At 49.1% G+C, this 143,396-nt stretch overlaps 3 protein-coding genes and 1 non-coding gene across 5 annotated transcripts; 3 read left to right on the top strand and 1 right to left on the bottom strand.

The window, feature by feature from the left end:
- Positions 1-16,948: 16,948 nt before the first annotated feature.
- Positions 16,949-27,606, top strand: Ccn5 (cellular communication network factor 5). The gene is made up of 4 exons (XM_028769479.1): positions 16,949-17,008; positions 20,718-20,934; positions 24,064-24,318; positions 27,386-27,606. Exons 1-4 carry the CDS (start codon positions 16,949-16,951, stop codon positions 27,604-27,606), a joined length of 753 nt encoding a protein of 250 aa, XP_028625312.1.
- A 13,246-nt stretch (positions 27,607-40,852) lies between these two features.
- On the top strand, positions 40,853-47,161 carry Kcnk15 (potassium two pore domain channel subfamily K member 15). The gene is made up of 2 exons (XM_028769787.1): positions 40,853-41,209; positions 45,117-47,161. The coding sequence occupies exons 1-2, from the start codon at positions 40,870-40,872 to the stop codon at positions 45,809-45,811; spliced, it is 1,035 nt and encodes a 344-aa protein (XP_028625620.1). The 5' UTR covers positions 40,853-40,869; the 3' UTR covers positions 45,812-47,161.
- Positions 47,162-50,787: 3,626 nt separating this feature from the next.
- On the bottom strand, positions 50,788-108,956 carry Rims4 (regulating synaptic membrane exocytosis 4). 2 transcript variants are annotated; one of them, XM_028769753.1, is made up of 7 exons: positions 108,860-108,956; positions 75,909-75,914; positions 67,324-67,459; positions 53,730-53,842; positions 53,390-53,491; positions 52,770-52,909; positions 50,810-51,028 (listed from the first exon to the last, which is right to left on the bottom strand). In XM_028769753.1, the coding sequence occupies exons 1-7, from the start codon at positions 108,954-108,956 to the stop codon at positions 50,810-50,812; spliced, it is 813 nt and encodes a 270-aa protein (XP_028625586.1). The 2 variants fall into 2 exon arrangements, with proteins under 2 accessions (XP_028625585.1, XP_028625586.1); XM_028769752.1 differs by lacking the exon at positions 75,909-75,914 and having other exon boundaries at positions 50,788-51,028; positions 67,324-67,462.
- Positions 80,938-81,063, top strand: LOC114623113. Its single transcript, XR_003711714.1, has one exon. It is a non-coding gene; the product is annotated as a small nucleolar RNA SNORA17 (small nucleolar RNA).
- Positions 108,957-143,396: the final 34,440 nt, after the last annotated feature.

The raw sequence follows: 143,396 nt of genomic DNA, 5'->3' as shown, positions 1-143,396 counted from the left end.
CTAAGTCTGCTCAACTTAGAAGCTGAAGTCTTAACAAAATCAGTCGCTTAGAAACATGTTTTTTGTTAAGCTTTGTCTAAATGTTACACAAAAATTAAAGCTAAAATCTGTTATTTCATCTTCAAGATGGGTAAAATCTGTCTTGGGTGTTCAGCCTCCTGATCTTGAAGGCCTAAACCAAGGAGGATTAAAGATACTACCAATATTTGATTCCTTGTCCCACAACTTACATCTCATAAAATCTGTTGGCTTGATCACATCACCATGGAGACCCCAGAGGTGAAACTCTAATGCCACATCCTGTGAAGTGGAAATTCAGTCATTGGAGATAAAAATGTCCCCCCAATTACATGGTCATCAAGGCCTTGATCCGTCCGAGTGGTGGATGAATGACACAGATGATAGGAGGAAATCTTGGTCCCTAAGGAAGGACTTCTACTGATCCTGACAGTATAATGAGAAAAAGGTTAACTCTTGATGGCCCATGTGGACTGAGACACTGAGCAGGAACACATAACTCTAAACATACTTAGTATTAAAAGCAGACCTTTCCCAGCTCCTGACCACAGCTCCCATCCTGACCTCATTGTGGAAGGGGACAAGGTGGTCCTTCAGACCGACAAAGACAGTCACTCAGGTGACCAAATTCAGCCATTTAAGGAGGACCCAAGGACTAAAAGTGACCCTGTGGACACACTAGGCATAGCTTCTGATTTGGAATTTTCCTTACTCTGCTTTGGCTCACCCTCACCCATGTCCCACCAGATCTTTCATCGACGACCATAAAAATCTTTTCAAGATGTTCTGTTCTGTCAAAACTAATTTGTCCAGCTCTGAGTAAAGAAAGACTAAACCGTTTGCTTCACATCTCCCCTGTTATTGCTGGACAAAAGTCTCCATCACAGCGGGGGTTCACCACACCCAATCCTCTGGCTCGCCTAAACGGCCTGTAAGTCACCTCAGTCCTTCAAACACACCCCTTAACTCAGCTTAAGAGTCTCAGACTCTGGAGGAGCCCCCAGGGTAACCCCAAATACACATTAACTGATCATATCTAAGCCTGTCTCCTATACTGATTCTCTCCTGCTTTGTGGGGGGCTTCCAGTAAAAATAAAGCAACCCCCACTGTGGCACCATGGGCTGGTGTCTTTCTTCTTCCTTTTCTGATAGGTGGAGTTTTTCTGTCAAGCCTGGCATACTGCTGTTCTTCCCCTCACAGCTTGTATGTCCAGTCATTCTTCTGGAAAACATCTGGCTCGACCTGGGTTGGCCTCCATTGTCTCTCTAGTAGGACTTCTTAATTCAGCTTCGTATTTTTAGTCCTGGTCTTACACATGGCTAGTTACATTGTTTCTCCCAGAATTTCTGGCAGAGACAATTCCCGGGCAACTTCTCCAGATGGACTTGGACTCTCCAGGCTCCCAGGCTCCTCTTGCTGTCACTTCATCTTGCTTTGTTTTTTTCAGCCCCTGCTTGCTTAACCTTCTGCTGTCTTGGTGTCTTAGTTGGGTTTCTATTGTTGTGATAAATCATCGTGGCCAAAAGCAACTTGAGGAGGAAAGGGTTTATTTCATCTTACAGCATATAAGTCCATCATCATCCAGGGAAGCCAGGACAGGAATTCAAAGTGGGAACCTGGAACTGAAACAGAGGCCATGGAGGGGTCTGGCTTGCTCTCTGTGGCTTGGGCAGCCTACTTTCTTATACACCCAAGACCAGAAGCCCATCAGTGGTCCATCTACAATGGGCTGGGCACCTCCCATGTCAGTCATCAGCCAAAAAATGCAGACTTTCCCAGAGGCCAGTCCTATGGGAAGGCACTTTCTTGATTAGATTTCTTAGGGCTGGAGAGATGGCTCAGCAGTTAAGATCACTGGCTGCTCTTCCAAAGGACTGAAGTTCAATCCCCAGTATCCACATGGTAGCTTACAACTGTCTGTAACTCTAGTTCTATGGGATCTTGCACCCTCCAACAACATGCAGGCAAAAAAAAAACCCTACGCACATAGAGATAAAGAAGTCTTACCAAAAGAAAGAAAGAAAGAGAGAGAGAGAGAGAGAGAGAGAGAGAGAGAGAGAGAAAGAGAAAGAAGGAAAGAAAGAAAAAGATTTCTTCTTCCCAGATCACCCTAAGGCGTGACAAGTTGGTTGACAGGAAAACTAGACAGCACAATCCTCCTCCTCCAGACTACATGGTATTAAGGCCCAGATCATACTGTCTCGGGCCATTGCCATCCTAGAGATATCAACTGCTACCATCAGTCACGGCTATTCTTGGTTGTCAGCTTCACTACATCTGGAATTAACCGAAATACAAGTGACTGGGTATGCCTGTGAGGGATTCTTTTTTCCTTAATTAAATCATTTGCAGTGGGAAGATCCATCCTAAATCCAGATCTTTTGAGGTGAGAAGCTGCATCTTAAGTCTGGACCACACCTTCCGCTGGCAGCGCAGACAAAGGACACGGAAGAAGGAAGCTCTTGCTTTTTCTCCTGTTTGTCTTTTCTCTTGCTTTGCTGGTATTAAAGCCTACTTCTGCAGCATTCCAACACATACGAAAGACTAACAGAGACGCCCAGCCTCATGGACTGAACTGCTGGACTCTCGGACTTTCAGTTAGGAGACAGCCATTGTCGGACTAGCTGGAGCAGAGCCTGTAAGTCACTCTAAGAACTCTTCTTACACAGAGTTATTCTGTCTGTCATGTTCCTCTAGACCGGTGGTTGTCAACCTTCCTAATGCTGGAACCCTTTAATACAGTTCCTCCTGTTGTGGTGACACTCCCCAACCATAAAATTATTTCATTTCTGCTTCATAACTGTAATTTTTCTATTGTTATGAATCCTAATGTAAATATCTGATATGCAGGATATCTGATATGTGACCCCTATGCAAGGGTCATGCAACTCCCAAAGGGGTTACAACCCCCAGGTTGAGGACCTCTGCTCTAGGGAATTCTTACTAATAATATACCACCTCAGCAATGTCAACCATTACCCGTATCTTTTTACCACTGAAGACTTCTCCATCTCCAAAGGGCAGTTCCACAATCTGAATTTCCATTTCTTGCAATAGCTATTCTCTGGCCTCTCTGGAATGTTTCTGGAAAATTCTATACCTTACTGTATCTGCTAGTTAGTTTTCTGTTGCTATGTTAAAATACCTGATCAAAAAGACCACCTTAGGAAAGGAACGGTTTATTTTGGCTCACAGTTTGAAAGTACTGTCCATTATGGGATCTTGGGTTGGCTGGCCAGAGCGCGCCCATAGCCAGGAAGCAGGAGATGGAAGTAGGCCACCTCCGCTGGCTTTTGCTTTTTAGATGTGGTCTGGGATATTGGCCCATGAGATGGTGCCAGTCACATTTAGGACAGGCCTTCTCACTTCAATTAAGCGAATCTCAATAACCCCTCACCTATAAGCCCAGAAACGTCTTCTTTAGTGATTCTAGAGCCTGCAAAGTTGGGAATCAATATTAACCATCATAACACTCCAGCCTAACATAACATTCTTTTTTTAAAAATTTATTTATTTATTTATTTTATGCATATGACTACACTACCATTGCTCTCTTCAGACACACCAGAAGACGGCACCAGATCCCATTACAGATGGTTGTGAGCCACCATGTGGTTGCTGGGAATTGAACTCAGGACCTCTGGAAGAGTAGTCAGTACTCTTAACCACTGAGCCATCTCTCCAGCCCTAACATCATTCTTAAAGCTGTCATGGTTCATCCCCAGAGTCTGTAATTGTCTAATGTTGAAACCCCCTACACTCTTTCAAAGTTCTAATTCTGTCCAAAAGTATAAGTTCAAAGTCTTTTCTAAGATAGACAATCTCTTAACTTTGAGCCCCTGTACAGTTAAAAAATAATAATAATTAAAGGCATGCACTTCCAACATAAAATGACACAAGGAGAAACCTTTTCATCCCAAAGGGAAGGAGATAGCAGAGCAAGGAAAGGCTGGACCAGAGCTGAAACCTAACAGGGAGAACTCCAGCCCCTGCAGCGCCAATGTTAAACCCCTGGTGCCTATGATGGAATAACCTGGGCTACTTGTCAACAATGATTTGATTTTGCTGATCTGTCAAGGGGAGAAATAGAGGCAAAGAGTCAAAAATAAAATAAAAATCCCCATGCTTTAAAAATCAGGCTGCAAGCGCTTGGAGTTGGGTCTTACACAGACAACCGGAGCCTAATCCCTATGACCCACAGTATCTTCTCTCAATGGCCCAACTCAAAAGAAAACCTCATAACGTACGCTACTTAACCAGCTAACATCCACCACCATCCTCCTTCCCTCCAGTATCAGTTTACCCAGGGGTCCTACAAAGATAAAGCTAAGCTATTTCCCCTTTCGCCGGGGTAAAAAGAGCATCCCAGCCTTGCTGCAGTGTGGTCATCTCTCTGAGAACACACCTGCTGTCCTCTTGCCATGAATTTCAAGACAGCACTTTCTCTTTTGTGCAGCCTGTAAATTCTTTCACCACCCCATGCCTGGCCTTCCCTGCACTTGGCCCAGAACACCATACCCTATTCCCACATTTCACTTCCTCTTCCTCCTGTCTCTCCATGATGAACACAGGGCGATAATAAATTTCCTATCTGTTGGTGTCTATGGAGGTAAAGAATTTATCACTACATTGTCAGTCAACAGGCCTCCCATTAGCCTCACCTCAGTGGAGGTCGGTCTGAAGTTCAAGGACAGATGGCCCAAGGACATTTGAAATAGAAGAGGCAGAGCCAAGGTTTGAATCCAGTTCTAGATGAGCCCTACTATGTGCTTAACATCATGGCAGGTACTTAGATGAGTATCCTTTTGTGGGTGGCAGCCATCCAGCCTGGAAGAGGTTATTACTGTGATTACTACCATCCCATTTTTCTCTGTTCTTTCTCCTTTTCTCTCTCTCCTCTTTTCTTTCTACAAAATAGAAAAATTCAGACATGCAGAAAACATTTGCTATTTATCCATCATTTCAATTCCGCAGCTGCTGACATTTTCCTCAACTTGTTCTATGTCTTTGGTGCCAACATTTTCTAAAGGGAATCGCAATCATCCCAAAATTTCCTTTAAAAAAAAAAAAACAAACTTGAAGGCAGACAGTCGATTTTGCTTTTTTTCCATGGTGGCAAAAGCCAGTGGGCTTTCAATAAGTAGTCACTGAATGAAAAGATCTCAGGGCTCACCATGACAACCGTATACAGTAGGTGCCTGTTAGGAGAGGAAACTGAGGCATGGGAGAGGAACCCAGCTAGGAGATGAGGAGGCTGAGTGGCCTAGGGCTCTCTAGGGGCATTCCCTGCACTCTCTTGGTCCACTTGTCCTGTCTAACAGCCGATTCTGGGAGCACCTGAGGGAGGATGGGGACTTGGGCTGCCAAGAAAGCAGGTCACACCTCTGGAAAGCTGAGTGCTCCCAAGAAGCCTGGGCCCTTCTGCCCTGTGCTGGGGTGGAGGCAGACAGCTCTTTCCCAGACGGGTGACCTTTGGGGTTTGTTATGAATAGAGATTCTTTCTGGGGAATGTGATGGTTGATGGCAGGAGCCTGTGTCCCCAGACTTAACACCCAGGAATGTGGACAGGCATTTCCAGCCCCTACCCCAGAGACTAGAAACTGGCTGTTCCAACTGCCCGGGTTCTAAGCAGCTCCCGTGGACATCCAGATGCCAGGGAGGAGGTCTTGTGTTCTTAGCTGGGAGGTAGAAGAAGTTCAGGATAAAATGGGCTTTAACACCAAAGAGACCCAAGCTCCATCGCTGCCCTCCCAGCTATGTGGCTGGACAGGCACCAGCCTGAGCAAACTACTGTTTCCACATCATCCCCCAAAAAATAAAAATAAAATAAAAAATGGTCCGGCAGGGTAAGGTAGCCGGGTACCTACAATAACCTCCATTTTCATGTTGCTGCAGATGGGGCCCAGGATACCACGTGGGAGAGAACTGCTCTGTCCTAGAGTCTCCACTCCAGCTCTGTTATTTCCTACTGGCTGCTTTTCTGCAGTAGACAGGATCCATTTCCTAACTGTGGTTCCTCTATGACTCCCCTCAGCATCCCTCCCCCTCTTCTTCCACCCATGCAGTCACTCTCTTGGTATCTGCCCCCACCCCCAGCATGTATAATTGCTATTCTCTCCTCTGCCATCCAAGGCCTCCTCTGTGCTGATGTCATGTGACCCGTGACAATGGGTAGCTGCCTTAGTAAAGCGCTTGCCAGGAGAGCAAGAGGACCTGACCTGATCCCCCACCGAAAGCCAGGTGTGCTGTTGGGTCATTGTAATCCAAGTAACGGAGAGGCAGAGACAGGCAGGTCTCTGGCCTTCGCTGGCCAGCCAGTCTAGTCTACTTGGCTAGTTCCAGGCCAGTGAGAGAACCTGTCTTGGGGCTCAGTGGTTAAGAGCACTGATTCCTCTTCCAGAGGTCCTGAGTTCAAGTCCCAGCAACCACATTGTGGCTCAACCATCTATAATGGGATCTGATGCCCTCTTCTGGTGTGAGTGAAGATAGCCACAATGTACTTAAATAAATCTAAAAAAAGGAAAAAGAAAAAAAAGAAGAAAGTGATATAATTCTGTGAGAGAGAGAGAGAGAGAGAGAGAGAGAGAGAGAGAGAAAGAGAGAGAGAGAACCTGTCTCAGAAAAACAAAGTAGACCCCAACTGAAGAATGACACCAGAAATTGACTTCTGATCACCACATATGATCCTCCCCCCCCCCAAAATGCTCACATACAGAATAGTTGCTGAGTGCTTGGCATGTGCCAGGCACTGTGCTGGTCTCTTCTAATCTTTATGCTAAGTATAGGCTAAACTACTTTGAAGAAACTGAGGCATGTAACTCTTAAGTAACTCATCCAAAGACACACTTCGAGGAAAAGCTGGAGTTAAGACGAGATTTAAGATAGTATCAACTCCACTCTTCTTCTCACAAGCTCCACCCACCAGAGTCCATACAGGCGGCTCCAGGCAGGCTCTCCAATGCCCATCCAAGGGAATTGAGTCTCCTCAGCTGAGTCAGATGCCAGGAATCTGAGGACAGCAAGAAGGGCCAGATGCTGCCTGAGCATCTCTGGACCAGAGGAAGCTACCTCCAAGTCCTTTCCAGACCACAGGCGCTGTTGGTCTTCATGCTTTGATAGTCATGATAGTAAGGACAGCCTTGACTCCTGGTCTCAAGAGCAGGCTCTTGGTACAGAATCCTGGAGCACTGTGATGCAGTAACGAGCCTGTTCACTCTCCATCCGCATGGATCCTCACAACAGCCCCTCTCTCGTCAACATACACATGCCAAGGATGCGGGACTCGACCAGACCTCCAGGCACCAGGCCAGGGTTTCATTTTAGCATGGGGATATGGTTCCTGAGCCATTATTAGCATCTCTGCAGGATGAAGGGGGCTCTGAAGGCCTGCAGGCTCCTGATCCTGGCCTCCTCCCACTGCTGGTACCCAACCATTGTAGGAGCTGGGACTCAGTGGGAGGGAAGGTCACTGCTGGACCCCTAGCAGGCTCAAGCCTCATATAGTACACATTGATTTGGATGAAGTGGGGCACAAAGTGGGTAATTTTGATTTAGAGAGGTGGACCATCACCAGGAACAATCTGAAGCCTCTATTTGCACAAACTTAGCTTTTCTCCATGTCCCCCGTTTGTAATTCACTTTCCATCCAGGTCACCCGAGTGGTCCTGTATCTTGTCACATTCGGACTCTACTCAGGATTCTCCACAAATCTCAGCCCTGCACACCAGGTGTGTCACTTCGAGGAGGGGCCAGTACAGAGCAGAAAGTTGACTTTCCCCTTTGCCTTCCCACAAGTGGGATACCCCACCATCTTTAATGTGCCCTTGCCCCAAGATTCTTTGTAGTCTTCTTCTTTGGGGCTGGGAGCTCCTGAGAACTCTCAGGGTTGAGGCTTGCTGTGGAATTTGACACCGTGTTCACATTTGAGGAAAGCAGGTGTGTGGCTCAGCGGTTGAGAGGGAAAGCAGACGTGGTTGTAAGCTCATTCTCAGCTCTGTCATCAGCGCTGTGGGACATGGGCTGGCCTTCCCAAGACTTAGTTTACCCCATCGATGAAAGCCCTGTCCCAGATCTGTAATCTTCGCAACAAATCTGCTTGGAAACCTGTGCTCAGAGGAGTGACGTGAATCGATCAGAGTAAATGACAGGCCGCAACCAGGTCCGTCTTATTCACATCAGGCAGTTAGATCTGGATGGTGCTTGCTGGCTTTTTTTATAATCTCAGTGTTGAGGATGGACCCCAGGTCCTTATACTGCCAGCCAAATGTCCCATTACTGAGCCACACCCCTTTCCCCCAAGTCTTCAAAGGCATTGAGCCTCTAGGATTGCAGTATCCAGTGCTCTACTGACTCAGCCATCTCCCCAGGCTTATGGATACAGTTGTGTGTGCCTGATCCCCACTTGGTTTGTGATTGGGATGATACCCAGGGTCCCCCCAGGTCTGTTCTATACCTCCTGGAGTGCCTTGGGTAGCACAAGGTGTCTGAGCCACTGGGCAGCACACCCTCAGCCTTTTCCAGGGAAGGAAGGCCCCTTGGAGGGAACAGAGTGGAAGGTAGTCCCCAGGGCTCTGTACCATTAGCACCAGCAACTCCAGAGAAAACATACCATTACTGGAAGCCCAGCCGGGCAGAGTGGGTGGAAGTGGCCATGTCAGAGGAAACCACACAAGGCCTGCCAAACCTCAAGGGGCTGGCTCACTGGGATGTTTACGGAAATGCTGGCACTGAGGTTGCTCCGTTGCTGGGTTGGGATCCCCTGGATATCCTCAGGACCCCAAGTGCCAGCTTGGCAGGAATCTTGAAAGGCCACAGCTGAGCCCTATTTACTGCCATGGCTGGCCTGGGAGAGGGTAATGAGGGTGAAATGAGTGGACAGGGTGACAGCAACCCTCCAGATCATCCATGGGCATCCTGCTGCCATGGTTGAGTAGAGGGACCAGGCCCTTACTAGATCCTCCTGGGAAAATGTCATTCCCTCAGGAGACACAAACAAGACCGTGGCTCTGGGGCAAAGGGTTCAGATTCTGATTGTGTCTCCACTGAGTGTCCAACTTGTAAGGCTAATGCAACTTTTCAGTGCCTCAGTTTCTCCACCTCTGGATCGGGGTTGGTGGTAACAGTACCTTTTATGGGCGTATCGACATAATTAAATGATCTAATACTTAAGGGTGCCCAGAACCATCTGTGTCTCACATTAAGTACCCTAAAGTCTTTGCTGTAGAAATAGGCCTGGAATTATGGAGAAGCCGAAGTTATGAGTATAAATCAGACGTGGATCCCATTCGGGGGCTTCAGTGTTCTGATAAGGCACTGAATCCTTTGGGGCCGTTACCCATCCCAGTCACGATAGCAGTGGGCTAGGGTACTATTTGTCTTTTCAGTCTCTGGAGGGACAGGGACAAACTGGACCCCTTCTGGTCTGCTCTTTGCTCTTTGGGGGGCCCTGTCTAGATCAGCCCACATCCATGTCTTTCCTCTGGTTCTGGAATGAGCAGACAGACACATATCACTTCTGAGCTCTGAACGTGCTGTTGGAGCCTTCTAGTTAGGGGCTCCTGGTCCAGGGCTTTCTCAACCTCTACACAGAGAAGGACTCAGTTATTATTTGCATACGGCATTCAGGAAAGGGTACACATCTCACAGTTAACTTTCTTGCAATGTGCACCCCCTGCCCACAGCACCCTGTAGCTGCTTTCTCAAGGGATGGGGTAGCAGTCCAACTGAGACCTGACTTTAGAGCTGCTTCCATATGTCCCGGGAGAAATTCCTAACCTCCCAGACTCTAAGAACCCGAAGAGCTGGACCAGACACCCTTGGGTGTCTCTATACAGGAGAGATCAACAGGAACAAACACTAGCTGTGTGGCTTCCACCTCTGGACCTCTGTCTGTCTTCCTGAGGAGCATGAGGGTGTGGGACTCTTGTGAGTAGGATATCTCCAGGCTGGGATGTAGTTTAGTTGGTATAAAGCTTGTCTAGCAAATACAAAGCCATGGGTTCAAGTCCCAACACCGCAAAAACTCGGTGAGATAGATCAATCCTGTAATCTCAGCACTTGAAAGGTGGAGATAGGAGGATCAGAAGTTCAAGGTCATCCTCAGCTACATAGCAAGCTTGAGGCCAGCCTGGGCTATGTGGGACTGACACAGAAAAAACAAGACACACTCCTCCATGGGCATCATAGAAATGGCTCCATTTAGGACTCCCTTTCTATGCTACATCTCAAGCCATTTTAAACATTGGGAGGTTCAGGGGCTGTGTTCTGAGTGGAGAGTCTGCTGTCTGGAGAGCTACCCTGGAGGCAGCCATGAGCAGAGAAAATGGATCTCCCATCCCCCACCAGGGACCCCAAAGCCCAAGCTGATGACCGGATAGTGACTCAGTCACCCCATGACTAGAACCCTCAGGGGCAGCTACTATCCAAGCTCCGCCCTCTCCCCAGCTAATGCTCCCCTAGCACAGCAGGGATGGGAACAATTAGCTTTAGGCCAGGCCACATGGTCACATGGTCCTCGGTTTACTGACCACATATGACTCAGGAACCAGAAGAGTCCTGGGAGGCTAAAAAGACAGCCTGTCACGTCATCACTGGGGACCGACTAGGCCTCATAGAGTTACCTGACATTGCAGTGTGCCCGAGGCCTTGGCATCATTCCCACCCCAGTTACCAACATGCCTCCCAGTTGACACTTGCCTGCTCGGCTGCAGCTCCCCTGAAACCCCCTGACCCATCATGGCTCCATCCAGATTCAATCCCACCACCTCTAGGCCTCTACTTCCTCCTGCCCCTGCTCAGATCAGATGACACCTACACTTGCTTCCAAATTCAGTGTCCTCTGAGGCTGGCTCAGGCCTCCCTCTCTTTCTCCTCAGGATTTACTAACTATGTGGAAATCATCTCTGCTGGTCTCTGCACCTTGACCCCATGGGCTCACTGTAGGCAGGACCATGTTTTTCCTTCTTCTTTAACACCAAGTCATGGCCGGTACAGCCAGGGTTTGTAGGATGAATACATGGAAGATGGATTAATGGATGGATGAATATACAAATAGATGGACAGATGGGACGGACAGATGGACGTGAGTGGAAAATGGACAGATGTATTACACAGATAGTGGCACCTGTAGGGACTCTAGTGGAGAAGTGCATTCTTGAAGCTGGAGTCTTCTGACCAAGGATCTCAGGTGGGATAGGAATAACCCAGCCCCCTGGTTTAGTCCCTGATCGACTGGTCCCAACTTAGCAAAGTATCCTGAATTCTGAGTTATACCGTGAGTCTCTGCTGAGGTCCTTACTCCAAGCCCCTCTCTGGGTCAGAGCTGTCCCTCTGGAAATAAGTGATTTCCAGGTATATAAAACATAGACTTCTGGGGCTAGGAGTTCTGGAAACAAGAAATTACTTCTCACCCATTTTATGGGTAAGGAAACTGAGGCCAACAAAGTCAAAGGATTTTCCCAAAGGTACACAGTGACAAAGCTGGGACTGGCTTCTTCATGTCACTGATGTACGTGAGAATTCTGGAATTTTGGTTTATTTAAAAACACAGAAATATATTATTATAAGAATGTGCTTTTATTTTAATCCCAACCATGGGAATATACGCTTCAGACCATCTGCACCAGCTGATTATGATTTGCCTTGTGCTTTAGCAGAAGCATGATTTTACCAGCTACAGATAGTCTCTATGATTGCGTGATCTTTGGAATTCTGGGACCTTTTCAGAGGGCATATAAATGCTAGGGCCTGCGATGAGGTTAGAAGTTGTTGGTTGTTCAGGGAGGTTGGTCATGGCTTGTTAAGGGAGGTTGGTTATGGTTTGTTAACGTCACACAGGACCTGGGACTGCAGGGCCAGGAACAGATATTTGAATTCCTGCCTGGCCTGCGGAACATGTGGAAGGAAAACCACAGAGGGACCCAACCTGTCCTTCCTATCACAGCAGTGGCAGAGTTGTGGGAGGGATCCATTTTGGAGATGTAACCTACAGTTGAGGGGTGGGAGCCCGTGCCCCTTTCTGTGATCCACGTTGTTGGCATTCCTTCTAGGCTCTGCCCCACAGTTACCTGGTAATAGCCAGGTATGCCTGACTCACTATAAAAGGGGCTGCTTGCCCCCTCCTCTCTCTCTTGCCCTCTTGCTCCTGCTCCCCCCTCTCCCCATTCCCTTCCCCACTCCCTCTCCACATCCTCATGGCTGGCCTCTATTCCTCTACTCTGTCGTTCTCTGTCTCTACTCCTTCAACTCTCCTCCCCACACCCTGAATAAACTATTCTATACTAAACCATCGTGTGGCTGGTCCTTCAGCAGGAAGGGGTGCCTCAGCATGGCCCCACAGAGGCACCCCCTCCCCCACACCATACTTCACCTCTACAAACACATCCCTTCCTCCCTTTCTTTTTTATAAAACACAACACTGGTGCTGTAACTTGGAAGTGCCAACACACATGACATCGCTAAAGATGCAGAAAAAGTCGGCATCAAAGGGCCGAATGGAATGTGCTGTGTGCAACAGGAGATTCTGTGAACAAACCAACAAGCTAGAGATCAAAAGAATTCATCAAAACAAGACCAAATTAATAGCAGACACACACACCCAAGCAGGCTGACTAGAGGTACAAATGTAGAGCCGGGTGGAATGTGTCTCAGGGGCAGAGCGCTTACACACATCCCTGGGTTCCAACCCTAGCAGCCCCCTCCCAGGTAAAATAAAATATACAGCAAAATGGTGGCACTAACCTGGAACTAGAGGTGAAGTAATGTAAGGCCAGTGTGAACCAGTGATGTACTTGTCCATCTGGAAACCTAAAACCTGGGGAAGTGAGCAATTTTTAGGGAGGTATAAGCAACCTAAAGAGGGGACGGTGACCTCATGGGTACTGGATGCAAGCTTGAGGACCTGAATTTGAATCCCCAGATCTCATATAAAAACACTGAATCTGTCAGAAAACACCTGTAATGCCAGAACTGGAAGGCAGAGACAGGAGGGTCCCAGCCTAGGGGAGCATCAACTCCATGTTCAGAGTGAGACCCTCTCTCAAAACAAATGAAGAGCCACAGAGGAGGAAACTCAACCTTGACCTGTGGCCTCCTCACCTGTACCCACTGATGTGCAAATCTGCTCTCATGTACACAGGCACACAGACACTGAGGTGCCATAAGATTGGTCCAAGGACGAGTGGGAATTGAAGTTGAGGCATCATATTCCCAGATCTGATGGTAGTCAAGACCTTCCCAGCCTCTAATCAGCAGCCTCTAATCTGATGGCAAAGCCGAGCTGAACTGCAGAAGACAGTTCTTATGTTGTACAGGTTACAAGGGAGACGGGGAAGGAGAGGGGAACCTGCCAAGCGAGCTATTTGATAAATGTCGGCCGTTACAAAAGCTAGATAAGGCAACCCATAAAAGAACGTTACAGGCCCATTTCATTTATGAACAGATGGAGACACTAAATAAAATACTGGCTGAATCCAGCAAGGTTAAAATAATCACATTCCCTCACTATCAGGAAGTTTATCCCAGAGAAAACATCAACTACAGAGAACTTGCCAGCATATCTGCCTCAGAGGATCAAGGGGAAAAAATAGCCCAGTGTTCATGACGCCTGGAGCAGACACGGCTCTTGGATGAGGTCCTTAGTCTTCAGGGAAAAAGAAGTACCTTAATCTCCTGGAGCATTTCATAACCAAAGGCTGTGTCTATGTTCTGAAGGGCCAGGAAAAGGCGAAAAGAGCAGACATCGCTGCAGTGATCTGAGGCCTGGTGCCAGTCAGCAAGACAAGTAAAGGTGCCATTCTTTCAAGAGACAAGGCTAGACAAATCAACAGACAGAATAGTTAATGGATTCGGCATGGCTTCCAGGTGTGAAGTCACCGCCACCACCACCACCAACAAAATGGTATTTTTGCATCAGCAGTAACTAACCAGGAATACTCAAACTCATGTCAGCGCAAATAGGATATGGGACTATATACATATTAACAACAGTGGTTACATATAATCATATATCATTGCCCCTTAATTATGCAAATTAAATCTATAAGGAGCATCCGTGACACATATGTCCCGGCATTATAAGGGACCCATCTGCTCTTTTCTGTCTAGGAGTCAGGTCTCTCTATGTAACCCAAGCTAAACTTAAACTCATTATCCTCCTGCCTCAGCCTTAAAAGCACAGGGATGACATGTGTGCTTGCCCTTGCCTGGCTCCAATCTCCTTTTTTAAAAAAAAAGTTTTATTTTTACCTCTTCCCTGTACATAAGATCTATCTTCAAGGTACCCCTATGGCACAAGGCAGCTGCAGAACACCACCGTCCCACCTCTGACCAGAAGCAGAAGAAGAAAGAAGTGTCTGAGAGGTAAAAAGAAAGGCCTTCCCTTTAGGAACTGGGTCTCAGAATTTGCACCCAATGCTTTTGAATAGCTCACAACAGGAAGCTAGCTGCATGGTCTTGCCTAGCTGAGTGAATCACTGTCTTACACAGACTCAGGTCTTGGAGATGGTGGCAGGAAATAAAGACAGTTATTGGCGTGGACATTGTGCTGGTCTGTCTGAGACCCAGAGAGGGTACAGAGTTTCTGTGAGGCCACAGAGTGGATGAACAACCAGGGTATCCAGCCTGGCTCAGAGTTGACTGTGTACCAGCAGGTGTCTATGCCCACCTCGACATGCCAGCCATAAAGCCCAGCTGCTTCTCATTCCACACTTGCCCGATTCAGGTCCTGTGTGCCACTCCTCTGCCTCTACTACCTAACCAAATGACTGTGATCTGCCTTTCCTATCTCGCTGGTGTGATGCCTACCTGTGGCATGGCCTAGTCTCAGTAAGCATAGGAAGGACCAAACAGGGAGCTACAAATAGCAAGTGCCCAAGGTGGCCATGTCATTTCTCCCTCAGGCCCCGACTGAGGCAGGTTATATAGACTTATTTTCTAGATATTCTACCCACAGTGGTAGGCATTGCCTGTGTGTAACCTGAAGGGAACATATAGACTCCATGCTTGTTTTCTTTTGAGATAGGGTTTTGCTTTGTAGCCCAGGCCTACCCCTGTGTTCTGGGCACACAGGTATGTTGCGCTGTGACTGGTGGAGGTATTGGGAGCCACAGCCTTTTCCAAATACTTCAGCCCAGCCCTCTGTTGCTGCCACCTTCTTCTCTTCTTCTTCTTCTTCTTCTTCTTCTTCTTCTTCTTCCTCTTCCTCTTCCTCTTCCTCTTCCTCTTCCTCTTCCTCTTCTTCTTCTTCAAGTAGGATCTCTTGTAGCCATTCTAAACTCAAACTCTCTGTGTAGCCAAGGACAACCTTGAACTTCTGATATTCCAGCTCCATGTCCCAAGTGCTGGGATTGCAGGCATGCATCCCCACAACCAGTTTATTGCTCAGTGCTGGGGAACTGAGGGATTTGAGCATGCCAGGCACACACTCCACTAACTGAGCTGTAACCCTGGTAGAACCGCAGGCTTTTCTACCCATGTCCAACTTCCCGAAATAATGACCCTGAGAAGGAATTATTTCTGAATAACTGCCTAGGCCTAAGGCTTCTGTTTGGTCCCACTAGCTTACAAATCAATTAACCTGCTTATTCTGTTCTACGAATGCCACAGTTTCAGGCGTCCATCAGCGTTTGGGACAAATCTCTTCCCACCTGACTCTATCCCAGAATTCCCACCCCCGACCCGCACCCCCCACCAGATGTCCCGCCTTCTATTTCCTGCCTCAGTTCATTGGCCAATCAGCTTCTTATTGACAGATGATGCTTCTCCATAGAACACAGAAGACTATGTCTACGCCCTCATCTTTAAATCCATGTCCTTCTATCCAACATCTGTTGACAGGACCTTAGGGACATCCCCTGTAGCCAACGGATACACTTGGTGATCCTGTGTTTTATTCTCTGCATATTTCTGCCCAGTCTAGCGCCCAGGAAGCCACATGCCCACCAGGCACCTTCTGAACTGAGTATGCCAAGCTGCTCTGCTAGATCCCTCCTCTGGACATTTAAACATGCTGTTCCCCCTGGAACAGTCTACCGCAGAGCCTTGTTAGCTTTCAGAAATGGCGTCTCCCTCAGAAGCTGTTTCCCACCCTTAGTCTGAACAAGGGGGGCTCCTTGCTACTTCCATTGCTACTCCCATCCCTCCAGGCTCTGGAGCCCAGTTCTGTGCTGTGTCTCCAGTCCAGCAGAGCCCCTCAGAGCTGGTAGAATTCAACAAAGACAACTGGGCTCAATCAGATCAGCAGAGTCCAGCAAGTGCCAGCACACAGTAGGCTCAGTCTGCTTAGGCTTGGCCACACTAGGCCACCTTCAGAGCCCAGGAGGATAGGAGGCTATTGGTAGCCAAGAGCAGACAGGCCGCCAGGGAAGCTCTGCTCTGGGTCACACCCACCTCTGGGTGGCTGCCAGTCTCCCTTCCAGAAACCACAGGCTGGGTCTGGGCTGCCCAGAACTTGAGCTTCGGGGCTCAGGACGCCGTGGGTCAGATCTGCAAAGCATTTGACAGACGCTTCTGATCTCCAGGGGACCCTGGGGTGGGACAGGGGCCTTAACAAGGCTGCAGCTGCTGTGGCAGTGGCTTGGGATGGAGGTATTTCTTGCTGGAAACTGAGGACCTGAGAGGCTCCTGTCAGCTTGTCCTAAACTCTTGGCACTTGCGGTGGCTTGGGCTTCACACAGTCAGACGCCTTCTTGGTGGCCTCCACGGCCTCACCTTCAGGTAACTGAGCTTAGTCCTGGGACTATGGGGAGAAACATAAGGACTCTAAGTGTTTATGTGTGAGTGTGTGTTGAGTGTGTGTGTGTCTGTCTGTCTGTCTGCCTTTTTTTCTCTTTCTGTATGCACCTAGAAGGGGCCTCATTCCTTCTAGAACATAAAAAAGATTCAGGTCTTGCCTCCCAGGTTTGAAGCTGGCTTCACAGGGGACACGGTGACATGAGGGGCAGCCCACTGATCCATCTCCTGGCCATTTCCTTCCTCTGCCTTCTCTCAATGGTAAGGTATCCTGGTCTTGAAAGAGAGCAGAATTCTGGGTGGTGGAAAAGATATGTGGTCACAAGTTAGGACTCTTGGAAAGACCCTATACTGGATATAGTCTGGTCTTTTATGCCCAGGCTTGCTTCCTTCTCTGGGCCCAGACAGTTTGCAAGTTCTGCTGTGTGATTTCAGGTAAGTGTCCTTCTCTTTCTGAGCCTCAGCCTTGGTTGGATGGGTACAATGTTCATGAGGCTTCTGGGGAGATCATTGAGGAGAATTGCTCCACAGAGGACAGCACAGGTCCTGGATCTAGATGAGTGTCTAAAAAAGGACGGTGGGACCCCTCCAGTCTCCTCATAGAAACTAAACCAGATGAGAGTGCTGTGTGGCTCTGAACCAGGACAGAGATGGATGCTGAGGTCTGATTGCAAAGTACAGTCCCTGAGGGTACAGCATGCTGGCCCTCAGGTAGTCAGTGATCAGAGAGAGCAGGTGACATCTCTGTGGTAAATGTCCTTGCCCCTTGGTTCGAATAGGGCATCTTTTAACTGGCTTGTGAGTAGTTCCCGTTTGCCTTACATTCACAACAGTCTTATAAGAAATTGTCCTGTTTTAGTCAAAGAAGACTCAGAGAGGGTAAGCAACGCGTCCCAAGCCACACAGCAAAGAAAAAGAACAATAGAAGAACTGTGTGGTGGAGCCTGGGGCGGACATAGATGTGTCTGGAAGAAACCCTAGTTTGGGTCTCTCCCCCTAACCTGGACAGTTCCTCACACTAAATGTTGACTTCCCAGTAACATGGAGTTAGGGTCTGGAGCCAATGGAGTGTGAATATGAAAGTCTCCCACCCTGCCCCAAGAGGCCTCCCTGAACCAACTGCCTTCCAGTCTTGGGAGGGGATGGGGTGAAGAAAATGCTGGAGTGGGTGGCTTAGGTAGTTTCTTGTCCCCTCACGCCCCGCCCCGGGAGGGGAGGGTTCTGAAAGGAGGCAGCTGAGGAAGAGCTGCCCTGGACTCACCACTGGAGTGCCATCTGTGAAGCCATTCTTTCCTGGTCCGGAGGAGTTGATTGGCATCTGGCACAGAAACCTAGGGATGTAGTCATGGAGCGGACGTGAAGCCACATCCTTCCCAGGGGAGGGAATTCTGGGTTTTCTAGGCAGGCTGTGGGCTCCTGGCTCTGGACTGTGGCAGGAACAGAGAACCTGGAAATAGCCAAGTCAATGTTGATCAGGGCTGACAGCGACCAGAGTCCTAGTTAGTAGTCTGGGGAGACCAAGGCAACGGAGATAGCTTGAATATGGGGACAGGATGGTTAGCAAAGGCGGAGGAGAGGAGGGAGGCCAGAGGGGCTGCTGCTTCCGTATTCTAAGCAAGAACACCTGCCCTGCCTAGTTACTGTCCTTGAACTGCGGACAGAGGCTGAGGCAGAGGTTCAGATGCTAACGGAGCCCCGGGAGGACAACAGGCTCAAGAGTTAATTTTGGGTTCTGGCTTCCCCCCAACCTGGATTCTGATCCTGTCCCGGCTTTTCAGATATTTACCACTTGATTTTAACCTGCTTTGTCCTCATTGTTTTTGGAGTTTATTTTGAAACAAAGTATCTCTCTGTAGCCCAGGCTGGCCTGAAACTATGTAGCTCAGGCTTACTTCAAAATCTTCTGCCTCAGTCTCCCCAGTGTTATTACATCATCTTTAAATCAGACAAGCCGCCCATAGCTCACAGGAAAAGGGCTAAACAGACAGCTTGTCCACCCAGCATTCAGCGTAAGGGTATCATTAGTGGCTTTTCCTGGAGTCGGGACCTGAAGAAGTTAGAAGCTACCGAGAGCCTGCAGCAGGCCTAGGGCTCAGTAGAAGGCTTGTGTTTAGCCAGTTCTGCTCCAGTCAAGGGAGTCAGACCCCTTCCTCTCTTCTCTCAAGACAACTGCAAGTGAGTTACCCAAAAATGTTGAGATTACATGTTGAGATTACACAGAAGGCTTGGAGAGGTGACGGTGCATGTTCATAGCAAGCTCCCAGAGGCTGCTGGTCCAGAAACCCTCTGGAACCTGAAATTCTGCAGAGTGCCCTGCCTTAGGTGGGAACCGCTCATGCACTGGTAGGGGACAAGCAGCAACTCTGGGGCGGCGCCTGCTGGCCAAAGTGAGAACTACAGGCCCTGGGAAGAAGGTCCAGGGGTGGGAAGGATGGGAGGGGGGCGAGGCACAGTAAACGGATCACTGTTTCCTTGGGTCCATCAGGAGGTATGGAGTCTTTAGTTTTCTTTTCCTAAATCACAAATCCTCCATATAAGACCTTTTACTCCTGTTAAAGATGGATCGTCCACTGGTGGGGTAGGCAGTCTGGAACATCTCGAGTGGTCTTGGTCCCCACCCTCTCAGAAGCTCACAGCTTCTGGTACTTCATTTGTGTATTTCTGTCCTGGGTGGGAGGCGCAGTTGTGGCGCTGGGGTGAAGCCCTGCCATGAATGTGTACCGAGCCCCTGGCTCAGTTTTTGCCTCCTTCAGAAGTGGACTCCTCTGGGTCCGTGAGTCCACATCTGCAAGGTGGGCTTGCCACGGCTCTCAGATCTGACTATGGGCAATCACTTTCCCCGCTGTGGAGTCAGTTTTCCCATTTGTGCACAGTGGTGGGGGAGTGGAGTGGTGTGGTATAGGGGTGGAGAGTTGGGGTAGGCTGGGCCAGATGGGCTGTGGACATAGATGGATTTTAGAAGCTTCTGGACCTAGATATTTCTTAGAAGGTTCTAGACAGAGTATTAAATAGATCACAGGTCCTGCCTCTGTGACTTCTAGTTTCATGAGTCCCAGAGGAGGCCTTGGAATCTGTATTGCCTTCTCCTGGCTAATCTGATTTGCACTTAAGGCTGGGAAACACATTGGGCTGTGCCAAGACCAGGAAATTGCATGTTCGGTTTGACTTCTTCAGCCTGAGGGATAAGAACACACCCTTCACTTTGTATCACTCCTCTGGCTTTTGCACTTACCTTCCTATGAGCCCATAGCAAAGATGACCACAAGAGTTAGCCACATTCAGGAAGCTGAGGAGGTTGCTTGGTGAGTAAAGTGCTCTCAGTGCAAGTCTGAGGACCAGAGATGGAGCCTCAGCACCCCTGTGTAGAAACCAAGCACAGTAGGACACATCTGTATCCCCAGAGCTGAGCGGGCAGCAATGGACAGATCCTCAGGTTCACTTGGCTAGGCAGCCAATCGGTGAGTGTCAGGCTTGCTGAGATACTCCACCTCAAAAATAGAAGGTAGAGAATGATAAATTCCCCCACCTGATGTCGATGTCTTCATATTTACACACAAACACCTGCACACTGCACATACATGTGCACACCAGAAATAAACAAACAAGCAAAAAGACAGCCATATTGACGGACAGCCTCCTATCCAGGCTCAGGGATTAGTGATGTTATTTCCTGTGGCCGTTTTACAAACGAGAGAACTCAGGCTTAGAGAGTTCAAAGAGGTCTCAGGCCACTCAGCCAATAAGGCAGAGCCTAGGACTGACACTCTGACCTGGGTCCTTGCCCAAGGTCAGCCCCATGCCACCTCTTAGGAGCACCGAGGGATGGCTCAGGCTGAAGTCCAATTCTGCCTGACCCCGGAGGCCAAACTAAGGATCCCACATTGTCTGATTTGGCAGAGAAGTGACCAGTTGTGAGAGTCTCCATACTTTCCATGATAGTCAAAACTGAGTGAGGTTTCTGTCTTCTCAGGTGTGCGCCCAGCTGTGCCCGACACCCTGTACCTGTCCTTGGACACCACCCCAGTGCCCACTGGGGGTACCCCTGGTCCTGGATGGCTGTGGCTGCTGTCGAGTGTGTGCGCGGAGGCTGGGGGAGTCCTGCGACTACCTGCATGTCTGTGACCCCAGCCAGGGCCTGGTTTGTCAGACTGGGGCGGGCCCCGGTGGCCATGGGGCCGTGTGCCTCTGTAAGCAGGTTTGCTAGACCAGTGTGTGTGTGGTGGGGGCGGGAGTAGGTTGTCAAGGCCATGAGATCCCGAGTCAAAGTAGAGCCCACTCCCTGTATCTCTTCCATCTCACTTTAGACACTAGGTTTACTCAGCTCAACTGGTGACCCAAGGGCCTGTTCCCCATTTCTTCCCTCTTGTCCTCTGCTGGGAATGTCCTGATGGTGATTCCGTCCACACCCATCCATGTTAGAGCCAACTTCCAGAGCTGGGCCAACAGCTGCCCCTAGGCAAATGTACAGCCCCGTGGGGAGCAAGGGTACAGGTTGCATGTGGGGTGTGGTATGTGCCACAAGCAGTGTGGGCACTTGTCCTGTTGCACAAGTTCTACAAAAAGGGAAACTGAGGCTCAAAGATGTTAGCTGGCATGCTCTGTGCTCCACAGCCTGCTCCAGCGCCAAACAGGTTTAAGTAACAGTGCACTTCCCCAATCCCTGGGCTGGGAGCCTTAAGATACTTTGACACACACACACACACACACCACACACACACACACATACACACACACACACCATGCTGTTTTCCGGTGGCACTGGACGTGTGACATTCCTCACCACACTCTCAGGCCTGGGTGTCCTCTGACACTTTGGGGCAGGGCTTGATGACCGGTCCCAGGACCATGGTTGCTAAGCTTTCTGTGGCCTGACCTTTAGTAGCACCCTCTCTGCCTATGAGGTGTCAGGATCAGCTGCCAGTAGGACCTTGCCAAGGCCCCCCCCAAAGCAAAATTACCCCAGTTGAAACTTTAGAGAGAGATGGCTCAGTCTTTTTGTTGTTGTTGTTTTACAATTCATCTACTGCATCTAAGTGTGTTTCACATTCTGACAAAAACATGACCTCATCCTTGGCTTTCTTGTTCCTGCTCTCCGCTCCAGCCTCACTAGCCTTGAATACCCAAACCATGGTCTGGACCACAGGGCCTTTGCGCTGGCCGTTCCTCCATGCTCACCCTTTCCTAGATACCCACGTGGAAGTTCCCTCACTTCTTTCACATTCCGACTCACTTGTCACCTCATCTGTGAGGCCCTGTCGCTGTAGTTAAGAAATTGCAAATCTCCTCTAGTACATTAGCCTGATATTTTACTAGGCCGGACCACCAGGCAATGCAGCCTCGGCTCCTCGGCTGTGTTCATTACCACTAGAGTGCTCCAGTGGGGAGGATGTTTGCCCACGTGCCCATATATCCTGAATTACAACTGCCTGGCACATGGCCTAGGCCACAGGAGGTGCTCAGCAGATATTTGTGGCTTTACGTGGATGCCAGCGGAGGTTCTAATGGGGCTGGCAGTCACTGGATCCCTTTCCTAAGTCCTGTGGGAAAACACCGTAGGAGCCCATTTCACTTTATCCTTAACACAGAAGTACATCCTAATGTAGCCCCTATTTTGCAGGTGAGTGAGCTCAGTTCAGAGAGGGTTAAATCACTTAAGTGGGTCCCAGAGCTTACAAGTGGTGGAAAGAAAAAGTGTAGCTCTTATGATTCCTGTCTTGCAACTGACTTCCGGAAGGAAGAAAGGACTTAGGGATTCCCAGATAGCAAGTCCATGGCTTGTGCTCAGGGGAGGCTGAGGACCTCAGACGAAGGTTGGTATCATGGGTGGGGAGGAGAGGTTGTCAGCAGAGGGGATTTGTGGGGAGCAAGAGTTTGGCTGCTGGACATGGGTACAGCTGGGTAGGATTCCGAGACAGTTCACAGGATCTGCAATGTTAAGGGACCCCTCATAGCAGAAATGACCCTGCTGAAGGACTGGCTGCCCAGTCCCACATACCCCATGCCCAGCCAGCTCTCAGTTGATGGTCTATGAGGTGCCAGGAACTCTTGCTAAAATTATCATCCTCCTATTGAGTTCTCTAAACATGCCTCTGTTTGTCAGGTCATCCTGGCAACCGGGGGCCAAAGCTGAGGCTGAAGTCAGGATGTGTGTGAGTGTGTGTTTGTGTGTGTGAGTGTGTGATGCTCTATGATGGGTGTGTGTGTGTGATGAGTGTGTGTGTTATAAGGTGTGATGTGTATGTGATGAGTGTGTGTATGTGTGTATAATGGCTGTGTGTGATGAGTGTGTGTGTGCAAGCATGTTCGTGTGTGTGTGTGTGTGTGTGTGTGTGTGTGTGTGTGAGAGAGAGAGAGAGAGAGAGAGAGAGAGAGAGAGAGAGAGAGAGTGTGTTTGTGTGTGTGATGGATGTGGTGGAGTGAACACAGAAGTGGCAAGGCCAGGTAGGGATCAAGGCGAATCTGCCTGTTGTTTCTAGGGAACCATTGACAACATGGTCCAGGCCAGAAGTGTCCAAGGAGTTGTGATCTGGAGGCAGTGGGGAGAGGGAAGAGTCCTCTCTGGAGAACGAGGGGCTGGGCTCCAGCCTTCCAGACAGGTAGTGGCATGGAGGCCTGCATCTTGAAGATATCACCGTGTGTTTCTTGGGCATCTCTACGTGCCTGGCCCTGTGCTAGATGCTCTGTGTGTTGATCCATGTAACCTGAGGGCACAGATTACTGTCACTGACGGTGATAAGCCCACTTAGAGAATTTAAGCAGCCAATATAAAGCTCTAAACCCAGAAAATTAAGCCTGACCAGACAGGGATGATGTCACACAGGAAGAGGACAAAGAGGCTGCCACATGAAGTCCCAGTCCCAGTGTGTGCTTCCCAGCTAAATACTAAACATCGCTAACTTTAAAGTGTCTCTAGCCCAGTCTGGTCTTGAACCTCTGAATCTCTTGCCACCACTTCCCAAGTGCTAGGCTTACAGGAGTGCCACCAAGCATGTTATCACAGAGTTTATACAATGCTGCAGATTAGATTTGTCACACACATAATTTCATTTCTTCTGTAACACGCTGTGAAATAAGTTCCAACATATCCTATTTTTCATATGGAGAAACTGAGGCAAGAAGTGAAATTACCTGGCCCATAGCTAAGAAAATACAGATCTGGTGCCCAAGCCAGGCTCCCGGATGCCTCTCTGTCTGTCTGAAGAGGGAGGCTGGCCAGTGGGGCAGGTATGTGGTGAGGAGCAGGGATAGTACAGCGTGCCTGTCTTGTGCTCTGACCTCAGGACCCTGTGCTTGTCCCCTTTCTCCTCCCTGTGCAGTGGAAGAGGATGACGGCAGCTGTGAGGTGAATGGCCGCAGGTACCTGGATGGGGAGACCTTTAAACCCAACTGTAGGGTCCTGTGCCGCTGTGATGATGGCAGCTTCACCTGCCTGCCGCTGTGCCCTGAGGATGTGCGCCTGCCCAGCAGGGACTGCCCACACCCCAGGAGAATACAGGTGCCGGGGAGGTGCTGCCCCGAGTGGGTGTGTGACCAGGGAGTGACACCGGCGATCCAGCCTTCCGCAGCCCAAGGTGAGTGAGTGTGGGGTAGGCCCCGGCAGCTCCTAGAGACAAAACTGGCAAGCTGATAAACCAAAAGGCAACCACTTAGGAATATAATTTTAACTAAGAAATCATGAAAAATAAAGTTCAAGGGGACTTGAGATATGGCTCGGTAGTTAAGCACACTTGCTGTTCTTGCCGAGGACCGGGGTTCAGTCCTTAGCACCAACATGGTGGCTCATAACCATCTGTAACTTCAGTTCCAGGGGAATCTGATGCCCTCTTCTGACCACTGTGGGTGCCAGGCATGCACATGGTGTACGTACATATATGAGACAAAACATATGCACATAAAATAAAAATAAATAAATCTTAAGACATAAGGGTTCAAGTTCAGGTGGGAGAGTCGGGGTGGGAGCGGGGGTAAGAAGGAGCATTAGCGTTCTTGGTGAAATTTTTCTGTCTCACAGCACTGGTGTTAATATAGTATAAGTGGTATAATAGTATAGATAATAAACATAGAAAAATGTATTATGATATAATATATATATCGAATATATAGTTATGATACTTAAATACATGTGAACAATTTATAAAATTATGAACACGTGATTGTTTGAATGTAGGTAAAATCCATAGGGAAAAGATTATATAAAGGTGGACCAGGCACGATGAGTTTGGGCCACACCCCGGGGCGAGGCAGAGGTACATGCAAGACAGCTACATCCTTCTATAAGCTTTCCAATCCTGGGATTTTGTTGTCTTGTTTCTTTAAAAATACTATTCTGACCACGTGAATTTGACTGGGAAAGGTGACCAGGAAATGAAGCCTGGTTCTGTGGGTGCCTCTCCACCTACTTGGGAAGGCAGGAGATGGGTGGCTCAGATAAATGGACACTGTGTTTCTAAACTCAGCTCTGGCCATGCTTGCTGTGTGACTCTAAGACAGTTGTTGAAATTCTTGGCCTCAGTTTCTCCAACTGTAAGATGGAACTGATAAGAACATCTACTTTCTAAAATTGTGGAGAAGATAAAATGAATTCGTGCAGGTAAATGTTGTTAAGAAGGCCGGACGCTCGCACTGTAGAAGCGCTAAGGCCAACTTTATACCTGCCAGGGATTATGATACATCAAGTTAGGCACATAGGAGGCAGTCATCCGAATCACCTTATGTATCCCTCTCCCCAGTAGTACTTGGAATTGAACCTACACCCTTGTACACGCTAGGCAAACACTCTACCATTGAGCCATGCCACCAGCCCTCAGCAAGTGTATCAAAAAAGCAATATAAAAACCCTGCCTCTCGTCTGACCTTCCCTGTGTACACATGGACAGGGCCATGAACACACTTGCAGTTATTCCTCTGTATAACTCAACCAGCTGTGCATCAGAAATAGTGTAGTACAAACAATATAAGCTTATTCCAGACAAGCTTACAAATAAACAACACTCAGACTGTGGTTATTTTATTTGGCTTAACAATTACTGGGGGCAGGGGTCACCCCTTATCTACTCTTCTAACTGCAGGCCTGGCTATCTCCCTAGTGGTGGACCCCAGATACTTGCTATTTCTCCTGGCCATATGCTTGGGTCATCTTCCCTCATGGTGGCTTCCTCCTCTTCCTCTCTCTCTCTCTCTCTCTCTCTCTCTCTCTCTCTCTCGCTCTCGCTCGCGCTCTCGCTCTCGCTCTCGCTCTCTCTCTCTCTCTCTCTCTCTCTCTCTCTCTCATCGCCCTCCCCCTCCAGCCAGGTTACTCCAAACCCTCCTACCTCTAATCCCTCCAGTAACTGGCTGTAGCCAATTTTATTTAACAAATAAGTTTAAATTAAGGAGCAAGGTTTGCACAACAAAAGCTTGTAAACATGGGAAGTCACTCAATAAAAGCTTGTAAACACAGGAAGTCTCTCCTAGGCCTAGACCTTCAGGCATAGAATTTAGCATTACAATACATAGTGCGAGGCCAAACCTCAATAAAATAGTTTTGTAATCGGCTTGCACTGAGCATACATGTGCAGACTATTCCTTAGCAAAGATGGTTTCAGAACTATCCAGTAATGTTTCCATTTCAGCTAGCGACAGTGACTGAGAGGTGACCTGAGTTTTGGCATCTGTGCAAACACTGCACCATTTACACAGGGATCCAAGTGCCCTCGCGCCTCCTGCCCTAACATACAAACACATGGCACCTATGTGTGCCGAGCAGGGTTTCTCAGCATCAGTGACATTTGGGGTGGCCTGAGTCATTCTTTGTGGTTGGGTGCTGTTGGGTATGACGTGGGATGTGGAAAGACAACCTTGCCTCTACCCTCTAGATGTCAGTGGCAACATCCCTCCCCAAAGCTCCTTGTATACATTCATTGACTGTGACAAAGGAAAATGTCTCTAGACATTGCCAAATGCTCTCAGGGCTAGAATGAAGGACATCAATCAAAAAGGAAAAGGAGAATCGGTGAGGAAGAGATAGGCCATGTACAGGCTACAGTGCCACGCCACACAAGTGGTAAGACACCATATATCAGTGAGTCGGAAGGTAGAGAAAAAAGAAAGATAGCAGGTAGAGGAATTTCCTTTAATTATCTGATTGGCTAAGAAAGATGACAAATAGCCAATCACTGGACTAAAATGAGGAGGCAAGGTTTCTGAGCAAGACAGGAAGAGGGGGGGAGGAGGAGGAGGAGTTGGAGGAGACTGAGAACAGAGAGGATGGAGGGAGAGTTGTTGAGAGGAAGGTGGAGCAGAAGCGCACAGCCCTGAGAAAGTGCAAGTAGCAGGGATTTCATATCTGGGGAAGAAAGTGGTGTAGAGGCAAATCTGCCCAATATAGGCATGCAGGTTATAAATACAACCAAGTTACTCCTTGGATGGGCTTATTGGGGTTGGAGATTTACCACAACAATGACCTTTGGTAGTTGTTTTGTGACCGATGTCAGCAGGGTGCACTATGCTCAGACACCCTCAGCTATTGCTTTATTCAGTCCCAAATGTTAGGAAGCTTAGCAAGTAACTAAGGCTGAACAGCCTTGCCAGGTTCCGTGATGACCAGCTGGTGAGCTGACTTAGCTGCTGAGTCCCATCTTCTCTTCTTTCTAACCGCAGGACGTCAACTTTCTGCCCTTGTCACTCCTGCATCTGCTGATGTCCCCTGTCCAAACTGGAGCACAGCCTGGGGCCCCTGCTCAACCACCTGTGGGTTGGGCATAGCCACCCGAGTGTCCAACCAGAACCGATTCTGCCAACTGGAGATCCAGCACCGCCTGTGTCTGCCCAGACCCTGCCTGGCAGCCAGGAGCCGCAGCTCATGGAGCAGTGCCTTCTAGAACCAACTGGGGATGCGGATCCAGGGCCTGCCGTTCTTAGCAAATGTCCCTAGGACCAGGCCCTGGTAGATGCCCCTCTCCATGCTCTTGGCTGCAGTTAACTGTCCTGGTTGGAGTCACCATCCAGAGTCACTGAGCAATCTCTGTCTGAGGAACAGGGAGCAGGTGACCGGCTTCATTTCTCTGTTTCGGCCTGGGAGTCTGACCCAGGCTTCTGGGTTCTCCTGTCTAGTTCCTTGTCAAACGTGCACACGGGACAGCTTTCTCTCAAAACTTCCCTGTATGAAAAGGACAATCAAAAGGACTTTTAAAGCTTGGCTGTGCTGGGCAAGCCTGGCCACCATGCTGGGGACAACGTCAATAATAGGTACCAGGCAGCAGATTGCCCGAAACTTCCTATTCCCTTCTTGAACTTCTGTGTGCTTATCCCCAAAGATTATGGGTGAACTTGTAAGTGTGCCTTCCTTGATCTGAGAACACCCTGCCTGCCCGGGAAGAAATCATGTCTCTGTGAACATGAAGACATGGAGTCACACTGTCCTAAGTGTCCACAAAGTCCAGGAACTTGACCTTTGTATTTGTAAAAATGCATGTCTCTTAAGTGCTCACAAAGCAGGAGGCTCCACACGTTTGACAGGCCAGAGCCTTTCTCCTCAGCATGAGAAAGACAGGGGACAGCAGAGTACACTCCTCTGGAGGACTGGCCCAGCCTGGAATACGCACCCAAATCAAGTGTGGAATTTTGTTTGGTGTCTTGTGTTTTTGTGCAGAAATAAAACAAGGTAAAGCCTACATAAACATAAATGTTACATCCTCTCCACTTTGTGGCTTGGGAGACAGCTCGGTTGGTAAAGCATTTGGCAGGAAAGCATCAGAAGCTGTGACCCTACATACAAAGGTCAAGTGTGGTGACCTCCCTCATGATGCCTGTCCTGGAGACCTGGAGGCAGGAGAGTTCCCAGGGCTCCATAGCCAGACAGCCTAGCCTATTTGGTAAATTTCAGGCCAGTGAGACACTCTCAAAAAATACAGTGGACAGCTACTAAGGAACAGCGCACGCGCGCGCGTGCGCGCGCGCGCGCACACACACACACACACACACACACACACACACACAGCAAATACTTTTCAAACTAGAATTTTCATGAAGGTCTAACCAAGCCATCAGAAGTGTCTCTGGCTGGCACCATGCCCTTAACCCCAGAACTCCAAGGCAGAGAGAGGCAGGTGGATGAATCTCTGTGAACTTGAGGCCACCCTGGTCTACATATTGGGTTCCAGGCCAGCCAGAGCTACACAGTGAGATCCTGTCTCAAAATTCAAAATCTAAACAAACAACAGTAGTGTCTATGTTTAAACAGTAATTTTTCCCCCTATGAAACTTTAAGGTGTATGTAATTCACACAGATGCACAAGGCACAGACTCTGACTTGAGTCTTTAGTCGTGTGACTCGTGCACTCGTGTGACCAACAGCTCCATCCAAGTATCTAATGTTCCCATCACCTCAGAACAGTCCTGTGCTTCCTGCAGCTGGATTCTCTTGGTCAGGTGACCCCTGTCCTGCCTGATTTCCATCCCCACAGGTGTGAGTTTGCACACTTGACGCCTCACACTCTTTAATGACCAACTTGGCCCACTCGACAGGAAAAGAGAAGAACCAGTTAGTGGAGGTACTGAGTCCATCCCAGAGACCAGCTAGAGAACCAAGATCAGCACCACACCTGGAAGTGAGAGCCGCTTCCTGGTGGCAGACGTAAGGTTGACAGACCCAAAGCTGTCCCTGAAGGCAGAAAGAACCTTAGGATGCAAGGCTGCCTGAGTCACCAATCAGGGTGGAAGGTCAGCTTCGGTGATTCTGTAGTCAGAATGATGGAAGGCAGAGACAGGAGCCCTCCCTGTGTGAAGTGGTGGCGCTGGGCTCGTAGGTGACGACCTTCTAACCTTCCTGTCTCCAGCTTTCAGAACTGAGCTAACTGGGTCTGTCTGGCTGCAAGTGTCTCCACTCACTTCCTTAGTGCTGGGTTGGAGAAGCAGGGGAGCGTGGTGTCACAGACCCAGTGCTCTCTGGAGACTGCTCTGTCAGCTATGGCTGAAGTTTCCAGCACAGAGTTGGTCTCTGTGGATGAGGGGCACCCCGTCTTCATGCATGTCGAGGGGCTAATGAAGACGGGGCTCCTTTGGTGAAAGGCAGAGAGAGATCTCTGTCTAGATGCCCAGCACGGTCCATGTCCTAACTGGAAACAACTCTAGAGAATCTGGCCCTCTAGACCTTCCCCGGGAGTCGGCATCGGACTGGTCTAGTGAGCATTTCCTGTGTCCCGGTGCATCTGTCCATGACTTTACGAGATGTGAGGTGCTTGAAGGAATTCCTGCTCTATAGGGGAAACTGAGGCCAGAGAGGTAAAATTACGGATACTATCAAGGCTGGGACTCGCAGAACCAGCGGAACCCAGGAGCTGTGCGCCCCTCCCTTCCCCGTCTCGTCTCCCTCTTATCATTTCCGGTCTTTTCTCTCCTCCTTTGTTTTATCTGTCCCGTCTCTCCTCCTCCTTTCAATCTTATTTTTTTTTTCCTTCCTTTCCTAGATTACATGTGGTCATTTGTCTACTGTTCAAGAACAGCCTGCCCTTCCACCAGGATCTGGTCAAAGCAGGAGCTGCATTTCCTGAGTCCGCGGCCCCCAGCCCACCCTGTGTCACCACTTCACTAAAAGCTGTGGTTTCAAATGGGCTTTGGTAGAGGAACCTGCAACATGGTGCTGTCCCCTAGTGACATTTGTAAGCATGAACAGTGGAGACGCTGCCAGCCAACTGAAGTCCTGAGAATAGAGCTCACTGCTGCCCCCTGTTGTCTAGATGCAAAAGTGCATCCTGTTTGAAGACCGGCGGGAGCAGCTACTTCAGCGTGAGGTGGTGATAGAGATAGCCAGTTTTCGTTTGTTTGTTTGTTTGTTTGTTTGAGGTTGTTGTTGTTGTTATCTGTGCTGAGTGTATTGGTTAATCATTGGTCCCTGAGTCATTTTACCTTGTCTGTCCCCTAGATGACTCCATCGTGAGAGCCTTCTTCCATTGGCCACACTGCATACCCAGGAACACCTTTGTCAAGCACAACTATGACCAAGTCACTCTACTTAAGCTCCTCAGGGACCCTGAGATAACCCTCCACCCCACTGGACCAGATCCCCACGACTCCCAGACCTGCTGTGTCTTCCAGATCTTCTGTGTGGAGACACCCCAGATGGCTGTGGAGTCTCCTCTTGGCCAGATTCTCCACCTAGACCATTCTCTAGGCTGCCTGCTCTGACCTGGATAGCTCTTGCTGTTCCTTGTGACTCTCAGTCTCATTTACTGCTAGGGTAAACTCCTCTGGCTTCCAACTAGATAAAGAACCAACCTATGTGGGTAGTGTTTGGCGTGGTTCAGAAGTCAGGGAGAGAAAGGATGCAGGGATCAGAGGGAGGGTAGAATAAAGCCTTGACTCAGGCTGGCCTCACAGTCTCTGTGTTTCTGGTGGATGAGGTGACAGATATTATCATGTAATGCCACCCAGGGAGCTGACACAATTTTACCAGGGTCTTGTAGTTAGTGTGTTATAGGCCCAGGATCTAAACCTGTTCTCTGTCTCTAGAAACTTGCCCTTGACCTCACTACATAGGCTGAGGGCCTGGAATAGGAGGAGGAACCCAGTAGAATGTTTCTAAAAAGGGCCTGCAGGTGAATCTTGGAGCTTTCTGGAATATTGGAGTTCTTAGTACCTGCTGTTTGACCTTAGCTATGTTAGACTTTATCTGAAGCTCTGAAACAGTAGAAAGTCCCACTTAGGGGTCTGCTGTGTATGATTTGATTGTCACAAGAACTTACATGATACGTGTGTCAGGGTAATGCTAGCTGCCTTACATTCTGACAGGATGGTGACTTCCCTCCGTGTGATACATCTGGCCATTTACATGGTGACCCACCATCCCCCAGGGCACAGAGTCCTTTGTGTCTACAGTGCAGACAGAAATGGAAAAATCCCCCTACCCTCTAAAGGTCATGCCTGGAACCCACACTCTAACTTGCACCCCATTGGTGACACTCACCACACAAACACTTGTGGCTGTAAGAGAGACTGGCAATGTCATGTCTTGCTGGGCAGGTGTCTCCACGTCAACACTACACTGTGGAGTCTTTGCTAGAATTAGAGTGACAACAAGACTCTTCTTAGCAATCTGTCTAGCCAGCTTACTCGGCTAATCAGAGCTCTGTAGGCTGTTTGAATGGGACACTCCCGCCACACGCCTGCTGAGTGGCCAGCAGGCCACCCTCTGGCACCCTTGTCTCCTCTGGCTTTCTGCCATCAGATTGCATGTTTGCCAAGAGTCTATTGGGTTTGTTTCCAAACTGGCCTGACCAGCCACAGTGGCCTTTGTGAAGAGGCAATTGGATTAGCGATCCCATAAGCTAGTGAAATCTGAGCACAAAAGAAACAGATTTGTTTTCTAATGAGAATTCAATAAAGACTTGTGGTTTAAAAACTACTTTAAATTGGGCATGGAGGACACAACTCTGAAAGTTCTGGAAAGATATATCCAGGAGGCAGCTGACAAGTCAGTGGTTAAGAGCATGTGCAGCTCTTACAGACGCCCTAGGTTTGATATCCAGCATCACATCAAGTGGCTCACAACTGCCTGTAACTCTAGCTCCAGGGGTCCGATATCTCTGCAGGCGCCTGCTCACATGTGTGCACATGTGTGCACGCACACACACATACACACATGTACACACATGCGCAATACACACACACACACACTTGTACATATGTATAGGCATGGACACACAAGCACACACATACATGCACATGTGTACACATGTACACACATGCACACATGCTCACATGCACACATGCACACATGCTCACACATGCACACACATGCACACATGCTCACACGTGCATGCACACATGTGTACATACACATGTACACATGCATACACATGCATGTATACATGCACATGCACACATGCATACACATACACACACATGCATGCACATACATGCACACACGTATACGTGCACATATGTGCACACATTCACACAATTAAACCAATAAAAATAATGTTAAAAAGGGAAAAACACAAGAACGTAGAGGGAATCTGCACTCCTGCTCTTGCATCAGGTGCATGCCACTCCCTGGGTGTCCTTCACGTTTGGGGACAAGGATAGGACATATGGGGACAAGGATAGGACTAAACTCAAGGAATAGATCGAAGAACAGGATTTGTCTTTAATTGAATAAAGTCTCCCAGGTGCACTCCGTTTTAAAGAACTCTCTGTAGGCGGGGTGTCAACCTCTGTGTTGGCTCTAGCTTCTCTGATGTGCTCTGGGTCCAGGGTTCAGCTCCTAGCACTTCATTTTTAAAAATCTTATGAGCTGGATGTGGCGCTGCACACCCACAGTCCTGGCTACTTGGGAAGGCAGCTTGTGTTGCACAGTGAATTCAGAGGCCAGCCTTAGCAACTTAGCAGGCTCCTGACTCAAAACAAAAGAGAGGGCTGGGGATAAGGCTCATTGGTAGAGGGCTTGTAGTGTGAGAGCGAGAGTCGGGATTCAGTCTTAGGCACATCAGAAAAAAAAAAAAAAACAGTCCCTGCTGCTTGAGTAACTGATTCACCTCTAGTCCCAGCTCTGGTGGATATGTCAGTTTTTGTAGAATTAGTATCCCCATTTCACAGGTGAGTAAACTGAGGCTTGGGATAACTGAAGATTAAAACCAGCATTCAAATCCAATTTGTAAATAGCTTATGAAGCAATAGATTTCCATATTGGTTTTTCATAAGTCTTTAGTTTGGTTAACCCAGTTTCTACTCTCTCCTTTCCCATTGCAAAATAAGTTATTTACTACCTTTTCTTCTGACACAGGGTCTTACTGTATAATCTCATCTGGCCTAGAGCTCTCTTTGTAGATCAGATACCCCTGCCTCTGGCTTCCAAGGGCTGGAATTAAAGGCACGTACCACCAAGGCTGACTTGAATTTTTAAACAAAGTTTTAAAGATTTATTTTTATTCTGTGTATGGGTCTTTTCCCTGCACGTATGTATGTGCATGCCTAGTGCCCAAGGATGTTAGAAGAGGGCCTCGGATCCCCTGAAACTGGAGGTCTGGTTGTGAGCTGCTGAGTGGGTGTGGAGAACTGAATGGGGCCCTGCATGGGAGCAGGGAATGGTGAACACTCGTAACTGAGGGGCCATCTCTTTAGCCCCAGAATTTAGAACTGAATTTCTAAGCACAGCTCAGTTATAACACATCTGAATATAACTGGCCACATATGTCCAGTGGATAAAGCATGGGGTACTGCTCCATGCTGTGCAACTTTTAACACTGTGGGTGCACATGTATGTGCAGGCACATGTGCACGCATGCACTCATACGGTGCAGAGGATAACTTTGGATGTTGTTAACCAAGCACTACTCACCTTTCTTGGAGATGGAGTATTGAGTTTCCCACTGGCCTGGAACTCATCCACGCTGAGTGGTTAGCAAGCTCCAGGGATCCCTCCACCTCTACTCCCCAGTGCAATTACAGGCACACAGCACCATGCCTGGCTTTTAACATGGGTGCTGGTGCTTGACCTCAGATCCGTATGTCTGCAGGGTAAGCAAACTCCTGACTGAGCCATCTTCCCAGCTCCCCAGCACATGACATTCCTGTCCAGGTTTTCTGTATCTTCTCGCCCTCTCTAGACCATGATGTCTTCCACCAGAGCCCTGGCCCTGTGATTTAGGCAGCTCTTGATTTCAGCAGAGTAGGTTCACAGCAGAATAGAGGATGGGGCTTCTCAGCAGCTGGACTCTGACTGTCATATGGCACAACCAGGGTCACCTGTAAACTCCTCCCTGTAGGGAAGTGTGGCTACCAAGAGGAGAGCATACACAGCAGGTGGCCCTCCCATGCGTGCCTCTTGGCCTGGTGACTTCAACAAGTCCTGTGTCCTTCCAAGCCTGAGTTTCCTCTTGTCTAGGGTGGGATCAAAGTGCCTAGCCCACAGCCCTGCTATGAGGATTAACTAAAGGCACGCCTGCTTCATGCTTCCTGTGTGATGATGGCACATGCCTGTATTCTCAGCACTCAGGAGGCCAAGGTGAGAGGAGTGTGAGGTTCAAGACCAGCCTGTACCACATAGAGGGATCTTCTTAGAAAAAAGGAAGGAAGGAAGGAAGGAAGGAAGGAAGGAAGGAAGGAAGGAAGGAAGGAAGGATGGAAGGACAAACCAAAACCACCAAGGAAGTTTTCATTACTTAGAATGATACTCTAACTAAGAACAAAGACACAGCAGGAAATAAAGTGGGGGTGGGGTGGGGCTTGAGACCGTACTTGGCTGCTGCTGTGGTAAAACCACAGCCAAGGCATCACATAGAAGGCTTGTTTGAGTTTGTGGTTCTAGAGAGCACTCACATCTTAAACCACAAACAGAAAATGGAGTAAACCAGGAGTAGCCCTGTCTTGGAGACCTCAAAGTCCTCCCTCCTCCCCGAGACCACCTTCGAAACCTCCCCAAACAGCGCCACCAACTGGGGAAACTCATGTTCCAACGTCTGAGGCTATGATGCCATTCTCATTCAAACCGTCACAGAGAGAAACAAATTTTAAAACCAGTTTACTCTGTAAATTCTAAAATGCACTCAGACGCAGAAAGAATTATTTGATAACTCTCAGTGTTCCTTTGACGTTGTTTTTCATTTGTTCGTTTGTTAGTTAGTTTGTTTGTTTTGAGACATGGTCTACTGAATTTGCTGAATTTGCTCTGTAGACCAGGCTGGCCTCAAACTTCCAGAGATCTGCCTCCCTCTGCTGGCATTGAAGGCGTGTTCCTGACCTACAGCAGGTTTTTATTATTAACTGTTAGCAAGGTAAGAATTTATTAGTGAGTGGTGACGGCTTTAATATCTCCATTAACCTAACAGTGTCGGTCCTCGTACAGTGAAGAACAAGTCTCAGTGACTTAAGTAAATGGTCCCAGACAAGTGTCGGGACTCCAGGCTGGCTGAGACCGAAAGCCGGAGAGGAAGCATGCTCACGTGGCTGCCATTTGTCCCCCAAATAACTTGTCCTCCTGGGACAGTGGTACCCATTAGTATGGATGTGACTATGTTCTCTCTCTCTCTCTCTCTCTCTCTCTCTCTCTCTCTCTCTCTCTCTCATTCTCCAGAAATTAATGCTTGTCTTTCAGTGGCCAGAACATTTGGGACATCTCCTGTCCAATCCTGTCATCATCATTCTATGGTTAGCGATCATGTCATGCAGCCCAGATCCCAGAGTGACAGTCAGGCTGCAGACAAGCCACAGATGCTCTCTAAGGAGTTTTCAACGATGTCCCCTGTGGTGAAAACAGTCAATTCTGTTAGAGGAACACAGAGGGATCATATCATGGGAAACGCTTGAGCCTGCTGGAACGTCACTAAAGTGCATCCTAACTGTAAAATCAATTGCTTATGATCTCCAGAGTCTTTTGGAATGAGCAATACAGAAGGCACAGGGGACACCAGTTGGGGGAGGGCTGATGACATTTGCTGGTGAGGCTCTGGGCATTTATTTGATCCATATAGGAATCCTGTCAGGCAGATATTCCTATTCACCTGCTGGAGCAGAGACTGGCAAACTGGGGCTCAGAGAGATGTAGACACACGTCTAAGATGGGACATAGCCCCGGCTCACTCAGATAACTTACTACTCCATCCTGGGCCTTTGTTCATCACCTGTTCTCCTGTGGCCTTAGATGATTTCCCTTTTATTCTAGGCCCCAGCTTCCTCTCCTCAACGTGGGAGTGGCAAAAGCTTCGAGCTTTCAGGGAGAACCCAGGCCTCACTGAAGGGCCCTGGGTACCTTGCTAGCACCAGGAGACAGAGGAAAATCACAAGGTCTCCTCAGGTCCCCAACTTGGGGGGAGTGAGGGCAGACAGGACGGGGCTGGGGGGGGGAGCTGTAGGGAGTGCCTTAGGGAGTTCTGTTTTTGGTGTCTGCTCAGCAGATGACTTTCTAAGCTGAGAAACACACGTATACAAACTCTAACCTCCTCTTGCTTAAAATAGAGCTGCTGAACCCAAAATGCCAAGCACAGGGAAGCGTCACCTGCCTGGCAGGGCCAGACAGCACCTCCATGGCCCCATTTATACCCACCCCAGTGGATGGCACATCTCAGCTCTGAGTCTGGATCCTTACAGTGGTGGGACAGCTCCATCTACTATGGCTCCTGCAGCCCGTCTGGCAGATAAAGAAAGCAAGGACTCCAGGGCTATTGGAAGGGTGATATAGCCAACAGTGACTTGCTTAACAAGCCCTTGGGGACTCAGGCAGTCCCACGTTAACGTCCTGTCTCAGCCTTGACCACAGTTGGCTTGGCAGGTCAACACCTTCTCTTTCTCGACCTGTAGAGGTGACAATACTGTAACGCCCAGCACACACGGGACTCCAGAGCCTCTGGCCTCTCCTCTGATTCTGAAAACAGAATTCCTGGGGTCTGTAGGCAATTTTGAAAAAGGAGGAAGCAAGACTAGCCACTCAGGGGCAAGCGGGAAGTGGCACATCATAGCTTCTGTAGCTCCCTCTGTGAGGAGCTCGAGTGTTTTGGTTCCCACACGGGGAAGCTGAGGCACAGAGAAGTGGAAACATTTTATCTGTAGAACACGAGGGAGCCAGAATTCGAACTCAGGTCTTCGTGGACCTCAGCTGTGCTCAGGATCATCCATATCAACTCCTCCCAACCCCCACCTCTGCCACGACCAAACCTGCTTGTCTCCACAGGCTCTTTTCCAGCCCTTGAATAGTGGAAGGGCTTGGTGCCCTGCCCCCACCCTTAGATTCCTGCCCAGGTTTCTGCCTCTCTAATGCAGAGAAGAATCAGAAAAAAACAAACTTGCTGATGCCCTTACTAAAAATAAAGCCGTGGCAACTGTGTTAGCTCTCCCGCGTCAGCACCCCGCTTCTGGGACACTTGGCTGCCATGCTGACTCTCAGGGGGTGAAGGCGTGCAAATCTTTCTCTATAGGCACTGAGCCCCAATTCTGCCCCAGAACTGAAGTCTCACAGGCCACAGGCCACACTCTGTGATCCCAACAGTGGCTAAATGCTCCTAGGCAAATCCTCAGGGCAGGCTTCTCCAGTCACCCATGGCAGCTGTCAATCATCGAAAACATGGAGATTTCCCCCTTCCTCCCATTCCTCTCCAAATTACCTTTTGGGGCTGAGAAGAGAGCGTTCAGCCGATAACGTGCTTGCTACACAAGCAGGAGAATGTAAGATTAATCCCTGGTACCCAGTTTTTAGTCATGTGTGGTGGCACAGGCTTGTTACGGCAGCTGAGGAGATCCAGAGGGTCTCTGGGGCTGGCTGGCTGGCCACTTGCCTGAACTGGAGAGCCCTGAATCCTAATAAGAGATCTTGTTCCAAGAAAATAATAAGATGGATGACTTTTGAGAAATAACCTTCAAAATTGACATGTGGCCTGTGCATGCATGCACAAACATGTACATGCATATACCCCACATGTACACTTGCATATCCACATCCACCCCAACCCCCAAAAGAAGAACCTTTTGGTTTTCTGGACCCTGGGCTAGAATAAAGGTGTCTGTGTGTCCCCATTCCTTCTTGGAGACTACGGAAGAGATCTGCCTTCATCCCACTTTCAGCTTCTGGATGTCACCTGCTTTGCCTCATCTTGGGGTCCTTCCTCCAGTGATCAGGGTGACTTTCTCATGCTGTCAAATCCGTGGCTCTCTCTCCTGCCTTCATCTTCCAAGCATAGGACCCCTTACGGTGATGCTGGACCCACCAGAGACTTGAGATCCTTTCCAGGCTCAGCATCTGCAGCTGCCCTTTGTCAGGCAGCCAAATGTATGCACAGATCCCAAGGATGGGGCATAGCCATCCCTAGGGGACATTCTTATGCTACTGCAGTTCCTTATGAGACAGAAAGAAAAAAAAAAACCCAACCAAACAAACACAACATTCCGGTGATTGTGAAATTGAACCAACCCACGCTCAGGAAGCGGTGGATGTGGCTGCTCCTAACTTGCACACGCAAGTCCTCATTTGACCTTAAACTGCCGCTAGATGTGTGCCACGCGCACACAGGTCTGAGTGCTGGACAGCAAAGGATGACCCTTGCGGGTGGGGCATATGTGGAACTCGAGGGTTATACTATAGCGGGAGGAACGGAAGATGGCCGGCGCTCTGTAGGAGGAGCTCGGCGGAGAGCACGCGGGGTGGCATCAGTCCAACTGTGCTGAGAGTGGCAGCGTGGCCAGGGTGTGAGACAGCCGAGTTGGGAGGATTAGGCCCATCAATACCTGGATGGCACCTTTGCTGGTACCCAGACCATGACAGGGAGGTAACAGATGGCCGAGTGGGGTAATGAGTCCCGCGAGAGTTTACAGCAGGGACTGAAAGTTGAGGGTGGGTGGAGCAAGCAAGGGTGAGTGGCTATCGGGAGATAGGCCTGAGTAGTCGTGATGATAGTAAAGCATGCCACACTGCAGCAGACACTTGGGAAGGCCAGTGGTCCCCAACAGCTTCAGGTGAGGGTAACTGGCACCGCGCCAGATGTCTTTATACGGATCCATATCTAGGACTCTGAAAAAGCCCTGCATTTGGAGCATGGAGACAGTAGTGGGCTCCTTGCTCCTTCAGAAGTGGGGTCAATGGAAGGCTTCCCCAACACCTAGCAGCTCTGGTCATACCCTGGGGTCATCCAGAGTCCTTCCCTGTATCTCCACAACCAAATCCACCAGTAACTCTTGACCCGTGAATCAGGGTGGATCAGCCTCTGAGTCTCAGAGCCTGATATAATGGATCAGAGGTTCAGAACAGGCCGTCTTGACAGCAGACTGCTTTGCTGTGCTCTTTTGTGGCCCTACAACTATCTGTTCAGTTTCCCTTGAGGGAAAGGGGAGGGGTGGCCTGGGGGCAGGACTTTAGATATCCAGCCTGGGAGTAGCACGAGTCAGTTCCGAAACAGTCCACTGGCTAAAGCTTGGATTGGTGAAGTGCCTTGATGCCAGGGGGCTTAAGCAACAAGGCTTACTGTGTGCCCAGCTCTCTACCATATCCCAGGGCCATCTGCTTCTCTTCATCTGTTACAGAAGGCTAGCCCCTCCAGCGTGTATCCCACTGATGCCGTTCCCCTGGCTGGTCTCCACTCTGCCACCTTTTCTCTTTCACATGGCAGCCCATTGCTTTTTCTGAGGTGTGGTGGTGAGACACGGTGTTATTTAGCCTAGTCTGGATTTGAACTCCTGATCTCCCTGCCTCCAACTCCTAAGCACTGAGATTACAAGTGTGGACTGCGGTGCCTGGCTCTGATGCCGTTTGAAAAGAAAAGAAAGAAAACAACAACAACAACAAGAACAACCAGATTATAGTTGAACTGTATATATATTTTTTTGCTTACAGCTTTTCCACGGTTTTCTATTGTCCTGGAAAATCAGCCTGGGATCTGGAAAGGTGGCTCAGTGGTTAAGAGCACTGGCTGGGGTGTTCTTAACAGAGGACCTGGGGTTTGATTCCCAGCACCCACATGGTGGTTCATAAGTGGCTGTAACTCCAGTTCCAGGAGATCCTACACCCTCCTCTGGCCTCCATGGGCACTGTGTAAGTGGTACACAGACATACACACAGGCAAATATAAAATAAAAATTAACTAATAAAAAATTTAATTTGTAGAAGTTTCTCTCTCTCTCTCTCTCTCTCTCTCTCTCTCTCTCTCTCTCTCTCTCTCTCTCTCTCTTTCTCGCCACCATCCTAATTCTCTTGGTTTCAGTCACACCAGCGTCTCTGCTGTTTTCTGTCATCAAGTCACCTCCCTTCTGCTTTAGCGAGGAACCTACGTTTGTGGGCCTGGATTTCCTCTCCGTGGTCACTCTTGGATGGCTTGGCACGCACCTCCCCAAGCAGTACTACTTTCCTCCTTCATCACACCTGTCTTACTTCATCTTTTTGTCCATTTGTCATCCCTCCCTTCTTGGCGGCATACCTGTTCCACTCTCACCGAGAATGGTGGGCACCAGAGGGCGCTTGGTAAATATTTACTAGATGATAGACGGGAGGAAGGAAAGGGTGCCGAGCCCCCAAGACCTAGGGCGAGTTAGGGATAGAGGCGAGTGCTGTGCACACCTGGGCTGGGCCTCTGCTCCAGATGTCCCCGCTGGCCTCTGCGTGGGTTAGGGCGGGGAGCGTCGGGAGAGCTCAGAGCCCGCCCCCCCGCTGTACGCGGGGCGCGGCAGGGATGGAGCGGGAGCCGTCGGGGCGCACGGAAATCAGCACTCGGAGCCGGCGAGCCGCGATGAGGAAGCAGAGTGCGCGCACGGCGGCGCTCATCCTGTGCATCCTGTCCTACCTGCTGGTGGGCGCCGCGGTCTTCGATGCGCTGGAGTCCGAGGCGGAGCGCAGCCGGCAGCGGCTGCTGGCTCGGAAGCGGGGCGAGTTCCGCAGAAAGTATCGCTTCTCCGCCGACGACTACCGCGAGCTGGAGCGCCTGGCGCTGCAAGCCGAGCCGCACCGCGCCGGCCGCCAGTGGCGCTTCGCGGGCTCCTTCTACTTCGCCATCACGGTCATCACCACCATCGGTGAGCCCTCCGGAGCTTCCCCTCTGCCCCGCTCAGTCCTGATCTCTTCTCCAGTGCGATCCTACCTCCGCCCCTGTGACTTTGGAAAGGGCATGTCAGCACGCTGAGCGAAATGGGGGCAATCAGTTAGCTAACTCAGGACTGTAGGCATCAGTAAAGGATTGAACTGAGACAAGGGTGGTTAGAAAACCCGGGGCTCTCGCGGGGAACAGAAGTGAGGCTTCCTAGTCCCATTGTGTTAGCTGTGTGTCCTTAGATAAGTTTCTGGAGTTCTCTGAGCCACAGTATTCTTTGAAAACTAGGATTGCTAATACGTATTGCGAGGAAGGAGGAATGCAGCTGTGATGGAAATTATTATTAAGGAGATAATGTGTGCAGATCGTTTTAGCATAGGGCCTGACCCACAGAAAACATTATGAAAATAAGATTGCTTGTATTTCAGTTTAACAATTGTTCTGTTAACCCCGTGATATCAGCACTCTCCGTTGTCTTTTGACTGCTGTGTGGCTAGTATCCTAGAGCCTAGTAGGGGTCCAATAACTTAAGGGAATGACTGATTACCAAAAGCTTTGACCTCACGTTGGGGCATCCAGAGGAGCCCCTATGTATAACATTTGGACTCCAGCTGTTACCATAACCACATCTGGCGGGGGGGGGGGGGCGGGGGGCTAAGTCTGGGAACCTGCAGAAGAGAGAGGGCTTCCAACCTGTTAGCTAGCCACTTGGTGTGAGGCTCCAGCTGTAGTTGCTAGGTGTGCCTGTGGCCTCCCTCTGAGGAGCAGACCAGAAGCCCACACCTTAGAGAATGCACTTGCACAGGGGCCGGGGGATTATGCATCCATGCAACCCTAAAAGCTGAGTTCTGAGCATCTCCTGCTGCCTGCCTTCTCAGGCAAGCCACTGTGCCCTCTTGGCACGTGTGTTTGTCAAAGGCAAAAGGCAAATGTTCTACCTTGCTGGGCGAGCGAGAGCCCAGCACGGGGCCATAGGCTATGCAGCGACGGCTTGTGAGTAATACTTTATTATTTGCCAAGTACAGAGCCAGCTCCCATTCAACACTTCCGCCCTCTCTTGTCTACGAGTCCCAACTTCAAGACCCTCTCATTTGCCATGCCTACAGAGGTTGTGCCTTGTCTGAAACGTCTGCCCTTTCCCGTGGTTTTGGAAAGCCTACCAGCCAGGTTTGGCTCCTTCCCTCGCTGATCTGAAACCCAAGCTAGGGGGAAAAAAAGACTAAAACCAACTAAAACATAACTGAATAGAAACTGGAAATGTTTTGCTTTTCTGGCCACTTGGGTGACTCAGGATATACAGCAGTGGCTACCATGGCTCCTGCCCGCCAGGAGTTCACAGAAGTGATGGGCAGAGTGTGTCCCTCCCCGGTCCTACAGGGAGGCAGACATGAGGCTTTCAATGCTTACATTACATTGGGACTTTAATCATTGTAGATGTTCACACTACATGTTTCCTAGGGTATTGAGGGGTGCAGAATGAAGAGGAAACTGGCTCCTACCCCCTGCTCCCCTACTTTCCTGGAAGTCTTTTGGTCCACAGCAATGGGTTTCAGTGAGACATTTTGCTACACACACATCAGGCACTCCGACCATACGCAGCCACCACTTCTCTTGTCTTCCTCCCCTGGACCCTTTCCCACATTCTTTTCCCCTCTTCTACCTTCCTGACTCTTAAAAAAAAAAAAGTCTAGATTCCACACAAAAGAGGAAACATGTCATCCCCGTCTTTCTGAGTCTCTATCCTGTCCCTTGACCCATCTGTTCATCTCCCTGGCTCACAGATATCTTACCTGTCTCTGGCATACTTCCAGCTACGTGCTCTGTGTACATGTTCCTTCAAGCATCACACACGACACGTGGACAGTATATATCTATTCTAACTACTTCTGCTCTTTCCATGTAGTAGTTTTGTTGTTGTTGTTTGTTTGTTTGTTTGTTTGAGACAGGGCCTCTTGTAACCCAAAATGGCTTTATAATCACTATGGAGCTGAGAATGACAGAGAACTTATGGTCTTCTTGCCTCGGCCTCCTAAGTGTTGGGGACTTACAGGTGTGTGCTACCATGCTTGTCTTTTATGTGGAACTGGGAATTGAACCTGGGACATCAGGCATGTGATTCAAATACTCTCAATTGGGCTGTATCCCGGGCCTTGACTTAGTAAATCTTAATGCTTTTTTTTTTTTTTACGTCAACCCTAAAGAGCCATACCATTTTTTTTTTTTTAAAGGCTGACTATCAGGACTTCTCAACCTTAGAAGTACTGACATCTTGACCCAGTTAATTCTGTAATGGGCCCTGCCCTGTGCCCTATAAGATGTTGATAGCATCCCCAGCCTCTGTCTCTGGATGCCAACAACACACATTACAACATATACACACAGCCCTTCCCACCCCCTAGTAGAGATGACCAAGAGTTCCTTAGGGATTGTTAGATGAGTGCACGGTGACAAGGACACTGTGGTCTGGTGTAGTGTCCTACCATCTGGACGGTGCTGATATGAATCTAACCAGGCCTCCTCTATTGATGGCTCAGTGCTTGTTTCTAACTCTTGCCATGACCTCGGTGGCAGTCCCTGTGACCTGGAGGGCTAACCTTTTGCCTTTAATCAGGGATAGGTTTTCTGGAGGAGGGATATTCTCTATGGGGATGGATCCCCTCACTTCTCCCTGGTGTAAGCTATTGTTGCTCTCTCCAGAAAGAGACACATCCACACATTTCCACAATGGCACAGTGACATATGACTCAAGGAAGCCCACACATGCCTAGATCCAGAAGGGAATCAGTGAACAGTGCTTGCACCAGAGATACTCAGAGTCAATTGGCCGACAAGGTAGCAAAAGATGAGGAGGGATTTGAGGGAGCAGGGGCTGGGAGGGGAGAAAAGCCAGTCCAAGGAGAAGGGAAATATGAAAGAAGGCGCGTGGAGAAGTGGCTTTCTAGTAGAGACCCAACGGGGTCTACATAAAGAACTTAGGCACAAAGGGGGTGAATCTGGAGTCTGGGGATTAGACGAATGGCTGAGGCTGGGGAGTGGGGAGGAGAGAGGAGGGGTGAGGCTGGGGAGTGGAGAGGAGAGAGGAGGGGTGAGGCTGGGGAGTGGAGAGAAAAGAGGAGAGGTGAGGTTGGGGAGTAGGGAGGAGAGAGGAGAGGTGAGGCTGGGGAGTGGGAAAGAGAGGAAGCATGAGGCTGGGGAGTGGAGAGGAGAGAGGAGGGGTCAGGCTGGAGATAGGGAGGTAAGTGAAGGAGTGAGGCTGCAGTGTGGCTAGGTGAGCAGAAGGGTGAGACTTGGAAGTAGGGGGAAGAAGGAACTGGGGCTCCTTGTGAGAACTGGGTCTTTACCCTGTGGGCACTAAGAAGCCACTGAAGCTGTCTCCTGTTCCTCCTACCGCACATAACTTGCTAAGATCGACGTTTTCTGTTCTCTGTAGGTTGTCAGAGCACCTGTCAGGTACATGCACACAGGACCCGTCACATACTGCCCAAATTCTCCACTCCCTTCAACCTCTAGGGCAAGCAGCCACTGAGCTATTCTGTCTCTCCAAGTCTTGTTTCCAGAGCATCCTATCATTGAGCCCATGCCAGAGCATCCTATCATTGAGCCCATGCTTTGGGGCTGGGCTTCCTCCACCGGGCAAAATACAGTTAAGATCCATACTTTCCTACCTCTGGGAACAGAAGTTGGCCCAACTGAATTCTGTGGTTCTGAAGGACCACGGGTAGATTATCCACCCTTAGGGGGAGGGACACCTGGGTTGTGAATAGCCACACATGAGTTCAGAGTACAGGAATGACATAGGTGGGGCTTGGAGCTCCTGGGGACAGGCAGGTCCGAGGTCCGGAGTGCCTTAGGACAGGCTTGGCTCTCAGAATCCCATCTCTTTTCCTACACAGGATATGGCCATGCTGCACCGGGCACGGACTCCGGCAAGGTGTTCTGCATGTTCTATGCCCTCCTGGGTATCCCCCTGACGCTGGTCACCTTCCAGAGCCTGGGTGAGCGTCTGAACGCGCTGGTGCGGTGTCTGCTGCTGGCAGCCAAGCGCTGCCTGGGCCTGCGGCGGCCACACGTGACGGCTGAGAACATGGTGGTGGCCGGGCTGCTGCTGTGCGCTGCCACCCTGGCCCTAGGCGCCGCTGCCTTCGCGCACTTCGAGGGCTGGACCTTCTTCCACGCCTACTACTACTGCTTCATCACCCTCACCACCATCGGCTTCGGCGACTTCGTGGCGTTGCAGAGAGACGAGGCACTGCAGAGGAAGCCACCCTACGTGGCCTTCAGCTTCCTCTACATCCTTCTGGGGCTCACGGTCATCGGTGCCTTCCTCAACCTGGTGGTCCTGCGCTTCCTCGCCAGCGCTGATGCCCCAGAGCGCGCAGCCCACCGTCATGCCAGCGTGTTCCGCAGGAGGGCGCGCGCGCGCCGCATCCGCGCCGGCGCCTCCAGCTGCATCCCGTACCCCGTCGTCCATCAGCTAGAGACATGGGCATGTGACAACCCGGCCTTCTCACCCCCTTTGAGCCCAGAAGCCGTGCATCATTGCCACAGCAACCCAGACAGACCCCGAGCCCGGAGGAAGTCCATCTGATAGTCCCTCCCTACCCGGGCCAAGGCTGGCCCATGTCTAGTTCCGCCTGTTAGCAAACCCACCCTTCTTTCCGGCTTGGAGGGGGTTGAGGCTCCGGTCACCATCTGTGGATCATCCCTTTTAATATTCATGAAAGCTGCACTAACAGCCCAAGCCGACTCTACAGCCACCTGGAAGTGTAAACTGTTTAGTCTAAACTTGTAGGAAAACGTGACCATCAGCCCCAGGAGGGGTGATACCCAGGTCAAGCATCCCTAGCTGGTCCTTCAAAGGACAAGTGGCTGGTTTCTGCATCGAAGGGGACACAAGATATTTTGCAGTGGGGAGAGGTATGACTTTGAACACCAGAATTCTACTAGTAAGGCTGGATGCTTGTGCTAGAAGCATGGAGATAAACAGGCTGAAGGGAATTTATGGCTCACAGAGGACGATTTTTGCACTATATAGACGACATTTTGCATTTTCTTTGCTCTGCATGAGGAGTGGAATTGGCCCACGTGTAAATGGTTGTCCCCACTGTCAAATAGATGTCTTGTCCCTGGACAGCCCCTTTTGAATGAAGGGATGGACTCCCCCATATCACTACCTAGAGGCAGCTCAGTGCTGTGGGATGGATTTCATTCTGGGTCCCACCAATCACCAGCAATGTATCATTGGGATTCTTATCACTTTCCTGGGCCTTAGCTTCCCCGTCTGTAAAACAGGGCTCTTCTGAAGCCCCTGCTTCACACGGGCACTGGTGGCAGAGCTTCCTGATGCTGGCATAGAGGGTGTTAACGAGCCCGTCGGAGTCCCGTTGGCGTCCTAGAGCGCTCACTCCTTAAAAGACTAGCATCCTTTAACTTCCCAGGTAGAACTGTCTCAATGCAAAGCAAGAGCAAAACCAGGGTAGAAAAGCCAAAAACTTTTAATTTCCAACATGAGCTATGTGGTCATGAACACAATGCCACGTGACCCACTCCAACTCAGACGCCCCCCAAACCCTCCCTCCCTGGAGGACCAGGCTGTTTCTGCTCCCCAAGAAGACACAGGGAAAGGTGGGTAGATGAAGGGAGGCTCCCAGCCCAAGGACCCTGGGGTCCTGCCTTCCTGCCATCTAGCAGGATGGCACAAAGGACTCAGAGGTAACACCTATGTCTACGTCTAGCCTCCCACCAGCCCACACAGGCTCTCTTGCTGAAATGAAAAACTCTTGGGGCTTGCTAGGTAAATCTATAGAAACTATCTATCCACCAAAGTCCTGTTCTGCAGACACAGGCCCTCTTGGAGGGCCAAGAGAGCTCATTGCAGGGGACAGGAAAGGGGCCTGGTGTATCGCTGTTGCTCAATAAATAAATGCAGGTGACCTTGCCTGGTGCAACAGCTCTGCCTTGGGAGAGTGTGGGAGCCTCTGTGCTGTTTCTCAACTCCGAAGTGTTCAAGAAGCTCCTGCCTGAAGGAACCCGGTGGTGAATTGCGTGTGAACCGCTTAACCCCTCTGCTATGTGCTTGCGCGCCTGCGCTGTGGACCACTGGAGAACGAGCGGGCGCTGTCAAAGCCGGAACTTGAGCGAGCAACTCTCTCTCTCTCAGGACCTCCTCCTTTCCCTCCCGAAAACGAGGCTGACAATTACAAGCATCCCTTCACTTGCTATTCAGGGCTCTTATGGGGATCAGAGTAAAATCACGGGGGACACACTGTGGGAGGTGCTATAGGAAGTAGTGCTGTCGCTTATGAAGGTTAGAAAGGCCTTCCCTGAGCCCCCCACTCTACAAACCCAGAAGGGAGCTTGGTTTTGTCAACCCACTCCTAGCTGGACCTGGAGAGGTAATGACCCAGAGTAAAACCCTTCAACTCATGATCCCCAGGGAGATTGCCCAGGAGATCCCAGCCAACCCGGCACCCCTCCTCACAGCCGCCATCTTCTCCCAACTCAAGCCCAGAAAAGGCACTAGCCCAGAAGAGTCGAGCAGGGCAGTGCCACCTGTGCCTAGAGGCCAGAAATAATGACGATGGTGACAGACCTGCCCCTGAGTGTCGTCTCCCAGCTTTGTTCCCCAGTGTAGATTGCTGAGAGGGCTTAGCCAAAGCACGTCCTGCTGTGGCCTCAGTTTTCTAGCCTCTCAGACAGACTACAGCTTGTCCCACCATAACTGGGAGCCACTAGGAGGCTCCAAAGAAAAGCAGCAGAAAGGATGAGAAATGGCTGTACCCAGTCATCCTTCCCTGGCTCAGGATGAGACATGAAGGGGAGACCTGGGTGGAAATGCCACCGGACATACCAAGGACCCCACCATGGCTCTTCTCAGGCAGGGCCTTGGTATCTTTTCTTTAAAAATGCAAATGGACTAAGGATGCACAGGCCCTTCCCTTCAGAATGCAGAGGCATTCTGGGTAAGGAAAATGGAGATGGCCCTTTACATGGGAGTCCTATACATGACCTTTGTCCAGAGGAAACAAAGAAGACACACCCTTAGAGACACAGCACCAGAAAGGCCCCCGACTCCACCCTCTCTGCTCCTCTCCAGATGGTAGAGTTTGAGTTGACAGAGGGTCAGACAGCAGTGGGAACAGGCTGGGCTTGTTAGTCCCCGAAGCTAAGGATGAAAATCACTCCCCGTCCCCAAGCCCTGTCCAGCCCTTTGGTGAGGACAGAAATGGTTCCCACAGCCAGTGGTCACAGCCCCTTGGAAGTGGGGCACATGCTTACAATGATACAAATAAATGGGGCTCCAGCCCCCACTCTACCCCTCCAGGAGGTGAGCGAGATTTCACAGAACAAACAAGAAGTCACTGAGGGGCCTCACTGACCACCTCAGGGTGTTGTTATTGCTTTGGAGCCAGTGCTCCTTCGTGGTATCATGCTCTCTCTCCTCTCTCTCTCTCTCTCTCTCTCTCTCTCTCTCTCTCTCTCTCTCTCTGACAAATTAGAGCTGAGCCTTTCCCCACCTGGTTGTGACAGCCAGGCTCTGTCCCACCCTGAACAACCACAGCAGTGACAGCTGAAGAGGGAAGGTGCCCTTGTGGCTCAAAATATTCCAAACAGCGAGTAATAACCTAACAGCAAGGATATCACACTGTTGAAAAGAACATAGGGTGATGGCTAACTGTGGACCTCAAAGAGGAGCCCATTGAGAGCCCTTCTACTTCGTCCAGGAGGCCTGTCCATCCACAGTCCAAGGAAACTCTGAAGAGCAGTTGGAGAAGAGGGGCCTGTCCACAGCATCCTCCCTGTGTAGTGTTGACAGCTGCATGTGGAGGTGTCAGAACTGGACAGAAACCTAAAGGGGCACTCTGGGCTTAGCCAAGCTGGGAATGGAGAATTTCCAAGTTGAAGGAATTCCTTGGTAGATGAACCAGGGACGAGGTGGGATTCAACAGAGTCCTGGCATCCTTGGTGGAAAGTGACACCATCTAATGAAGTCCAGGCCCCCTCTGCAAGTCCCAGCAACCCTCAGGAGTGCATCGTAAAGAAAATCAATGCTGAGGGTATTACGCCAGAATGCTGAATGTGATGGACAGTGAGGGCTACAACCCCAGAAGGGAGGAGAGAGGAAGGCAGGGAGACAGTGGAAGGGCTGGCTTCTGGGGAGCCAGGCAGCCCATGCAGCCCAGGCTAGAGAGAGAGTCTGAAATCTTCTGGAATGTACTGGGGTTTCCCCTCTACTCACAGCCTGGGGCTTGAAAAAAAGACTATATCTGAGCTAACAGGCCTCAGGCGTGAACACTAACTACCCAGCTAACCTGGACTACACCCTACACAGCAGGGACTACATGGGGAGGACTGGTGGGCTGCTGGGCACCTCCCAGGAAAGGTGATAGACATGTGCTTCTATAGGGGGCCAGACTGTGTCCTCCCTTGCATGCAAAAGGGCTCCTGCAGGCCCCAGGGAGGGCCACAGGAAGGCAGCTACCCAGGCCTCATTGGAGCCTCTAATTCTTACACTAGCAGCTCTGCATCCCTCCTTCTGGAATGCCATCTCTCCTTGAGCCAAGGTGATGAGGCCGGGCAGTGGCTTCTGCCCTTCGTACAGGATGGTTTATTTAAACTAAAATGTGTGTGGCTCTAATGCCTCTCCAAGACCCTAGCCCGGAGGCAGAGGGATAACAAGATGACCTTTGATCTCACCCAACAAGGAGGGGTCTCCTATATGGAAAACCCTGACCTTGATGCCTCTTGGACCTAATTGCAGCTTTCTTCAATGCTCTGCTCCTACTGCCCCCACACAGGACAGTGGTTCCCTGTGTGCAAGGTTCTGGAAACTCAGGTCCTCCACAGTCCTCCACCGTATCACAGATGACAACCTCCTCTCCAGTCCACCAAGAGCTCCAGACCAGCTCTGCAGTTCCATGGACCCCTGGGGATCCTGCCAAGCCTCAGGTACCTCCTCCTTTCCTTTGGTCTCTGCTGGCCCCCAATTCTTAGAGCTTACAGCAGAGGGACAGGCAGGAGGGTGTGGATGGATGGACTCAGACAGGCTGCGGCAAAGCTCCTTCCAGGGCAGGCAGAGGGAGACCCACACTCCCTCGGGAGCTGGCTCCGGATCCTTGCAGACTGCCCCATGAGCTCTGGGGCAGGAGTAGCTGCCGGAACCCGGTGCCGCAGGAAAGACACTTGCTGGTAATTGGCACCATGGAGATGGCCGGCTTGGTTCTGAACTTGGCTCTGGGCAGCGAGCTTCCAAGGAGGCAAAAGGGGGTTAGGTGGAGTGGGGTAGGGTAGGGCAGAAGAGTGGTTTGCTCCGCCACCTCAGTCTCTCTCTGACTGTAGCCGCATCCATCAGGTCAAGACCGGCCAAGTCAAAAGTGTAGCCAACCCACTGGGAAAGGGAAGGTCTCAGGGGTAGGAGGTGAAGGAGTGAGGAGGGGCCCAAGGGGGGCAGGTCTCCCCATTCTGCTTCCCCACGGTGGGGAAGAACCCCATCCTCCAATGTCCAATGTGCCCCTGGGCCTGGGGTCCCAGGTCAGGGCTGGGTGGTCTCCAGGCCATCTCGGGGAGCCCCTCCCCATCCCTGGCATTAAGACCGCTCGCCACAGGGCCCCACGGTGCTCTCGAGGGACAGCTGGGATGCCTGCCGAAGCAGCGGACCTGTGGCCGGGTCCACCATGGAGGAGGTGGGGAAGAGCTTGTACCAGCCCACGGCCAGGGTGGTCAAGTCCAGTTCCTCCAGCAGCACTCGAGCCACGCCCATGAACTGCTTCCGCTCCATCCGTCCGTAGTTTCCCCACACGATTACCTGCAGGACAAAAACCATGCCTGATTACATCTTGCAACTGAGCTGGGCAGGGCTGCTCAGTTGGTGAAGGGCTTGCCTCATCCCTGGCACGAGACCCTGGCTTTGATTCCCAGCACCGAACAGGCTCCAGGTCCACAAGCAGTACACAGACATATATTCAGCAAAACACCCATACACATAAAAATAAGGGTAAAAATAAACGAACACCTAGCCCAGACGTTTGTAGGCCCTGAGCCAGAACCTGAGGTCCCTCGGGCCAGTGCAGCTAACTTGTGTAGAGTCTGCCTCTTTAGACCATGCAAGAGGGCTCAGCGGCAGGTAGAGATGCCCGCTGCCAAGCTTGATGACCTAAGTTCACCGCTGGAACCCACGTAATGGGAGAGGAGGGCAGACTCCCACAAGATGTCATGTGATCTCCAGTGTGCACGCTGTGGCATGTGTACCCCTAGCTCACAAAATATAATCAATAAAATAGAATAAAAACCACTCAAATCCAACCTTGTTTTCCTGGCTCTAGTGTCCCCATTACTGCCATCCCGTACCTCAGCTTTCTCTCTCTCTCTCTCTCTCTCTCTCTCTCTCTCTCTCTCTCTCTCTTCCTTCCTCCACATGGACCCATCTTTAAATGAAGGCCTTGAAGGATGTCCCCACATCTGTAACATGATTGCTCTCCCTGCTACCCCTGCAGGGAACCTTGGAACCCCACACGAAGCATTTTTGTTTTTTGATTTTTGTTTGTTTGTTTGTTTTGTTTTTCGAGACGGGGTTTCTCTGTATAGCCCTGGCTGTCCTGGAACTCCCTCTGTAGACCAGGCTGGCCTCGAACTCAGAAATCCACCTGCCTCTGCCTCCCAAGTGCTGGGATTAAAGGCATGCGCCACCATGGCCTGGCGAAGCATTTTTGTAAAGTGGAGATTACAGTGTACTGTTAGCTGCTGTTCTTGTTCCAACCAGTAGTCCTTCTGGTCTCCTGGTCAATGTCCTCTCAGGGCTGGCCTGTGGATCTGAGTCTGGGGCTGCAGGCTTTTTATTGGCTGGCTTCTACCTCATCTTTTAGTTCTATCCTGCTCTATGAGGGTGGGCTGGCTCAGCCCTGGTCAACAAAGCCTAGAGGCTTAAGGATAGTCCTCAGTCAGACAGGGTGTCACTGACTGCTTTTTGTTTTTAGTCTTTTTAGAAGATTGGTTTTTATTTCATGTGTAGTATGTGTGCAGCCCGTGCATGTGTGTGTGTGTGTGTGTGTGTGTGTGTGTGTGTGTGTATACTGCTACCTATGGGGGCTGGAAGAGGGCACTGGATCCCTGCAGCTGGAATGACAGGTGGCTGTGAGCCACCCAATGTGTGTTCTGGGAACTGAACTTGGGTCCCCTGGAAGATCTGTAATCACTCTTAACTGAGATATCTCGATAGCCTATGGAATAAGTTAGCTAGTTTGTGTGTGCATACGCACACATATGTGTATACATGCATGGAGTGTGCATGCATGCATGGAGTGTACATGCATGCCTGGAGTGTGCATGAGATGGCATCCTTAAGGAGATCAGAGGACAAATTCGGGTAGTTGAGCCCTCCTCCCATGAAAGCCAAGGCTCATGAGGGACCAAACCCACGGTGACACAAGAAGTTGCAGGTGGGAGTCAGCTCCAGTGCCTCAATTCCCCTGGGTAAGGCCCTTGAGAGACCCTGTCCCCTGAGGAACACGCCTCCCTTACACACATGCACACACATGGGACTCCCTTACCTGCAGGACTTTGCCCTGGGGACTCTCAGGAAACAGAAGCACCTGATTGTACAGTGGGTCCAGTGACTTGCGGGCCACTTTGGTCTTCTTCTTGGCAATGCAGACCCCGTTCTCCAGCAGATAGGCCTTGATATAGGCAGCTAGGAACAGAGGGCAGAAGGCAGGGTTCTAGGCTGCTCCCTCAAATTGCAGGTATTAGGTAGGTATTAGGTGTAACAGACAGAGGTCAATCACCTACTTCTGGGGACCAGAGAACCCGCAGGAGTATGGGGAGGGGCCACGGGGCAAATGGGTTTAGGGTGGGTAGCATGCACTGCCATGTCTGGCTGGGTACCGAGTGAGGGCTCGGCTGGGTGAGCCTTTTTAGTTTTTATTGCCTCCCCTTTCCTTTGCTCACCATTTCTTCCTTCAGTCCACGGCTTGCCCATCTTACCATGCTACACATTCATTTGTCAACCTCTCCACAAACGCTCTCTGGGCCCTACTGTGTGCCAAGTACTCTACTAGGTACCAGGGTATAATGATAAACAAGAAAGATCTCTCTCTCTCTCTCTCTCTCTCTCTCCACGCATTTCAGTCCGGTGAGCCACACCAGCTTTAGCTCTCAGAAGTCCACACACCTGGCAGCGTCTTCGAGCCTGGCTTGGCCGTCAGTCCCCGTGCCTGGATAATGTCCACCTCCAGCTGGCCATTCCGCTCCTGCAAGCCAATCTCCACATCCCCTGCAAGAGAGAATGCTAGAAAGTGGCTCAGAAGCTCCAGCAGGGCCTTGCTGTCCCTGTGCATCCATTCCCAGCCCAAACAAGAGCACACTATGTCCTATAACTGCAGCTTAGACACTTGAGAGGCAGGCACTGTGGAGGGCTGGACCATGGGACTCAGGCTCCAAGCCAGTTGCTTAGAGCATGGTGCCTACAGGCAAGGGTAAGGAGGGAGGGGCACAGGGCTTCAAATACTTACCCATGGGTGTGGTAGCCAGGGTCTGGCGGCCCACAAACTGTGCTGGCCCCATGCTCCCCAGGAAGTCACTGAACTGAGCATCTGAAGCTAGACAAACTCCTCCATAGTTAAGGCTGCAAGAAGAAAAGGATGTGGTGATTTTTTTGTTGTTGTTGTTTGTTTGGTTGGTTTGATTTTTCAAGACAGTTTCTCTGTGTAGCCCTAGATGACCTGGAACTCACTATGTAGACCAGGCTGGCCTCGAACTCAGAGATCTGTCTGACTCTGCCTCCCAAGTGCTAGGATTAAAAGCATGTGCCATCATGCCCAGACTCCATGGTGTTCTTCATGCCCACCCACCACTGACCTATATACCACACATGCTGCCTTAACTATCCAGGGTGACTGGAGGGAACGTGGGAGATGGTTTTGTCTGGTGCTGGTGCAAAAGGCTTAATGCTTCAATACTCCAAGCATGCAGGGATTAGCAGTATCAGATACATCTACTGGTTAGAATCACATCTCACGTGACACCTCCACCCAGCTGCTGGACCAGAATCAGCAATTTAATGTGAGGCCCACTCAAAACAAGGCCGAGATAACCGATGCCCTGCATGGCAGCCTTGGGTGCCAACAGGTGCTGCAGCTGTCTGGCTTCCTGATACCCGCTTCGCCTTCCTTTGGTAATAAGACCTCTGGTTTCCCTTAGAGAGCCCACTCTGTCAAAGCACGTGATTGTAGTAGGGAGAGCCACCTCTCAGGGTACCCAGTTTCCTTGGTCAGGGTTCCAGGGCAGGGGTGTGGCTGGGTTTAGTTAATGAGAATCTGACATGAAAGTTGTAGCAGACTTCATGAACTGTGAGGGGCACGAAGCTCCCTCTTCTCATCAGACTTGGCTTGGGACATGGAACTGGAGTGTTTGGTGTAGAGAGCCCATCGATGAAGCTATTATCAGACTGAGGTGTTAGGTAGGCTTCTGGATCAAGCTTTGCCTGATGCAATTATCTCTTTCTGAACAGATAAGTCAACAGTCACTATTATTACTTTGGTTAAACCAGTTTTAGCTAGTTTCTCTCTGCTTTACCTCTCACCTTCCCTTTTCCACCTCTAACCTGGACATGTTGACATTCTCCTCCCCTCTCCAGGGTCTCTTGCACAACAAAACAAACCCAAAACCAAAAACCGACCAAACAAATAAACAAAAACACAAGCCAATCTTTTCCACCCTTATTCAGATAAGAAACACATTTGACCAGCAAGAAGGGTAACCCCAATTCTTGGGCAGAGATGTTAGATCCAGGATCAGATGCCTGAGTTGAGCCAGGTCACTCAGCAACTCTGGTAGTTAAAAGGAGAGCCCCATAGGGCTAGCCTGGTGGTGGATGCCCTCACAAAGAGCTTGCAGATTCTCCTGCCTCCTGGTTAGGGGCTGCCCAGGGCTTCCCTCCACTGCCAGAGGAAAGCAGCTCAGACGGCAGCTTCCCTTCCTGTGTAAGCAATGGTCAGGGCCACAGCAGGCACAGGCCACCTCGTCCATTACCACAGGTTTCCTACCGCCCCTTAGGTCCTCCACCCTCCAGTAGCAGGGTCGTGTTAGAATGGGGTGGCCCAGTAGGATGCACAGACTAAGACTCAGCCACAAGGCTTTTAAGTTGCAAGTAAGAAACAGACTTAGAAAGATAGTAACAAAAACCAAGATAGTCCTGACCAAAACCAAACAAACAAGAAACCATACAAACCCAAGCCTGGAGAGCCCAGGGAGTCTGGTAGGGACAGAGTGAGCTGGGATGCTCTAAGACCACAGAAAACCCCAGATAGGGTCGAGGCATCTGAAAATAGCAGGGCTTACACCGCCCTCCTTAGAAGGTGGAGTCAAGGAAAGGGCACAAAGCTCTGTAGCTGCCTGGGTGTCTTCTCAAGTAACCCCGGGACAGTCTCTGAGGCCCCAAGTGTCCCTCTTCACCCTAGATACTAAAGTGGCATGTACACTTAAAGATCCATGGAGATGATGATCTGGTAAAGGAGGGTGTCTGAGATCAGAGAAACAATGACTAAGGAGCAGGTAACCATGGCCAGAAGCTGGAAACCACAGGAATGATTGGCTTAGGTCTATGGACCACTCTCCCTGATGGTCTTCAAAGCACAGTGTTAACAGTCAGCCTGACTGGCACTACCGCATTGATAACCCTGCAAGGATGCAGACCTTTCAGCCAGCCGGCACAATTATCCAGTCACCAAATGGTTTGTAGCACATCCCTGGCACTTGATACGAACACAGACCATATCAAGGACAAGGCAGATGGTGACTTTTGCCTTCATATGGATACAGTAAGAAACAGTACCAGTGACCTTGAGAGAGAGCTCAGTGGTTAAGAGTACCGGTTCTTGCAAGGACCCAGGTTTGATTCCTAGCACCATGTGGTGGCTCACAACTGCCTGTAACTCGAGTTTATGAGGATCTGATGTCTTATGTCCTATTCTGACCTCTGTGGGCACTAGGCAAGCAAACGCGCGCGCACACACACACACACACACACACAGAGAGAGAGAGAGAGAGAGAGAGAGAGAGAGAGAGAGAGAGAGACAGAGAGAGACAGAGAGATAGAGACAGAGAGACAGAGAGAGACAGAGAGATAGAGACAGAGAGAGAACACATATATTTGTCCAGACAAAACATGAATACACATAAGTAAAAAAAAACAAACATATCTAAAAATAATACCAATTATAAACTATGAAAGAAAATGGCACATGCTATGGAAAGAGAACATTAGAAGGTGTGGGATGCTGTAAACTAAAAAGTAGGTTCAGTGTCTGTGCTTTCTCTATCTTATAGACCAGTTGTTCCTTGGTACCCATGATGGATTAATTCCAGTTCTAGAAGCCCTAGAGATAACACAAATGCACAGATGCTCAAGTCTTTCCTATAAGACGGATGGATTGATAATGTTCGCACAGATCTACCCGTGTCCCCTCATGCACTTTAAATCCCGGTTAGATTGCATAAGACGCGTGCCATTGCACGTGGTAATGTAAACAGCTGTTACGCTCTGCGGTTTAGGAATAATGACAGAGACATTTTGGACACGTACGGCACAGATATGACTGCTGCAGAGACAACATGAACAAGCCAAATGACGTTCACCCACTGGGAACACGGGGATGGGGAGCCCCGAGAAAAGGCAGGTGTTACAGCAATGCACACGTGTGCACCGTTCCATGTATGTCTTCTCATTACAGTGGTAGGCATGTGGCAAGTTCAAGTTTTGCTTTTGGAAACTTTCTGTGATGTCTTTCCAAATCTTTTTGAGTCAGAGCTGGGTCAGTCCACAGATGCAACTCACGTATACCAAGAGCAGATGTATTTTGGCTGTTTTTAGCTGTTTCCATGAATCCTCTCTACATGTACTCTCTCTGTGTCTAGGACATAGATAGAACCTTCTGAAAATTCCTGAATCACATGAGACTAACCCTCAACAAAGCAGAAAAATGGGCGTTTGATTCAGAGGTCTGTAATAGCAAATGAACAACCCTTACTCTGGGCCACCAAAGGTCTAAGAGCATTTGCTACAGGTATAAATTCATTTCAGCCTTAAAGTCCTTGGTCCGTATTATCCATGGGCCCATTTGACAGATGAGCTGGAGAGAGCAGTAACTACCCAAGCCATGCAGGTAATGTCTGGCTAACTCTGTCCTCCCAGAATGCACCTCTGCACTCTCAGCTGCCTTCTCTCACATGAGCCACACAATCTGAGGTGTAGCTCTTCTGGCTATGGCAATGCTTTATGCTTATATGAAAGGTAGGAAGAAAGCCACTAGGGGCTAACCCCTTCCATCTCACCCCAAAGACAACATCCAACTGATGACAACTGGGAGTGGCCTGCAGCTGGGGTGTCTTGATCTTCCACAGCCTCCTCAAGCTTTGGTTGCCTGTGGGGAGAAGGACCCATAGGCATGACCCCTGGCCTTTAGTAGCCCTACCTTCCTATCAGATTTCTTCTTGCTCCCAGTGTTGACTTCTGGGGTAGCCTCCTATTCTGGCTGAGTCTTTGGGTCAGCTTCAGAAAAAGAGGCAGCCTGGTACTGGAGCCAGGCAGGTAAGTTCCTAGAGCTATTATCTTCATTCAACAGAAGTATATACATTTTTATAATGAAAGTGCAAACAAAACAAAACAAAACACTCACTTAAACGTTTGGAGACGAGAGTGTATGTTTGCCATTTCTTACAAAACCAGTGCCTTAGTTACTCACGCTGAGACTAACGCTAGACCCACCGATGAGATGTGATCCTGGGTCTCTCCACCCTACCTTCCCAGCTCTCTGAAGGATCCGAGATCTGTTCTGGAAGGAGGATGTGGGCTCTAAAGCTGAGAGAGAAAGGTACAGCCTTGTGGGTTCCGAGGCAAGGGAGGAGGCCAGCCCCCAAGCAGCATGGGGCCTTTTGCAAGCCAAAATTGAAAGTTTCCTCTAACATCCTCTTCGCCTGCTCCTTGATTCCTGGTGGAGTGCAGGCAGACAATGGGGAATTGGCAGGCCTGGTAATTAGCGGTAATTGTTTCTAATATCTGGGCGGCTGCCTGATTTCCCATCCCAGGGTGCCTCACTGGCTGCCAAGGCACCAAGCTGCCACCCTGAGCTAGCAGAAACAGCATCCAGGAGGCAAGAAGCACACTGTGCCTGGCCTCCATTGGCTACAGAGTCAACTCTGCAAGAGGCCATGCTCCATCCTGGGATTTTCCCTGGAGGCGTGGAGAAGGCTGACTAATCAATCAGATGTATGCCTCACTGGCCCACCTGCTTGTGGCGTGACTCCCAGCAAGTCTCTACCCTTCGGTTGGTGATCTTAACAAGATCACTCTGCCTTGTGCACAGCATGACTGTGCTGGGTCAGCTGTAAATGTTTCCAGGCTCTGCGCAGGATCTGTTAGCAAAGGGACATGAGAGAGCTTGCTGACTGGAAGGTGCTACACATATTTGCATAGAATAGTCCTTGTGTACAACAGGAGCTCAGTAAATGTTCCCTGCCAAAACTCCCAAGCCATTGGAGTAAAGGACAGTCACTGAGACGTGCAGCATAGGCCCTGGGAACTAAACTCAGGTTGTCAGGCTTGGCTGCAAGTGACTTCAGACACTGAGCTGTCTTTCCAGCCCCTGTTTTTTTGTTTGGTTTTTTTTTTTTTTGTTTTGGTTTTTTTTTTTTTTTTTGCCTCTCTGGGCTACAGTTTCCTCACATATCAAGTGAGAATGAAGAGTGACTGTCTTGCTGAATCGCTGGGGAGGATAGGGTAGCACAGGTCCACACAGAAATGCTCCCAAACCAATCATAGCAAAGCAAGGACGACATGGCTGCCGGCTCCTACTGCCCAGTCTGGCACAGCTTCCTCCGCTTCTGGCAAAGAAGTATCTGGGTGCCTGGGTCCAAGCACAGGCCATGGGAGTGGGGGAAGGCAGCAGGAGCAGGCAGAGGCAGAGCCTTGAAACAGGGTTTTACCCATTGTTCCGCTAGCCTTTTATTCTGTTTTAATGGTGAAATGAGATTTCCTGCAACTCAGATTCTATTAGTTTTGTTTGTGGAGCGTAATCCATTTGTCTTTTATTATTAACCTTTGGGCTCAGCTTGGACCCTGTGTTCTTGGTGGTTAAAGAAGTAATTGGGTAATTTACAGGTTTGGCTCTGCTTGCTTTTCCAGTTGGATCACCCGACTTAATGGCATCAAAGATTAAAAGGCCGTACAGCCTCGTGGCAATTACAGGCTGTGGTTCTAAAAGGTTCTGGAAGTCCGTTCTCCTGCTATTCACTCACTGTCCCCTGCCGAGTCCACGCACGGCTGTCCACCCGGTCACCTCCCCACACACTCGCCTCACCTACAACACCGCAATTCTGCTAAAAGGCAAATGTGAAGTCTTACAAATGACTGAAGAAGAAAATAACAGCCTGCAGTAAGGATCACAGGTTATGAAGAAAACGGGGCGGAGCCACATAGAAAGGTATATGTGGCGAGAGAAGGAATCTAGTAAATATGGCATAGAGTTTAATACCATTGAATGGTCGAGAAGGGCTAAAGTATTACAGTAAATACAGTACTTTACCTTGACAGAGCTGAAGATCGCTCACTATATGGAAAGGACTACATTCTCTGATTTGTTGGGCAGTAGAGAAGGCTGGCTGAAACCAGGAGGGAGAATTGTACCAGAGATGATCCTGACACCAGGATAACTGAGGCAGCCTCAGTTATCGGGAATGTGTGAATTCCTTGGTGAAAACAGCTTTCTGCATTCACCCTCCATCGCTCATGGACAAAACCCCACCTAACCAAGCACATACGGAATCCATGTGAAGCTCACATTGTTCCCAGATACTTCAATTGTGTTGGAACAAATTCCAGTTTTTCAAAAACAGCATGGTAGCAGAACTGACCGTGGGCTAGGAGACACTATGTCACATGATCTAGACTCTAACTCTCAAGTAGTCAAGACTTTTCCAAGCCTGACCCTCCCTGAGAATGGGGCTCCTACACGGAGCCAAGGGTTTGCTTTTCATTGAGCAATAGCTTGTCATGAGCCAAGCCTGATAACATTAACTGACTAATGTTAACTCAGTTAATCCAACACCTTTATAAAATTTAATCAATGTCTGTTTTAGAGAAGGATAAAGGAAGACACAGAGTAACAGTAATCCAACCAAGACCACCTGGCTACAAAGCGGCTGATCTGGGACTTGAACCCCAGTTGTCTGCCTCCAGTCCATCTTCTTAACGATTAGAAGACACACCTGACCCCCGTCATGCCCGGGGATTAATTCCCAGATTTCTCCTGGATATCAGACCTCATGTGTGTTCAACTTTCTCTTAAATAAGATGGTATATTTGCATATAAGCTATGAGCATTCTCCTATAGACTTTAAATCATGTCTAGATTGCTAATAATGTCTAACACTATGTAAATTCCATGCAAATGCCCAGTCTTACTATCTAGCTTAGGAGGAAATGACTAGAAGGCATATAAGCAAGTAGTACATCTTCAGCACAGACACCATTTTTCATCCAAATATTTTTTCCATGGTTGTCTGTACCCATGAATGTGGAGGCCCCAGGCAGGAAAGGCTAATGTCCCCACGTCCCCAGAACAGAGCATGGGGGTCTATAGTTCGAACTCTGGGGTCAGGCGGGCCTGGGTTCACATCCTACCTCCACTGCTCACTAGGTATGGAGATGCATGGTTCATCTTTCTGGGTCTTGATTTTCTTTCTAGCAAAACAGGAAGAAATAACTCTTGAGTATTAAATGAGATAAATTCCTGAGGGTAGAGCCTGCCACAGTCAGACACTCGGCAAAGCAGAGCTTATTGAACAGGAAAAAGCTAAACTCCTTCCTCTTAGCCCACGGCCACACTGTCCACTAGTCATGATGGCTCTGTCAAGTAGGACAGGTGGGAGGGCAGAGAGGGCGTTCTGGCTATCTGCTGATCTCTGGGGCCTTTTGTGATCACGCAGCCCTGGGTCTGGGTTACAATGACCCTGCATGAGCTCACAACCTACTTTGCCTGGCTATGGGCAGAGTGACCCAGACACCTCAGGACGACAACAGACTGGAAGCCAGCTCTGGGAGTTACTAGGTTGAGAGGATGCTACATCCCTGGCTTTTATGAGATGAAAAGGACAGGGAGGACAGAAAGGAGTGCAATGTGTAGCTGCTTCTGTCCTACATACCTAGTCATCAAAATCCGAGAAGACCAACTGTGGAGTGGCTAGGCACAGAACTCAGTGTCTAGTGGGGCAGACAGATACATGGGCAACAATTGTAGTGGACAGTAGACAGTGCTATGGCTGGAGAGGCCAGGTGGGTGCAAGCTGCCGATCTAGCCAGAGAAATGGTAGACTTGTGAGCCACTCCATTTTTCCTGCCTATGCCCAGAGCAGACATTATTAATCAACTGCAACACTCTGACTAGGCCTGGATTTGGCTCCATAATCCCCCTCGACACAGTACTTATGGGAGTCACTACCAATTAACTGGCATTGGCATATGAGCTGAAGCGACATGCTAGCTCGTCACTGAGATCTAGGAGGAGTGAGTCAGGGGGTGCAGAGGAACACGAACAGGAATGCGGGTATTGGAGCCATGGATACTGAGACACGAGGCAAGACAGGAGCCTAGAAGGCTCAGGAAGGTGGACTGAGAAAGGCTGGGGGAGATCAGCAGAAGGAAGTGCAAGATGATAGACCATAGAGTCTGGACCAAAGATGAGACTTGTAAGAGTCCAGGCCAGAGCAAGGCACCTCCGCTAAGGCTCCTGTGGGTGGGAATGGGAGAAATGGTCAGCTCAAGAGACAATTAAAATGGGCACACCACTGTGTGTTAGGGAAGGAATACAAGACAGGGTGCAGTCTAGAGGGTCTCTGGTGGGGTAGCTGGAAGGTTGGGGGTCCTGTGTACTTTGTGGAGTAAACTCTGCTGAGCTATCGGTCACTCCCAAGGCCATCCCTATGTGCCTCTCCCCATGTTTCCTGAACCCTAAAGAATTTCTCTAGCCCGTGGACGAGGTGTAGCCACAGTGAGCAGTTACCTGATGAGAGGCGGTATCCAGGAGCCTGCGCCATGCTGGCTACCAGGTTGCCCTTCAGGACTGAGCTGCCCAGAGGGGAGCTGGCACCACACAGCACACACACTGAACTCCCTTGCCCAGTCTCTCACACTGTTTTCCAGAATCCTGTCTCAAGTAAACCCCTTCCAACTGAATTCAGATGCGAAGTCTGAGACAACTGGTTCTGAGAAAACCCAAACTGAGGTAGAGAGTCAAGCCGGAAGCATCTTAGGACTGGAGGTAGGTGTGTGTGTGTGTGTGTGTCTGTGTGTGTGTGTGTGTTATAGGCATATGCATCTAGGTATGTTGTATAGATGTGTGTGTATAGGTGTATGTGTCTAGGGGTGTGTGTGTGTCTGTGTGTGTCTGTGGGTATGTATGTATGTTATAGGTATATCCATCTAGGTATGTGTGTATAAATATGTGTATGTGGTATAGGTGTGTGTGTGCGTGTGTGTAGGTGCAGGTGTGGGTCCGGGTGTGTGTGTATGTATGTTACAGTTATATACATCTAGGTATGTGTGTATAGATGTATGTATGTGGCATAGGTGTGTGTGTGTGTATGTGTGTGTGAGTATATAGGTGTAGGTGCAGGTGCTGGTGTGTGTGTTTGTATAGGTGCAGGTCTGTGTGTGTGTACTATCCTCAGGGCCCTTTCTCAGGCTTGACATCTAGCCTGTGCCCTTTGTCTGAGTGAGATGAGCCTGCTCTGACTTTAGCCCCTCCATCCTTAACAAACAAATCCTCAACTTGGGACTTGGCAGAAAGAGGCCCCAGAACAGGAAGTACTTTCCACGCTCCAGAAAATAACACATGGGCTGTAGAGGAGGAAGATGGAGGGACTTAGTCTGTGGTGGTCTTGCTGGCCTCCCAATCCACCAGAATCATCTGTCTCCAAGAATATTCATGGATGTGACAATTTAATGAGGGGGGGGGCGAGTGTAATTGGGCAGATGCCTGGACATGAATCCCCTCGGCTGCTGCCTGGCCCTGTGACCTTGGGCAAGCTACCCCCTGGCATTTTCTCATCTGTAAGTGGGGCTATTAGCATTCATCCCACCATCCTGGTGTTGTGGGGGATTAAATGAGTCAACACAGGTCAAAGCCCTTGGCACAGTGTCTGCACAAAGCTCTCGACAGTGTTCACATGGCTGCTACGACCATTAAGCCAGGCCGTCTTGACAGTGTGTACACAGATCAGCTGGAAATCTTGGTGTCATGGATTCTGACTCAATGGGTGTGGACAGGGCCAGAGGTCATGGATTTCTAGCAGGTACCCAGGGTGTGCTGCTGCTGCTGCTGCTGCTGCTGCTGCTGCTGCTGCTGCTGCTGCTGCTGGACTGCAGTTCATACTTCGAATAGCATGGGATAAAGCCACTGTCCACTGGGATTTTGTCATCTGCAGCCCACAGCATACTCACCGAAAGAGGTCTAAGCTGTTATATTTCTGTATCTCAAGACCCGGCTGGGATCACAGCTTGGCTTCTATCTTCATACCAGCCTTTTGTATCTGTTTCTGGTTGACTGGCCAGTGCCCTATGGTGGAAACTCTCAGGAGACATAATTTCCATGGTGGCCAGCCCAGCTGTCTGGCATACTACAGATGCCTAATCACATGTGTTGACATGGAAACCCATGTGGGAGGCCCCTTTGCCTTTTTATGCCTGGGAGCTGGTACTCAGTGGCACACCCTAGCAGTGCCAGGGACAGAAGTCTTGTGGGGCTCCTCAAGTGAGACTGGCTCCCTGGGAGCATCTGCTGGGCTGGCAAGAGCCCAAGGGGTGGGAGGAGGGGAGGACACTCACACCCCTTCCTGTGTCAGAGCCTGGCAGCTGGGTCTAGTCAGCTCTCCAAATACCTAAGGAACAGAAGAGGATGGCCACGGCTGAATCATCCCCTGTCCTCTCTTCATCCAGGGGCGGGGTGAGCTAGCAGCACCTGGCTGGCCTCTGACAAGATCGAACCCCTTCTAGGTCTCTAGGGGTTGTTAATTCTGGGGTGGCCACGTAGGCTGCCGACGCCATCAAGGACACAGCGTCCCTCCACCTCTCTTTCAGACTTGGCAGACGGCATATTAAAGTAGTCATGTACTGATTACTTTCTGGCCCCTCTGCTGAAACCAGTATCTTCCAGACCTTTGATCCTTCTTCAGATCGGCTCAGCCTCCCCAAACTTTTAATGACCACTAACAGCCAATACCTGCTGGGTGCTCACTCGTGCTCTCTAGATCTGGGACGGCTCACACTATCTGCTAGGAGGCAATTGACCCAAAACAGCAAACCCCACAGCTCACAGTGGCTGGATTAACAGCGAACAGCACTAACAGTGACCACCATCCGTGCTAGCCATGTGCTGGCCACTGCTCTAGGTGCTTCCCATACACCCGTTCACCCTCTCCACTCCTCTCTGCACAGCCCCCTCTGTCTCTACCCCCTTTCTACAATGGAGAAACTGGGCTCAAAGAGGAGGTAACTCTCCCAAAGCCGCATGGCCACTTAGAAGCCTAAACCACAGGCCAGGGCTGCCTAACTGCTGAGTCTGTTTGACACTACCCATAATGCAGTGGGACTCTTGGTCCCTGTATGCATATTCAAGCAAACAACACTCGAACTCCCTTCTAAACTCATGAGCAGGCAGTGCCTCTTTCCTTCCTCATAATATCCTCTTACTATATTCCCCTGTGGGGGTTCTGTGATGGACTGAGTGCTCTTTTTCTCTTCTGTGATGCAGGACTGCAGCTTGGACGTGCCTGCTGCCACCTACGGCACCACACTGCTTTCCCGGGACCTGGTTCTTTTAATCTCCTGAGCCCAACATAATGTATTCTGGGCTAGAGATCACAGATGCATCCCAGGACAGACAGCCAAAAGGCTAGTAGCAGAGTCAAGACTGGCCTCGGGCCTCCTGAGTGGGACTGGCACCTGAGAGAAGGAAGTGCATTACTCCCTGGTACCTAAATAAGTTTCTCCAAGCCCAGCTGTGTGGTTAAACAAAATGCAGGCCATTTCCCCCTCCTCCCTCCCCTCCTGTTTCTCCTCCTCTCTCTTCTGCTGTCCACCCATCTTCCCTCCCACAGGAAAATGTCCCTTGAGGTGGGCGGAAAAGCAGCTCTGCCAAGTCCAGGCCCATTCATAAAGGGCTGAGATGCCCAGTATGGGGGGGGGAGGGGGGTAAGGGGACAAGGCTTTTAGCCAGCAGGAGCCCAGCTAAGAGGCAGGTCAGAGATGAAGGGAAGAAACGGAGCCTCATTCCACCCCACACTGGCTGGAGTCTGCACCCAGTCCACAGCGGTGAGGGGTAGGCCACTAAGCCAGTGTGATCCAGCAGAACCCTCTGTGAAGACAAAATGCCATTCTTTCCTGCCTTACTCAATACAGCTGCCACGAACCACGCGCTGCCACCAGCACTTGAATACAGTTAGCATGCTGGGAGCAGGGTGGTTTATTTTAAATTTCGGCTCCTTTACATTTGCATAGGCATGTGCAGCAGACGCCTATACAGACAGATAGCACAGACGTGAACTTTCCCAAGCCTGACTCCTCATGTGTAATGACAGGGAATGTGACACCTCAGGGCCCTCCCTTCCTTACCTCTGAGGGCAATTGGAAAGGTGAAGCAATGTGGTGGCGTAGAGTGAGCTCCAGCTCAGAGTCAGAACTCCTGAGTTCCAGATAGTAGTGGCTCTGCCACCAAGGCAAGCTCCTGAACCCCTGAGTGCCCAGCTTCTCTGTACAGTATGGAGTTATTCTGAATCTAAGATTCTTAGCCAGGATGAGCTAAGGATAGGCATGAGGGGAATCTGAAAAGAGTAAGTTTGTGTGACTCTGTGTGTGTGTGTGTGTGTGTGTGTGTGTGTCTGTCTGTCTGTCTGTCTGTCTGTGTTCATCAGAGGAGGCAAACCCCAAGACTTCCCCTAAAGGGAATGAAGACTCCTGCCACCTGCATTCTGTAACATATCCCCAGATCCTGGTGTGCAGTCCTGAAGGCAAACCCTGGCGACAAGCCAGGTACCATGACCAGCTCAAGATTTGATATGTGTGAGCCCTAGTTTGTATTTTTAAAACCCAACTGGGACTTAGAAAACTAAAGAAGAGAAAACAGTAAGGACATACTGCTGAACCGCGGTGACGCCTTTCACTGAGTAACCTACCAACACTGGTATACAGTAGGTGCCAAGCACTGTCCTCTGCTCTTTATACACATTAACTCAGGATTATAGATTGTAAATACTTAATCCTCATAATGTCTATATCTTAGGTTTGTTTTTCTCGTGTTGCTGTGACACAAGCCACTTAAGGGAGAATGGTTGATTTCAGCTCATGGTTCAAGGGTACAGACCCCCACAGCAGGAAGTTAGGTCATGCCCACGGTCAGGAAGCACAGGGCCATGGCTGCAAATGACCAGCTAGCTTTCTCACTCTCTCTTTTCAGTCAGGGTTTCACTATACAGCCCTTGCCATCCTGGAACTCTGTGTAGACCAGGCTGGCCTCAAACTCATAGAAATCTTCCTGCCTCTACCTCCCAAGCACAGGGTTTAGTCATGTGCTAGCAAGCACAGCCTTAGCTGTCTCCTTTTGAATGCAATTCAAGACCTACACCAAAGGAATGGCACTGCCCACTTTGAGTGTGGGTCTTCCCAATTCAATTAATGCAACTAATATGACCCTGACACAGGCAGCCCAGAGACTAAGTGATTCCTTACAGACCTGACTGGAGGCCTGTCTCCTAGGTGATTCCATATCCTGTAAAACTGACAGCTAACATTAACCATCACAAGCCCAAGGTTGTTGTTATCGATTTTTTTTTTTACAGATAGGGAAACAGGTTCAAGGATGTCCCCTGTTCACAGCCACACAGCTCTAAAATGGTAGGGCTGAAGCATAAAACCTAGATTTCTTCTGAAGGCCCTAGAGGCTTAGGCAAAACCCCGCCAGCCCAAGGAACTGGGATTCTTGGGGGGCTTGCTCAACCCCCCTCCTCCCACTGATTGGGGGCAGGAAGGCTACAGGGAGGTGCAAATGCCATACGTACTTGCCCTCCGAGCCATAGCTATTCATGCTGTCCTCAATGGACTCATGGCTGGCTTGGCGTAGCGTCCGGCTGGGCATCTCCACGGCCAGTCCTGTCTCTGTGCTTCTCTGGATGGCGCCCTTCAGCCTCCGGCTGTCTGCTGTGGAACACGGGGGCCAAAAGAGGTGGGGACAGACATGGGGTTGGGGAGGGGGAAGGACAGAAAAAGAAGTTGTCTGGTTAGTGGTTCAGCAGCCGAGGGCAGCCAAGCATCAGCCCTAGCCAGGTCCACCAATGTCCTTGATCCCTCTGGCTCACCTGTGCCCATGGTGCCCTTCACAGCCACCCAGCCAGCACACAACACTGTTAACTGGCCGGCTAATTTACATATCGTCTCCCCTGCAGTTTTCTCCAAACACCCCTTGTCCTTTACTGATAACATCTTAAGCACCTTCTATGGGCCAGACTCTTTCAGGTGCTCTGCAGGTTCAGGCCAGGGCTTCTCCGTGCCAGGGTGACTGTGGGTGACATCATGTCATGTTGCCACTAGATGCTAGTAGCAACCCTGTGCCAGTTAAAATGTCTGCAGGCATTACCAACTATTCCCAAGATAAAAAAAATTCACCCTTACTGGTAACCAGTAAGATCACTGGCTTTGAAGAACACAGCTCAGCACTCAACATTCAGAACACAACACACCACTCAAATCCCATTAGCTAGAGAGTGTAGGAAGTGCTCAGCCTCCCCGGGCCTCCATTTGTTTATCTGTAAAATGGGAATGCTGCCGGGTTATTATCAGACCAAATGGTCTTTGTGCTTAGAATTCCCTCCCATCATGCCTTTCCTGACCAGCCACTCACTCCTCTGCCTCCATCTTGTGATATAACGCTCTCTCACTGAAGGCTTCCTATGAACTCCCATCAGCCCCTCCACAGCTAGCCTGTTCTCTGTTTCTTCCTGGTGCTGACCACTCAGTGTGGTACTGGGGTTGGCTTTTTATTGGCCAGCTTCTGCAAAGGTGTGTTCATCAGTGAGAGCCTCTGAACCAGGAACTGTGATGGGTTCACTGGGGGTATTCAACAAGTGACTGCTGGATAAACCAGTGTCCCAAGTACTCCATGAAGTTGAGGTTCCTATTACTCTCCCTGCTTTGGTGTGGAAGACAATGGCACACAAGTCAGGGACTGGCTCACAGAGCCAGGGAGGAGAATCAGGAACACACCAGGTGGACCATGCCACCTCCAGCCTCCTCTGCTGGCCTTTTCCCACTACTATGACGGCATCATGATCTCTGAACCCTGGGACTCTAATGTACACATGTGGAGAGCTATCAGAGTTGTGTATGTCTGCCAAAGTGGGTGCTCACCTGTTCCTGTCTCCAAGGAGCCTGTGTACTCGGAGAAACCACATGAATATACACACAAGAACCAAGGACTCTAAATGTCTATGTTTGTGTTTCCACGCGTGGCTAGCTGTGAGTCTGAGGGCAACTAGGGGGTGTGTGTCTGTCACCTGAGTGTCTGTGTGTGTTTGACATGTGTCTGAGAGTAACTGGGTACACCAGATGTGCATCTTTAAGAAGTCCACGCCCGCTCACTGGGAAGTACACTGAGGAGAGTCGGCAATATGCATTTCTCCAAGTGTCACCTGGCGTCTCTGAACATGTGACGGGAAGTCATTTCCTGTCTGTCTGGCACTCATGTTTTTCTAACCAGCATCACCATTCCTACTTCTGTGTTCCCCATTCATATTACAGAGATAGGGACAGACCCAGAAACACACTCACACATCCAGGTGAGGGAACTGCCCTTACACACAAACACATGAAGCCATGTGCAGTCGTGCACAGGAACAAACAATCCCTCCCTGAGGATGCAGACCCATAACCTGCAGACATGCTTCAGACACCTTCTCAGGCACCTGACCTCCCATCCCTGTACATCCTGCACTGTCCCCATGTCACTGTCACGGACTAACACAGAGTCCAGCATGACAAACAGCTCAATCTCTGGGGCTGAGGAAGCTGGTGTGTATTTCATGTTGGTGACAGCCTGTAGCCTTCAAGGAGCCTCACACTCAGGCTCCTGGGCCTCGTGCCAGCTGGATTTAGCACACAGAGAGCCTGGCCCTTTAGGATGGCCCAGGCGACGGCCACAAAGACCAGACTGCTCACTTGTGGAGATGTGAAGGCTTAATGTCACCAGGCCTGGCACACAGTAGGTGCTACTCGGAAGTGGCTATAGCTACTGCAGAGAGAGAGGATGATCTCAGGACCCTTTCCAGTTTACCCTCCCCAGCTGTCTGGTTGATGTTTGCATGATCACGCTGCACTCTGCCACCTGAAGACTCTCTGTGTATCCAAGCACACCAGGAATGCTCCCCATCTAACCTCAGCTACCCAACCCTTCCTTCGGTCACCCCTTGCTGATGCTGTCTCAGGCTTACTCTCTAGGATGACAATGTTCCTCCTCTTCTAGGAGAAAGGTCAAAATGCAGAAGAGATATCCTCCAGTCTAACCCCAAGAAAGATCGCAACAGGACGAGTGGGTTAAACAGACGGAGAGTTGGGGGAACATGAACATGATCACTAGGGGGTCAGGGACACATCTCCTCCAGGGATAATGAGGACAGAAGTGTCACTACATGGTAGACTAACCATGGAGGAGGCTTTCTGGAGGTTCTAGACACTGGGCAAAGGACTGTCAACATCATGCACAATTTCCATTGTGGGGCTCAGAGCTTGTGTTCTGCAGACTCTAGGTATCCAAAGTGAAACTGACTACCCTAAAGCTGGCCACCCTGATGTATGATAGACTGAGTATGGATGTCCCATTTCTTCAGTTCGCTGTATTTTTCACTGGGCAACAGTCCCTGCAGGTGCAAGATGTAGTGAACACAGCCATGGTGGTCAACAGAAATACGGACTTGCTTAGGAGAACGATTCCTTTACCCTTTGAGCCAGAGTTACCAACTCTCTCTCTGTCTTTCTTTCACATCTTTGATAGTGAATTCTACTGGATCTCCACCTGCTTATGGCCACAGCCTTTGCTGTTCACAGCCCCACTGGCTTACCATCTATGCATTCTTGGGGGAAGATCAATTCCCTCTCTCTCTCTCTCTCTCTCTCTCTCTCTCTCTCTCTCTCTCTCTCTCTCTCTCTGTCTCTCCCCCCTCCACTGGTGGTTCATCACTCACCCACAACCTCAGAGTCACCCTACACAAATGAGCCCTACACTCTAGCCATAGCCTCTAAGCCTGTGTTTATCAAAACTGCATTCCATCACTATCTGGAAGAGAAGCAGGCTCCCTGGACTTACCACACTAAACAAAGCTCATACTATGGGCTTTTGTCTCCCAATGAGCCTTCAAACCGTGTCCCACCCAGACTCAGAGCCTCCCGGAAGCACAGAGCCTTTTTTCTCTCCTTCACTGTATCCCAGGGCTTGCAGAGTCTATGATCCTTGGGTCGTACACCTCCCTTCTTGTCCACCTTCACAGCCGAGCACCCTGGCTCCCTCAAGCTTGAACTCTAAATGGCTTCTGAGCCGCTTCCAACCCACCGACCTACTAGCCATTAACAGCAAACCAAAACTTCCGACTGAAGCACTCCACTCAGTCCTACCCAGGCAATCACAGAAGAACACAGAGTGATGCGCCAAGGGGCTCCCCACTGTACTGTTCACATCCATGAGACGCTGGAGTTAACTGCCCTTCGATGAAGGACCGGTTAATTAAATAACACATCACCACAATAAAAGACCGTGTAACTGCCGAAAAGACTCTATGTCTGCAGTGACACAGACTGGTAAGTTAAAAAAGCAGGTTGCAGGCAATATGCAAAGCATGGTGCCATTTCTGTAAAGCTATAGATAGCTGTGTGTATGCACACGCACGCATGTGTGTGTGTGTGCATGTGAGCATGTCTGTGTGCCTCTGTGAGGGGGGAGAGAAGAGAGGACAGTTCATCTCTATGTTTATTCGTATGAACAGAAAAATCTAGGAAGATACGAACTAAAAAGCCAATGGTGAGTAACTGTGGGGTGGGGTTGTTAGAAGGAGTGTGGCCAAGACCAGTTTTTATATCTTTTTAATCTAAGAATAAGTGCACAGACTGTAAGTGTAGAGCTCGGTGGATTTTTACAAACTAGGGAAGATTGTATAATCAGCAGAGGTTTAAACAAACAAACAAACAAACAAACAAGCAGTAAGTGTCACTAGGACCCTGAGGAGCCCAGCCGCCCCATCACCTGTCAGTTACAGGGGCAGCCACCACACTGGTCTCTAATGGCAGCGGTTACTTTCGCCTGGTTCTCACTGTTATATAAGGCGTGAGTCTTTTCTGGTGAGAAGAGGCTGCTTTCATCTGCTGCCTTCCACCTTTGAGATCCATGCACCAGGCTCCAGACGACTTGTTTACGCACTGCCTGGGTGGTCCCTCCACACGGCTTGTTTACGCACTGTCTGGGTGGTGGGCTTTTGCTGGCTTTTTCTCAAGTTTGAGGCTATGCTGTGGTTAGTTTAGCGGAAGGCTCTTGGGGGGAGTCTGCACCTGTGTCTTCTGGAAATGTACCTGAGAGTAGAGCTGCTGGGTCACAGGGTAGATGTTTGCTCTGCTTTAGCTGACTCTGCCAATAGCGTCACCGATTTAGACTATCCAGCACACTGGGGAGGAGATTATATTTCTCTCTCGTGTGCTTCTTATTTGTCATTTGGATTTTTTTAAAAATAGTTAAATACATTAAGTCCACAATATAAATGGAACTAAAATACAAATAAATTTGCAAATAGATCACAGCTCTACCCATGCCATGACCTTACTTCAAGCCTTAAAATGGCTCTTCCTGTCCTGACAAATTAAATTTAATCACTGTACCAGAGATGCCAGTGATTCTGTCTCAAATCAATCCCCACACAGCCTCCCCTCTCCCCACCACCCCCAAGCCTGGCTCACAGGCTGGGCAGTTCGAGCTGCGCATGTCCATCCTCAGAACGCTCCCATCTTCACTCCCTCTCCTTGCTTTTCCCCCTTCCCTCATGCCCAACATCAAACTTCAAAGCATCCCCTAGAGTCTATCCTTAAACAACACCTACACTAGACACTCTGTAACCCAGATTGTCACAGACTGGGAGTAACAGCACACAATTCTTAGAAGTGCTGTGAGCATTAAATGTAACAAGTTACCATGTGGCTCAGCCAGCGTCACCAGGACCTCACAGAGGCAAGGCCCCTGGGTCTGCACAAGACTGGCATTGCTAACAGCCAATAGTAGACTGGAAAGGGGCCAACGGCGCTCTGATCCTCCCCACAGAACTATTGGCTACTGATGGGTTGTTAGAAGGGAGCACACATCTTTTTTTCAGTTGCGTACCCAGGGATGAGCCCACCATGCGCCAACTGACAGTTCTATACTCATGGTCACACAGATAGCGCAGGTTAAACTCAGTAGGCTACACAAACATGCACACATGTAAGATGTGGGTATAAGACACAGACTGATGGAGAGAAGTGGTGTTGACAGGGATGAGGGAGGAATAGCAGCAACCCGAATTGTGTGTGTGAGTGTGTGTATGTGTGTGAAACTGTCAAAGAACAAATCTAATAAAAGATTAAAATAAACGTAATAGGTTATGCAATAATGTAATAGGATTTCATCCTCTGGATATTCTAGTGACGCAAGCCAGCACACAGCAAAGGTGGCTGTCACCACTGTATTATTATTGCTATGTCAGTGCCATCGACCCACTTAATTCTCACAACGACCTTGACAGTCACCACTCCACTTGACGCAGGAAGAGAGTGGGGACAGAAAAGTGACTGACACTGGGTGTGGCAGTGCACAGTGGCAATGCCAGGTCTTGGGATGTGCAGACAGGAGAAATGCAAATGTGTGGCTAGCCTGGGCTACAACGCAAGTCTTTGTATCCCAAAGTAACATTCCTAAAGACACACAGATATTCACAGCTGTTCAGGGCAGAGCTGATGCCAAATCCAGCCAGGTCTTTCTGATTTCTCTCTCGATCCCTCTCTCCCTCCCTCCCTCCCTCCCTCCCTCCCTCCCTCCCCCGCCTCTGCGTGAGTGTGTGTGTGTGTGTGTGTGTGTGTGTGTGTACACTATGGTACATGTGGAAATCAGAGGAGACAGTTCTCTACTTCCACCATGTGGGGTCTGGGTCTTGGCAGCAAGCACCTTTCCTGGCTGAACCACCCTGCTGGTACCCTCATACAGGTCTATTCTTTAGTTGAGATATAGTTTTTGTTATTTTTAATGATATGTAGGGGTGTGTGTGTGTGTGTGTATGTGTGTATGCACATGAATGCAGGTGTCAGCAGAGGCCAACGGCATCAGACTCCCCTGGAACTGGTTACTGGGTACAGGAAACCAAAGCCAGGTCCCCTGGAAGAGCAGCCAGTGCCATCTCTCCACCCCCAAGACAGATTGTTGATGAACCACTAAAATAGATCCACTGATCTCTACCACAGAGTCCAAAGCCATCTCTCTCAAGGAGGCTTTTCCTAACCAGCTTGAGCCCACTCCTGACATCTGCCTCTACTGGAGATGGACTCTGTGCACACGGGAGCAGGGGCATGCCAGCCCCATGTAGTCAGCGTGAGATCAGTTCCCAGTTGCTTCCACTTAGCAATGAGGACACCACCCAGCTGTCCACCCCACTAAACTTGTGTTTCACTTGATTGGGTAAAGACATGTCCCCTAGAAAACCACATGTCTCCAGCAAAGATAGCAAGGGACTATTACTCAAGTCGCTCATACCTGAACATGAACGGCTTAACTCATCTTCTTCTAAGAGCATTTACAAAGAGCAGGAAAATAATGATGACAAATTATGAGAGCAGACACAATTATTTTTAGCAGTTACCCTACTCTGTGCACCGTTAGACATGTAATTCAATCCACAATGCCTCTGAGAGGCAAGCGTTATAGCCTAATTTTACAACAAAGAAGCAGGCTTGGAGTCGTTCAGTAATGTATCCAGACATACATCAGACAAGCTAGATCGAGCGTGAAACCAGGAGCAGAGCTGGAACAGACCCTGCATCCTCAGCCACTAGAGGCCTCAGGAGGAGAACAGAGGTGGAGGATGGTGGGTGACGAGCTACTCCTCACCTGGGCATTTCACTGCAGGTGAATGTCACCAGCTTTGTTTTCTACACAGAGAGCCTGACACAGAGAAGTTATATGACTTGTCCCAGGTCCCCAAATCCTCCATCCCTAACCACCACTAGTCCCACAACGAGTGTCTAATTCCATCTCTGTGAGGGTCCACTGTAGGCCCACATAGCAGCCTGTGAATCCCAAGGTACAAAAGAGCTCTGGGTGACTCAGTTAATTAAAGCCAGGATGAGAGAGACAGCAAGCCCTAGCACATGGCTGCCTTTTCTGATGGCAATATTTCCTCTGTGGCCGACTTCTCCCCAGCCTTGTTAATCCCAGTGGGTTTAGCTTCCCCTGCCTTACTTGGCTGAGCTTTCAAATCTACCTTGAAGGCTGAAACCATCCGTGGGGTCCAGAGTACTAACAGTACCTCTGGCTGTGTCTCCAAGGAACAGGCCAAGTAATCACAAAACTTCCATGAAGACCCTTACTGCCCTGCCTCTGACTAGAGCTATCAGAATCTGCCTTCCCTTCAAGCCAGGTTAGGCTCCATTTGGAGAGAACATGAGGACTTTCCAATATCTTCTCAGTTCAGAAGACAACTGAGGCTCCAGGAGAGGCACGCATCAGTGGGCATGTCTGTGATATCTGACTGTCAAGCTCCCTGCTCTGTGGTCCACAGATGCTCACTGAGATATCTACAGCATCTTCAGGACATGGCAGCATCTGCACTGAGAAGATTTCTCAGATTTTCTGAGTCCTTCACCCTGGCTCCAGCATACCATTGGCTACATGATTTTGACTAAGATGCCCCATCTCCTTTTCCCTGTTTCCCTCTCAGCAGTGCATGGTCGATTATATCTGTAATCCCAGCACTCTGGGGGCTGAGGGAGGAAAATGAGAGTTCAAGGCTAACCTGAGTAATGCAGTGAGATTCTACGGCAAAAGGGGGGAGGGGCTGGAAGTGTGGTCCAGTGGTAGAACATTTTAAAGATACATATGAAGTTCTGAGTTTGACCCCATCCCTCCCCCTCTCTCATGCACACACATACACACACACATGCACACACACACATATACACACATATATACACATACACACACACACTCACACACACATACACACATATATACACATACACACATACACTCACACACATACTCTCACACACACATATACTGATACATACACAGCATACACATATACACAAATACATACACACACCCATACACACATACACACACATACACTTACACACACATACTCTCATACACATATACACATACATACCTTCACACACATACACACACACCCTCACTCACACATACACATAGATACACACACACACACACACACATATACCCACACACACAGAGAGAACTTTAAAATATCTCACCGCCATTTTCCTCTTTTATGCCAAATGTTGTGTCCACTACAAACCTGTCCTTTCCCACCAGCTCCCACCCATGGCCTGCATGCGCTTTCTATAGAACCTCCATCTCTTTGATTAGAAACTTTTGAGACATCCCACGGCTTACAGAATACATCAAAGGCTGTAACACACTGCTTTTCTGACCTGATCCTCATTTACCGCCCCAGCCTCATGCAGCCGATCCACTTCCCTTTCCCCCAGTGAGCTTGGCATTCTCTCAGGTGGAGTACTTCCAAATGCAGCCAGAACACCCCACCTCAACTTCCTACGTCAGCGTGCACGGAAAGTCTTAGACCCTCTCTTCTTCTCTGGACAGAGTTTATTTTGTTTTTTGTTTTTTTTTTGTTTTTGTTTTTTTGTTTTGGTGTGGTGGGGGGGGAATAAGGTCTCACTATGTAGTTTTGGCTGGCTGGTACTTGAAACAGATGTCAGGTTACCCTTGAACTCACAGAGATCTGCCTGCCTCAGGTTCTCTATTGCTGGGATTACAGATGTGTCTAACCACACCCAGCCTAGGAGGGAGATGTTTTTAAAGCAAGTGTTTGTTGGATTATAATATACACAAAGACAAGTATACAATTATGTACTATATGGTTTTTGGGTGCTCTGAGCTCTGATGAATATTTTACAAGTGCCAGCTTCCAGATGTGGAAACAGAACTTTCCCGATGCCCCGAAGCATCCCCACCTGTACCCAGCTACCCACCACAAGAACAGTATAACTGCTTGGACTCCTAAGAAGAAAACTGTGTTGTACATTATATTCTCCCCTCCTCTCTGTGTGTGAATATGTGTGTGTGTGGTTTACATTTGTGTGGATGTATAGAGACCTGAGGTCAATGCTGTGTGTCTTCCTCAAATACTCTCCCCCTTATCTCTTGAGACCCCTGAGCCTAGAGCTCACCGATAGGTTAGAGTGACTGTCCAGAGAGCTCAGAAACCTGTACGTCTCTGCCTACCCAGTGCTGGCATTAGCGATGGGCACTGCTGCTTTTTACAGGCCTGCTGGGATCAACCTTGAGTGCTCACACTTGTACTGCAAGCAGTTTACTGGGTGTGCCATCTCCCCAGCCTGTCTTGTAATTTTAATACCTAGAACCACCTAATATATTGTCTTTAACTGTCTGGCTTCCTTCGTTCAAAATTATGTTTGTGATGTTTGTCGTTCTAATGGTTTTTCATTCACTCTCTTTATTGTAGTACAATGTGTGAATGTATCAAAATAATTCCCATGCATTCTATTATTGGTGAGCACTCGGGTAATCTCCATATGGAGATATTACAAATGGCTCTGCCAAGACTATTCTTGTACATGTCTTTTGATGACCATTTGTGCACAGTTCTGCAAGGCACAAACCTAAGGCTTGGAGACGCTAGGCCACAGGATACAGATTTGGGAGGCTCCCTAGAGCATGCGCTGGGCTGGGTAGGTGAACACATAGATTGCCCTTCAGCAGGAAGCCATTTCTGAAGAATGGCATTCAGAGCAGAGAATCTTTGCTGGGGAGTGATGGAGGAAAGATTGCTGGTGAATGTCGACTTGGCCCACACCTGCATCCTCCAGAAGAAAGATCTGTTAAATGTACAGAAAGCAGACAACACTCAGGATGGGAGAGGAAGGAGTAGGATCTAGTCTGGGACCATCTGGCATTAAGGAAAGTCTGCATATTATCACTGACCTCATTCAACGTCATCTGTTCTCCAGTACCAGGCCTAAGAGTGGTCATCTCATTGATACTGAAACACACATTTCAGCATCTCCAGGATTATGGTGCTGGATAACCAATGTGGGCAGAAGCTAAATTATACAAGGCTTTGGCCTTCTTGTTGGTACAAAGTCATGAGTGATTTTTAAAGTCCTCAGACACTGTTGGGCATAGAAACCAAGCAGCAGCCGCCACCGCCACCACCTCCCACCACTTCTGCGCTGTCGTGGGAGCTGTCCGTGGTGCTAGCCAAGTGCAGAGGTCACAGTGCTGCTGGTCAGGCATAAAGGCCTGGGCCTGGCTCACAGGAGAGACAATTTCAACACTAGAAGACACAGTCATTTCATCTAGTGTATTGTAAAATAACATGTCCTCTCCATCAGCTGCCCCAGAGGAATCATGCTTCAGGGGCTAGGGAAATGCCTCAGTGAGGAAAAGCTCCAGGAGGCCCTGAGTTTGGATCCAAAGCACATTTGAAAAAAAATATGAGTATGGTCACAAGCATCTGTAACTACAGGGATTCGAAAAGCAGAAACAGGAAGGCCACTGTAGCTTGCTGGCCACCAGCCTGGCCCCTGGCTCAATTGAGTGACAGAGAGTAAGACATCTAACAAATGTCCTTCTTTGCCCTCCATAAGGCATCAGCACGAACACCTGTATTCTGTACAACACACACACACACACACACTCCATATACATACAACACACACACACACAAATATTAACAGCTATTTAAAAAAAAACACCTTAATGCTTTCACAGGACATCCCATCACTAAGTTCAACCATGAGAAGTGCTCATGGCTATCCCCTCCCCCACATGCTGCCACTGACGCTGAGTCTGGACCATTTTCTCAAGGAGAGGCGGAGATCTGGTGCTAATGTACCAAAGTGGGCAGAAAGCTGAAGTAAGAGCAGGATCTTGGTTCTCTGCAGACCCTATCACTTTTGCCTTTGGGGATAAAGAGAAGAGAATGTCTCTGGCCTTCTTGGAGGCCTACTACAGAGGGTCTGAAGGAAAGACCGTCTCGACACAGAGAGGGAAGACAAGGAAGAAAGGTGAGTGGTGAGGATTCAGATGCAAGGGAGACAGAAGGGAGGGTGTGAGAGACTTTCCAGGCTACAGTCTGTAACATACACAGGGCTTTGTAACCCTACCGGCTTCTGCCCTATAAAGGAATTCTATTTGCACCTACAGGGCTTATTTCTTACACTGTGTTTTTCTCAGTGTAGGGGTGGGGTGTCCAAAGAACAATCCTTAAGGGGCTATCGGGTGGGGGAGGGGAGGGGGGGAACAGGTAATTCTCATTCACTGATCTCTTCATTAATTACCTACTCAGTACCACAGCCCCTGCTGGAGACTCACAACTCGGATGAATGAAACCCAGACATTGCTGCAACTCCGTCTACCTGAAGAGGCAGGCAAGTAAAGGGGCAATTATAACTCAAGGTGCCATAATTACAATGTAGCATAGAATAAGGGCAGAGATGTGTGCGCGGCATTATGAGACCCGGGGAGAGAGATAATTAATCTTACCCCAGAGGCAGAGGCGGAGTCTGGCTTGAAAGCAGAACCGTTTCAACGCTGAATTATACTTAATTGCAAATAAAATAGTATTTCATTGACCATGCAAGGGCTGTGCTCTGGTGCAGCTGAAGGTTATGTTGACAAGTGGAAAGCGTGTGGGCAGAAGGTGGGGGGAAATTGTGCACTCAAAAGGTCAATGGTAGCTCAAACATTCTGGATGCAGAGTAAATACAATGGGGGAGGGGTCCTACATTCAGCCGAGGAGGGGATGCAGCTATTCTCTCTGTCCTGGCCGACATGAAATGGCCTTATAGTGAAGGAGCCTCAAAACAGTCAGAGAGAGACAGCCTACACCCCGCCAACCTCTTCTCAGGAAGCCATTTCCACCAGGACACTGCATACACCACACTGAAAGCAGTGGACTGTGGGCAAAGGTACAGCCTATGTCCTGTCGGGCACTGGGAAGCTTCATGGTACACACAGCATCCAAGACTTCCAGGATTTGTTCCAAACCTGTACTACAAAGCCTGATGCCACGCTCTTAGCAGGTGCTCCAGCTACACCCGGTTACTCATCCTTCACCGAACAACCCACTCACTTCCGTCTCAGCGGCACAGGCTCTGGAGCTGCATAACCGGGCTGAGGATTGGAGTAGCCCTCTTCCCCATCACTCCTCTGTAGTCCTGGGATCTGAGTCCAGGGCTTTGTCCATGCTAGGCAAGTACTCTGCCCTTGAATATATCCCAGCTTAGCCTCTGTCACTTTCTGAGCAACTAACAAAAGTTACTGCACTTATATAAGCCTTGATTCCCTCGCATGCTAGCCACAGTGATAGAATCCACTACATACCTTTGGAAGGACTTGATGTATCAGTCCGCTTTCACTGGGCTATGCTGCAGTAGCAAAGGCTCCAAATTTCAGTGACTTATACCGAGGTCTAGTTCCTGCTCATATTCAACGTTATTTATGAGTCAGTGGGAGTCCTGTCTTAGGAATAACTCTGAGCCTGAGGTGAAGGAGCAAGTCCTGTGTGAGAAATGACACTCCAGTGGCTCTAGTGGCATCAGGAAGTAGGCAAGACGGCCATGGAGAGCGTTTCCGGCCACTGTACTTTTTGTATATTTCAAAGGTTAAAACAAAAGTGTAAGAGAAAAGAAGAAGAAAGAAATGTGGTAATAGATCCAGAGGATGGACAATCTTGGGGAGGCTTGGCCACACACACTGGAGAAAAAAAATTCATCTAGTCACTAAATGATTCATTATGACGAGGCAGTATGCAGCCCATCACAGCAGAGAGCCATACTGACTGTGAACTAGATTCCCTCCTGTCCCTTGTGGGGCTGGATTCATGGCATAACATATGCACCGCTCCTGTCACAGCAAGGTAAGGGTACTGAGTAGATTACAGCCACAATTACCAATGACACTGAGGTAGACACAGTCTTCCCAGTTCCCAGAAACTCCAAGCTCTGAGAACTGGGGCAATCTGCCAAAGGTTCCTCACCAAGAAAGTGGCAGAGGTGAGAGGCAAGCTCAGTCTGTGTAGAGTGCAAAGCAGCATCCATCACTAGATCCAGAAAGTCCACAAGTCCATAAAGTCATGGACAGACAAGCAAGCCATGGCGTATACGCACAATTAGATGATTACTCCACTATAAAAAGGAACAAAGAGCTTTATATGTTACGACATAAACCTTGACATTATGCTAAATAAAAGAAACCAATCTCTCTGTCTCTCTGTCTCTCTCTCTCATGCACACACACACACACACACACACACACACACACACACACACACACATTCAATGACTTGATTTACATAAGACACTGAAGCAAATCTATTGAAATAAAAAGACTACTTGTCCCTGGAAGCCTTGCAGGTGTGGCTGCTGTGTCATGTGTGCATCCGTGACAGGGGGGAGAGAGGCCATGTCTCTGCTCAGAGTTCTGATCTAGGAACATCTGAAACCTAATATCCTGTAGAGTGAGCCTGAGAAGACCACCAGTCCAGGTGCCGCACAGACCCCAACCGTTCCCAGGACTAGGAGTGAGTCACCTCAAAGAGCCCTGCCTGGAGCTGAGGGTCCTGAGAGAGACAGACGGCCCTTGCATGGGGCCACTCAGACAAGCCAGGTGAGGAGCTAGCCTAAGATGACAACCAGACTGTCAACACTGGTCCTGGACAGGGAGCTAGCCTGAGATGATGACCCACTGGGCACTGTGCAGGCCTGGGGGAATAGACCATGCCAGAGACGACCCTTGCTTGCTGCCATAATGCCTGAGTGGGGCACAGCACTCCTGAGACCACTCCTGAGATGACCTCAGGCACTCAGAGACCTGAGATAACCTGAGGCACCACTAAGAGGAGCAAGTCAGTGGTGGAGAAATGAGAGAGAAAGAGAAACAGAAGGATGTGGGCACAGTGAAGAGAGGCAGAACTGGAGACTCGGCAGCTGGGTCTGTTACCACCAAAGGCCAGGCAGATGTCCCTGGTCTGGGCTGCTTGCTCAGGAACATGTTGATGTCTGAGGACTGTGCAAAACTGTCCCCACCCCTCACTTTAGGCACCATGGGAGAGCTGGTCCTGGGGGCTTGAGAGCAGGGAAGCTAACTCCATCCCCTGGCCAGCTACGGTACTCAGGAGAGAAGACCCCTCCCCAACAACAGCCACTCCCATCCCAAACATTTGATTTTGTGATTGTGGGTGAGCCAGACTCCAAGGATACTAGGGTGGGGGAGTTGGCCCTATTACTCTTCTCCCGTTCCATTGTGTGGACAAGGGACAGATACCTCCCTCCTCCTCCCTTGCCCCTCACCACCTGTGGCAGACAGGAGACTTGGCCCTGGAGTCATGAGAGCAGGAGAGCCGTCCCCGCCCCTCACCAGCTGCAGCACTCAGGAGGGCAGGCTTCACACCTCACCTGGGCAGCACAGTAGAGCTGGCCCACATCCTGACCCTGGTGCCAGGGGCAGGGGCGAGCTGGCCTGAGGACATGAGCATGGGAGAGCTGGCCCTGCCGCTTTTTTTTCTTTTTGCTGTGAAGTGACATGGATGAGGGAGTGATGAGCCCCCCTCCCAACCCCTGCCTTACCACCTACAGCAGGCAGGAGAACTGGCCTGGAGGTCATCAGAGTGGAAGAGATGGCCCTGCCCCTCACCTGCTGTGTCACTTGGGAGCACAGGCCCTGCACCTTGCCTGGGCAGCACATAAAGCTGGCCCTGGATGTGGGGGTTGTGGGTGAGCAGGCTCAAGGGCGTGAGTGTAGGAGAGCCTGTGGGCTGACCAGCTCAGCTACCTCTCAGGCCCAGAGCCAGGACTTTGAGTTGGTCCACTCGAACATTTACACCATTAGTGAACTGCTGGAGTGCATGAAGGGGCCGGTCCTACAGAGCCAAAACTACAGGATCTTCACACCGAGTAACAACAGGCTATCCTGGAAGATCTCAGTGAGGTGCGGGTATCCATAGAGCAGCAGAAGCCAGAGGCCTCGTACCAGACCAAGTCATTGCAATGTTGCAAGCAAAGAAGTGTGGTTGTTTGGTTGTACTGTGACACACTACCGCTTCCACAGTGAAATCTTTTTCTCTGTTGGGGGAAGGTTACAAGGGTGGAGGATGATGGAGACGAGTGGGGTTGGGGGTGCATGATATTTAGTTCACAAAGAACCAATAAAAAGTTAAAAAAAAAAAAAGGTTAGTGTTTGCCAGGGCAGGAGTGAGGAAGGATGGAAAGTAGTCATGGATACAAAGTATCTTTAGGGGGTAACAAAAATATACACCTGGCTTGGGATGATAGTTGCATTTGTCGATATACTAAAACCCACAGAATTGTATCCTCTATAAGCCAAATAGGTGAACTATATAATATGTGGATTACATTCCAATAAGAGGTGTATGTGTGTCTCTGTGTGTGTGTCTGTGTGTGTGTGTCTGTGTGTGTAACATATCCATCCATATCATCTCATATCCCAGACCTGACTTTAATCCCATTCTACATTGAACCCACAAAGTCAAGGAGACGGTAGTTTAGGGTAGGGAAGGCCTCTGCAGGGATAGGGAACATTCTAGCTAAACAAGGAGCTAGTTTGGGAACCTTGCTGGACGCCAGGCAAACCTTCATCTCAGAATGTACTTGAACACCAACAGGAACCTGGAAACGAAAACACCATGACAAGGGTGGCCTGGACCAGCAGATTGTTCTTCAGTGTCACATCCCTGAGAGGAAGGACCAGGGGATCAGAAGATAAAGAGGACAGGAAAATTTGGGATCAGGAGGTTTTTGAACAAGCTGTCTTAAGGCCGAGCAAGTTTATTAAGAAGTGTGGCATCTTATATACGGTTTTCCTAAAGGGAAAAATGCAAGTGTCAGCAAAAACCCGCCACAATAGAACCGAGTCAGCAGGAAGCTAATCATGCAATGCTGCACAGGGAACACAGGAGTCTCTCAAGTGCTCCACAGACTGAGCACATGGTGGCCTTTGGGACTGAAAACCATCGTCCCTTGAGGGGAAGAGTTAGGTTCTCAGACTCCAAAGCCACAGCCTCCCCAAGGGCCTGGCCGCAAGCCATTACTGGCCTTGCCAAGCATGTACCTGACTTTAGGAATCAGGTTTCTCCGGTTTCTCCATACATCAGGGCCTCATGGAGAGTCCCAGAACAGCCTAGCCCTCAACAATGGGAACATGGACGTGGTGGAGGGTAGGATTGGGATGATGGAATCCCTTCCTCCCAAGCCCACCAAGACAAGCTGCTCGCCTTCTGTGTCATCTACACCTTTCTCAACTGACATACCTTAGAGCTGACCAGTTGGAACCAGCTGAAAGCACCGAGCAGCAGCACCCTTAAAAGCAATTCCACCCTGGCAAGCTGCCTTCAGCACTGGGAGCTATGAGAAATGGCAGCCTCCAGCAATAGATTTGCTGTTGATCTGCTCAGCCCCTTAGATCCCAAGATCAGTCTCTCTGTGAACTGCTCTGCAGGATAGCACTTCTGTGTGCCAGCTAATTCCTCCCAACAAGAAACTTCCAGCTTAATGCAGGCCAGGGCCTTCCCCACACACCCCAAGTTTAAACAATGATGTCTCTTGAACTGGCCTTAGCAGACCTGAAGAGCTGCTAGGCCCAGGTTGGCTGTGGCACCTGGTTCTTTTCATTCTCTCAAATGAGGGCAGGGACCACGCCTGCCTTAGAGCTGTACAGGTGCTTGGCAATCAGCAGTGCTTCACACAGAGGCTGTGCCCAGTGAGTTTTAGCCTGGTACCTCTCGGCAGGAATGTGCAAATGGTTGGGGCTGGGGTGGGGGGTGGGGGTGGGGTCTGGTTAAATGCAGGTTCTGACTTTGCAGATTTGGGGTGGTGGGAGCTGAAAGTCTGCCGTTCTGACAAGTCCTAGGTGAGGCTGCCGCTGTTGATTTGTGGCCCACATACTGAGTAGCAAGATTCCTCTCTTTTCTGACTTCATCACTTTTCTTGGTCTTGAAGGAGCCTCTTGAGAGCTGATGAATGCTATTCACTCCTCCCTTAGGAAACAACCTGCCAGACAGACAATGCACCGCAGAGATCTTCAGGACTTGTAAGTCTCGGGTTAAAAGCTGCTCTTCAGCACCTAGAAGCCTTGGATCTGAAGGGGGAAAAGAAGCAGCAGGGGCAGAGGGGGCAAGCCCTAGTGGGGACCCAGGCATGGTGGGTCTGGTGCCAGCTGTGGACGTTCCACGTGACAGCAGATAAATTTCCAACCCCTCTGGCAGATTGGTAATGATCAACATATTCTCATATTCTCTCTCTCTCTCTCTCTCTCTCTCTCTCTCTCTCTCTCTCTCTCTCTCTCTCTGGTAGCTGTTGCCTAAAATACCCCATGCTAAGAATTCTTACACTGTGTCTGGATTTAGAAAAAAAAAAAAAAGTGCCATGGTTGATTGGTGATGCCTGCCATGGTCCTGGGAAAGAGGGACTGGATTAACTGGTGATGTCTGCCAAGGTCCTAAGCCTAGAGGGCCTCTGGGACTTCCTGCCAGATGCCTGTCTCCCCCAGAGAGCCTTCCAGTGGTGACATCCATAGCTCATTTGAGTCACACTAGACTGGAGAGGGAGAGGATTAGGCTTGTCCTCTAAGATAACAGGCGGGTGATTGGATGATTCTTCAAGGTGTTGCCTTCTCCGATCTGTAGTCACACAGACCTCTTTAGGAAGAGGGAGCAGAATCCCCAAGTGGCAAAGGACAGGGTGCCCTTGTACTCTTATTCCTGGCTATTTTTAACTGCAAGGACACAGGTTCAGGTAGAAAGCTGAAATATAGAAGGGCCACCCAGCTCCCAAGGGATGGGATGCCACCGTCCTCCCACGGTTCCCAAGTGGCTGCATGGATAGCCAAGTGAGGCACCAGGCAACCTGCCAAGGGACAGGAGAGTTCTCACCTCCCATGACACTTCTCAATGGCTCTATCCCATGATTCCCCAGGTAGGGCCAGTCACCTGTCCTGGGTATATCTAAGTTCTGTCAGCTGGTCCCAGTCTCACCTTGCTTCTTCAGACACCAGATGCACACACATGTGTGCTCTTGTCCTGGAAGGAGAGGGGAGAGCACTGGCCAGGGCAGGTGAGTTGGGTGTGGGGAGAACACTGAGCATGGCAGCTGAGTTCCTGGGCCCTTCTAGTATGGGTAGAAGAGACAGCTACAGAAGGGCCAGCTACACGTGCTCCACCAGAGCCCTGTCTCAGCATCTGTATCCCAGGGGTCTCAATCGTACAGGTGTGCCCGAGCACACCCAACCCTGGAAGCTTAGGCTCACTGCTGCACTGGAAGCCTCTAGGGAAATAGCAGTTTGTTGACATACTACATTACAGACATCTGTGGAGTATAAGAGACCAAAGAATCCCACTTCGGACCAGACAAGAGCCATTCACGTGTTCATCCACTCCGGGGTTTTGGATGTTGGTGGTTTGTTTGTTTGTTCTTTTTGGGGGGTGGAGGGTTCAAGACAAAGTTTCTCCATGTAGCCCTGGATGGCCTTGAACTCACAGAAATCCGGCCCCCTCTGCTTCCCACATGCTGGGATTAAAGATGTGCACCACCACTGCCAGGCTATGAGGTATTTTCTAAACATGTTTTACATGGCAAGTACTATTTTGTTGTACTGAAATTCACATGGGCAACATAAGTCAGCAAACATTAGACATGGCAACTATCAGCGAGAGAACTCGTGTGCAGGGGGTGAAGGTGGGGGTTCTCTCATAGACGATCTGGTGGGCTTAGCATGCTAAGCTGGTAAAGAACTGAAGACAGAAACAGGGTGTGGCATCAGACACTTGAAATCCTAGCACTCGAGAGGCTGAGGTAGGATTGTCACATGTCAAGGCCAAACTGTGAGTTCAAGGCCAAACACAGTGAACTGAAGGGTAGCCTTAACTACGTAGCAAAATTCTGTCACCAAAAATTAAAAACAAAAATGAAAACTAAAGATACCTGAAGGGAGTAAAGGAATGAATGTGTGAATATCTCTCCAGGGAGAGGAACATAAAACCCATATCAGCTTTATGCATGGTTTGTGCAAAGAACAAGTTGAAGCTAGGGAGATGGCTCATTCTGTAAAGTGCTTGCCTGGCAAGCACAAGGACCAGGGTTCAATCCCCAAAACCCACACAAAAAGCCAAGTGTGGTAGCTTACACTTGTAACCCCAACTGGGGAGGGGGTGGCCCCTGGGTTATTACTGGCCAGCTCTAGGTCAAAGAGAGACCCTGTTTTACAAAGACTAAAACCAGGGTGGATGACCTCTGAAGAATAACAGCTAAGGTTGTCTTCTGACCTCTGTATGTGTGTGTGTGTGTGTGCGCACAAGTGGCTAGGAACATGCTGATCAAGGGGGAAAGATGAGATTGAGATGCAGGAAAGGGGATTGGAGGGATGTCTTCAGCAGTTCAGAGCACTTCCTGTTCTTGCAGAAGAGCTCAGTTTGGTTCCCAGCGCCCACATGAGGCAGCTCACAACTGCCTGGAACTCCAGGGGATCTGACACTCTCATCTGGTCTTTACAGGCACCTACACACATGTGCACACACCCCACACAGACACACAGAATTAAAAATAAAAGGACATTTTAAAGATGTAGGAAAGGTCAGAGAAGGGACAGTTTGGAAGACAGGCCCTTCTGTCTGAAGGCCTGACATACAGAGAGGATGATTCTGACAGTGACCGTGTGTGGATGACAGAAGCAGCCCTGCGCTCTCTGGGTCTTATGCCTGCTTCACAGACTGACACTCGACAGGTTTACACTGCCTGCACTCAGCAGAGTTATGGTAGACTTACCAGAAGCCTGGACACAAGCAAGCCCCTGTCTTCTTGTAACACACCCAGTCCCATTTCAAATAAACCAGAAGCACAGTTTCAGATCCTGATCCTTGTGGACTCCTTTGAAAATCTACTGAGGGTTGTCTTCCCCCAGAGAATAATTCCGATTTCCGATTTTCAAGGGGAAGAAAACGCTGCACACGATGATACCACTTCCGTGAAATTCAATGAGGTTCAAGGTTAGGAACTGAAAATAAGCATTCTATGAACACTGGGGCTTCCAGGTGTCAGGACTTATAGGAACTAGGTTGGCAAGTGAAGTAGGCCAGGAGCGGGGAAGTTGGGACAGAGAATGAAGGATTGGGAGAGAGGGAGGCATTGGTTAGGACTCCCTGCCAGCAGTGATCATGGATACAGTGTAACCATAGGTACATCTTAGGCTATGATACTTTTCCTAGTTTCCTTAGCGTTGTCTAAGGTTTCTTGGCCAGGGCAAGGGCTTTCTGTCCAGTAGACAGAGAGCAGGCCCAAAGCCCAGTTTCCCTAGAAGGAAATACAGTAGCAGACTTCTCACTTCCTTGGATAAGGAGGACACTGACAATGGGGGACATTTCAGAGCCAGCCAGCACCAGCCTTGAGCCTCAGAAATCTGAGAAAACATTAGACTTTGGCTTTGGCAGTGACTAAGAGTGGGGACGGGGCCCTGGACAGGGAACAAGGTCTTGGCTGCACCTGCAGCTGACAGAGCAGATCTGAGCCCAAGCTGACTGAATAACCAGGTATATGTGCTCCCCAGGGACCCTTTTTGCCTGCAAGATGCTCAAAGACATCATAATTAGGTCTTCAGGGGTGCATAAGAGAAGGTTCCTACCGCTGTTCCTGAACTGCTCATCACAGAAGAAGCCATGCAGGGCTAAGGCTGAAGAGGTCCCTGTACCCAGTACAAAGTGATCTACCAGCCCTCTTCCTTGCTCCCTCCCCATAGGAACTGTTGGGAGAATCAGATAAAGGTACAGAAAAGGAAAGAAGAGGAAGACCAAGGGCTCCCTTGGTTGAATGGACTTTATAACTCACTCCTTACCCCAACTTTTCTGACCTTCATTTCCCCCTACCGTATTTGTTTAGTTTGTTTTACAACACAGGGTCCCATGTATCCCAGGTTGGCCTTGAACCCTTGGTCCTCCTGCCTCCGTCTCCCAAGTTCTAGAGCCACAGCTGTGCACCTGGACATGACCTGTGTCTTCTCACTGTACCACCCCACCAGTGATGGCGACCACGATGCAGGGTTAACAAAGATGCAGGGTTAACAGCTATCTGGGGAGAACTTCCTCACAATGTGCCCATTACCCAGGGCAGGGCTAGTCACACACTCTGGGTGTTGATTTCACCACACAAAGTCCTCCATCATAGTAATGACAAGATGGGGTTTTGCTCATACACACTCATTTCATCCTTCCAGGGGCCCGACTGTAAGAGCCATTATGTGCTCAGCTTACTCATATAGAAACTGAGACACAAGGAGGTTAAAGACACAGCCTACAGAGTGGATGATGATGGTGATGATGATGGTGGTGATGGTGATGGTGGTGATGATGAAGGGGATGGTTGAACTCAGGTCTGACTGCATTTGAAATCCATTTTTTTGCTCCTCCCAATAGTTATTTTGTAGATAACGAAAACGTTTCCGCTATACACTATACATGCGGGATTATCCATGCCATCACTGTGTTAGGGCTGATGGTGAAGGTGACTTTGGATACAAGAGGAAGCTGCCTGTTGATCGAGCAGGAGGAGCCCAAAGAGGCTATGAACTCCGTCCCTGTCACTAGAGGCACCCAAGAGAGACTATGCCTCCATTCGTGGGGGAAATTGGGGACTGAGCTACAGTTCCCAGATGGAGACTGGACAGCACACTGAATCCCTAATGGCTGGCCACACGCATGACCAGGGGAGTCTGTGAGGTAGTGAATTCGAAGGCTTCATGAAGATACTTGGGTGTCTAGGCTGAGCTGGGAATCCAGAGAATCAAGGACTCAAGGATCATCAGTAAAAGGGGGGAGGCATCCCCCTTACTCAAGACTCCTGAAGCTTTGTGAGCCACAGCACACAGGGCTCACTCTTACTCTGTATAGTTTGCTTAGCAACAGGGAAGGCTGGATGTGTACAGGACTGTGTCCAGCATGGTCACCCCGGTCTGCTTCCTCCCTAGGCTCCTCCAGGAAGCCTCTTTTACTTCCCAAAGCCAAAGAGCCTCTCACTGAGCTTTTACTCCAGAAAAGTCTTTCCTGTAGACCACTGTCTACACCTACCTGCCTCCCGCCCTGGAAGACTGAGACAGGGCTAACTTCACAAGCCTGAGCACCCAGCCAGAGGGCGTGGTCCTGTGTAGATGCTCACCAACTCCTCACAAACAGGGCCTGCTCTGCTCTATGCAGGACAGACAGGAGGTGGCAAGGAGCGAAGCCACTGCAGGGAGGAAGTAATCCAGGTCACCAGGTTGGGAGGAGACAACCTACAAATGCTTCCTGCCGCTCTGAAGTAGAGGCTGGGGCTATTTATAGCTCACAAGCCTTCTGCTTCTTGCATTGAAATGCAGGGCCAGGCATGGAATAAAATGCTGGGGAGGTCTGTCAGTTTTAAACTTTATTTACTGATTGAATTTTACAAGAAGAAGGACTGGAAAGCCAGAGATAGATACACACCACGGCCCTTCTAGCTGAGCGGCAGGTGCTATGCTGTCCTCCATACAGCCTGGCCAAACTCATGACCAACAGCAGAAGGGCACTCAGTTCTAGACCTGACCTTAGAAATCCGAGTGACACTAGCCAATGAAGTTCCTTTTGAGGAGATTTTCGAATGACGGGGGCTTAGTGTCATAACACAACCATGCTTTAGTTTAAATAAGTCTCCCTGTGGACATGCATGTGACCTCTCTGTCTCTGTCTCTCTCTATCTCTGCCTCTCTTTGTCTCTGTCTCTCCCTCCCCCTTCTGAAAACAGCCCCAGTGCACCCTACTTTTTTCTCCTTTTGGAGGAAAAGATTAGGATTTCCATCACTTTGTGTTGTGGGTGTGTGTACCCATGTTGGAGCATGGGTGGGTGTGTGTGTGTGTGTGTGTATGTGTGTGTCCTCGCACACTTGCAAGGACATGAATGTGAATATGTAAATCAGGAGGCCTAAGGAATCTGCACGTCTCTGCTTCCTCAGTGCACAGGAGACCACACCTAGCTAAAAAAATAAAAATAAATAAATAAATAAATGAATGAATGAATAAAATAAAACGTGTTTTCTGGGGCTTAAACTCAGCCCTGGGATTGCTTTTATTTTATTATTTTTATTTTCTTTTTCTGTGTTTTCTTCAAGTTGCCACTATGGCTACACCCTGTGTAACTTAAACATGTGAGCCCCGGGGAAGCCAGCACGATTGCTTATCTGCTCGATATGCAGCTTGGACACTGAGAACAACAGGACCTTCTGAGGTCTTTCCTGGGACCACACATGGAAGCACACACGCCACCTCAGCACAGCATCTGGCACTCTGCAGTGTGTGTGCAGGAAACGGCAGCTGGAATGGTACATGAGTTTGTAACTAGTGTCAAGGGTAAACTGTGGAGCTGGGAGACAGCCATGAAGAGCTTACTCTGCAAGCATGAGGTTCTGAGTCTGACGGAGTGAAAGCCAGATGTGGTGGTGCACACTCGAAACCTCAGTGCTGGGGAGGCAGACCCAGGGTGTCTAGTCAAGTCAGTGAGGGCTAGGTCCGTGTAGAGAACCTGCCTCAAAAAACAGGTCTGGAGGAAAAAAATGAAGAAGACATCTGACAGCAACTCTGGCCTCTATGTTCATAAGCAGGGTCTGGCACTACTATTACTACTACTATACACACACACACACACACACACACTCGCACATACACACTCACACACATGCACTATCACATACACAACTATACTTACACATTCATAAACACATACACTCACACACACTCACACACACACACACATACACACACACACTCACACATACACACTCACACACATGCACTATCACATACACAACTATACTTACACATTCATACACACATACTCTCACACACACTCATACACACACACACACACACACACACACACACAGAGACACACACAGAGTTAAAATGATAAATGGCAACTCTGCTTTCCCAAGAATGAAAGGTCCCCTATGCTAGGACAGGATCACAGCCCAGGGTGCTCAGAGCCAAGATCCAACCCAACCTGTGGGAAATGTGTATGTGACTGCCTCTTCTCTCCATCCACACTCTCTGGCTTTCAGGATGGTGAAGGCGGAGGTTAAGTCCAAAGCTAACAATGTAATTCTGATCTCCAAGAAGGGTGTTACTGGGAAAAACTCCAGGGCCTTTTCCAACCCACCTGCCCCACCCCTCTTTCCCTGTATCCACTTTCTACTGCTCTCAGGAGACATAAACAATATATCGGCTTTGTTCCCAGAACGCTCATCCTGTGGCCTGGCACCCTGAAAGTAAGCAGCATCTTATGAACTACAGAAGTTCTCAGCATCCTAAGCTCACCAGAGTGTCATCTAGCGCCTGGCTGTTGTCTTTGCCCTAGGTACAGAAAGGTCCTAGCTCCACAACAACATCCCCTCAGGATGCAGCACGCAGGAAATAGTGCCCGTGACTATTTGCCGACTCCATCAATGAAAGGTGACCTGGGTGGGAACCATAGAACCCACATGATGGAAAGAGAGAGCCAACTCCTGTAAGCTGTCCTCTGACATTCATGGGCACACTGTGCCACGCCCTGCTCCTACACACGGGGTCAGCTAATAAATGTAAAAAACAAAGGCTTTTTTTTAAATGAAGGGTGGTATGGGACAGTGGTTAGACTGAGGGACTCCAGGACCAGGAAGATCTGGATTTGAAATTACCACCAAACAATCCTGGGCCAAATTGGAACCTGTCCTTTCTGTTCCTCAGTTTCTCCATCTGAGCAATAGCTGTGACACTGTACTCCCCTCCCCATCTGATACCTCAATCGGATAACGGAGGTGAAGTGCTTGGTGGACCTGGTAGACGGGGCACACACCTCCTGTTTGGACAAGGATGACATCAACAATGGGAACAGCTCAGAATCCCAGAATCTCAGCACTTTCCCTTTGAGTCCTGATTTGGGCTCTTCCCTGGCTCTGATCTGAGGGGTGCTGGGAACTCTCTGGCCAGCTGTGCCCTGAACAAAGGTGCCTAGGTGAGGGTGCCGGCAGCAGAGGAGCAGCTGTTGCCCACTGAACGTATCCTGTTGATACTGGACACTGGAGGGTGGGGGGAGGTGGGGGGAGTGTCGTCGTTCTCCAACTCACCCTCCTGGAGAAGGAATCTCAGGGTGTGGGAAGACATACTTTTTCTGATCTAAGCCAGGTTCCTGCACCTGAGCCCATGGTGTGGACCAAGAAGCTGGAAGGGCCAAGACACTATCTCACTTAGTTCCAAAGATGATGTAAAGGCTCCAATATGTAGGGCTCTGGCAGGAATACAAACGAGGCTCTCATACTTATTCTAAATATTTAACAGTTATAAATCAGGGCTATTAAATAAAATATGTCCCCTCCTTCTATTCTGAGAAATACATCTTCATAATGACATAATGACCTTGAAGGCCGGGGGCGGGGAGGTTCAAATTTAGAATCCCCAGAGTCCCGATGCTGACCACCAAGTGAGGAGGGTGAGGGATGTTAGCCATAGCCCCGCCCCTGGTCTCCACGCCCAGCCCCCACTGCACACCTGTGTGCTGTCCACACCTGCACAAAGGTTCAAGGCCACCCGCAACTGACAAGTTTAACAACGTTATTTGTAGCTCAGGAGGTGCTCCCGTTTGCTGGGAGGCAGTGATAATTAACCCTACCCACATGGTGCCCATTGCCTAGCTAACTCATTCAAGCCCCTCAGTCAGACAAACACAGGGAAGGGCTCTGGTTATACCCACTGGCTCACGGCCGTTTGAGTAGGGAATTCTGGGGTCCCCAGACCTGAGACTTGACCTGTCATGAGCGGGACAAATGGCATATTCCCGTCCAGGTTCCTCATACCTAAGTGTGAGGTAGGGTAGGGCTTTGATGGAGGAGCAGACAGGGGCAACCGTGAAAAATGGGGACCAAGGCAGCAGTGAGGAAGCCAGCAGCCACCTGCAGGTCACTGGAATGGTGGCTGATCTCTTTGACACTGTGGCTCAATTTTTACCAAAGTCTTTTACAAATCTAGAGATTTGACAACTCCTGGGGATCTGCAGGTCTGGCCTGATTTTGAGCCTTCTCGGGGACTGGAGACATACAGCTGGGGTCAACCCCACCAGCCTCAACCTTTAATGAAAGAAAAGTTCTTTTTAATTTTTTTTATTATTTTAATTTTTATTTTTTAAAAAAAAGACTTAGACAGTCACCTCTGGAGAGAAATTATGGGTTTCAAGAGCTCTTGACAAAGAACCCCGTTCCAGAGATGTAAAGCCGGCGTTTTAAATTTGGTTCTTATTCACTGCTGGAAAGCATTAGAACGAAGATTACAAATTTAATAATGTAACACGGCAGGAACTGGCCCGGCCTCGGCTCTGCGAGAGTAATTTGTTTCTGCCTTCCAGCCGGCACTTCCCTGCCTCTGAATATCACCAGATCAGCCTGGTGACACACTCCTGACTTTTCTCTGGTGCTCTGCCCCACGCAGCAGCCTGGACATCGGCCCATCACAGGCCTGGCCGAGGGCCCACGCTGGGATCGAGAGGTATATATGAGGAGAACCACTGTGTGCAAAGGAGGCCTACCCTGACCTCTGTCTCCATTCCTCCCCATGAAGCCAAAGAGGTCTTTGAAGATGTGCAGACCCCAAGTCTGAGTGTCAGATCCCATACCCGCTAAAGTCAACAGGCTCCAACTGCCTATCAGTTAGGGTACAAGATTTAACAGTGAAGTACGATCCAAAGCTACCCCATCAACCACACAGTCCTTAATTTGGGCTTTCAAAAAGGCCAAGTCCTTTCCTACCTTAGAGCCCTTGACAGCTACTGACAACAGCAAGAACTAATATTTCTTGAGTACCATGTCTCAGGCACTGGGTGAGGGCCCCTCTCTCCTAACCCCTAACCTAATGGCAACAAAGCCAGAGCCAGGCAATGGACAGGGGTTCTGCCTCTAGGCCCTGCTGTGTGATCCTGAATGGCTCTTTTGCAAATAGTTAATATTGTCAGTTGCCAGTGGGAGCCTGTCTCCTGACTCTTGAGTCCTGAAGCCCTAGGTTTTACCATGCCCCATGTATTGGAAAACGTTTGAAAGACACAAACTGATGAGCAAAATCTACCATAATTCTATCATGGACCGACCTCAAGTTACTTATTTCTATGTGTGTGTGAGCACCTGGGAGAGACAGAGGGACAGAGACGGAGTGGGATGGGCAGGATAACCTCACGGACTATGAGAATCCAGGGCTCCACTTGTATCTCCATGGCTGTCTACCAGAGCTTGGCACAGTGGCTTCCTGCCCACTCTCACCCTCTGCCTCCTGCACAAGGTCTACTGTACTCATCCCTCCCTCCCATCAGTTAGCTCTCCCCTCTGCCCTTCCTGGGGCCAGGTCCCTTACCATGGCCTTTCCTGGCATGCTGCCTTATAGGGTGCTTACCACGGGGGTGACGGAACTATCTGTTGTTCCTTTGGGTTATCCAATAACAACCTTCCCCACCCCATGTCCCTGACTAAGAACTCCATGAAGACAGCGAGAGGAAGCTTGTCTTGGGTCCCTAGAACAGGGCCGGGCAACAGCAACCAAGGGAGAAAGGGACGAATGAAGAGCTGGGAAAGAAGAGAGGCTAGGAACGGCCTGTCCTAAACCAGTGCCCCCGGGTGGGACACAGGTTCACACAAGTCCCAGGAGAAAGTAAAAAGCAAGGGATCATGGGAACTCACGGGACAAGTGGAGGATTCCAGCAGTGCTTCCCAGAGGAGGGAGAGGCAGCCCAGAGAAGGACAGCCCTACAAGGGGCAGATGTACAAAGCTAGAGGGAGAGCATCAGTAAGGGCTGGAATAGAGCTCATTGGCAAAGCACTTACTTAACATGTCCATCCAGAGTGTGGCAAGCAATAGAACAGCATCAGGTACAGAGAAGCCATGTTGAGCCAGGAGGCATCAAATGCTTGCTAAAGGCAGAAATGTCCAGTCAAGTAATCTGGCCCTGTCCTGTCTCCATCCTTCAGCCTTCTCTCCAGTGGCTTCTCTTCTAGTGGTCAAGCAAGCCACACTCCAAGCTACAGTGAGCTGTTGCCAATCCCCCAATTCACAACCTCTCTTAGCAGCACCTGCATTTCTTTGCCTATGAAGAAAGTTGTCGTCCCTGCAACCTCATTCTGCTAGAAATGATGGCTATATCCACTCTGGGTGCCCACCCCAGCTCTCTGTCATTACTACGGAAGCTGACACATAAACAATCCAGCTCCTTTGTTCTGGGTAGATAATTCAAGTGTATTTCTATCCTACAAATTCAAGTGTGTTTACAATCCTAGGGGTTCTCAAGCTGTAGCCATTAGACAAAGTTCACTTGTCAATAAAGGTTTTTTTAGGATCTAGTCTCTGTTCATTTACATACATACAGTCTGTGAGGCCGAAAAGTTGTGACAGAGATCCAGGACCCACAAAGACCAAAATATATGCTGTCTGGGCTCTCTCAGAGCAGTCATACACGAGCCAGTCTCCCCAAAGTCTCCAGGAAGGCTCACTTCCAGTGTCCCTCACTCAGAGGTCCCCAGCCTAAAGATGTGCAGTGTCCTGGATACCTTCCTGCTTCCCTTCCTCACCTCTCTCTTGAGCATCTGGCCACTTTTATAAACTATATGAACAATACACAATCACTATTAGACTTTCAGGGAAAAACTCAGCAGCTTCAAGAGGCATCTCTGCTGCTTAAAGTTCAATCCCAATCTCAGAGTTTACACGTGAGGAAACCCAAACATGGACAGCAGGGTGATGCTGTTGTCCCCCTTCTGCAGAGGACCTGTAAACAGAGACCATTCCCTGTGCATACATTGTTTCTTCCACAAGCCTGGGGACCATCAGAGTTTCTCTGCTACTCTACCATTGGCCAACTAGAGCCAAGTTCTGGGCTCATGTGGCATCTTGAACTCACAGGGTCTCCGCCACTTGACAGCCACACATGGAAACCAAGGTTGAAGAGGAGAGTGGTATGCCCCAGAGTCATGCAACCAGCAAACTGGCAGAAATGAGATCTCAAATCAGATCACCCTGTGACAAACCAGCCCCTGCCCACCACTCCAAATTGGGCCAACACTCCGTGGGGTTCTGGGATATGGAATGGATTAAAATCCTTTCATCAGGGTCTGGTGAGATGGCTCAGCAGTTAAGAGCACTGACTGTTCTTCTGGAGGTCATGAGTTCAAATCCCAGCAACCACATGGTAGTTCACAACCATCCGTAATGAGATCTGATGCCCTCTTATGGGGTGTCTTCCCGAGAGGGAGAAGGGAAGGGGGAAAAAGTCATCATAGAGGACTCTATCTGGAAGACACAAAGTGGTAATCAAGGCAGATGTCCTTCAAGGTGCCACTGGGAAAGAAGCCCTGAGAAGCCCCAGGTACACACATATGTTCCAGAAGAATTAGAAATGCCACGAAGAATGCAGGAGTAACCACAAAGCTGGGTTCAGGCTTAGACAATGAGTCTTGCCCTGGTTTTCATGAAGTGAATGACCCTGGCTAAAACAGGGTCAAACCAGAGATGCATCTCATGCATAGGCCTCTTGAAATAATCAGGCCCACTTCACGGAACTACGGACCGGGGCATGCCACTGCCAAGGCATGGTGCAGCACAGAGCTGGGCTCCCCTGTCCTCCCTACTCTAGTCAGAGGTTCCCTGACAGCAAATGCCAGTGCCCTCAACAGACCCTTTTACCAAGGAGGACCCTCCTCCCGCCAAGTAGCTGTTCTATCTTTGAAGACACACTTTTGGCTGGTGAGAGCTGCCTGGCCCTGGAAGGCCTTGGCCTTCTCCACAGCTAGAGGACTATTGACACGGGAGATCAGAAGGCTGGTTTACGATGGTACCACTCACAGCACAAGCCGCTGAATATCCACGGTGGCTCCTGTGTTCCTTGACCACCCAAATCCCTCTCCATTGTTTCTACTCCTACTGCTGGACAAACCTAAAGCTCAGGCTAAGTCATGAAGTAGAAGAGAGAGCTTGTGCAGCTCCATGTTGAGTTTGTGTGACCTTCACACTGCCTTCTACCTCAAACCTCCAGAACCCTGAGCAGCATCTACGTTGCAAGAGACTCCCAGTTCATCACCCAGTTTGAAGGTCCCCCCGTTTCCAACACTGATATACAGCTTTCTGGGGCCAGGGGGGTTGAGGGTGGCCTAGCCTGGGCTGGATGGGCCCCCAGAGACTCCTGGTCCAGCATGGTCTTGGGCCCAGTCACATGAAAGATGTTTCTCAAGACATGTGCTGAGAAACTAATTAATTTTCATGGCAGGTCCCAATTAGTGACACATCCTCCCACCCGGGCCCAGGGTGACTGCAAGTGGCATTTTCCAGGGACAGTGAGTGCTGGAGATGTATGGTACAGCCTTGAAGCCTCAGGGCCAGCGGGATTCATCCATCATAGCACATGGCACATCTGGGGTCAGAGAAGGCTCTGAGTCACGAGTGTGGGAACGCTGGTGCTTTCTCTGGCTTTCTTGGCTGCCTGCTGTGAGGCTTTGGACAAATGAAAGTGCCTCTCTGGTCTTCAAGATAGCCAGTCAATCTCAGGGCTTAAAAACGCTATAATATGCCAGGCAGTGGTGGCGCACTCCTTTAATCCCAGCACTTGGGAGGCAGAGGCAGGTGGATTTCTGAGTTCGAGGCCAGCCTGGTCTACAGAGTGAGTTCCAGGACAGCTAGGGCTACACAGAGAAACCCTGTCTCGAGAAAACCAAAACAAACAAACAAACAAAAAAAAAACGCTGTAATATTAAGCGCTGGCATGCTTTACTTTTGGTGTGTGTGCCAGGCTCTTTATAAAGCAATTGACAAATTGATTCATTTAATCCTCATGACACATTTGTGGTGGAAAGGGACTCTGATAAACCCATCTTACAGATGGCTCAGAGTGGTTATGGAACTTGCCCATGGACACTCAATCAACACAAGGCAGAGGCAGGATTCAAACCCACACCTTTTGATTGTGAAGTCTGACTCATACCTGTGTCCTTCTAGCCACCCAGGACCACCCATACAGCCCTCACAGAAGACTCAGAAACAGACAGCACCTTAAGCACTTTACATCATTTTGATAACAGAGTAAGGGAACACTGGAAACCTTAAAGACTACCATGGTGACCTAGGCGGCGGTGGCACATGCCTTCAACCCCAGGACTTGGCAGGCAGAGGCAGCAGGTGTAGCTCTTGAACTCAGGTTCAAGGCCAGCCTGATCTACACAGCTAATTCCAGGACAACCAAAGCTACACTGAGAAACTCTGTCTCTGAAGAAAAAATAAAGCAGACTGTCATGGCAGCCATGGGAGTGGGCCTATGCAGCAGCAGCAGGAGGTGGGTGGACAGTTTCTCTGATGTCCTTTGGGGCTATTCCACTCTTTCCAACACAGATGTTTTTATCACAAGAGCAACAGACCCATTTGTGAAGTCTGGGACCAGAGCTCATATCTGGAAGTCAGCAGGAAGATTCGATGATGGGGTGTCCAGGACACTTCTCGGGGGATCTTTATACAATAAATTCTAGATTCTGCATATGCATACACTAATATCCAAAATCCTTATTTCAAAAACAAATTTCTTTGAGACAGGGTTTCACTGTGTAATCCTGGTTATCCTGGAATTTGTTCTGTAGACCAAGCTGACCTTGAACTCAGAGATTCCCCCCTCTGCTTTCTGAGTGCTTATTTTTAAAATTATTCAGTGACCCATCCACCAAAGATCAGCTAAAGAGGACCTCTGAATGAAGGGACTTAGGGTAGTCGTGAAGTGAAGTGGGAAGTGAGGACTTTTTTTTTTTTTCCTAGAAGGCTCCGCCTGCATCTGAACCAAACCCAACATACTCTTGTCTGGAAGACAGGGACACTGAGTCTTGGGGGCACCTTGGGAGATGGCTCAGTAAACCAACTGCTGTCTAAAGACCTGAGTCTAACCCCTAAACACCCATAAAGTCGTGGGTGTGATGGTAAACCCTTGGAATCCCTGTACCTCCCCAGTACTGGGAGGTAGAGATCGGTAGGTCTCTGAGGCTCACTGGCCGGACAGTCTAGAGTAACTGTAAAGCTCCAGGCTACAGAGAGGCTCTGGCTTAAAAAGATGGCTGGTTCCCAGAGAATAATAACCGAGGTTGTCCTCTGGCTTCCAGAGCAATATGCATACATGTGCACATGCACATGCATCCACGTGAACACACGCACGCATGCACGCATGCACACACGAGACCAGAGGAGACACCAAGACTCATATTCACTGCCATGCAGACTTTTCCTCTCTGACCCCTAAGGCAGCCTCCAAGACTCCAGGCCCAGGCACCCCGGCCCCAGCCTGTGGCCATGCAAGCCTGTCACCTCATTCCAGGGAGTCTACAATGACAGGAAAGGCAGCAGCTCCCAGTTCTCCACGTGAGGCACAGACAGCCTCACATTCTCACAGGAGCTCTATTTTGTGCTGTATTTTTGTAACACACAAAGCTGAGGCCCAGACCAGTTCGCTACAATGGACTCACAGCAGCAGGGTACACCCAGGTCACTGCTAGCCCAAGCCATCCCACCAAGAGTGCACCCCCATCCACTTAGGTCACACCCCACCAGCAAATTAGCTCTAGGCACCTTGCCTTGTCTTCTTATTTTGAGTTTTCTTTGGGCCAGATAAGAAATTTATTACTCTACAAGGTCCACCTCCTGCTAAACCTTCCCTAGAAACTAGCCAGCCTGTCTCAGAAGCATCTCAATAAACTGACTCAGCCCGTCCATTGGCAGCTCTTTCCAGCAGTATGCTTTCTACATCCATGATCCCTCTGACTTACTTCTTCCTAGTCGAGGCCTTGCACACATGGCCCTGCCTACTTTTCATCAATGCAGGAGAGGACAGTGCTCTGTTCTGTCCGGTAAAAGACATTGGACCTGGAGCTTCTGAGATCCCAAGGTGGCCTGTGTCCAGCCCTTGGTTTGTTGCATCTTCTACGACACATTGGCCTATTCATTACTTATTCACATGGCTTCTCAGAGGATGCCAGGAGCTCACTGTAAGCCTCACACAGCTGAGGTTTTTCTGGATCAGAGACCATGAAGAAACCAGAGTGTCTACAGACAACAGACAGCACTGAAGCCTGAGACACGAGAGGTGCATTTAAGGGACTTTCATCTGAACTGAGGGGATGACTCAGTTGCTAAAGTCCTTGCTACAAAAGTATGAGAACCTAAGTTTGTTCCCCGAACCTACATTTAAAAGCCACATATGGAAGGCATGTTTATAATCTCAGGGCTGGGAAAGTGGAGGCAGGCAGTCCAGTGGCTGGCTAACCTAGCATACTTGGTGAGTTCCAAGTCACTGAGAGACCCTGTCTCAAAAAATAAGGTTGACTGAGCCTGAGTAATGACACCGGGGCGTGACCTCTGTCCTCTACACACTCACGCACATGTACACATGAAACTTCAGAAAGATACATACATGGAGGAGGAGGGGCAGAGACAGACAGCAAGGGAGAGGAAGAGGGAGAGAGTAGGGAGAGAACTGGTGTGTCCCAGAATCAGGGTGTGTGTATATAGTCTGCCTGTGAACAGACCTATGAAATGCTGGGGCTCACTGCTCAAATAGATGGGACAGCCATAGCAGCCACCACTGGCTACAACGTACTGTAAACTGGGTATTAGACACACAATCTCTTTGACCCCAGTCACTGAGGCCACAACCCTGCACATCCAGCTCTGGAGACATAAATTACATAATTTGTCCCTCAAGGCAATCTTTGAGGTGTGGTCTATGGTCATGGCCCATTTTACAGAGGAGGAAGCTAAGTGCAGAAAGGCAAAGTAGCTTGCCCCAGAGTCTCCCAAGCTCAGTGCAAGTTAGAAGTAGGGCGGAAGCAAGCTTCTGCAGACCCCACACGTCGCTCTCTGGAAGAGAGCAAGCAGGGTGAGCAGGAAAGAGCCTGGCCCGACTTCACAGTATCTTCCAGCTTCAGCATCAAAACCTCCATGCTGTGTACTCAGCCACGGCCACCCGTTTCCAAAGATAGGGATAAGGATGAGTTCTTAGTCTTCATGGTGCCTCTACTCACATGGGGGCCTTTCCTTCCCCACTCTGGACCCCAGTTCCCCAACCAGACCAGTCACTCCTGACCAGGCTGTGATGATATGACTCCTCACTCAAACCAACCTACTTCTGTTCCCCAAAGCCCCACTGACCTCAGGACCTTTACCCTGGAACACGTGGAAGAACCTCCTGTCTCCCCATGGCTGGGCTCTTTGTCATTTCAGCTTCAACTCTACTGCCCCTGCTTCAGCTTTCCCTGGCTACTTGATGCCATCTCCTCTCTCGACACTTGACACAATCTGAAAATATATATTTTTTAATCGATTACATATTTACTGTCTATATGCCTCAGACCAGGACACAGCACCATGAGAGCAGAAACAAAGTCTGACCTGTTCCCCAGTGTATCTCCAGCACCTAGAATGGAGTTTGGCACTGAATAACTTAATGAATAAATGCCAGAAAAGAAGATCTAGACTCGAGAGCCAAAATTCTGGACCATACGACCTTGGCCAGCCATCCTGCCCCTCTGAGCCTCAGTTTCCCTTTTTGCCTCCTGAGGAAAATGGAGGCAACACTACACTCCAATGGCCCTCCCAGGACATCTTGTCTTAGAAAGCCAGATCTGGAACCCACCCAGCTTGGTCCATCCAAAGCAGGCAGCTAGCCAGGGTCCGGGCAGTGGCTACCCTGTCCCCACCTCCACCTGTGTCGCTGCCCAGCCACCCAGCCCTCTCACTCCCCCACCTCAGAAACTGTTAATGAAGTGCGCACTGCTCAACGCGGCTACAATTACGGGGTCTAAGAATAAGGCGCTGACATCAGCCTCGTCAGTTTCCAAGTGAATCAGAAGGGGAGGGGGGAGGAAGGAGGAGGGGAGTGGTGCTCCAGAGCTGTCAAGTAGAAATAGCACAGCGTTAAATATAATCCAGTCCTGGCCTACATCATTCTGCAGAGGCAGGTGATGGCTGGGCCCTCAGGGCCAGGGCAGACAACTGGATCCTTCAAGGAGGTCAGCACAGCCACAGCGCTGCTGGCCAACTGATGGGGACCATCCAGGAATGGTGGCCTGGAGCAGCCTGCCAGTCCCTGGGGTGTTTATATAAGCCACATAGACACTTGCACCCTGGCCTTTGTCATTTGCTGTTGTCACAGCCCCTTCCTACACAGAAGGAATTCGTCTCCAGTACTAAAAGGTAGCTTCTGGGGATGTATGGTCGGGCTAGGATCACTACCCACAGATGGCTCCAGCTGAGTAGGATTCGGCATCTGTAAAATGGGCATACGTGTAGCAGCAGCCAGCACCTCTGTGGCTATAGAACTCTGACGAAGCCCTTTAGTCATTTCATTTTTTAATTTCCCTGAGAGATGCTCTGACTAAGATCATTATCCTTCCCCCAAACCTAGGAAGGTGAAGGGATTTGCTTGAGGCCACAGGGCATGGAGTCAGATTCAAGCTTTATACAAAAAGACAGCAAATGGTACAGCCCCTGGGAACCGGTGGGGCTCTTTTCCAGTAGTTTTTTTTTTTTTCCAGAGATGGTGGTTGTTGGATAAAAGGCTGGAGACAGGGAAGAACAGCTGGGAGTGGGGGTGGGGTGGGGAAGAGGGGCAGAGGGTAGCTGCCTTCCTGTTCCTCTCTCCTCCATAGTCCAACTGCCCCCAACTCAGCCTCCGGAAGAACCTCATTCCCTAAAAGGAACCACGATAGACGGCCCTTTCCTTCCCCTCCCCACCCGGCAGAGCCAAGGGAAGCTCGGTACACGAAAACCAAGGACGCTGGAGCTGTGGGGAGGAGAAGGCAAAGTCCCCAAGGAGAGTACTATAGGAAAGGGCTTTGGGGATCGGAGAAGACCCTAGCAGCAGCCTCAGACTTGCAGAATGATATGTGTGTGCAGTTGTTCGTGTGTGTGTCTGTGTGTATGTGTGTGTGTGTGTGTGTGTGTGTGTGTTCCTGCACCTGGCTCTCCTGAGATGATTCCTTTAGCATGATTAGATTCAAGTGCCTTAATCTACATGTTCACCTTGCAGTTCAACTTGACCTAGAGACGCAACTTGGCTTGAGACACTATGAGGCTTCAGTTTTCCAAATCTAGAATTCTTCCCAGTCTCAAATTCACAGAAGATTATGAAGCAGGGTGTGGTGGTGCAGACCTGTAATCCAAGCTCAGGAAGCTGAGGCAGGAGGACCATGTGTTTGAGGAAACCCTGGGCTACACAGCGAATGCCTGGCCAGCTAGGGCTACTTTGTGAGGCCCTTTCTTAAAAGCAAAGGAGATTAGAATTCTAAGTGGTTAACGTTGGAGATGGGAGGGTGTGTGAGGGTAATAGACAGCAGAGAAGACAAGGGCACAGGAAGTGGCCTCCCCTGAGGTGAGGGAGAGCGAGGAGGCTCTAGAGCCTAGACTCCTGCTTTAATGTAGACCCAAAATGAAGATATGATATACCAGGGCCTCCCTGCATCATGCACACAGCCCAGCCCCCCCACCCCATTTCTGGAGCTGAAGGACTCACTCTGTTCCTACAATTTCTGGGGGAAGGAGTGGGGCAGCAGGACATTTTGTTCCCCAAATGAAGCTCAGGTCAAATTTCAAGGACAAAAGTTAGTACTTGGCCTGGGAAAGAAAACTCGGCCAAATCCTGCAAATTTAGGAGGGAGGGTGAGATTTCAGTGTGGTCATTCCAGGTGCCTGGGGGGTGCTGGCAGGAACTGAAACCCTGATTCCCCCTGCCAAGATCAGTCTGGCAGGAAATGGGTCGCTTCACATCCTTAAAGTAGCTCAAACAACCACCTCCATTTCCCCTCTGTTCAAAACCGGGGGTGGGGATGAGGGCTGTGGTACCAGTTGCGGATCCCACCCACCATGCTCCCCTCAAGAAGATTTGGTCTGAGCGGAAGAGGGAGGTGCCATGAAGAGCTTTCCAGCCCAGAGATGTGGCCTAAACTGCTAGGAAAGGGACTGGTAGCTGGCTGGTGTTGCCATGGTAACTTCCTCCCTGAGCTGGATCGAAGCATCCATCCTATGGGCAAATCAGAGCCGGTTGCTCCAGCTTCTCCGCCCTTCTCCAGGGCGGGAGGGGTAGAACTAGCCGCCAAATCACTTGGCCAGGCTCAGGAACACTCGCCTAAGGTCCAGACCCTGATGTAACAAATGCTTTTGGTATCTACTAGAAAGGGGATACGCCCCTGCTCCCCATGTACACCCAGAGAACTGGCCTGTTGATGTGTTACAAATAAACTGATTAAAAAGAAGAGGAAGCAAGACAGCTTCCCAACCTTTAATTCCCTGAAATACCCACCTTTTAAGCACTTCAAAGAAAGAGGGCCCAGCTCTACCTCTATAAACTACCACACAATAAAATTAGCCTATTAAAATGACGGCAGTTAACATCCTGAGAACCAGGGATTTTCTTTGCCCAAATGCACAGGAGTCTTCTTTATGGCCATGCTCAGAGACAACTCTCACTTGTTAATAAGACAGACCGGAACTAGCATGTATTGAGCACATATGAACTAGTATGTATAACTAGCTATGTACCGTGCTAAGACTTTGCATAGCAAGCATCATAATTAAAGGCAAGTGTGCTTGACTCGATCTGTCCGAATTTAAACCCTAACTCCCTCACTTCCAGGTTAAGCGACCTTGAAGGAATTACTCTGCCTAAACCTCAGTTTTCTTATCTGAAAATGAGAATGTTATACAGGATATTAATTTTATGGCGAATGTTATGAGGAAAGAATAAAATAATGCATTTTTAAATACCTACAAAGACATGCAGTGCGTGGTAATAACGTTTAAAGCATTGACCCAATGGAGTCTACTGGGAGCACTGTTATGTTTCCTCCTCCTATAGGTGAGGAAAACAGGGTCACGTGTCTGGCCCCTCCCCCCAGCTGCAAACCCATGGCCAGTAAGGCTGAGCAACGAAGACATGGCCACAAATATCCAAGTGTCCCTGAGTGCCTGTCTCTCTAAAGCCCCAGCGTCCTTGGGAACAAGGCAAAGCACTAGCAACAGCTGAGAGGTATCCAGAACATCTGAGGGAAGATTCCTCCTGACAGGCATTGTAGCAACCTGCAGTGATCCTTTCCTAGGGCTCCAGGACCCTAGAAAGACAGAGGAAGAGAAGGCAGCCTCTTCTTCCTACCCCACTGCCTGACACTCCTAAGTCCAAAGCAGAGATCTGCTCTGCCCCATTTAAAGATAACGAGAAGTCTCCTCCTCAGCCTATGACTCAGGAAGCTAGCTGGAGACAGCAGGAGAGCCTTGAAGATGGCTCTGGCCTAAGCCAATGGATGGAGAGAGATGTGTGGATACGAGCTGGAAGCAGCAACTAAAGGGAAGGCTCTCGTGTGAGCCTGAAGCCTGTCAGGAATGCACTTCAGAAATGGAGCCGCCAAGGACAGAGTGAAGAAGGGGCCGGCAGGAGAGGGGAGGAGGCCAGAGGAGCCAAGTCTGTGCTGACTACCTCAGGCTAGCCCAATCCCTCCACAAGACCCTAGACCCTATTTTGCTGCCTTTAGAAATTACTTCAGCTCATTGCTGTTTTAAAGGAAATAAACCCAAAAGGTTTCTTTTAGGAGAAAATGAATGAGATGACCAAGAGAAATGAAAGATCCAGTCAATGGTCCTTACTGCCAACTTCTACCAGCTCTTCATCATTCTTCTGGGTATGGAAGTAGCCTTTCTCCCTGTACCTCCCAAGCTCCAGGGAGCCACAGGGATAAGAAGAGAGGGAGCCTGAGATGTCCAAACAGAGCCCTGGGCTGCCAAATGCTCCCCAAGGCCTCCTCACCTGGGAACCATTTTCTGCTCACTGAGATCTGGCTTTTTAAAAATCCTCCTCCAGCAAGAGAAGCCACTGGTGTCCTGAAGGGAGTCCAAATCCTGATTCTGCTCTCAGCTTTGTGCAGGAGACACCAGATGACCTTGGCTTACACATACACACACATAGACAAATACACACCATACACCAAGGGCTCCAGTCATTTTATACACACATCCACAGATACACAATCCCCACCCCATGGATTTGGGACGTAGGAGGGCTGAAGAAAGTGATCTCTAGGTCTCTTACAAGTGAAACACAAGAATCTGAAGAAACTTGCTTAGAAACAGAAATCAGACTGATGTTTAGGAAATCCTGTTAATAGTATCAATGAAGTTGTCTTGGACTCAACTGAAACTAGCAGGTCTGACAATAAGAGTCAAGGTATCCAACCCGCAACATGCAGCATGACATTGGAGAAAAAGCAAACAGTGCCTGGCTCAGATGCTCCTACACCCCTGTGTTCCTTGCCCTCCTGACCAGCTGGTCTCTTGAGACACAAGTAAGTGGCCTGGGGAACTTTGAAAGAGGGCCCTGCCACCAAGCCTGCTCTCTCTCCACAGATGCTCCAAGACCCACCCCACCCCGGCCCCCATCTCTACAGCCAGCCTGATTTCCTCTCTCTGAGTTAGCTGCAGTAGAGGCCACTGCATCAGGGATCCCGCCCCAATTCCACCTCACCAGGTCTAGAATAACAATACAACACTCCTCAGATCTACTAGGGAGAAGCTGAGCTCCTCCTCTGTGAGGTGAATCCACAGGCTGGATGATGGGTAACAACCATCTTAACCCCTAACTCCTACCTCCAGGTCAGTAGAAAATTCTATCAGGTGTTGGCCTCAGCTGGTACCATTCCCTCACCACCTGGCTCTGGGGAACTTTCCTTGACCCATCTGTCTTCCTGTTACCCACTGTAAGTGACAGCCCATTACCCACCAGTCCATCGCATAACAGAACCCAAAGAGAAAACGCCAGCAGGCAGGGAGTTGAAACCTGAACTCTTGAATTCCCTGAAGTGTAACGTTTTGGGGTAGTGCATAAATGATTTTTTTTCCTCTTAAGAGATAATCTGTATTTTAATCAATATTGAACCCACTAGTTCTTTATAGACACACACACACACACACACACACACACACACACACTCCTCTTCCCCGCCCGCCCTTCATTGACTTCAAATACTCTCAAATTATCAGTTCAAAGACCATTTCACTCCACCCTCCCACCACACAGAATCTTGCATCGGAGGCAGCATTATCTGCATTTTCTGATGAAGAAACTGAGGCTGGGATTGGCATGACTTGTCCAAGGTCACAGCTTATAGGGAGGGAATACAGACTAGAACCTGATTCTAACTCCCCATCTTGGCACTCTGTGGGAGCTCTCACCCAAACCTTCTAGATACCCCCACCTGTTGTTAGATTGCTACCCCAAACCAAACTCACTGCTTCTGTACCCTCTGCCTGGTCCCAGTATCCATGAGCTGGCTTCCTCTCCACTTCTGGGCTGTGGCTACCAGCTAAACTGTGGGGTGTGTGTGTATGTATGTATGTATGTATGTATGTATGTATGTATGTTTTCCAGGCCTAGAAGCAGAAGGTTTGAGTTGCAGGTTGGCAGCTGGGTTCAGCCCACCCAGAAAGGCCACTCCAGGCACAAGATTACCTGAAGTCAGGGGCACGCACTGAAGGGTGCGCTGGTGTAGTTAGCACTTATACTGCCTTACATCTCCCTGGGGAGGAAAGAGGAAAGGCCAGCAGACACTAGGCCAGTTCTGTGCGGGGGCCCCAATCTGATTAGAGTCTGGAGCTCCAGCCTGTGGGGGAAGGGAATGGAGAACAAATCGGGACACTCCAGGCTTTGGCCTTAGAACAAGGGGGTCTTGCGCAGGGGGCCTCTGAATGCAGCTAAGACAAAGGCCCGGAGAGGTCAGGTCTATACACCACTTCCAATGACCAGGGACACGTTGGAAGCCCAGGGGTGAAGCGGCCTAAACCCCAAGATCTGACTGGGGGCATATACCAGACTTGGGTGGTGGCAAGTCCAGTTGAGAAACAAGTCAGGGCCCTAAGGGGTCGCAGAGGAATCCTGTAGGTTCACATAAACAGGGAGACCTGGGTCCAGGCGACCCAAGGGCCCACTTGCGCAAGAAGGATGAGTGCAGATGCTCAAGGGGTCCCTGGGGCGCAGGAGGGGGGACAGGACCAGAGCTCCTCCTAGACCCCGGGGGTCTTGAAGGAGTGGGAGGGGCCCCTGGGTATCTATCGGAGTGGGACCAAGAGTGCAAGCGGAGACAGTGGCCACCTCTCCCGGGCGCTCCGGGTCCCCGAGGGTCCCTGGCGTTCTGGACCAGGAGACAACCCCCCTGGGGTGGGTGGACCGCAGCGCGCTCACCTGCGTCCTCATCATCGAAGGAGTTCATGCACGGGAAGTAGATGGCGAGCGCCTCGAAGGAGGCGGACAGGCTGAGGCGGCTCTGCGAGCGCTCCATGCCCGCGCCCGCGCCAGGAGCCTCGGCCGCGGCGGCGGCGGGCGGCTTGGGCAGCTTGGCCGCCCCATTCTTGACGCGGAGTACGGCGCGCGGCGTGGTGGCGGCGGCCCGGGGCTCCGCGGATGGGCGGCGGGGCGCAGAGAGCCGGACACTGGCGGCGCGTGGAGCGGGAGACGCGCGGTGCTCGCGGCGGTGGCGGTGGAGGTGGCGGCGGCGGTAGCGGGGGTGGCGGCGGTGGCGGTAGCGGTGGTGGCGGTGGTGGCGGCGGCGGCGACGGCGCAGCGCGCTCTGGCCCGCGGCGTCCCCAGCCTGCCAGCCGCGAGGGGCGGGCCGGAGCCGAGCGTCGCAGCCAATCGCCGAGGCCCGGGGGAGGGGGCGCCGCGGGCGGGGCGTGGGAGCCGCGAGGGTGCGGGCTGCGCCGCCGCCGCCAACCGGGCAGGTGCACGAGCCCGCCGCAAGGCTGTCTGCGCCCGGCTGCTGCGGCTGAACCTCCGGTTCCCGCTCGGACCCGTGACTGTGAGTCCTCAGACTCACCCCAGAGGCAGGTGTCCAGTAACCCCGATTCATGCAGGCCTCACTCAGATACCCTGAGGCGTCCAGAAATACCCTGACACAGTCCAAGAAATCCAAGAAACCTGCCAAGTACACAGGCACCCAGGAGGATGTATTCGCTGGGCAAGAGAGATCGTAGACTCCCTCACACTCGGGGATGGAGGGTCACCTGGACAAACACCTTCACAGATACCTTCGCAGACACTGTATAGATACACAGTGACTCTTACAGACATAGGGGCAGATACACCCACTGGCAACTTCAGAGGGTCACAGAGACCTGCAGAGTCACAGGGAACAACTGGCGGGCGGGACATGCCCTCCTGTATATTGGAGACCCTCAGATTCCACAAACCCTACAGAAGTTTGGACAGACACAATGCACCCACACTTGCTTGCAGACACGTCCTGGAAGTCTCTCACAAAGAGAGAACATAGTTCTAGACCACCTCAGACACTTAGCACCCATCTTCCTGGGGTGATCTGTCCCAAAAACTGGGACAGTCACCCTCAGAACACTCATACCTATAGACACAGACATACAGACTGAGTCACTCACAGGGATGGATTCATTCTGATGCACAGACACCCTCAGACTCAAGATACTGAGACATTGCTGGAGGCTCACACTGGCACACACTCTCAGACACATCCTGAGGGTCCCCTGAATCACACCCACAGGAACAGATTATCAGAGCCTGGGTGTAAACCAGACAAGCTCAACTGCAGCCCCCCTCTGCCCTCCAAACCTGAATGACCAGAGGCCCACTCTACCAGCAGAAGTGGCTCCCCTTTCCAGTTGCTCTCCCGTGGAGCAGCCCTCTGAGATAGCCTCAGGAAAGGACTGTTCAGTCCCTCCTTTCCAAGTGGCCTAGAGTGAGCCCCTCCATCTCACAAACCTATTTCCTCACGCGAGGGATGACAACAGGAACCCTCCATTTTAGATGGCTGTGGGTATTTCTGTTGCTTCATGACCAACCAAATAGCTTAAAAGCAATAGACTTTTATTAGTATACAATCTGTCTAGATTGTAAATCTGTGCAGCTGAGCTGAGTTCTCTGCTTAGAATGTTACAAAGTATTAGCAAGGTGTGGCTTGTTACTGCTGGCTTTGGAGAAGAATCGGATTCCATGGTCATTCAGGTGCCAGTAGGATTCGGGTCCTAGTGGCTGTAGAACTGAAGTCCGAGTGCTGGCATCTCAACATCTGCAAATGGTCCTGGGGCCCTTACACATGGGCTCTCCATCTTCAAAGCTACCACAGGACTGGCATGACCGTCTCATCCTTCACTCTCTCTAACTCCCCACTAGGTTGTCCCCCAAAGGGTACCCCTCCTTTATCCTTTATGTCATCTTGTAACTTGATCAGGGCGGTGTTCTCTTTCCCTAGTTCCACACAGTCAAAGGGAATTATGCAGGGATAGAGGTCCCTGGACCATTCCCTCAATTCTGTCCCCTTGATGCCCTTTCCAGGAAGCAGACTCTGACCTTGAGAGTGACAGAAATGTGAGAATGTTCTACCCATAGCCACCCCATCTTGGTAAATGGGAGTCTCACTCTTTCTAGTCATTCAGACACCATGTATCTCAGAGTTCTCTCTCTCTCTCTCTCTCTCTCTCTCTCTCTCTCTCTCTCTCTCTCTCTCTCTCTCTCTCTGAGTGTGTGTGTGTCCATCAGTGACTGCTGTCCTCTATGCCCAACATATACTCAGAAATGGACCACTTCTCTGTCCCAATTTCTCATGGTTTTCATCTCATTCAGAGTCGGAGTCCAGATGCCATAGATGCCTGTGTGCTCAGCCACCTCTCTGTCCTCAACTCCCTCACATCCCTGTGGCTCACTTGGCTTCAGACCCAGAGGAATTTCTCTTCCCTCTGCCAGAAATACTCTCCAGAAAGCCACAGGGCTTGTGCTCTCGGGTATTCCCTCGGCAGTAAAGGCTCTCCTCAAGGCCACCTCCCTAAGATGACAAATTCTCCTGAGCCTTTATTTTCTGTGTCATTCTAATCACTGTCAGAACCATTCCATGTGTGAGGAGGATGGATTTTTTTTTTTGCTCATATTCTCTCTCTCTCTCTCTCTGTCTCTCTCTCTCCCCCCCCCCATTTTATAAAGAACTGAGGCTTGCAGAGGGGACCTAATGTCCCTAAGATCACAAAGGGACGAGATTGGAGCCTGTGGCAGCCCAGTTCCAAAGTTTGTGTCTTTTCCACTGCTTCTAGCACGGAGGCAATTTCACCCAGGGATTCACATGGGAGGGGGCTGCAAGAAGTCACCAAACTTGGTCTGGAATGAGGGAAGAAATCTCAGAGACCCAAAAGGAAGGTCCAAGACTAAATATTGAAAGCAACCTCTGCAGGAGCATGCAGACCCTGAGCTGACCTTTGGACAGTCAAATGCCACCTCACCGATGATTCAGTAGGACCACTGGACCGCTCTTTAAAATGTGCAAACAAGGGCTGAAGGGATGGCTCAGCGGTGAACAGATGTCTTCTAGAGGTCTTCCAGGGGTCCTGAGTTCAATTCCCAGCAACCACATGGTGACTCACAACCATCTGTAATGGGATCTGACACCCTCTTCTGGTGTGTCTGAAGAGCGAGCAGCAGTATACTCACATACATAAAAAATAAATAAAATAAATCTCCATGAAGACTCCATGCTGGAGATGCCATAAAAAAGCCCCATGAACCTGCCAGCCATCAGCCAGCCTTGCCAGGCCATGTGACAGAGCCATCCTGGGGTGTTGGGAGCCGCCACGAGAGCTGACAAAGTCCGCCATCGCTAGGTGGCACTGTCGCCCGTAATTCTTCCTAGTACCAAGTAAACTGCGCATGTGCCATGGTAAGCCCGCCAAAGCTAAGCCCATCCCACGGCGTTTGGCGCGCTACGAGTAAGCAGCCAATCAGGGGGTGAATACCCCGCTCTGGGGTATATAAGCAGTGCTTTCCCACGCTTTCTTGGTCTTCTTGGTTTTCTTTTACCACCATTTTGGTTTAGGGAAATAAAAGTGTTTCTACGGAAGGATTCTGGTGTGTATGTGTGTGTGCGTGTGTGTATGTTTTTGCCAGCGATACCATTACGCGCGCCCCGCACACTGGGGCTCATTCTGGATGAACCTTGATTCAGCCATAGCTGACACCTGCTGGCAACCAAGTGACAGACTCTGAGTATTTGCTGCCCCTCTGAGCCCTTCCTGAGGATATATCTGTCTAGAGATCGTATTTTATACCACATTGGAACAGCAACTTTGAACAAGTGAATTAAGCTCACTGGGCCTCAGTTTCTCCAAATGTAAAACAGAGAGCCACAGTGTGGGTCTCACTGTCAAACGAGTCCCTCAGCCTGGCGCTCCACAAGTGTGAGTTTACCCTAACGTCCACACAACCTCCCACCTGTCAGAACCTAACATCCACAGCAAAAGGAACATGCAGTACCATGGACTGGCTCATCTTGGGGAGAGGGTAACCGGGGCCCAGGAAGCACCATATGATACATATAGGCAGAGCAGTTGAAAGACAGAGACCTCTTGCTTGTTCCATCACAAACTAGGTCACCTGTACAAGTGACGAGAGCCTCGGAGGAGTCTCCTGGTGGGGAGCACGGATGAAGCTGGCTCTAGAGGAAGAAAGGCAGTCTGGGGGGCTAGTGAGGTGGCTCACAGCGTAAAGACAACTGTCACCAAACCTGACAATCTGAGTTTGATCCCTGAGACCCACATGGTGGAAAGAAAAAAAACCCTTCTTATTCTCTAAGAACAAGTTCAAGGGTCACACTTCCTTCCCCCATGTGCACAAAATGATTCTGTTGTTGTCATTATTGCTGTTTTGAATTTTTGAGACAGGGTCTCACTATGTAGCTCTGGCTGTCCAGGGACTCACTCTGTAGACTAAGCTGGCCTTGAACTCATAGAGTTCTACCTGCCTCTGGCTCTCCAGTGCTAAGATTAAAGTCGAGTGCCACTATACCCAGCTCGCTCTTTCTTTCTTTCTTTCTTTCTCTCTCTCTCTCTCTCTCTCTCTCTCTCTCTCTCTCTCTCTCTCTCTTTCTAGAAAAGAAAGCCTAGTCAGCCTTCGGTGTGATTGCTCCTTTCAGGGTTAGCTTGTGGCTAATAGTCTAAGAATAAGGTTTGGACTTACAAGTCTAAATGTTTGATCCCTTATAAATATGGAGTTTCATCATTGGAAATGTCATGGTCGGCCACTTGGACCTGTGTGTGAGAAAGGCTTGAAAAACAAATTTGAGAGTGGGAGGAGGCTTGGGATTGTGGGTGGGGCTTAGTGAGAGTTGGCCCGAGGGCAATGCAATATGGGAAACCAGAGGAGAGCTTCCAGTTTAGGACCTGAGAAATGGAGAGTGCCACAGGCTGGTGACATGGCTCTGAAGAAGCACTGCCTGTGGTGCTTCGATGCCCCTCCTCATTTTGGATGTGTGGTTTTGGAAAAGTCCTGTCAGGATTCTTCATTGAGAAACAAAGACAAGGAGTCTGGGAGGTGGGTCGGTTGGAAAAGTGCTTACTGTACACATATGGAGAGCTGGGATCAGAGCCCCAACATGTGTCAATAGTCTCCGTGCTACAGAGGTGAAGACTGGCAAAGCCTGGGGCTCGCCGGCCAGCCAGCCTAGTTAAACTGCAGTGCTCCAGGTTCAGTGACAGAGCCGGTCTCAAAAACTAAGGTGAAGAGTAACTGAGGAAGACACCCAAGGTCAACCTCTGACCTCCATGTGCATGCACTAGCACAGGAATGTAGGAGCCTGCCCATGTGTGTGTGCGTGCACACACACATACACACACACACACACACACAGAGAGAGAGAGAGAGAGAGAGAGAGAGAGAGAGAGAGAGAGAGAGAGAGAGATCAGACATATAGAGCATGCATGACATTTACTAAGTATTCACTGAATGGAATTTCTGAGTGCCTATTGCATGGGTCTGTATCAAGAGCTCAGGATTATACAGGGGCTAATAAAACAAGCCTGGTCTCTGCCTTTGTGGGGTCTGTAGTACACGAATGATCACTGACATTATGTAATAGTTCAATTGTGTCAAATTTAATTACAACTGTGATGAAAGGTATGTAGCATATCTCTATTTTATAGTATTGCATATCTCTATTTTATAGTATTATGGGGGTTGAGTGGGCAGACCATAACTCTGCCAAGGATTGAGGGCCGTCTGCCCTGAGGAAGTGATATTCAAGCTGGAGTGCTATCTACTAGGGCCCCTAATGTTGTAGCAATAAATAAAACAAAACTAGTGGCTTCACGCTTATGGTTTTCTATGTGCATGGGTGTTCTTCTTGCATGTATATGTCTGAGCATCGACTGCATGCCTGGTGCCCACAGAGGTTAGAAGAGGACATTTAGTATTCGGTAACTGGAGTTATAGGTGGTTGTGAGCTGCCATGTGGGTGCTGGGAACTGAACCCAGATCCTCTGGTAGGGCAGCCAGTGCTCGTAACCACTGGGCATCTCTCCAGCCCTCCCCTATTTTAAGAGAATCCCAAGGCTGCTCTGAGGGTGCTCGGAATTGGAAGTGAATTCAAGGGAGTGCCTTCCCCGCTTCTTAGCAGCTAAGTCTTGGTTAGAACCAAAACACCATTGATTGCTTTCTGCTTTCTCAACAAAGGCAGACAGCTGAAAGAGAATATCCCTCTGACAGGTGACATAGAGGGGCACAGGGGACTGTGGATTTGAGGCCACATGGAAGGATGTGGTCAAGACTTGTATGGGAGGCAACAAAATCCTTGGCCAAGAGGTTGTATAAACGGGAATAGTGGTGTTTTAAATTAGGTGAGGGACAAAGATAAAGCTGATTTTCTGAAATCTAGAGACAAAAAGGACAGGTGGCAGAGCCCCTATTCCTCACGTCCCTCTGCCCTGAGCTGAGGGGAGAAGCCCTTACATTCTACGTGATTCACAAAACCATGGTTTGAACCTAGAGAAAATAAGCAGGGGCTGGAACACAGCTAAGCTCCAGGTAGGTCTGCGTGTGACTAGGTCAGCAAGAAGCAAACAGGCTTTGGGTGTGTCTGTGTTCTGCCTGCTTGGGTAGAGGTAGGTGTGTGTGTGTGTGTGTGTGTGCGCGTGATCTCTGCTCATATGTGTAAACCTATGTCCTCATCTGTTCAGCAACAACCTTGTCTCTGAGTATGTTCTTGCAAGGTATATACACTTGCACTAAGTGTGTTCAGTAGGGTTTTAAATGCAATGTACACCCTTGCATTTGTATGTAGTAAACTTGTGTAGGAGAGAGAGAGAGAGAGAGAGAGAGAGAGAGAGAGAGAGAGAGAGAGAATATCTGAGGGCACAGATTCCATGAATCCTGGTCTTCGTGTGGCTCTGTGTCTCCTACTGATGGCGTGTCCTTTTCAATGTCTGCCTGTCTCTAAGCGTATCAGTGTCTGTGTGGGTGTAACTGGGCTGGGTTGGCTATATTTATGTACAGTGTAAGATTTCTGTTCTTGTCTCTCTTTGCATCCTGGTTGGTGTAAGTATATCCTAGACTATGTGTGAATGCTGATGGATGTGACCTTGACCGTGGAGGCTGGTCACTGGAAAGGAAACACTTGTGTTTTCTTGGGTAAATATCTGCCTTCAAAATGTATAAAATATAACACAGAGATGCTTAGGGTGTGGATATTAAGGACATTTATAAGCTCAAATTCTAACTACCTATCTGTTAACTAATTCTTTCATCCATCCATCCAACTACACAGATGGCTAGTTACTCTGTAGTTATCTCAAGTAAATTACTAAACTTGGTGCCTCCATTTTCTTATCTATAAAATGGGGCTGATGGGGCTGGAGAGATGGTTCAGCAGTTAAGAGCACTGATAGCTCTTCCAGAGAATCAAGTTCAGCTCCCAACACCCACAGAGTGGCTTACAATCATCTTTAGCTCCAGCTCTAAGGGATCTGATGCCCTCTTCTGAACTCCTAGGGTACCAAGCACATGTGTAGTATATAGATCTACATGCAAGCAAAGCAGTCATGCATATAAAATAAAATAATAAAATAACACAAGCGTGATAAAGACCACTTGATAAGGCTAGGGTAGGTGACAACACACATGGAACACTTGGTTGTACTGTATGCTCCCTGTAAGTGCTCAGTGTACTTACAGTTTTGGAGTGTGGGGAGTTTGTGGACATTCCTGTGTGTGTGTGTGTACAAGTGGGGGCCAGAGGTTGATGTCTAATATTTTCTCGGATCACTGTTCACCTTATTGTTTGAGACAAGCTCCCTCCCTGAACTTGAACCTCATCTATTTGACTAGAATGGCTGACATATAAGATCCAAAGATCTGTCTGTCTCCCCTCATACCACCCTAGTACTGAGGTTACAGCCACGCTGCTGGATCAATCCATCTTTTTACGTGGGTGGTAGGGATCAGAACTCAAATCCTCGCCAGGTGGTGGTGGCGCACGCCTTTAATCCCAGCACTTGGGAGGCAGAGGCAGGAGGATTTCTGAGTTTGAGGCCAGCCTGGTCTACAGAGTGAGTTCCAGGACATCCAGAACTACACAGAGAAACCCTGTCTCGAAAACCAAAAAAAAAAAAAAAAAAAAAAAAAAAAGAAGAAGAAGAAGAAGAAGAACTCAAATCCTCATGCTTACCAATGAAACCATCTCCCCAGCCCCTGTATTGGCCATTTCACCATTTTTATGCTGTGGTTATGACATTTCCACAGATCCTCAGCAATTCACTAAATGGTACCTCTGAGTTAGAAGGTGGTCAGGCCACCGCCCTCTGGGTGACCTTGGATGACTACCTCCTTGTGAAGATTCCAGGTGTACCTACACTTTCAAACACACTGTGTGCAATCACAGAGCAGACCAGAGGATGCTCCAATGCCTCAGACTGGCAAGGACCATTTAGGATCATTTGGAGGGTCAAGCAGAACAGTAATAAAGCCAGACTCATTCTCCTGAGGACTCAGTCTGCTTCTGCCTCTGAGAGCTGCTTCTTTCCGAAAGCTTCCAGTCTCTGCTCTCCTCTGAAGAAGTATCCATGAGAAGTCACAGGCCAGGACACAGATTCTCCTGGTCTCCAGTGCTGGACTTATCACTCACTATGTGATAAAGAGAATGGAGTCAGGCTTCACTGGAGACTCGGTGGTACTGGTGCACAAAGCAAAGCTGCACTTGGGACAGCCATCCTCAAAGAGCTAGTCACTATGCCCAGGCTATCTTCAACCAACACATGCACTGATGCACATGCATGCACATGCACATCTGCTCAAACATACACTCACATGCATGCAAATATCCTCAAACGTATACCACACAGACTCACAGAGTAGAGGAAAAGGCCTATGTAGGGGTAGTTCTGATGCTAAGGTCCTGATCCCCAGTTGGTTCTTGATCTGTCAGTAAAGAAGCCATGGGCCAAATGCTGGGTGGAAGGAATAGGCAGGACTTCCAGGTCCTTGGAGGAAAAGAGACAGCCACAAGGGAGGAGAGTTCTGCCATGCTCTTGATGGAGAATGGTTGACCAGCCACATGAGATCTCAGAAACAGAGAGGCCACACAGGCCACTCCTACAGGCTGGCGGTTGGGGATGTAACTGAGCAACTAAGTTTAGGGCAGGTGGGAGGTGCAGAGATGAGGATATTGATAAGGGCATGCCTTTCCAGACAGGAGATAGTGGTGCCCAGAAATTGTGTCCAAAGGCGAGTTAAAAACAAACAACTGTGTGTGGGGGGGGTGTTAAAAACAAACAACTGGGTGGGGGCTGGTAGCTCGGCCCATTCCCGGAGCTTAGGTGGGGTAGCAAAGCTACATACAACAGGCCTAGGCACACAGAGGGGTGGATTCTGTCCCTTGGTATGCTCCTGTGGGACTTCAGCCCATGCTAAACCACATCCCATTTGGAGCTTAGATTTCTCATATGGACATTACGCCCATAGACCTCTTTTTGTGGTGGCAGGACTAATTGGGATCATGAATAGAAATGTTTTGGGAATAATGGGAAAAAGTGGGAAAAGAAACTTTGCAAGTTGGGCAAAGTCAAAAGGAAACAGGGAAATGTGGGGTTGGGATAATACGGAAGAGTAATGAGGTAATCACCATATGAGGTGGTTTAAAAAGATGAATTCTCTTAATATAGAAACAGCTCTTATAAAACAACATTAGAAGGCCTTTGCATCCAAAGGATAAACAGTGTGTGTGTGTGTGTGTGTGTGTGTGTGTGTGTGTGTGTGTGTGTATGTGTACGTGCATGCAAGTGTGTCAGGTATAATACCTTCCAATCCCTCTCTAGTAAGTGGTGGACCCTGGAAATCATCTACTTCATCTCTGCAGATTTTTGGCTGCCTTGACCTTGTACAGGTCTTGGGAAGATAACCCTGGATGCTGTGAGTTTCTGAGGTAGGGGATCATATTGTATTGAATAGATACATGAAATTCTTGGGCATAAAGAAAAAAAAATCCAATGTTCTTGCTTCTCTGGGAAATGAAGAAAGGTCTTAGCAGAAAGTTGTTATTACAGTTGATGACATGTCTGTGCTCATTTAAAAGAAAAGGTGAGGTATTGCTTTAAAGAATATTTATCTTTTGACAATTTCATATATGCATGACATGTATTGTGGTCATGTCACCCCCTGTGGCCTCTGTCATCTCTCCTCCCTTATTGAGCTAACCTTCTTCCCAATGAGCCCCTCTCACTGCCACATCTTCTGTTGCTATTGTTTTGTGACTCTGTGTTTGATTGAAGTTGCTTGCCTGAGCATGGGTTGGGTGTTACTGGGACATGGGCAAGTTACCACTGGCTATATTACTGAAAAAAAAAAAAAAAGAATTTCCCTTCTGCAGCAACGATTAATTGTCCATAGTTCCTCTGGGAGGGGCGGGACCTCATGCGCCCCTCCACCTTCCACCTTCTGTGATAGACAATTAACTGATGGGTTCAGTCTCGTGCAAGCCCTGTGTAACTAACCGCTACTGTGAGTTTACCAGTGCAGAGACCATGCGAGCATTTCGACAGTACTCCCTGGCACTCCTCCCCATCCTCAGACCCTTACATCCTTTCTGTCCTCTCTTCCACAGTACTCGCTGAGCATTGGAGAGAGTGAAAGAGGTGTCCCACTTAGGGTTAGGTACTCAGTCATCAATTATTTTCTGTATCCCATGACTCTGCATTCACTTCTTCCTTTACAAGCAGAAACGTCTCTGGCACATGCGCTAATCGATCGCTGGCTCTTGTGTGGACTCTGATGCTCCTTCCTCGCCATTAAGAGATCCTCTGCTCATTTCTACCTATCATTCTGAGAAAGGAGAAATTATTATGTAACAAATAGCAGTGAAACAATCACACAATAAACTTTGAAGCCTAACGTGTTACTATGTAACAGAGCAGTGAACTCAAAATAATCACATAATAAACTTTGAAGGCTAACATGTTAATATTTATCAAAATACTTAATCTGCACACCCCTCACTTGAGCTATTCACTATTTAACACAACAACCATCTAGGAACTTGTTCTGCCCTCTACAGACAATCTTGCACACATGCACAAAAATACTACACACGCGTGTATGTTTTTGTGGGGCTGGAGGTGGTTCAGCTGTTAAAAGCAAGTACTGCTCTCCCAGAGGAGGGCCAGAGTTTGTTTCCCAGCCCCTACGCTGGACAGCTCACAACCACGCATGATAACACACAGCAAGATGTCAGTGTCAGACGTGAATGGAGAACTAAGGTACAAGTACCAAGGCACACCGTAGGTTCTTGCCATCAGCAACTTCAATGACATAAAGTGCAACATCACAAGGAGTTGGTGACAGTAGAAGCACATGCAGAACAAACACCCTGGGGTCAGGTTACCAATAGAAACACATTTCACTTCCCTTCTTAGAGTGAGGAAGTAGATGGGGCTGTCTAGGTCTTCCGTTTATCATTTCCTAAGGCATAACCTGCTGCTGAACCAGCAGAGGCTGAGTCAGGAGAGGCCCCCGCTGGGTGGGGGAGGTCAGCCCTTCTTTCCAGGGTCCAGAACTTATTACACCCCTTCTTCCATAAACCAACTTTCTGAACCTGCCCTTTAAGGACTCCCCCAAACCAAAAGAGAGATACCTGCTGAGGCTGTGGCTGACCCTAAAGAAACCATTCTCTCTGAGCCTTAACCTCACTACATGTAAGAAGGGAGTGAGTGAGTAAGATGGTTACTGGAACCACCCCCCTGACCCCCACTCTGACAGATCACTAAGTCTTATTTGGTCCCCTTTCACGTTTGTAATTGATTCTCCAAGTTATACAGTGGCACGGGGAGGGCTGGGGAGGACTGCAGCTGTCCCCCTTCCTTGGCAGCTTGCAAAGTACCTTCCAAAATAATGAGAATCAGGGAAGAGGCTTCCAGGTCAGTCCCAGCTCAATCCCTCCAGTCATGTTTCCCATGTGTGTGGTGTCTTCAGCAATCCACCAGAACTCACCTCAAGTTCTAGAAAGCAACCGAGAGCAGTGGAAACAGCCATACTGCTTTGGGAGAGACTCTTAGGTTCCTCTAGCCAACAACTGAAGGAAAGGTACCATATTCCTTGGCACCTGGGTTTTGTTTGTGAGTGACTGTTGGGAAAAGCATCATCATACCACGTGACATAACCCCAATGTGTGTGTGTGTGTGTGTGTGTGTGTGTAAACGCCCAAACATATATGTATTATATACTTTGTAGGTAAGTTTATAGAATACTGTTTTCCAGTTTTCAAACATCCTTAGTGTTGTTTATCTCTCCTCCATTTCTCTCCACCCTTTCTCCCCATCCCAGTCAACCGCAGCCCCATTATTCCCATTACCCCCTTCCCAGCACCTGCTCTGGCTAGCACATTCACTACTGAGGACTGAAGAGAAATCCCACTGAGACTGAAGCAGCCTCGTCTGGGACACACAGAGGGAAGGAGGCAATGACCCAGAGAAGCAGGAGCATGGACAGACAGTGGCTCCTGGTATCCTCTGCTGCCTCTTAGCCCCTGTGACTTGGTGAAGAGGATGGCTGAGTTGAAGAAATAGAAAGTTATTTTCATCATGTTACTCAAAAACACTGCGGGAAGTGTCCCATTTTCTCCACTATCTTTACCCATCTTTTCCTTCCCTTTTGTCCATCCATCACCCAAGGACACATTGAATGACCCCATCCTCCTGGAGTCTCATGACCACCCACCTTTTCCACAGCAAATATACCTCCCTGTCACTGCTTTAAAGTACGGAATAACTTCGTTATTTGGCTAACCAGTTACCGATGGCTACTTAAGTTATTTCAGTCTTCAGCTCTCCTGGGGACAGTTTTAAAAACTCTCTTACTACAAAGGTGCTGCACACACTAGCAGAGCAGCCACGGGCCAACAGGATGCGTGTATTGAAGCCTTTTCATAAGTAATGACGCATTTCCCCTGCGAGTGTGAAGCAACCTTCCCTCTCCCCGGGAGCAGATGACTTATTCCTCACGCTCACTCTCAGAAGCTAGCAGTCTTTTTTGTGATTTATTTTCTTGTCTATCATCAGTAACCCCCATGATTTGCTCTTTTCATTCCCCACCACTAAGAGACACCCACACATTTTTGATCTATTAAATGCACTGACTTAGATAATCTGATCTAAAACATTTACATAGGTGTATCTACAAACAACAAAGAATACTGCTTTAAAAGCCGTGTGTGTGTGTGTGTGTGTGTGTGTGTGTGTGAACATGGAGGCCAGAGGTCCATGCTGAGTGGCTTGTTCAATCGCTTATTTTTTAATTCTTGAAAAATTTGCATTTGTTTATCTATTGCATATGAATTGTGTGTGAGTGCAGGTGGGTGCAGGCCACAGCACATGTGGGGACCAGAGGGCAAGTGATGGAAATCAGTTCTCTTCTTGTACTATGCAGATTCCTAGGAATCAAACTTGGATCATGAGGCTTGGGTGGCAAGTGCTCTCACCCATTGCCAGCTCTCCCTAGGGCTAGCTGTTTCAGCTAGAGATGGCTACCAGGTAAACCCCAGGATCGACCTGTCTCTGCCACCCCAGTGTCAGGATTATGGGCACACACCATCACATGGTGCTGTTTTCATGCAGGCACGGGGATAGAACTCAGCTCCTCACACTTGCAAAGCAGCTACTTTATCAACTAACCCATCTTGCAGCCCCTGAAAAGGTCAGTTTTCAAACCCCACATACGCTATTGCACCATATTTTATTCTGCTGCCTTTTGTTCAATCAATGCCATTTTGAGATCGATATTAATTTACATACTTCTCATATTTGTTTTAACTGCTATTTAACTTTTTCTTCATTGTTGGAAGTTATTTTCAGACTGGTATAATATGTTGCCAGCACTTTGCGGTCAGAAACAATACATTATGAACATCTTCAGACCTGTATCTTTGTTTCTTAGTTTAAGACAGCATCTGTCTACACAACCCTGGCAGTCCTGGAACTATGTATATACCTGTATCTTTAACTTTGCTAGAGTTTATATATAGAAATAGAGATGGTGGGGGTAAGGATAGCAGTCTTTTTCAAAGCACTTTATTCAAAATTTGCATTGTGACCTTCGATACAAAGTATATTTACATCATCTGGTAAGACTGTCTCCACACACACACACACAAGACAAACTTTTCATGAGATAACCATCCTTATTATAGAAGTGCAAGAAGAGCCTGGTAGCATGTGTCACGTCGCTTAGTTTAACTTTACACCAATTGTGAAACACTATTTATTTCACAATACAGTAAGTAATAGGTTGTGTCAACCATGTGAGAAGGAATGGGTGACAATTAATTGGGTTTTACTGAATACTTTTAAGGTAACTCATCAGATATTCAGATTTATAAGATGCTAGATTCTCATGTCTCCACAACTCAGTCACCGCTGTGACGTCTGGGTCTTGTTTTGGTTTTTCTTTTTCTTCAATCTGATGGGTATTAGGTAACAAGTCATTCCTGTTTTTATTTTTCTTTCTCTGATTACCAATAGGTCACACTTCTCTGTATATATTTACCCATCCTTTCAGTTTCTAGGGAATATGTTTCCTGTTTTTATAAGTTAGGTTTTCTCAGATTTTCTTCTTGGTGCTTTATGGCTGAGTTTCTTATATCCTATGGATTTTAATCCTTGAGCTATTGTCAAAAAAAATGTTCCAAAAAACTTTTCCCAGGCCAATGAGATGGCTCGGTGGGTAATGGAGCCTGCTGCCAGGCCAGACGACCTTCATTTGGTCCCCAGGGTCACATGGTAAAAGGAAAAAAACAAATCCTGAAAGTCTTACTCTGAATTCCACACCCATGCCATGGCACACATGCACACATATGCACATGCACACACATAACCAAAAACCAAGTTGAAGAGGAAATGGTTTTTTTGGCTTACACTTCCATATTGCTGTTCACCATCAAAGCAAGTTAGGGCAGGAACTCAAACAGGGCAGGAACCTGGAGGCAGGAGCTGATGCAGAGGCTATGGCAGGATGCTGCTTACTGGGTTGCTTCCCCTGGCTTGCTCAGCCTGACTTCTTTTAGACCCCATGATCACCAGCCCAGGGATGTCATTACCCACCATGGACCGGGCCCTCCCCCACTGATCACTAACTGAGAAAATGGCTTATAGCTGGATCTCATGGAGACATTTCCTCCACTGAGCCTCCTTCCTCTCTGATGGCTCTAGCTTGTGTCAAGTTGACACACAAAGCCAGCCAGGTGCAACCCATTTCCCCTACTGATTTCTGTTGCTGCCCTCTTCACAGACCAAATGCTCATACACCTTGGTCTGTTGCTGGGTGTAGTCCTTCTGTCCCATTGATATGACTTTATATGTTAGATGCTCCAAGAACATTTAACAATATTACAGTGTTCCTTAATATCTGGCAGAGTGAGAGGTTTTACCTTTGCTCATATATTTTTTTAAGAATAACCCTGCTTCAGTACTGAGAGTTAAACCTAGGGCCTCCCTTTACAGTACAAACATCAAACTTGAGATCCTCCTGTCTCTCCCCCTCTATACTGGGATTGTAAGCATACACCACCACACCCAACATATATGCTATCACTGAGCTACATGCCCGATTTTATGGAACCTTCTCTTCCATGAAAACTTTATAATTAGTTGACACATCCCCTTCCTCCTAGTGTTAGAGACCCTTTCAACCTGCGGCACACACACACACACACACACTAATTCTCACATCCACAGGCATGAGAATTGTTCATCTGCTCAGTTCTTCTATCTTATTTAATCTTTCCTCTGGTGCTTAATAACTTCCTAGGTAGTTTTTCTTTCCTCCTCCCTTCCTCCTCCTTCTCTTCCTCTTCCTCTGCTTCTTTTGTGTTTTATTTTTTCAGACAGGGTTTCTCTGTGTATCCCTGGCTGTCCTGGAACTCACTCTGTAGACCAGGCTGGCCTCGAACTCAAAGCTCTACCTGCCTCTGCCTCCCGAGTCTTGGGATTAAAGGTGTGCGCTGGCGCCAAAGCAGCCGCTGCCACCACCATCTACACTTCTTTTGTAAGAGTAGTTTTCTCTAAATAAATAAGTGGTTTTGTCTTCTTGTGAAGGTGTTAAGTTTTCAAGACACTTACGTTCTGATCTCTTCATTGTCTAGTGAGGATTCCAAATATCTCAGAAATGTGGACTTGATTGTCAAGCACTAGGCAGAGGACAAATGCCAAGAATCCCAAACTATAGCAGGTGTCAAGTGTCCCCGGGACCGGAAAATAACTTGAGAAATAAAATGAGATCTAGGAGATGATATTGAGCTGAGTGCTTCCCGAGGTTATCACTGCACACATTAGAAGATAAAACTTTTAAACGCTGTAGGAGGAGATGATATCGAACAGCAACCTAAAGAAGGCCGGTGCGCAGAGCCAGGGGACTGGCTCCCTTACAGCAGTTGGGCGAGCGTGGAGCCAGAGCTGAATGAGTTTTAATAAAGGATGCTAAGTGTCTCCCCAAGACTTCTTCTCTCTGGGTTGTTTCTTGTGCAACAACCAGATTGTCTTCTAAACAAGATGGAACAAACACTAGAGCGAGATAAGTCCTGGGATTATCCGTCTCTCTGGGTACCAGCCTAGCTAGCAAGAGCTGGGGCGGGGGTGGGGTGATCAGACAACACTGGCAAGAAAGTCCAAAGCTAGAGGTCCCAGGAAACCATTAGAACACCACAGTAGACACTTGACCAAAGTCAACCTCTTCACAGGACCACAGGCCATGTCCAATAGAACAGGCTGCTCTAATTGGGTAGTGGTCCAGTCGGTCAAACATTTGCCCACATCCCAAAAGGAGGGAGTGTGGGAGGAGACCTAATCAGTGGACGTCCCCGGGAAGAGGAGCAGATGCCCAGTGTGAGAAATGAAAACGTGTCGCTGCACCAGAAAGCAAAACAACACTAAGGGAATGGCTTCAATCTGATTAACAAGGATTAGATTTCCCCCTCCCCTCCCCTCCCCTTTCCTCCCCTCCTCTAACGTACTCTCTTCTCTCCCTCCCTCATTTCTTTCTTCCTAGATAGTCACTGTTGAGAAAGTGGTAAAGGGCACTTCCAAGCACAGCTGGTAGTTCTATGAATTGGCACGGCTTTTCTGGAGGGCAATTTGGCAGACTATTAAAAAAAAAAAAAAAACCACGCTGAAGACAAGCGCTCTATTTGATCCAGCAATTCTACTTCTAGGAACTTTTCCTAAGGAAATAATTAGAAGCGAGCACAAAGATGAATAATGGCGGCTTAACATTTACAGCGCGCTCGCTCCACACCGGGCAACACGTCAGCACGTTACCCTTAACTCCTTCAGCCCTTAGAGCAACAAAGGGTGTGACAAGGACCGTTGGGTCTGCGTCTGTGCATGGAAACTGAGACAGAGATTAAATAAACGGGGAAACTGAGGCCACGGTGGTGAAAATTGCTAAATTCAGGTCGCTGACCAGTAACGGACTGGGACTTGAACCCTGGTCTCTTTAATCCCTAAACTGGAAACCCTGTACTCTAGATCAGTTTCTTGTCCTGTTTTCTGGAAGACTGGACTAAAAAGATGCTGTACACACAGTCTTGTTTAAAATAGCAGCCAAGGGCTGGAGAGATGGCTCAGTGGTTGAGAGCATTGACTGCTCTTCCAGAGGTCCTGAGTTCAATTTCCAGCAACCACATGGTGGCTCACAACCATCTGTAATGGGGTCTGGTGCCCTCTTCTGGTGTGTCTAAAAAGAGCAACAATGTACTCGCATACATTAAAATTAAAAATAATAAAATAGTGCCAATCAGAAATAAGTATGGTGAGCAAGACCCAAGGGTGGTTAGGTAGATGGTGTGCAAGCATATGATTAAAACGCGGGGTTTGGAAAAATAAGATTTGAGGCTATGAATGTAGCTCCGTGGTAGAGTGCTTGCCTGGCGTGCGTGAGACCCTGGGTTCAATTCAATCCCTACCATTTTGAAAATAAGATATCTATAAGGAATACATGACATGTAGAAATAGCCCTGAATTATTAAGTAAAAGAATAATGTAAGCCACCTGCATCCTATTTTAAGTTGTTGTGTGTATCTGTGTGTGTGTGTTGCACACGTGTGTACAGGTGCCCATGGATGCCAGAAGACAGCCTTCAGTGTAGCTGCTCAGGAACTCCATCCTCCTATTTGAAGACAGGGTCTCTCTTTGGCCTGAGACTCCCCAGTGAGGCTAGGTTTACTGGCTGGGCAGCAAAGCCCCAGGGATCCACCTATCTCTGCTTGTTTGGAGTAGAGGGTGGGGATTGCTGCAGAAAGGGTTCCACATTCTCATGCTTACAAGGCAAATAGTTTACCAACTGAACCATCTCCCTGTTTCCAGACCCGGCCTTGTTTTCACTTATTAAAGATTTATTTCTAATTATGTGTGAGGTGTGCATCTGCGTATAGATGTGTGCACATGAGTGGAGGTGCTGATGGACTCCCTTCAGCTAAAGTTGTAGACACTTGTGGGCTACCTGACGCAGGTTCCTAGGAACTGAATTAAGGTCCCCCAGAAGAACAGCAAGTGCACCTAACTGCTGAGCCATCTCTCCAGTTCCCACTCCCATTTTTTCTTTTCTTTTTCAAAACTTACTTATTTTACGTATATAAGTAGGCTGTCATTCTCTTCAGACATAGCAGAAGAGGGCATCAGATCCCACTACAGATGGTTGTGAGCCACCATGTGGTAGCTGGGAATTGAACTCAGGACCTCTAGAAGAGCAGTCAGTGCTCTTAACTGCTGAGCCATCTCTCCAGGCCCCCCCTCTCATTTTTTTAATGCCTACATGTCAATTTTCATCAAGTTCAAGAATTGGAATGCCCCCCAATCCATGGGTGTCAAGGTCAGAGGAGGCAGGATGTGGACAAAAATCCTTGAATATAATCATCTCCAACTGGGCTGTTGTCACATGAGGGTCTATACAGCATGAATTAACCCAGTTTTATGATTGTGTGTGCTTTATGTAGGTTTACATAATTTATATCTCCCTACAAGAAGTCACAGATGTATAGAGATATCCTGGAAGCAAAGTACAAAACAGTGTCACCCATGATAATTCCTAAGCCCAGTATAAATTATATTACCGTCCATATACCCGTTGATAGTTCACTTTTGCTTTACAGTGGGCTGCACTGTTCTTAAAATTCTAGAAGGATAGCGTTTGGGTCATAAAAACTGGGGTGGTGGTAGGGAGGTTTGCACATGAGAACCAGTTAATATCAGAACCCTGGAAGTGCCTAGGTCTGCCCAAGGTCTTCAGCATTATGTGAACTAAATGCCAGGGTCAAAGCCTAGAGGAGGAAAAAAGGAGAGAAGGCCAGCTCTGGCTGGTTTGGTAGGGAAGGCTGTAGGCGAGGCCCTGGAAATTCTGGGACAGACAGAAAGCAGCACCCTTAACATAGATGCTTCCGACATTCAAGTAAATCCCGCTGTGCAGATGCTGTGTGGAGCCACCCTGGCCAAGGAGACGACTCACTGCTCAGCTGCTGGTTGGATGGCTTGGTGTTCACTCGTGGTGACATCAGGCCTCCTGGGAGCCCTTGGCTGTCAGTCAGAGGGCTTTTTGAGGCAGTGAGCCATCTCTGCTTCTCTCTGTCTCTTTTAAAGGGACAGTTTCTTCCTGAATGAGGGAGGGAGGCAGGCTTGACTTACTATGATGCTTCCTTTCTCTTAAGAGTCTGATTCCAGGGCAGTGGAGAAACCAGAGAGAGACAGGGAAGTTATTGTGAGTAATCCCTCGATCCTGGCATTTAACCGTGGCCCTGAAACACTGACACTGGAGGAGATAAAAATAAAGTATTTAGGAACAGCCAGGTGTCGTGAGTGACACATCTGTAATCCCAGCACTCAAGAAGCTGAGACAGAATTGTGAGCTTGAGGCCCTGAGACACACAGGGAGACCCTACCTCAAAAAAGAAATAGGAAGCATGTTGAAAGCTTTGGTAGGGGTGAGATATGTCTTGGCTGATATGCTGGTTGCACAAGCCCAAAGACTAAAACTCAGATCCCCAGAATCCTTGTAAGAGCCGGGTAGGTAGGACAGCGCACCTGAAATCCCAGGCAGCGACTAGGCATAGCTGGCAGATTAGCTAGACTCACCGAATCAGTAAGTTCCAGGTTCAGTAAGAAATCCTTCCTCAGTAAAACAAGGTGGAACACAGTCACAGAAGACACCCAGTGTCAAACTCTGGATTCCACATAAACAAAGTGTGACACACATGCACACACACAAGCACACACATATCATTCTCTATCTTTCTTATACACACACACACACACGAGCTTTTGTATGTAAGATTAAATATTAAATATGATTCAGTATAAAATGAGAAATCACAACTGTGAGGACAAACAGTTCCTTACATCCTTTTCAGACATAAATTTGAGTGTTCCTAAATGGCTGTCTGTGCACCAGGCACATGCAGTGCCCACAGGCGCCAGCAGAGGGCATCAGATCCCCTGGAACTGCAGTTATGGGTGGTTGTGAGCCACTCTGCGTGCTGGAAACCAAACCTGGGTTTGTTTAGCCATGTCTCCAACCCCTGTACATCTTCTTAAGCAATACCAATTATAGAATCATCAAGTGTGTTGAATTCAGAAAAATGCATTCCCTAGCCTCTGCTGCCACTAGAGGTAGCTTATGATAGTATTCCTTTTAGACTCCACTCAACAGTTACCTGGTAACAGCCAGGTAGGCCTGGCTTGCTATAAAAAGGGATGTTTGGCCCCTCCTCTCTCTCAGCCCTTCTCTCCCTGACTCTCTTATCTCCCTGACCACCTGCTCCCTTTCTACCCTTCCACACACACCTCTCTCTCTCTCTCTCTACTCTCTCTGTTCCTGGCCAGTCTCTCTCTCTCTCTCTCTCTCTCTCTCTCTCTCTCTCTCTCTCTCTCCTCCCTTCTCAACTCCCCTTCCCATGCCCTAATCTCTATTCTATACCCATTGTAAGGCTGGTACCTCAGGGGGAAGGGATGCCTCAGCATGGGCCGGCCAAGGCACCCCTCCCACCTCACCATACCTAGCTCTCCAAAACATACCCTGTTTAAAAAACAAAAACACAACAGTCAGGGCTGGAGAGATGGCTCAGAGGTTTAGAACACTAGCTGCTCTTTTAGAGGTCCTGAGTTCAATTCCCAGCAACCACATGGTAGCTCACAACCATCTGGAATGGGATCCGATGCCCTCTTGTTCTGTGTCTAAAGACAGCTACGGTGTACTCCTATAAATTAAATAAATAAATAAATCTTAAAAACAACAACAACAACAAAAAACCCACAGCAGTCATGTTCAATGAGATCTAAACTAAGGATCTGTGGGAAGCTTTCCTTTTCTGATATGATAGTTTTCTCATTCTTCCTTAGAAAAACAAGACCATGGTGGCTGGAGTCAGAACGCTGGCTTTGCAATCATGAGGAACACCACAGGAGATCTGGAAGGAACCCAACTGATATCCTTGAGGGCTAGAAACAGTGGCTGGGTGTGCTGGCTGGTTTTATATCAACTTGACGTGAGCTAAAGTTGTCTGAAAGGAAGGGAACCTCAACTGAGAAGATGCCTCCATAGGATCTGGCTATAGAGCATCTTCTTAATTAATGACTGATGGGGGAGGGCCCAGCCCATTGTGGGTGGTGCCAGCCCTTTGCTGGTGGTCTTGGGTTCTATAAGAAAGCAGACTGAACAAGCCAAAAGGAGCAAGCCAGTAAGCAGCACCCATTCTGTGGCTTCTGCATCAGCTGCTGCCTCAAGGTTCCAGCCCTGGTTCAGTTCCTGTCCTGGCTTCCTTCAGTGACAGACTACTATGTTGTAGAAGTGTACGCCAAATGAACCCTTTCCTCCCCGACTTGCTTTTGGTCATGGTGTTTCATCACTGCAATAGTAACCCTGACACACTGTGGTTATCTAGCACACTTTTTGTTAGCTGTTTATTTATGTCATTGGGTTCATGGGCTTTCTATAACCCATGGCTAAGAGCAATATTTAACTGATTCACTCAACAATGCAAAATGTTGATGTGACATACATACATACATACATACATACATACATACTGAATACAGAATAGGAAGTTTGGGGACAAATGAAAAATTAAAGCAGTATCAATGTTTTATTTCAGACAGCCACCACCCAAAACTGAATTGTACGGTTTAGGGTGCATGAGGTCCTGGGTTCAATCTCCATAGCTAAGAGAAACAGGGAATGAGGAGAGGATGGAAGCAATATCAGCTGCAACCTGTTAATACATTCTAAACGTATGTTTAAGGAGCTGAGAGCTGTGCGTTCAGGAGGCCAGGTTTGGGTGTCTCCTTCCAGGGCTCTCCGCCTTATCACTCGGAGACACAAACTCTCACTGAACCCAGAGCTGCTCGATGGATGAATTCTAAGATCTGCCTGTCTCCACCCACCCACACCCTCTCATGGCCTCAGATCACGTCCCTACCCAAACCCTGAAAATCCCAGCCAAGCCTCCAAGCTAGAGTTACAGATGGCAAAAAACTATGCCTGGTATCTCTGTTTCTATCTATTACTTATCTATCTATCTATCTATCTATCTATCTATCTATCTATCTATCTAACTATCTAACTATCTATCTATCTATCATCTATCTATCAATCTATGGATGAATATATATATATATATATATATATATGTCTATTTATGTATCTATCTATATGTCTATGTATGTATGTATGTATGTATGTATGTATGTATCTATCTATCTATCTATCTATCTATCTTTTTATGTGTGTATGAGTATTTTGCTTGCAAATTTTTACGTCTGCATGGTACCCATGGAAGCCAGAAAAGGACACCAAATCCCCTGGAAACAGAGTCAGAGATGGTTGTGAGCTGCTGTGTGGGTGCTGGGATTCAAACCCAGGTCCTCTGGAAGAGCCGCCTGTGCTCTTAACTGCTGAGCCGTCCCTCCAGCCAGACATCAGGCTTCTTGACTTGGGTGCTGGGGACCTCAGTACTCAAGTACTCACGTTTGTGTGTTAAGCCCTTTAGCGACTGAGCCATCTCCCCAGGGTCAGCTTCTTTAATTTTAAGCAAATGTGAATTTACAGAAAAGTTTACAGAAACGGGGCCCAAAGTTCCCACTGGCCTTTCTCCCACTCCCTCTGACGTTACCATCTTACGTGAGCCCAGTACATTTGTAAAACTTGAAAGATGGGCTTGGTGGCTGCAAGTCTATTATTAACTGCTCTACATATTTAATTCAGATTTTCTAATTTTTTCCCCGATGATGTATTTTTCTCTTCTAGGTCCTTAATTAGAACATCGCCCTATGTGGAGACGTCCCATCTCCTTGGTCTCCTCTGGCCTAGGAGCTTCTCAATTTTCTTGGCTTCTGGGCCTTGACACTTTTGAAGAGTCATGGTCAGATCCTCTCTATAGCGTCTCTAAGTTTAGCGTGTCAGGCGTTTGGACTAAAGACTGGACAGGAGCCACAGGCTGCCCTCATCACATGATATGGGACAATGCACGGTGCCCACCGAGACCTTCCCTGGCCATTTTTGTTCTCTAATCTTTCTGCTTTTCCATGTTGCTTACCCGTGAGTCCGTGAAATGAGTGAGTCTGGAGAATTCCACCAAGGCGGAGGCGCAGTTGTTTTTATTTGAGAGAAGAAATTGATGCTCCGGGTTTGGCTGGAGGAGGGAGGGGGAGATAAGTCTAGCTGTGACATCAATGTTTAACCGGTCTGGAGACTGGCCAGGCTGAGGTAGCAAGGACTGAGGACTACGAGGCAGCTGGCAGAATGGAGACCTAGGGCCTTCTGGAGATGTTTCTAACACTACATTATTTTCTTCTTAGCTTAACTCTCTGGGCAAGGGTAGGGGCTACCTGCTGCTTTTTGGCTTATAGCTGATTCCACTGCAGGGGTGAGTCAGGTGGGCCAGAGATGAAAAAGCACAGCTTCTGGTGCAGGTGCCTCTCCTTATTTGCTATGTCTACACAGTTCTGCTAGGTAATTATGGCGACCCTTGCTTTTTCATAGGGAAACAAACTCAGAAGTCAATGATTTGCCCCAAACCAGATATATTTTAGCAATTGGAGATCCATTAGGCCATTCGCTGGGAGGCGCGGCAAAGTCAGTTTGGATTCAGATGTCGGTGACATCAAACCTGTGCTGTTGCTTGCCCACACCATACCACGTGCTTCCTAGAAAAGGTCATGAGGGGTGTGGGAATCCAGCCATGGGCTTGTTCTGGACTATTCTCCATCTGGAAGAGTCTTTAGGTTCTTTATACTCTCTTGGCTTCTTCACAGACCCATTGCCTGTTATGAATCCCTGGATTAGCATGACTCTCCCACTGAAGCTACAGCTTTCTGAGACCAAGAGCCCCGGGGAGCTGGAATAGCTTCCCATGGCTCTTCTTGGCAGGACACCTCTATGTAGGGAGAAACCAAGAAAGTAGGGATGGGCCAGAGAGATGGCTCAGTGTGTCACAGTACTTGCTATGTAAGACTGATGACCCTGTTCCTGAACTCATGATGGAAGGAGAGAAGTGACTTGTAAAAGTTGCCCTCTGGGGCTGAAGAGATGGCTCAGTGGTTAAGAGCACTGACTGTTCTTCTGGAGGTCCTGAGTTCAATTCCCAGCCGCCACATGGTGGCTCATGACCCTGTGTAATGGGATCTGATGCCCTCTTCTGGTGTGCATGAAGACAAGGCACTCGTATACATAAAATAAATAAGTGTATCTTTTTAAACAAAAGCTGTCCTCTGACCTCCGTGTGTTCCTGCGCTCACATGTACATTAGTAATAACAAGTAAAGAAAAAAATAGATGGGTAGAGAGAACAGTAGACACAGAGATAGATAACACTCGACCTTCAGAGTTCTCCTTCCCTTAGCCCAAAATCCTGATCACATTTTGCCTCTGTCGGGAATGGATCTTAGCTAAAGAGACAGCCTTACTTACTGAAGCTACCTCAGGTTTGGTGCCTAATCCAGGGATTCATAACAGGCGATGGGCCTATGAAGAGGCCGACATATCCTGATGGACACTTCCTGCTCACTCCAGTGTCTCTCTTCCCAGGATGCCACCATTCCTGTGGTCTTCTCCTATCTGGGCCTCCAGATCTGTCTCGTGAGCACGGCCTCCGGAGTAAAAACAGTACGAGGGACTGGAGCCCAGTCCAGCTAGACGGCCTTGGACAAAGACTTCTGCTCCATCTGATAAATGTGGACAATATGATTACCTCAGGAAAGTTGTACCTATGAGGCAAGATAAGGGCAACCACGTAGACCAAAACTAGCTGAGCATTCGCTTCATGGTAGCCATGGCTAATGTTCAACTCTCTTTGCCAAGTGCCTACAATTCACTTGTGTCTCAATTCCATGAGCCCTCTGGTGGCTGAGGCCATTCTTTGCCTCACATGATCCATGAACCACTGGAAGCTTCTAGAGAAGTCTCTGTGGGGCTAGGCTCCATCTCAGCCTCTTGCGTGTCGCCAAGGACTACAATTGTATGGTCCGTGCCCAGCTGTGTGCTGGTAAATATTTATCAGAGATGGTATCCTTGTACAATGATTTCCTGAGTGATTCCTCAATAAACATGAGACAGAGCGTTCCTTTGTTCCTTGCCGTGACAGAATACACAGAAGCAACTTGAGGGAATAAGGGTTTGTTCTACTTGGAGTCTGAGGGTTCAGCCCATCATGACAGAGAAGGCATGGCAGCAGGAACATGAAGCGGCAGCTGGTCACGTTGAGTCCTCAGCCGGGAGAGGAATATCAGCAGAGAGAACGCTGGTGCTCAACACACTTTCTCCTTTTTATTCAGTCCGGGTCCCCAGCCCAAAGGTTGATGCCACCCTCACTTAGGAGAGGTCGTCCCACCTCAGCTCACTTAATCTAGAGATTCCTTCGCAGACATGTGAGGTTTGTCGCCTGGATGACTATCGGGCCTGCCCAGTTGGTGATCGATATTAACCAGCACAGGGAGGAGAAAAGCTGCAAATGACAAAAGAGAAAACAGGATTTAAAAAAAGAAACCCCGGTCCAGCTGAGTCCCAGTCCCTCAGAGGGCACTACTGCATGTCCGCCAACCTTCATGGGGGTGTACAGGCATGACTCAAGGGAGAGGCGAGGATGGGGGTTAGAGGAGGGACCTCTCAGCCCTGCCCAGTCAGGGTGCCAGAGGCCTTTGGAGTCTGTATTAGTCAGGGTTCTCTGGAGTCACAGAACTTAGGGAATGTCTCTCTATATTGAGGGAATTTACTGTGATGACTCACAGTCTGTAGTCCAACTAAACCAACAATGGGCAGCTGTGAACGGGAAGTCCAAGAATCGAATAGTTGCTCAGTCCCACAGGCTAGTAATTTCAGCTGGTCGTCTGTATAAGCTGGAATCCGGAAGAAGGGGGTTCCAACAGATGTGCGGGCAAGTAAGTGCAAGCAGGAAAGAAAGACTCTTCCTTCTTCCAACGTCCTTATGTAGGTCTCCAGCAGAAGGTGTGGCCCAGATTAAAGGTGTGTGCCACCAGGCCTAGATCTGGGATTTGCTTTGTCCCAGGCTGACCTTGAACTCAGAGATCTTACCTCAGTCTCCTGGGATTAAAGGTGTGTACTACCTTGCCTGGGCCTAAGCTTTTCATGGCCACTATGCCTCAAGACCTCCATGCCAAGATCCAGGTCAGAAACTTGTGTCTTCCAGCCTCAAGATCAGGATCTCAGGTGAGCCTTCCAATTCTGGATTGTAGTTCATTGCAGATATAGTGAAGTTGACAGCCAGGAAGAGCCATCACAGAGTCACCAGAAAGTTCCACTGGCTGAAGGGAAACCTGAGAAGGAAACATCGGGGACCTCCGAGTGTGACAGAAGCTGGGGGCTGAGCAGCCTGTGTGGGGAAGGCCATATGGTCAAGGCCTTAGTGTGAATCATTCTCTGGTGGCCACCACTCTGACAAGTATGTTCATGGGAAAGTGATAAGACAGAGATGTGCTGTGATTGGTGCAGCCGTGGTGGAGGGAGCGTGTGGCACTGTGGGGGCGGTGCTGATGACAGTGACGACAACTACGGCCGTGTGCTGTTACTGGTGGGAGTAAAGATCACCAGTGCCCACGCCCCTGTTTCTTCAAGGTTCCTTTCTTTCTCTCATGCTGTTTCTTCAGTTGCCCTGGGAATCAGAATGACAACATTTCATCTTGTCAAGCCACGCAAGACAAAAACAGGATGGAAAGACTGGAAACGCAGTCATTCTGCCTGTGCAGACCTGCTGTGTGTAGATTTAAAAAACAAAACAATGCACACATTCCTGGGGCTGTCATTTATTCTGTTTGCTACCATGTGTCATTGTTTATTGTGAGCTATAGGGGCGTGGTGACTTCTGGCTCCTTGACATGTCAAACCTAGGAGTAGAGATTAATGTGCCAACATTGAACAGGAAGCCCCGTAGGTGCTGACGTGCATCTCCTCAGCACCCCCCAACACACACACACACACACACATACACACACACACACACATGACATCAAACTACGGGTCTACCTTGGGAGTATGAGAGCTGAGGCCTATACCTGTGGATCAGTAGGTCAGCTGGCAGGCTGTGTTTACAGTGTAGGCTGCTGTGTCTCTCTTGGTGTGTGACAGGGTCTCTGATCCCTTCCCTTCTCCTTTGCAAGGTGAGACAGCAGAGCAGGGGTCATGCTCACTGCTGCTTTAAGAACCCGAAACTTACAGATGTGATAAAACAGCTCTCTACCCAGGAACTATCCTGAGGCACCTGTAAAGTTCATTTGTCCATTGGGTATCAGTGATCAGTGGGGAGCTGGACACTACAAATTGGGGAGGCACACAAAATCCCTGCCCTCCCAACGAGAGTCACATACTAGTAGGTTTTAGATATGACACATTCATGCCCGGCGGTGGTGGCACACGCCTTTAATCCCAGCACTTGGGAGGCAGAGGCAGAGGCAGGCGGATTTCTGAGTTCGAGGCCAGTCTGGTCTACAGAGTGAGTTCCAGGACAGCCAAGGCTACACAGAGAAACCCTGTCTCAAAAACCAAAAAATAAAATTAAATAAAATAAAATTAAATTAAATTAAAAAACAAAAATAGATATGACACATTCTGATTATAAATGGAGAAACTGAGGCCTAATGAATCTGATCAAAGACAGGGAGCAAAGGTCAGGGTTAAGAGTGTAACTGGGTCATTCCAAAGACCCCACATGACAACAGTTTCATACTGGGCATATCTGTCTGTCTGTCTGCCTGCCTGCCTGCCTGCCTGTCCTTCTGTCTGTTTGCTTGTTTTGTCACCCCACCGCCTCCCTCCATTCTTCTGGTAGCAGAGTAATTAGTTGCTTTCAGAAAACCACCCTCGACAACGCCATCTCAAAAATGCCAGCTGGTCATGCCGCCTTCCTTCATTGAGCCTGTATTGTTCGACACGCTTCCTATTTCCGAGATTTCTCGGAACTGGGGTTCCTGGCATGCCTAGCTTTGCTTACGGTTCTGCGTACTAGCCTATGAGTCTTCTGTAAGGCAATATGTTCCTTCAGTTCGGCAGACTCCGCTTCCGTTGCAGGTAATCCGGTACCTGGGCCGTGGGAGTCATGTGCCCTCCAAGCTTCAGTGTGGACCCGCACTGCCTTCTCACCTCCTCACTCCAGCACCCGCCTCCTGGAAAGAATGAGAAGGGAGACCCCATTTAGCTGACTGAGCCCGGCTTTGCCAACACCCCTGCTCTCTAGCCTCTTCTTCAGACTAGGACCTTTCATGCAGTGCTTCTCAGCGCCCCATAAGGACCTCAGACATGCAGTGCTGCCCACTAAGCAGCAGGGGTGCAGAATCTGCTCTGTAGTTGCACGCTTCCCTGCAAACACACATGTGCAGTCTCCTGTGCTAGGCTTGGCGGGGAGGGTGCTAATTACTGCACTCTTTCTGGAAGCTCAGCCAGGACAGGTGATAGCTCAGCAAGTTCAGGATCACCCAACCCCTCCTCCCTCGTGTCTATTTTTGGGTCACCACAGGTACTTATTAATACCACATGCCAGGACTATAGGTCAGAAAAGAGACATTTCTTGGATAATAATGTATCTAGTCAGGATTGCACGGAACAGAACTCCAACCAAGGAATTTTCCTTTTCTTACCTGACACGGCAGTCTGGGTTGGCACAGGGGCTGAAAAAAGTCCCGTGAGACAAAAGTTTCCTCCTGTTCTGCTATCCTCAGTCCTAGGGGCAGGGCTCTCATCCTCACAGTCACAAGATGGCTGCCCCACTTCCAGAATTCTTACCTATACTCCAAGCAGAAATAAGAACAAGCAAAGGTGGGGGGAGGAAAATGGCCTGTGCTGGTGCTGAGTATGTGAGTGTGTGTGTGTGAGAGCGTGTATGTGTGTGTGTGTGTGTGTGTGTAAGGAAGACTGGAGAATCCCAGAGAGACCTATCACAGTCCCACCTACATCTTGTTATGCTATGAGGGTCTCTCAGCTCTAGCCTCCTTGAAGGAAAGAATTCAGTCAAGACAGGTAGTTTGAGCAGCAGTTTGCCAAACCAAACATCTAAAGAGAGACTGGTGTGGGCTGCCCCAGGTAGTGAGCAGCCCTGGGGGCTCTGCACTGTGCATTATAAGGAAGTATTTATGAATATTTATGAGGTGGACGGTAGGCTTACAGGACAAGGCAAACATTTTGCTGTCCCAAATTGTGGTGCATTCACTTAGGATCAACAGCCTCACGGATGAACGACAGAGCAAATTTTATTAACCTACACTGTGATATGGAGCCTCCATGTTTCTGTTTTTTTTGTTGTTTTTTTTTTTTTAAAGCTTTCGCCGGGCGGTGGTGGCGCACGCCTTTAATCCCAGCACTTGGGAGGCAGGGGCAGGCGGATTTCTGAGTTTGAGGCCAGCCTGGTCTACAGAGTGAGTTCCAGGACAGCCAGGGCTATACAGAGAAACACTGTCTCGAAAAACAAAAACAAAACAAAAAAAAGCTTTCATGAAGTTTGAACAGCATGGGGCTGTCCATGACTTCTAGATCTGTCTGGTCATCTGAACTGAAAACGAAGTTGGCTCAAAATGCTGCTACCCACACCCAGGGCCTATCCTTGAATGTTCTGGTTCTTGTGGCCTGGGGAGCAGATCTTAATGCTTTCCAAGTTTTCAGTAAGCCTGTACGTCAGGTTCACAGCTCCCTGTCTCCTAGGCCCAAGCTGTGAGACACGGGCTCCCAATGCTGACAGAAACTTGAAAGCCAATGTTGAGGGCCAGGAACACTGGAACACATCATTAAGCCCAGCACTTGGGAAGCAAAGGCAAGCAGATCTCCGTGAATTAAAGGCCAGCCTAGTCTACGTAGTGAGCTCCAGGCCAGCTAGAGCTATACAGTGAGACTTTGTCTAAAAGAAAGAGGAGGGAGAGGGAGGAGGAGGAAGAGGAAGAGAAGCAAGGACAATGATGGAATTTGTTCACCAGAGATTTTGATGAGATTAGATCAGGGTTTAGACATTATATTTTTAATTTCTATTATACTTTTCAACTCCAGTTTTTTAAAGCAAAGAGTGACAATTTTTAAGTGTGTGTGTGTGTGTGCGTGTGTGTGTCTGCGACCACGACGGCTAGCAGAGCAATGATCCATGGGAGGCAAGAAGGTATTTCGGTTCAAGCTGACTCAGGAGCTGCTGCTGGTTCAAACTTCAAGAGTCTGACCCCAAGTAGTTTATTTTAGGCATATTTGAGCACAGCACAATTTGGCGAGAATTTTTTCTGGTGATAATTAACTCGATCCCATGTGCACAACAAAGCTTAAGACATGAGAACGTCAGAAGTCTTCTTGAAGTTCATGTGGCATCTTTTATACAGATAGGTTCTGTACATTAGCCGAGAAAGACAAATAAGGGCCTGGGAAAGGATGTGGTGTTGTCTCTGCCACACAGATAGCACACGGCTCACCGGGCTACTAGCCATGTCCACTTCCAGACTCCTGGGTGGAAAACAGTCGATGCATCTCTTCCTTTAAAGAGACAACCCTGTGTATTCAACATTCCTGATTCCCCTGGGGCTTATACGTGAGCACAAGGACTACACGCCTAATACATACAGATGCATGTCTGAGTGTGCCATGCCATACATGTGGAGGTCAGAGGACAACTCTGAGGAGTTAGTTCTCTCCTTCCACTATGTAGGCTCCCAATTACCAAATACAGGTTGTCATTCTGATAGCAAGCGCCCTTACCCACTAAGCCCTGGCTGGCCCTGCAGCTCCAGGATTTCTTTCCAGGATACCGTTTTATTTCTTTTATTCCTTGGAGCACATAAGATAGTTCACTTTTTTCCTCTTGGTTTTTCAAGACAGGATTTCTGTGTAGCCTTGGATGTTCTGAACACTTTCTGTAGACCAGGCTGGCCTTAAACTCAGAAATCTTCCTACCTCTGCCTCCCAGGTGCTGGGGTTAACGGAGTGTGCCACCATGCCTAGCTCAAGATAGTTGGCTTGAAGTCTATGGTGACAAGCTTCTGTTGCTTTATTTAGTTCTGTAGAGGTTCTTGTTTTGTTTCCTTGTATTCCTGGTGATCTTAAAGACAAATGTACGTATGCATGTATGTCCTTCTGTTAAAAACTCTACAACTGGGGCTGGCACGATTACTCAGTGGTTAAAGGCACCTGCCTTGGACTGGCATGGTGGAAGGAGAGAATCTGAGCCTGCAGGTTGTCTTCTGACTTCCACATGTGCTGGGGTATGTGCATGTGTATCAGCCTACAAACACAAAATGAGTTAACTAAGAAAAATTTGAAATGAGACATTTGACTGTTACAATGTAATGACTTGGAAAATCAGGTCCTGCTCCTTCATCAGTTTGTGGTTTGATTACGGAAGCAGCAGTCATATTTGTTTAGTGATTCTTGTAACTATTTTAGAAAAAAAAATTTTTTAAAGGACTGTATTCCTAGGGCCAGGCATGATGTGCGTGCTGGTAATTCCAGACCTAGGGAGGTTGGAGCAAAAAGATCTGGAGTGCAGCGAGTTCCAGGGAACTAGTGTCAGAGAGAGAGAGAGAGAGAGAGAGAGAGAGAGCGCTGTATTCAGTTTCCCTTAGGTTTTGTTCAACCAAAGTTTTTACAGAGGCAAACAAGAAATCCAAGATGACAAAACACACCTCCCTTGGTCTTCACAGACAGGCCTATGTTGACGCTCTCCTTCAACACTAAACTGGGCTAGTCAGAACTCTGTCTCAGTCTTTGGTTCCATGACGGGAAAGGGTTATGTTTTCTTGATTCGTCATCCACTCGGGTACCGTGACCGTGTGAACCTTTAACAGTTTTCTCCAGTTCTGACAAAGCTGGTTCTGATGTTTCTGTCGGGGAGTGTGAGAGCCACTTGCTCCTACAGACATGGGCCGCCTGTGTGAAGCATCCTTGTCCCTGTCATGGGTATCGAGATTGGTGCCTGCTGCCGTGGGAGCATAATTCTATGATGGTCAGTAAGACTCTTTCAGGCCTGGAGATGAATTAAGTCCTGGTTCTGACCCCATGGAGTCCTTTTTAGGCCTTCCATTAGAATTGTCACACTTCCCTCCAGTCCCTGTAAGATGGGCGGGGTGACTGGTCACACTTAGTGTGGATAGCCCTCCTTCCTCTTGCCGGCTGTACATGTGGGCACCATGGAGACACCTAGTGGCAAGTCAAAAGATTGGTCAATGGCTCCCATAAAACACAAAAAAGGCAAGAATCCAGAAGGCACTGGATTGCTGCCTCTGACCAGGACAGTTCAGTTGAAGTCGGACCTTAGCGTATGGACTGGATGCACTTCTGCTGTAAATTCTCTGTGGAGTTACTGCTGGCTTACAGGTAAACACAGCGAAGAAGAGGAAGAGGAGGCTGCTCCTCCTGGCTGCGTGCAGGGTTTGCCACTCCCAGAGATGACATCCTTAAAGATGAAGTTCTTCTGGGAGATTTCTCCTTCTCTTATCATGTGTGATCACAGATAGGCTTAGGCTATCTGTCTCTCATTTCTCTTCCCTGTGCGTTAAGAATCATCATCATCACCACCATCATCATCACCACCACCACCATCATCATCATCATCACCATCATCACCATCATCACCATCATCTTGCTTGAGTTCCTAATATTCATTTGAAAGGTCAACACAATGTATTGATTAATCACAAAACCAAAAAAAAATAATCACAACTCAATTAAATACAGCACTCTACCGTCTAAAAAATAATTACAACAAATGTATAGTCTAGGATCTGAGAAGATGACTCAGCGGATGAGAATGTTTGTTTAGCAAGCATGAGGACCTGATAGCCGCCCCAGACCTAGGTTAATAGCTAAGAATGATCACATATCCCTACCGCCCTCGCACTGTGCTGGAGTTGGGTAGAGACCGGAGGATTGCTGGGAGCTTGCTGACTCTCAGCCTAGCTACAAACCTAAGGAGAGACTCCATCTCAAGAGAATAATCCGGGGTCATCGAGAAGAATACCTGATGTCCTCTGGCCTACATATATGTGTGTGCACAGGTACGTACGTGCTTGCACCACTTGTAACTACAGCACACACACAATAAAAAAGAAGCACATGTGCAGTCTGACCCGTTTGTTTAAAGCTATGCACGCACATATCCTGACACATATATCTGTCTATGTAAAGGCTTATATGTGCGTGTGGGTTTATTTATTTAAGCACAGGGTGCTTCCTGGAATGAAGCCCACCACATTAGCCATGGGATCGTGGGTGACTGGTGTCCCTTTTGCAGTTCTCTAACTGGTCCGTGACACATATGTATTATGCACATATGTATTTGACTAAAGAAATTTGAGTGTGGACACCAAGGGGTCTTATTGAGTCTGTCTGCTCATCTTTCCTCTCCCCAAATGTCCTATGGGAACTAAGAAAAGCATTTCAAAGGTTTTTTTGGGTTTTTTTTTTTTTTTTGAGACAGGGTTTCTCTGTGTATCCCTGGCTGTCCTGGAACTCACTCTGTAGACCAGGCTGGCCTCAAACTCAGAAATCCGCCTGCCTCTGCCACCAAGTGCTGGGATTAAAGGCGTGTGCCACCACCGCCCGACGCATTTCAAAGTTTTTTTTTTTTTTTTTTTTTTTGGTTTTTCGAGACAGGGTTTCTCTGTATAGCCCTGGCTGTCCTGGAACTCACTCTGTAGACCAGGCTGGCCTCGAACTCAGAAATCCTCCTGCCTCTGCCTCCCGAGTGCTGGGATTAAAGGCGTGCGCCACCACCGCCCGGCCATTTCAAAGTTTTAATGAAGGACTTTAAAATAATAGTAACTGCATCTTGGAATTAAGAAGTTTATAATCGCCGGGCAGTGGTGGTGCACGCCTTTAATCCCAGCACTTGGGAGGCAGAGGCAGGCGGATTTCTGAGTTCGAGGCCAGCCTGGTCTACAGAGTGAGTTCCAGGACAGCCAGGACTATACAGAGAAACCCTGTCTCGAAAAACCAAAAAAAAAAAAAGA

The sequence above is a fragment of the Grammomys surdaster genome, unplaced genomic scaffold (assembly GCF_004785775.1).
Source record: "Grammomys surdaster isolate TR1022 unplaced genomic scaffold, NIH_TR_1.0 193, whole genome shotgun sequence".
Taxonomy (NCBI): domain Eukaryota; kingdom Metazoa; phylum Chordata; class Mammalia; order Rodentia; family Muridae; genus Grammomys; species Grammomys surdaster.
This window is presented reverse-complemented; position numbering and strand designations above follow the sequence as displayed.

Bases quoted from the DNA above. Each gene is read 5' to 3' on its own strand.
- Ccn5 (XM_028769479.1), top strand. From the start codon at position 16,949: ATGAGGGGCAGCCCACTGATCCATCTCCTGGCCATTTCCTTCCTCTGC. The intron at 17,009-20,717 runs GTAAGGTATCCT...CTGTCTTCTCAG, and splicing joins TCCTCTGCCTTCTCTCAATG to GTGTGCGCCCAGCTGTGCCC. The intron at 24,319-27,385 runs GTGAGTGAGTGT...TTCTAACCGCAG, and splicing joins CCAGCCTTCCGCAGCCCAAG to GACGTCAACTTTCTGCCCTT.
- Kcnk15 (XM_028769787.1), top strand. From the start codon at position 40,870: ATGGAGCGGGAGCCGTCGGGGCGCACGGAAATCAGCACTCGGAGCCGG. The intron at 41,210-45,116 runs GTGAGCCCTCCG...TTTCCTACACAG, and splicing joins CACGGTCATCACCACCATCG to GATATGGCCATGCTGCACCG.
- Rims4 (XM_028769753.1), bottom strand. From the start codon at position 108,956: ATGGAGCGCTCGCAGAGCCGCCTCAGCCTGTCCGCCTCCTTCGAGGCG. The intron at 53,492-53,729 runs GTAAGTATTTGA...TCTCTCTTGCAG, and splicing joins CCTGGCTACCACACCCATGG to GGGATGTGGAGATTGGCTTG. The intron at 51,029-52,769 runs GTAAGGGAGTCC...TTTGTCCTGCAG, and splicing joins CCCAGGGCAAAGTCCTGCAG to GTAATCGTGTGGGGAAACTA.